Source organism: Globicephala melas, chromosome 6 (assembly GCF_963455315.2).
Source record: "Globicephala melas chromosome 6, mGloMel1.2, whole genome shotgun sequence".
In the NCBI taxonomy this organism is placed as follows: domain Eukaryota; kingdom Metazoa; phylum Chordata; class Mammalia; order Artiodactyla; family Delphinidae; genus Globicephala; species Globicephala melas.
In genome coordinates this window covers 73,453,769-73,597,947 of record NC_083319.1, presented here as the reverse complement: position 1 = coordinate 73,597,947, position 144,179 = coordinate 73,453,769, and positions in this window count along the sequence as shown.

The window sequence follows — 144,179 nt, the reverse complement described above, 5'->3', positions numbered from 1 at the left end:
TGCAGAGAAAAAATTAAACTAAGTGCTACTTCTGATAGAAAAGTAACCAGTGCATACTGAATTACAGAATATTTGTATACAGCAAGGTTAATTCCAGCAAATACTTACTGAAAATTGGTGGTATTTTGCATTCTAATCCTTGCAATTTTTGCATTCACTTTTACGAAATTAAATTCTTTCATGATATTTCTGAATTACATTTAAATTCATCCATGGAACTGTGAACAATTCTTATGTGAAATTCTGCCATGTTAATCTTGCAAACTCAACCAGAGTGCCTTAAGATCTATGCTGGGAGAGGAGATAAGAATGCTAATTTCATTTATTTTTCTACCTGTTTGCTTTCTGTAGGGAAAACGAATTGTTTATAAAAAAAAGTTAATTTTTGTGCCTCATTTTAATGGCTGATACTACTTTCAGGACTGAACTGCTCTTGCAAGCAGAAGTTAAACACTAATTGGATCCAAAGGGTAACTACTCTCATAGACATCTGCAATGTGAATTTTTCCAGGTAAGGAGCTGAAAGGAGAGAGCCTCTGAGAGAAAATTTCTAAATCAGCATTCCAGTATCATTTCATTCAATAAATACTGCTTAGATACCTACAACGTACCAGGAACTGTCAATACAATGATGCATGAAAACCCTTCCCCTTTTCAAGGACCTCACTATATATCAATACATGAGGCCGTCTTTTACCTCACAAAGTGTAAAGTCTGAGTAAAATATAAAGCAAAATATAAGAATGGGCATAAGGAAGGCACAAAAAGAAATGCTCTGAAAAATCAGGGAAAATAAAAAGCAGCTCTATTGGGTAAAAAAAAAAAACTTCATTATGGAGAATATATTTGATATGGACATCAAACAAAGGTAACATTTTCACAGATGTAGGTCACAGGGTAGAGGTAGAGAACTTCAGGTGTGAGAGAGGCATGAGCAAAGGCATTAGGTACGGATCTAGAAATCAAAGCATCTGAAAACAGAGCAAGAGCCAGAGAACTAGAAAAAGGCAAAATTTCAAGGTGCAGAGTAAACAGAAGCCTGCTGAAAGACAAAACGGCAACCTTAACTAATTTTTCACCCTTCACACCGAATTGAGCCAAAAGTAGCAGCTTCATCTTATGATACTGATTTCAGTTTTCATGAATTAGCAAATACACATATGAGGATGGCAAGATGGTGTCTCTAGATGCCCCTGTAGGAGTTAGGATACTTCTGACTTTAAGTGACATAATTTAAAGTGGATTATGCCACTCGGCCACATTATCTCACTGAGATGCCCAATGATAGATTCTTTCCAGGGCAAGTGACTTCAGTAACTCAGCTAAATTTTCATGGATGCTGGTTCCTTCCAACTCACCGTTCTGACATTTGTGGCATGTTGGTTTCTCCCTCACCCCTGGGGCTCCTGTTTGTAAATTCTACTCAAATCTCCAGAAATCACATGTTCAAAACCAAATTTCCCAAAACTCAGAAGAGGGTTAGAAGAGCATCTAATCGTCATATACCTTTTAAAAGAAGAGAGACTTACTCTAAAGTAACAGAGAAGGCTTTCCAATACATCTCCTTAGCCAGAATTGCTTTACAGGTTGATTTGTAATACTATGACTGACAGGGAAAATAGTTACCAACTATGGCTGCAACTAATGAAATTTCACCCATTCAGGCTGAAGACACCAGCTAAAACACATGGATACTGTGGACTGGAAGCAAAACACACAACATAAGAGTTGTGAGTGTCAGTTTTATTCAGGGACCTTACTGAGGAATACAGCCCAGAAAGCAGCCTCTCAGTAGCTTCTGAGAGAACTGCTCCAAAGAGGTAGGGAGAGAAGCCAGTGTATATATATGGTTTTGGGTTAGGGAATACATGTAGTCAAGCATATGCCTCAATTAAAGGTTACTGCTGTTCGAAGGAACAGATATCTTGGGTAATGATTTTAGTGTTTTTTTTACTTATGGGAAGAAGCAAGAATCTGGGTTCATTAAAATTCTTCCTGAGATATACATCTAACTATCTAAGGAGCCTGTTTTTCCAAAGCACAGAGTGCCTCATTTTGTTTTTTGTCCTTAATTCCTCTCAGGATGCACTGTCAGTCAGCTACTACAGCAGCTAATCATTTAATCCTTGTAGAAAAGGATAGTGAGGAACATTCTTTGTTTTACAATACTCAGTAAGTGATCAAAAGTGGGGTTTTGTGCTTCTACGGACACAAACTTAGAGGGGTCGGGGAGGAGATAGCTATTGAGTATGCAACAAAGATGTTTACCACATTATGGCTTTTGTGCTTTTTTTAACTTCATATCTACTTGTAATGTAGCCAATGTATCCAAAGATAACAGCTTATTTATCCATACAATCCAAAAGATGCTTTCTACCCAAATTATGTGTGTCTTTACTAAGCAGATAGAAATAGAAAAAAAAAAAAAAAACACAGGTATATAAACACACACACATTTTAGAATAAGTTAGGGGGCTTCATCTGGCTATAATGGGATAGATTTAAATAGACTAATACTCTGACTGAGAAGACCTACAAAAGCTGAAGAAAATATACAGAAAAAAGAAGTCTATTTATAAGCATTAATGAGCTTCAAAAGCAGTCAAATTAGAGAGGCCAAAATCCTAGGAAGAAGATCTCACTGAGCCAAATCCAAATTGCATTTGATGTTTTTCCCTTCAAGGCATTTGCAAATTCTTCGGCTACATGCAATGCACATAGAAGATGCCCAGCAGAGGGTGGGTACCAAGAAGAAAAAAACATCAGAGCGTTAGGTAATCGCATGGGGTCAGGTAGAAGAAAAATAAAGTTCTAGGCTGCTAAAGGAACCTGGAATTGGGTGTTCTAAATCTCAAAGAGGATCGAGGCATTAGGAAATAAACCTGACACAGTGCCAGTTTTCTCCTGAAATCATGTTATTCATAAAATGCAAAACACAGGAGAATTAGAAGCTCATACACATGTTGAAAAGCTGAATGAATCTTTCAGTAGATATACAGTGCTGAGGATAAGAAAAAATAGAAGAGCTTAGCACCTATCAAAAAAAAAAAAAAAAAAAAAAAAAAGCAGCCTTGGTAAACACAAAGGACTATCCAGAAGAAGACTGATTCCTCTAACAAACTCTGAAACACCAGCTGAGATTACCTCAGGCCCTGGTAGGACTGTGTAGGGGAGGAAAAATAAAATTCCCTCTACCCTTCTACGTTCTTTGCTGAGAGTCCCCTAAAAGAAAAGATTAACAGGAGAAACAGAAGTTTAATAATATACATACTTCCTGTAGACATGGGAGATATCCAGGAAAACTGAGAAACTCCCTGAAATGGCCCAAGCCACCCCCTTTTGTCTCCAGCTGAAGACAAAAGAAAGATGTTAGGGGTGGGGGAAAGAAGAGTAAGCCAGTTATGGCAGGTTTCCAGGAAAAGCACAGTAAACAAGGGTGTGGTTCTTATGCATATTTAAGTCATTAAACTGATAAGTGTTTTCAGAGATTTGGTCATCCCTCCTCTCTCTGGTATAAGTAGGGAGAGACCCTCACAAATGGAGATTCCCCTTATAAATGTAAATGTCTCCTACAAAAGGGTAACTTCTGCTCAGTTTTCAGAGCTTCTCCTTTGTCTGCTGTTTCTTAAAAATAATCAGCCCAAAATAGTACTTATGTCAAAGAGGCAATATTTTGGGGTGACAAATTCCACTCTATTTCAATTGAAATGATTTTTCCCATGTTTGGTGCTTTGCAAAAAATAAGGCAAATATTCAGTGGAAGAATATAACATTCTGTTTTATGTCTTTGAGAATTCTCTAAGGAATAATATAAACTTTTGTATAGTTTTTTTTTTTTTTTTTTTACTTTTTTTCAACTTTAAAGACTATGGCCAGTAATGAACTTTGGATAATATTTCATGATCTCAATATAAATCCCAGATTATTCATATTCATGTAGAAAAAAGATAGGAAATGAACAAAAAGTGTAACTTTCTATAAACGTATTTTTACTAAATATAAATGTGTGCATTATTAATATATGTCTCTGTATAAATACATACATACATATATATATATATATGGCCATGTGTAACAAAGCAAACTTTTAAGGCACTATAAATTTTAGGGAGTAAAAGTGACTGACTTCTTTGTCTCATTGCTTTAAAATTTGAAAAATTTGTTTGGAACCTGTGGACAGGTTCCCTTCTGACAACGCATATGGAAAAAAAAACAAAACAAAGAAAACCACATAAAAAGGACAGAACAGATTTTTTTCCCCTGAAGTTTTATATTTTCCTGAAGTCTTTAAATATAATACAGAAGACCTGTATTGAGAGTTTGCTAGGTTCTTGGTCACAAAATCCTACAGAGAAGTATTATTTAAGGTATTAAGAGTATAGACACAGAAGTATCAACTGAGTCCTTAAAATAACTACAGGGAAGGTAGGGAAGAAGAGGGGTTTCCAGCAAGAAGAGATCCTCAACAAACAGCTATATTAGTAGCAGATCCAGGAGAGAACAGTAACATAAAAAATAAAGGGTGACAATATCAGTGGACATCAACTTTAAAATCAAATTTATCTAAAAAATAATTATAATATTTCTAAACATTCTAAATAGTAGCGTGTCTCTAAAACATAAGTAGGATGGAGAGAAAACAACACAGTAACACAGATTCAGTTCAAAAACGTCAAATATTGTGTGAAGACCTAGGCAGTCTTAATATCATCCTTAGCCATCTTTAGAAGGATATTTGTCTTTCCATTCATTCTGTACTCTACATAATAAGATGTGAAACTCTCTTGCCACTAGTTATTTGAACTAATAATGTGGTGGGATTTTTCTGTGTAATGAGAGGCCACACATTTTGAGGCTGGAGAGGAAATGAAAGCTGGTTCATAACCTTATACATAAATTTTGACTGGAAGTGATTCTTTAAAATTTATTCAAAATAAATATAATAAAGTTTTTTCTTGTAGAAATTCAACTGAGATTTTCACAAACATTCTTTCAAAAATTTGATTTTTAAAATGACTACTTTTAGAAGTTATGTTTGCTGCATAACTTCTAAAGTTGAAGTATTTTGAGAATAAGAGGAAGTATCTGGATCCAGAAATTGTACCAGGAGTCACATAGTCTCATGTGATAGTGCAGTTACAGAGAAACAGTGAAAGGGGAAGAAAAATTAAAAGATCAGCTCGGTGCTTTGTGTCCACCTAGAGGGATGGGATAGGGAGGGTAGGAGGGAGACGCAAAAGGGAGGAGATATGGGGATATATGTATATGTATAGCTGATTCACTTTGTTATAAAGCAGAAACTAACACACCATTGTAAAGCAATTATACTCCAATAAAGATGTTAAAAAAATATATATGAATGTCAAAAAAAAAGTGATTCAGTCTGAATTATGAAGTAGGATAGCACGTATAGGCCTTCATGAAGTCTGAGGTTTGACACTGAACAAAATATGAGGGCTTTCTGGTTGAGAGAGAAGTCTTGGGAATATTTCATATTGCTACATAAATTTCCCGTACCTGACACTATTAATGAATGCACAAATAATTCATAAGCCATGAAATTTTAATCAAAGTCAACTTTACATTTTGACAAAATACCATTTAAATTTTGTTACAAAAGCAATAAAGTTACAGAAAGAAAATTTCTATTTATCAAATTGGGGTCAGTTAAAAGTTAGGTTTGTTCCTTTATCATTTACTTAGCATTTGCTTTCTCTCATTTGCTCTCTCTTCTGGTAACTGCAGCACCAATTTTTCTCTAAGGAACACCTTTCTCCTACCTGTAGTCACTTCCACCTACAGATGGGGACTGGAGCAGGTGTCCTGGCCCAAGCCCATTGGAACATTCCATTAATTGTTCACCATGGAAGATCTTGAGTTAATCAGAACAAGTGAAACAAGATAATACTGTTGATGGAACTTCTGGGAAAGAAACATGTCTTCTACTACCCAATTCAAACAGAGGTATGTAACATCTAAAACTGCTATGAAAGTCCAGGAGAGAAAGGAAATCTCAGAGAATATGGAGTGAATTAAGAGAAATAGAGTGAGAGAGAAAAAAAAAAAAAAGTGCAGCTGTGAGACACTGTTGGAATGCTTACCATCTAACTTCCTCTTAAGTAACATTGTACTTAATATTACAGGGACATCAACCAGTAATTTCCCCTTTAAGACAGTTTGGTTTGAATTCCATGCCACTTGCAAACCAGAGTCCTAGCTAATATACCAACTGACCTTATTGATGCCGAAAGTTCAGCATTAGCATTTAATTTTTATGGAGAATTACCCTAGTCCTTCCTGCTCTTTGTCTAAAGTGGTGATTTACATGTTAAGTCACTAACACATCAATTTCAACGTGATTATAGATCACTTTTCATGAGAACTAGAGGAGCTGCTGCATCATAAAAACAGTGGAAACCTGAGGTGAATGATACAGTTGAAATGGTATAGGAAGAGGAATTAGGAAAATAATTGGAGACAGGCTTTTAGAGCATTACATTTTTCCCCCATTGGATTGAAAATAACAGGTCTTTTTACAGTAGCTATTTAAAAGATTATAAACTAAAATTTGACACATAATTAGTGCTCTCAGGGCTCATCCTGGCCTTAGGTTTAGTTTTCAGAAGAAACATTTTGGGTTTCAGTTTTTTCTCTGCCAAAGCTTATTTAAACAAGTAATATGCCAGTTATACAAAGTCAATGGAAAACTTGGGTTAATGAATATGATTTGCTCCTTGAAAAATTATAATCAAGACAGTCATTTCAATAAATCTCATTGATATCTGAACTCCTCAGCTGGATATTCAATTCACTCACTGTACCAGACAATGCTGACAACTACGTCCTAAACTATTTTCCTTCTTACATAGTTTCCTTCCATCAAACTTCAAGCTATTGCTTGGACTCATAATAAGTATTTTTATCCTATAACTTAGCTCTTTTGGAATATTTACAGTTCTTTAATGATTTCCAAATATTTGATATTTTCCAAATTTTACCAATTTTTCAAGAACAACATCAAATGCCATTTCTATTACAAACTCTCCCTTAGTTCTTTGGAAATAATTGCCTTTTCCTCTGAACACAAATATTTTCACCTTTATCCTTTTTTTTTTTTGTATTTATCACATTTTATTTGTATTTCTTTATGGTTTTATTTCCATATTTATTACCCTTTTAGACTGAAAAGTTTGATTTCTACACACTCTTAATCTTCAAATATGATTCAGTATCCAGAAGAACGACATTTACAGAGTAAATGAGAAATGAACATCATATGTTAAATTAATTAAACAAGAATCCCATTACACTGAAGTGGCTCTAATGCTTGGTGGCCTAAGTATACAAACCAAAACCTAAGCCTGTAAATACCTCAAGGTTAAGAAATCGAAACCTAAGGACAACCAATCAGAAATAGCCAACTAGGCTTTAAGCTACAGCCAATCAATTTTCTTCCTTTGTTTCTGTAACTTCTCTATAAGCCTTTCTCACGGCTCCTACCTGAGGAGTACTCATAACCACTTCCAGTTTGGCACTGCCCTATTAGAATCGATTTTTGCTCAAATAAACTCAACAGTTTCAATATGCCTCACTTTATCTTTTGATGGCTGACAATTTTAGACAGTCAAATAATGAATCAATAAGAATGCTTTCTTTTCCAGATAGCTGAGACAATTTTAGTCTAAAGTATTTAGTGCCCTAATTTTCATTTCTTACACAAACACAAAACCTCATGAATTGGTTTTTACATTAGAGACACTTCAAAAATTATAGTATAATAATATTTTATAAAACTTGTAATAAAAACTACAAAATTTCATACTCCATGAAAATTGATGTTATGTAGATATCATTTAGTGTTTCTAATTAAAGTTAAGTAGTTCTTATCAAGAATTTACTGGGCGTCACCTCTATACATCTTGATTAATTCATTTGGCCTATGAGAAAGATATAGAAGCCAAAAAAAAGAGGTTTACTACCCTGAGGAAACTTCACTATAGTTTTAATGACACGTAAACTTTATTCTTTGAAAACAAAAATATCCAAGAATTACAGAGGTACCTAACACATCAAAGAAGACATTTGTCCTGGTTAATTAAGATCTTAAAATTTACTTTTGGCTGAAATTATTTAGATAACTATTTTGGTTCTTTTAATTCATTTCATCTGTATGGGCATAGTCTAAATGACTTGCCCTAAACATACTTAACTAGGCATTAAATTGAAACTTAATAGGATCATTATTGAGGTTAGATACTTTAATGCTTTCTTAAAAGACATTTATGAGTGTATAAAGCAATATATCCATTATGTAGTTATAAATCCTCAATACCTAAATAATATATTATTAAATATCATTAAATTCATGAAGATCTAGTTATAATAAACATGGTTTATCATTCAACGATCATTATTAAAACATATTTTGGGGACCTGAGCTGTGCAACAACCTGAGCTGTGCAATAACACTGATATGCTTACTGATCAATTATCTGTGTTGACTGTTATGTGAACTTACATTAATGAGTGTTAAATGAGCTTAAATTACTTCCTTTTTAAATGAATATCATGTGGAATTTAATCAAACTATTTTTGGAATTCTCCATCTACATTTATATCACCTATAATTTTATTGGACTTCTCATCTTCAAATGTTCTGCTGTGTCATTATTTATAAGTTAGAACATATCTTCAGGGATGGAATATTTTGAAAATAATATCAGGAGTAAATGAGGGGGACTGATAAATACGTGAATAAATAGATAAGATACCAATAACAGAAAGATCTCTGGAAAATTCCCCTAAACTCAGAAACTAAATAATATACTTTTTAAATAATTGGTATGTCAAAGAAGAAATCAAAAGAGAAATTAGAAAGTATACTAACCAAATGAAAATAAAAATGCAACATAAAATTTGTGGAATGTAGCTTCAGCTACAAAATAATGATGGACACAATAATTGATAATTTAAAAAATTATCATTAATGGATATTAGAAAAGAAGAAAAGTCTCAAATCAATGATCTCACCTTACAACATAAATAACAAACTAAATTCAGATAAAATAATATAGTACAAGCAAACTAGGAATGAATGAAATAGAAAGCAAAAAAAAAAAAAAAGAGAGAGAAACAGATGAAATGAAAACCTAATTCTTTGAGAAGATCAATTAAGTTGATAAACCTCTAGCCAGACTGATCAGTGAAAAATGAGAGAACCTACAAATTGCCAAAATCAGGAATGAAAGAGGTGATATCATTACAGATTCTCGAGTTATTAAAAAGCTAGTAAGGAAATCATATGATGACAGAAAGCTGATCTGTTACTGCTTGCAGATGAGCAGCAAGGGTGGGAGGAACAAAAATGAGAGAGTACAGTAGAGCTTGCACAGGTTTTGGGGCTGATGATTATGTTCATTATCTTGATTGTCATGATTTTCCAATTTTATTCATTATGTCAAAACTTATTAAATTGTACAATTTAAATATATGTACGGTTTATCTTATGTCAATTATCCCTCAATAAATCTGTTTTAAAAATTAAGAGATGATGAGGTCATGAAGAAATCCAGAAGGTAAAGGGGATGAGGTTGCGTACAGAAAGGGAAAGTTGTATAAAGTTATGGGAATACAAAGGACAAAAGAAAAGGAATGAAAGAACAGTGTGAGAATGCAGGCGGCAAAGGTAGTGATCACAGTAAATTTGTTGTGTTGATGAAAAGAGATGGATATAATTTTTTTTAAGTTCTTTTTAATTCCTCATTTTGACTATGTTTGGAAAATTAATAACTCGTATTGCTTGGGAAATATAGTTACGTAGCACATGAATGCATACATGACTCTCCCTTTGACCTATGTAAACTGCAGGATGTAAGATTTTAAACGGTATGCCAGGACTTCCTTGGTGGCACGGTGGTTAAGAATTTGCCTGCCAGGGCTTCCCTGGTGGCACAGTGGTTGAGAGTCCGCCTGCCGATGCAGGGGACATGGGTTCGTGCCCCGGTCCGGGAAGATCCCACATGCCGCGGAGAGGCTAGGCCCGTGAGCCATGGCCGCTGAGCCTGTGCATCCGGAGCCTATGCTCTGCAACGGGGGAGGCCACAACAGTGACAGGCCCACGTACCGCAAAAAAAAAAAAAAAAAAAAAGAATTTGCCTGCCAATACAAGGGACGTGGGTTCAATACCTGGTCTGGGAAGATCCCACATGCCGCGGAGCAACTAACCCTTGTGCCACAACTACTGAGCCTGTGCTCTAGAGCCCGTGAGCCACAACTACTGAGGCTGTGTGCCACAATTACTGAAGCCCGTGCGCCTAGAGCCTGTGCTCCACCACAAGAGAAGCCACTACAATGAGAAGCCCACACACGGCAACGAAGAGTATACCCTGCTCGCCACAGCTAGAGAAAGCTCGCACACAGCAACAAGACCCAACACAGCCAAAAATCAATAAATAAATTAATTAACAAAAAATAAACGGTATGCCAGTTATCAATTTATTGCCTCTCTACTCTAAATGTGCCCTTCAATATATGTGCAGACATAATGGACAGAATTCTTTAAGCATCCCTTCTGTATAATGAGCTGCATGCTATGCTTCTCAATGGAGGGCGCTGGAGAGACACTGTGGGAGGAAACCATCCTTTAGCTGTTTCCTACAGCTGCTTGGTAGGTTTATGTGTGGACTTGAAACACCCGGTGGATCTCTGCCCTAACACTGTGGCCTAGGTCAGACTTGGTAAATAGCCTTCCGCAAGCGATGTACATGGAAGAAAGACCTCCCACCTACATCTGCACAGTGATTCCTTAGTGGGCCCCTGTGCCACAGTTTTCTAGAGTGTTTGCAGCAAGATGCTCCACCACCAGTACAATGATGTTGCTTCCTACTTGTACAGTGACTGCAGACCAGCTCTGGCCTGGGCAAACTAATGAACTCTGCTATTCAGTAGGCTGAATTAAAGTTTTTCCCATCATCAAAATATCTACAAACAATAAATCCTGAAGAGGGTGTGGAGAAAAGGGAATCCACCTACACTGTTGGTGGGAATGTAAATTGGTACAACCACTACGGAGGACAGTATGGAGGTTCCTTAGAAAACTAAAAACAGAACTGGCATATGATCCAGCAATCCCACTCCTGGGCATATATCCAGAGAAAAACATGGTTCAAAAGGATACATGTACCCCAATGTTCATTGCAGTGCTGTTGACAATAGACAAGACATGGAAGCAATCTAAATGTCCATCGACAGATGAATGGATAAAGAAGATGTGGTACATATATACAATGGAGTATTACTCAGCCATTAAAAAGAATGAAATAACCCGGTTTGCAGCAACATGGATGGACCTGGAGATTATCATACTAAGTGAAGTAAGTCAGACAGAGAAAGGCAAATATCATATGATATCACTTATATGTGGAATCTAAAAAAAATTATACAAATGAACCTACTTACAAAACAGAAACAGACTCAGATTTAGAGAACAAACTTATGGTTACTGGGGGGAAGGGTGGAAGGGAAGGATAGATTGGGAGTTTGGGATTGACATGTACACACTGCCATATTTAAAATAGATAACCATTAAGGACCTATGGTATAGCCCAAGAACTCTGCTCAATACTCTGTATTAACCTAAATGGGAAAATAATTTGTAAAAAAGTAGATACATGTATATTATAACTGAATCACTTTGCTGTACACCTGAAACTAACACAACATTGTTAATCAACTATACTCCAACATAAAATAAAAATAAAAAAAAATTCTCCAACAAAGTTGAACTTTTCCACGTTTGGCCTTTCTTGACTACTACCCCTCATCCCTCAGCTACCATATACAGTTTCCTTACAATTATAGTCACTCCTTTAGCAGAGTTTCATAGTTTTTTATATCACATTTGCCCTGTTTAATCTACTATGTGATTCTAATTCTTGATTTGATATATACTGATATGAATGGTGAAATAGTGAAACCCAGCAAGGAGTATCAGGGAAAACACATTTAATTAAATTCCAATAAGGAAAGGGCTCTTCCGCTCAGAGAGATTAAACAAGCCTCCTCTTTCTAACAAGTGTGCCAGAAAGATATCAGCCAATGGGAAAAACAACAATTATGGCAGAGAGAATTCAAAGATGGTGTGATATGTCTGTTGATTAAAGGAGCTATCGAATGATGTTTTAGAAAAAAAAAAAGTTTGTTTCCAATTGTTCATTGCCAGTAAATAGAAATATAACTGACTTTTTGTATGTTGACCTTTTATTCTGTGACCTTACTAAACCCACTTAATAGGTTCTGTGATATTTTTTGTAGATTGCTTGGTATTTTCTACATAATCATGTTGTCTGCAATTAAGGAGTGCTATTTCTTTCTTTCCTATCTATATGATCTTAATTTTCTTTGTTTCTCTTATTTCACTAGCTAGGACATTTAGTACCATGATAGATAGGAGTGGTAAGAGCAGATATTTTTATCTTGCTACCAGTTTTACAGAGAAGGAATTCAGTTTCTCACCATTAAGTATGATGTTAGCTGTAGGCTTTTTTTTTTTTTTTAGATGCCCTTTATCAGGTTGAGAAAGTTCCCTACTATTCTTAGAGATTTTCATCTGAGTGGATGTTGGGTTTGTGCTTTTTCTATATCTATTTAGAAGATCATATAGTTTTTCTTTTTTAAAAAAGTTGCATATGTGGTGAATTACATTTTGATTATTTATGTGTTAAACCAAGTTTTATTCCTATGATAAATCCCACATGTTCATGAGTATCATATATTTCTGTATATTGTTAGATTTCTTTTTCTAAATATTTGTTAAGAATTTTTGCTCTCATGTTCATGAAGAGTATTAGTCTGTAGTTTTATTTTATTTTCATGTCTTTTTTCTAATTGTAATATCAGGGTAATATTTACCTCATAGAATTAATTGGGAATTCCCTTTTCTTCTATTCTCTGGAAAAGTTGTATATAATTTTTATTATGTTTTCCTTAAATGTTTGGTAAAATTCATCACTGAAAACATTTGGGTCTGGAGTTTTCTTTATGAAAAGGTTTCTAGGTACAAATTCAATTTTTAAAATAGATATAGAGAGATTTATGTTATCAATTTCTTTTTGAGTGTGCTATTGCAATATTTTGTGCCTTTCAAGGAATTGTCCAGTCTGTCTAAGTTTTAAAAATTATTGATGTAATGTTGTCCATAATTTTATTAACTTATACTTTTGTTATTTGCAGAATCTATGGTGATGTCATCTCTCTCATTCCTGATTTTGGAGATGTTTATGTTTTCTCCATTTTTTTCTGGTCAGTCTAGTTAGAAATTTTTATTGATACTCTCAAATAGCTTTCACTTTCAGTGATTTTCTCTACTTTTCTCATTTCATTAATTTCATATTTCCATTCTGATGTTATTTCTTTCTTTTTATACTTATCTGCATTTACGTTTGTTTTATCTTTGTAGTGTCTTAGCATGGAAACTGAGGTCACTGATTGTTTTTTTTTTGCTTTTCTACAATATTATAGGCACTTATTGCTACTAGTTTCCTTCTATGTACTGCTTTAGCAGCACCCCACAAATCTCGTTATATTGTATTTTCATTTTCATTCAATTCAGAATACTTTTTGATTTTCATTTTTATGCTTTCATGTTTGGATTGTTCAGAAATTCTTAAGTTGTTGATTTATCTTTTAATTCCATTTTAATCAGAGATCTACTTCGTATGTCTTGAATCCTTTTAAACAACTGAAACATAACATGCTTTATGTTCTGGAAGATGGTTTATTTTGGCAAGTGGTTCATGTATCCTTGAAAAGAATGTGTATTCTGCCATTGACTGAGAATCTATAAATGTCAATTAGTTTAATTTTGTTAATAGTATTGATCAAATCTTCTATATCCTTACTGAATTTCTGTTTACTTGGTCTATTATTGAGAGAAGAATATTAAAATCTGTTCTTATAATTGTAGTTTTGGCTTTTCCTGCTTTTAAGTCTACTGTTTTTGCTTCATGTATTTTGAAGCTCTGTTACATGCATAAATCTTTAGGATTGTTACTACCCCTTGAATAATTAACTTCTTACCATTATGAAATAACCTTTTATTTCTGGGAATATTCTTTGCTCTATAATCTACTTTGCCTGATGTTAATATCACCCTTTTATAATTAGTGTTACCACAGTATATCTTTTTTCCATACATATCTTTAAATTTATGTCTCAGTACATTTCTTATACACAACATATAAGTACACCTTGGCGTTTTATTCACTATGACAACGTCTGACTTTTAATCAGTGTGCATTTACATTTAATGTGATTATTGACATCTTTATCTTTAAATCGATCATCTTGCTATATGTTTACCATTGATCTCATCTTATAATTTTTTGTGATTCTACTTCATCCCGTTGTTGGCTTTTTATCAATAACTCTTTTGTTGTTATTTTAGTGGTTTCTGCAGGATTTATAATATACACCTAATTTATCATAACCACCTTTAAATGATTTTATACTACTTAATGTATATGATAAGAAATTTATAATTCTATACCTTCATTTCTCCCCTCCCAACCTTTGTGCCATATTCGTCATATATTGTACCTTTACATACATTATATTACCTATGCTGCATTTTTATTGTATTAGTTTGCTTTTGCTGCTATAATAAATTACCACAAAATTAGTGTCTTAAAACAAAACAAATTTATTATCTTAATCATATTTGAATCATACCTATAGAGTAAGTAGACAACTTTGGAAAGGAAAATAGATTGTTTTGTTGTTTTGTGCTTACATCTATTTTTCTATATTTTTTAATTGTGTATTAACTTTAAAATTTGAAAAATGCATATGTTACAAATATGTGTATATAATGCCTAAATAGAAGAAATAATTGATATATATTTTAGTATTTGTCATCTTAAATACTTTTTCAATTAAGGTAGTATATTAATATATCATAAATTAATTTGAATTTTTTCAATTCAAGCAATTATACAAAATGAAAATGCATTGTTTTGTATTAAAATATATATTTAAACATAGTAATTAATAATTTAAAAATAAAAACAGAAATGTCAATCTTTTCCAGGGTATGCCCATGTCTTTCTATGTACCTCTAGGTGAGAAGCTTTCAATTTTTTTCCTTGAATTTAATTAAAGAAAATCAACTGGGTATTCTATCTTAATTGAACTTAACTACTGTGTATAAATTCATATTTGGAAACATTCTATGTACAACTGTTTACTTGAGAGTTTTCAATATTTATCTCAATGTCCATAGCCTACATTGAAGCTGAAGAAATTCTCATTCACCTCAGTTTCTTGAAATGATATGATAAAGCAAATGAACTTTGCAAAGAAGATATATTATTAGCAATATATAATATAGCTATGCACTCTCCATTGCAGAGTATTCAAAAATGGCACTGAAATATATTGACTAAAAAGAAGCCATGAACTATATATTCTGGATTAGGAATTTGTGGTGGCTACATCTACACCATCCTCTGTTTCTTAGAACTAGTTGGTAATTTTGAGGACTTTCAGAAAAATAAGAAGGAGAAGAAAGAGGGCAAGGAGAAGGAGGAGGAGAAGGAGAAAGACATAAAGCTTGAGAACTATGTCATTTCCCACCTTTGAACATATTACTCCCCATTGCTATTAAGCACCAGCTGATCACTTTCAACATCAGTGCATTTGTTTCCTCTTCATAAAGACAGGCTATGTGGTGTCATTTGTATTCACCTCAGGCAGACACAGAGCCTCTGCTCATTTCATCAAAGAACTATTTATGAGGCTGTAAAAAAGATGAGTTTCTCTGAATAGTCTCCAAATTAAACTTTTTAAAGTTTAATGTTGGCACACAAGAATAATTACAGTTATAAACCATTAAACATTTAGAAGAAATTTATAGGATTGGAGGGAGAAAATTTACAGCTGTGGCCTAATACAATAAATTTCCTCTGTAAAAGCAGAACCACAGAAGCATTTCTATTCCAGACTCCGGAAAAAGAAAATGCTTTATTAACATTACCCAAACATGGAGGCACTATATTCGGACATTATTTATACAGAAAGATGAATACCTTTAAAAAATATAGTTAATTAACCTTATAAGCAAAAGTCAATTTTTTTTAACATCAGTAAATAGAGTGTACTAAACTTATTTGTAAGATTAGACTATATATACTCTCTTATACTAGAAGACAATCTAGTGCTTTAGAGCATTTTTATTTTTTCTAAGAGTTATTAAACATCAACTATTACACTCCTGGGTGGGTTGGTGATGGCGGGGGGGATTTCTATGAAGTTCAAGCATGTTGTTTTAAAAAAAAAGTTACCCAGCCCCACAACTACACTTCAGTGCCTAGGGAGACGTCTTCCTCTGAAATTCTAGTATGCCTTCATAGTGCAGATATGTTTGTTTTTTACTGTTTGCTTAAACGAGGACTGTGTTCTACTGGTCCATTAGTGTGATGAAGTAGAGATGTCAGGCAACCACTCAGTCATTGTGAGAAAATATCTGGTCACCAAACAGATTGACTATTCAGTTAACTAATCACCTATGGCTTAGAGCTCACTTCTACCTGCCATGCCACTTTAGCCAAAAACACTCATGGCTTTCTGTTTGTTTGACTCTTCTTTTGTGACATTTAGTAGCATTTAAAATTGTTCTTCCAATAGATCTTGTACATTTCTTATTGATTCCTAGGTATTTTCTTTTGCTTGTATAAATAGATTTGTTTCCTTAATTGTATTACCTCATGGGTTGTTGCTGCCCACCTCTTTATTGAATTATCATATTACTTGTAGTGTTAATTAAGTCTCTTGGGTATTTGAGATAAACGGTAATATCATCTGTAAATAAGAATAGTTTTATTTCTTCCTAATTTTTACCTCTCATTTCTTTTATATACATATAGAAGACTTTTAAATGATTGCGGTGATAAAGGAGATCTTTACATTTCTCCTTGACTTTGTCGGAGAAGCCTTCATAGTTTCCTCATTAGATTTGTTGCTAACATTTGTGTTGATTGAAATAATAAGTAAATAAATAAATAACTCAAGTATGCTTACAAAATATTTTTATGAGGAACTATTTTTTTTTCAGTGATAAATTTTTTATATGATGTTTAGTATAGGCAAACAAATATTCCATTTAGGTCAGCAGGCGGCATTTACAGAAATGCAGAAGAATTATACTTTTGCGCTTGTTCAAACTTCTGCAGTTACCAGTGAAGACAGAAATAGCCAGGGCTGTTATCTTATTTATTTATTTAACTAAACAAATATTTCTTTTTTCTATTTTCTAACATCTTTATTGGAGTATAATTGCTTTACAATGGTGTGTTAGTTTCTGCTGTATAACAAAGTGAATCAGCTATACGTATACATATACCCCCATATCCCCTCCCTCTTGCATCTCCCTCCCACCCCTCTAGGTGGGCACAAAGCACTGGGCTGATCTCCCTGTGCTATGCGGCTGCTTCCCACTAGCTATCTATTTTACATTTGGTAGTGTATATATGTCCATGCCACTCTCTCACTTCGTCCCAGCTTACCCTTCCTCCTCCCCGTGTCCTCAAGTCCATTTGCTATGTCTGCATCTTTATTCCTGCCCTGCCCCTAGGTTCATCAGAACCATTCCTCACGAGGAAGTGGTTTAATGAGACTTTTAGGAAGTGTGTGTCTCATCACTGAGTTTTTAGAATCTAAGAAGATAATCATATGCTTTCTTAAAATTTTGGTCTACTGCTGTACAGAATTATGTTAATAGACAGATTAATAAAGAGAAACCCTTACCTTCCTGGAATAAGCCCTACTAGATCGTGTTATATTATTATTTTGATATGCTGCTGAATGATTTGATAAAATTGTATTAAAATACAAGAATATTTTATTCCCTCTAGGAATGATGATTCAGTAATGAATCATGGAAATGATAATGATATAAAAGAAGACAAATAAAAGCATCAATATTCTTTGTCAAACATACATGGGAAATGAGACCAAATAAAGTGGCAAGTCAATGAGTTAACTTTATAACCTATTCATTTGTGCTTTTACAAAGCCTAAACTAACTATTAAAATTAAACATGAGTTTTTAGCAAGTGACTACTACATTTTTGAAAGTGATTATCCAATCATACTATTTTTACCAAGTGGCCTTTTACTATGATGGGTATGTCAGTAAAGTAATGACGAACAAAAACAAGGTGAAACAAAAGCCTCACACTGCTGCAATAAACCCTGTTTTTTCTTCTAGAGTGGTGGAGCGAGGACCTTGATGACACTGTCTCCAACAAGAGCAGCAAGCCTTTACCTACAAATAACTACAGCAAAAACATTTTAAAATCTCTGGAAATTGTCTAAAGGATTTACAGCAAATACAGAAACATCCACTCAAGAAGATATGCTAGATCTTAGTTAGAAAACAAGTGACTGTGGTATCTGATCCACAACCTACTCCCAATGCTGCTCCCCAGACCTGCATATGGAAACTCTACCCTGGGTGGGTGTAGCAAAAAGGGAGCTCCCCCTCCCTCTAGCTCCCGGTCTAGGGCTGTGATTTCTCCCCAAAAGGGGAAGGACACTAGTTTATCTTGTCCTCCTCAGCCCCATGTTGCAAAAACACTCTTCTGGGTGAGCACTGGCAACAGGACTGATGTTCCCTTCATTGTCACAAACCATGAAGATCCTGGGAGAGAGCAATTAAGAGGGTCTGGTAGCTCCATAATACTGATAGAAACAAGCAAAATGGCAGAGCAATCAGAAATATAACAGAGAGCAATAGAGGGACCCCTTGAGATCACACTCAACCCTGGGAATCATGAAGATTGTACACATTCACTAGGCTGCCCAATCGCAGAACAGGATGTGGAAACAATTCCTAAATATCACACTTATCTATTAACGGGGGCAGAAAACAACTGGCACAGGGGACTTAACTACAACCTCTGATGAATGTTGCCTAAGCATTAGGCTACTCTAACCAAGGAACAACTTCTAGGGTTTATTTGTTTAAAAATAAAATCACATGCACCCTTGATAGTCTGGAAGACTGTGTGTATGCCCAAGGCTATGCCCTCTCAGAAGTAATCAGAATGAGAACATCCAGGCTACTAGTCCCTGGATGAATGTTTGCCAAAAACTGACTGTGTTAACAGCACACAAGCCACACACATACCCAACATTAAAGAGTAGAAATCTAACTGGTCAGGAGGCTTAAACACACTCAATGATCAATAAGTGGCTTATGCTGACAAAGGAAGAACCATTGGTAGCCATGCTAAAAGATAAAAACAAGCAAAAAAAAAAAAAAAGAAAAGTCTAAGCAGGGGTATCAGGAGATTCAAAACTGCAGGGAAAATAAACATCATAGTTTCAGTTCAACCAAGTCACTAGACAAATAAACAAATGACCAATCAAACAACAACAACAAAAATGACAACTCCCTATAGGTGTCTGTGGGTGGGAATCAGTCTCCATAGTCCTCACATTATATTATCTTGAGATATAATTTTCAACTGAAAAATTATGACATGCAAAGTTCTGAAAAGCGTTATGTGAGACAAATGAAAAAACAAAACAAAACATACAATGGAAACGTTTCTGTGGGAACTAGATTTTGAACTTTGTCAATAGATTTCCAAGCAGCTAGGATTAATTTGTTCCGAGACCTAAAGCAAACCACGTACAAAGAATTAAAGGAATTCATGCTGACAATATCTCAACAATCAGTGAATATCAATAGTGAGATAAAAATTATAATAAAGAACTAGATAGAAATTCTAGAGTTAATAAAATGTTCAATAGTAGATTTGAGCAGGCAAAACAAAGATTTAGCAAACCTGAAGAAAGATTACAGAAATTATCAATCCTAAGAAGAGAGAAAAATAAAGCAATATAAATAGAGCCTCAGAAAAATGTGGGGCATCATTAAGAACATCAATATATGCATAATACAAAAGGAGAAGAGAGAGAAAAAAGGACAGAAAAATATTCGAGGAAGCAACAGCTGAAAATATTCCAAATTTGATGAAAAATATTGATCTACACATCCAAAAATATAATGAAGTTCGAATAAGATAAACACAAAAAATCCACACTCATATGCATCACAGTTAAATGTTGAAAGCTAACAATAAAGAAAATATTTTGAAAGCAGAAAGAGAAAAACAATTCATCACATGTGAGAGAAACCAAATTAGAAGAGTCAGACTTCTCATCAAAAACAATGGAGACCAGAAAGTCATGGGCGACATATTCAAAGTTCTAAAGGTAAAAAAAAAAACCACCAAGAGTCTTTCAAAAATGAAAATTAAATAAAGATAATGCATTGCTATCATATCTATGTTACAAGAAATAATCAAAGAAAATTCTTCAGGTTGAAAGCAACTGATAGCAGACATAAATTCAAAGCCACATGAAAAAACAAAGAGTGCTAGTTAAAAAAATTATGTAGGTAGTTATAAAAGATAGTATAATTATATATTTCTTCTCCCTTCTCTTAAATAATTAAAAATTTAATAAAACAATGTATCTAATTGTGCTATTGGAGGTATATATATACATATAATACATTTATATATATATGTAATATATATGTAATTTGTATCATATTACACAATGCAAACATTATACAATAGCCATACAAAGGAGGGCAGGTGGGAATTAAGATGTATTTGAATAAAAAAGTGAAACCAGATGGTAACACAAATCTACACAAAGAAATTAAGAGAATCAAAACTGTAGTGATGAAAATGTTCTATATTATATACTGATAATGGTTGTCCAACTCTGTAACCTTACTAAAAAAAAATTTAAAAATTGAATTGTATGCTTTAAATGGTTTTCTGGAGAAAGAATCATTTGAGATAGATATATTACTAGCGAATAGAATTCTCTCAGAGAGATCATGCACAAGCCATGAAATACTACACTTAAATCCTAAGGATATTCAGACATAATATATGGTGTGGCAAATAATGAAAAGATGGTTTGCAAGCAGGATAATAAACAACCAAAGGTCAGCCAATGAAAGGTTTTATATTACATGTTATAATACTAGGATTTTTTTTTTGTCTAATTGGATCCTAATTTGATAAGACACAGTATACTTTCATAACACGTCATCCAATTAAATATTCTTTCATTAGCTCATTCCACATTCATTTAGCATATGTTAAGTAAAAGCACTTTGCTTGGTGTTGGATCTTATGAAGTTGCTCTGCTTGTTTGAGAGATTAAAGAAAAACCAGTGACACTAAGGTTACCACTGAGACTTAAAAAAAATGCTTTAGGTTGAATTTCTATAGTGACTTCATAGACATCGATTATCAAAATAGCCTTCAGTAGACAACTGTTTAGCCATAGTATATGGATTAGGAGATATAAGATAAAAACAGCAGCATTGAAAAAGAAATTCTGTCTACCCTGTACATTGAGGATAAATCTTCCAGTAAGAAGAAAACAGAAAACAGAGGGGGGATGAAAAGAGAAAAAGAAGCAGATAAATATGTTTATACTAAAAACAAAATCATATTTAGACTAATATCTCATAACAACCTCACATTACCTGGGACTAGGTTTTCTTAGAAGTTCTTTGTTGATTCAGTTCTTAAGAAGTAGCACATTAATGGACATTTCGAAAAATCATATTTCTTCTTATTCTGTTTGTGTATTGGATACTGTTTGAAATGGAAAGAAGGAAGATGGTAGAAACTTGGAATGGTGAAAATCTGAGAGAAAGATAATAATTTCTTTAGTAGATAAGACTTGTGCTGTTCCCTATTTCACTGTCTTCCTGCCCAGATTTGTTGACTGGTGTAATCAAGTGAAAGAGCAGTGGTGATGGATGTCAGATGATTATAATTTCTGTGTTGTTGTTCTAGCCATCACAAGTCTGAAATATTTTCAGAATGCTGCAGCTGCAACTGATGCCATTTCTGAGCAATGATCATAACAATTTGCAAATATACATGGATTAGCGTTGTACTAATGTGAGCCTTGGAAACCAGTACACTGTGCAGCTGTTCATTTACAGTGTATAAATGTCCAGTCCTATGGGAAAGGTAACTTTGTACCAGGATGAGCCTACCGCATGAATTTCAGAATGGTATAAATATAAATTAAAATTAAATACATACCTGAAAAGCATATTATCTCTACACAACAAAAGGCAAGAAATTAAAACTGACGTTTATATCTATGGATCAACTTCCTCTGCAAAGAATGTTCATGAAACTCTGGATTGATAGCTGCTGGCTGAGTTAAACTAACAGTAATGATTAGGAATTTTTAAAAATCATTTTTAAGCTGAAAATCTTTAGAGAAATTGGTTTCTCATAAAATTTAATTTTTACTCTAGAAGGGAGCTTCACCTAGGCAATCTATTAAGACACATTTTTTCCTTGATAAAATTCACAGAATGATTTGTGACTTTTACCCATAGGAAAGCAAAATAAAGACAAACAGGATAATTCCATTTTTCCTTTCAATTATATTTAGTATAAGTTTCTTCCTCTCTTAAAAAAGTAAAAAAAAAATCTTTAGGAAGAACTAAGTGATATACACTGAATTTTCTTTAATAATGTCTTTTTTTGGAATAGGTCTATTTTAATTTTTTAAAATTAATTTGCTGTTGAGCATGAAAAGTGTTTCTTTCATTATACAGACTTGATTTCAAAGCACACAAATGAGATCGTCAAAAGATCTTTCACTGGTGTTACATACTTTCTTTTTGTCATATTCTAAATGTTACCCATGGAGAAGGCATATGTGGAATTAGAAGTACATATACTTATCCTAATAATACCCTGTTAATTAGTCTAAAAATTCCAAAAATGTTTGATGAATTGCAGGATCATTTCCCCTTTGATGCTCATCAACATTAAAATAAGGTGAGAAGTAATATTTATGTATTAGAAATCTACATCCAAACTCAGTTACCTGCAGCCTATACGCTGTATAAGATTTAGTGAGGCTCCTTTTTTTTTTTTTTTTTTTGTGAGGCTCCTTTTAAAGAGTATTGGCCCTTACTCCATGGTTCTCAGATCCAGGGCAGGCCAGAAGAGACCATATTTCAACAAGCTTCTGGGTAATTCACTTTCATTAAAGAACCACAGAATTAAAAATGCTGCACTAGTACAAGATTCAAACAAGAATTAAATTGAACAATGCCTACTGTCTGCTATATACATAATACAATGCTGGGGAGTGTTAGAGATAAAACAGAAACAGAAGTCCTGGTCATTAATCTGAAGGGTCTAATGATACAGTTTGGAAAAAATTAAAAATGCACAAGACAAGTAATATAAAAGGGGTAATCAATTAAAGAGTATTTACTGTGGAACATCAGTATTGAAGATCAGTGAAGGCCAGAGTTGTTAATAATGTGTCATAAAGATGATAAAATATAAGATGTGGTTGGGTCTTCTAAAAATGAAAACCATTTGAACACTCAGAGGTGTGTAGATAGGGTCTTTCTAGTCAAAGCTATAGATTTGCAAGTTATGGAAGTAGTGTGAGATAAGAAATCTAATTACATATTGAAGAGAACTGAGAAAGTATACTGAACAAGTAGTGTGACATCAAATTATGAAGAAAATTGGAAACTGGGCAGAGTAGTAGATTCTGCACTGATTGCTGTAAAACTTGGTCTCTTCCATTATCAGAATATGCAGACTTTTTCATGTGATGCAAGAATGACTCTGATAAAACTTGCTTCAACATGAATAAAGCACTATTTTATAAAATCAAGGATGAGAATATGGAAGAAGTGATTGTTGCTTATTTAACAATCTATTCTAATCTTAATATATTATGTACAGTAGAAGGACAAATAGTTTAATTTTAAACCTGGAATTTGAAAAGGCCAGAAAAGCTTTCTAATCCATTTATCTCATTTTTCAGTGCACAATTTGGACTGTAGATGTGATAATATCCATTCCATTTTTTCCTATTATATCATGATGCAATATGCTGAAAAAGACTAACACTATGTATTAATTAATATCTCCATGGCGTTGAGTTATTGTTACCTTTAGAATATGCAATTAATTTTTTTTTAAAAATGCAATCCAAATGTGTCTATTATAACAAATATTTCTGTAAGTATAAAATAAATAATAATGAGGCTTCACCTCTATTTAGTGATTGTGACATGCAAATTGTGTTGTTTATTGCTTAATTAGTGGTATGTGCTTTTTATTTGTGCTTTTTACGTGCTTTTTATTTCACATTTTATGAAATCAGTGGTTGGCTATAAGCACTAGATGTAAATAGAAATGATCAAGAACATAAATGGAGGATCCACCTTAAAAAACAGTATCTCTTCTTCTGCAAAAAGAAAGAATGAGATGAGAATAGGCTGAAATTTGAGAATGAGAGGCAGATTTGAGAGACTTGTTGTAGAAGGTCTCTCTCTAAGAGACAAAACTGTCAAACTGGTAAGAGAGCAGCAGGCTTAAAATCTGAGGACTGGGGGGAGATGATGTTCTGCTATAACCACCAGGAGAAAGAGGAAATGGACCTAACTTGAACTTGAACAAAACTTCTACAAGTTTTGAATTCACTTATACTTTTGCATCAAATACTACGTGTCCTGTGATAGAGCCTCAGCTAATCATCCAAAGATGAGTAAGTCATGGCCTCTTCATTATCAGGCTTGACCACAGTGGTGAAAAGTTGATAGAAACATGGTTTTTTTGAAGAACCAATGACCATATTTATGTTTTTTTCTTCATATAATGTTTAGTTGTCTACCAGAAAGAGAGGTAAACAGGGTTGTAGCAATGTATCTAGATTGGAAATTGATAGTTGGGAGGAAGTGGGGGTGAAAATACAAGGGACTGAAGAGGGACAAAGGTCAGTGAGTGTGTAAGCAACAGTAATATGGAACTATATTGGGAAAGTCATTTAATCTCTAAATCAGTTTCCTTATTAGTAAAATAAGGATAACTGAACTTTATAAGGTTGTTGCATATATAAAATCAGACTATACATATGAAAGCACGTTGAAAGAAAATACGATTCATATATACCATTTTAGAAAAGTTTGTGAAAGACAAACAATTCCCATGTTTTCTCCCATATCAATACATATTTTCTAAGGTAAAAGATAATAGATTAATAAAAGGAATAATGGCAGATTTCCATTATTTCATTTATCTTGATTTAATATGTAATATTCAGAGTGTTGTATGGAAATGTATATTCATTCACAAATAGTTTTGATGTTCTATGACCTACAGTGGTTACCAGGCAATCAAATTTATTGACCTGTGGAGAAAAATGAATAGTCCTGAGCTCTCTATAAAGGGTACAGTAAATCTAGTAGCTGTGTAATTAACTTATAATTGTGTAAGCAATAAAGGCATAATTATAAGATTATTAATATGTTAAAATTATAAGGAATTTTCTGGCATTTAATTAACATTTACCAAGGCAAGCTACAGCAAATTAAATATCAATTAATAAAAATAGTGACATTTATTTAGATACTCTATTAACTGTCACAATTATTAACTTGTTATCACTGGCTTTTAAAATTCTGATTAAGTGCCTAAATATTCCTTACAATTTTTATGTGTTAAAAATCTAATTATATTAGTGTCCCGTAATTTAAAATTGATTACACAGCATCTCTCATAATAAATCTCAATACTCTCTTAACTGTCAATTGATGCATAATTGACATGTACTCATTTATAAAGCCAAATAAACACTTCCACTGGAACTAAGCAAGCTTACAAAAAGTTCTCTCTTTAAGTATCCAATCTTAAAAACCTCAAATTAAAAAAAAATAGTAAACATATGGAACCATCTACATCTAGTACAAAACACTGGATATGGCTCCATGCCTTTAGCTCAGATTCATGATTTAGAATATGTTTTTCAAACACATAGCTGGCTACCTAAGAGATATCCATGTAAATTTAGTTTATCTCTTTTAATCTTAAACACATGGCACCCCTGGGAAACTTACAGGTATAACAGCATTTCCCAAGCAACCACTGACTCCTAGGACCAGCAGATATAAAAGTATGCCTAGTTGGTACAGTTATAATGAAAGATGTCTTAACTAGTATAAAATATTCATCATTCATGACAGCCGTGTTAATCCCAAACTCTCATGATTCAGTTCTTTCATGCATAACTTCTCAGTTACCAAGATGAGATAAGAAGTTTGAGAAGTATACTACCAGATGAGCCAGGATCTTTGTAAAATATACATGATAGCATTAAAAAAGAACTGAAGTAAGTAAATCAAGAAAGCCACCAAAAGTAATAGATAAAATAGTCTTTGTTTTATGACATTTATTATAAAAATAATAATAGAAATGATTGCTGTTATTGTTACCTGGAATAAGTTTAATTTTACCAAGGCATAGTCTGCAAATCCTGGCCGATTAAAACTTACTTGAAAAAATTCTACGGTCAAATATATTTGAAATTTTTTCTTTGAGAGTTAAGGTATACACTAGCAAATAGAAGAGTACGGGGAATCCTTCAGTGAAGAAATCTATTTAAATTTGTCAAACATAGCATTTAAGCACAGAACTTTTAATTCATATCGAGCTTATTAATCTATCAACAAATTAAACACAGAAAGGCTGTTAGAAGACAGGATTATCTTAAAAATAAAAAGACAGTGCAGTGTTCCCTAGACTATCTTAATTCTGAGCATTTTAATTAGAGAATATGATGTATGTGAAATTTAGTGATAAAAATTTCATGGCTTTTCTAGTTAACTTATGAAGTTATGGGTGAATATGTTCCTTTTAGCTAAATCTGTGACCTCTTAAGGGGACATGTGTCAAAATTCTTATTTAAAAAAAAAAAAGAATGTATGTATTCCTTGTTTCACAATAGCATAAACTGGCCCCCCCAAAAAAAGTAGGCTTAAATGTTTGACTGTCATCAGGTCCTCACATATTACAGACATTTGAACAGACTGATATCACATTAAGAGAAAATGCAAACTTCCTTTTAACTAGAAAACTTTTTAGAAAGATTAAACTATATTTAAATAAATAATAATCAGGTGAATTGTGGCAGAGTCAATGTATAAAATATATATGAAATCAATTAAGAATAATAATGAGCAAATGATAGTAAAGAAGAGCATACTATCTCTGGATGTGAGATGTCTTCTTCAGAAACTACGTCTTTGACTCTAATTTTAAACATAATTATTTATTATAACTGCCACTCAGACTTTGTGGTCCTCATTCAAACTAAACTATTTTCCTTGATAATATCCCCTTAACTGATCTATTTAGAAATTAACTTTTCAAAACAAAAACTGGCTTAATTTACTTATCATGACACAATGTGTCATTCTCACCACACCTGTCAATCTTCCTTTAAGAATCAGAATGCCCACTTAATCTCAAACATCTTTTAATGAATCACATATACATTTTAGTATTTAAAAAACATTTTACGGGGCTACCACGGTGGCGCAGTGGTTGGGAGTCCACCTGCCAATGCAGGGGACACGGGTTTGATTCCTGGCCCAGGAGGATCCCACATGCCGCGGAGCAGCTAGGTCCGTGTGCCACAACTACTGAGACTGCGCTCTGGAGCCCGTGAGCCACAACTGCTGAGCCCGTGTGCCACAACTACTGAGCCTACGTGCCACAACTACTGAGGCCCGTACGCCTAGAGCCCAGGCTCCGCAACAAGAGAAGCCACTGCAATGAGAAGCCCCTGCAATGAGAGGCCCATGCACCGCAACAAAGACCCAACACAACCAAAAATAAAAATAAATAAATTTATAAAAAAAAGAACATTTTACACTTCTTACTATGAAATATATATGGATAAACAATGTGCACAAAAAGGTATGTACTGTTCAATAAATTATTCTAAAGGAATCCTTGCATAATGCCTACCAGGCCAAGAGGCAAAATATTGCCAGCATTTCAGGTGATCCCTGCATGACTCTTTGCAATTAAAAATTCCTTTCCTCCCAACTGGATACAACCAATACTTTGATGGCAATGGTAAATAAATGCTTTCTTCCTTTTTTGTATAGCTTTACTGAGTAAGCATTTTGAAACATTATATTTTGTGTTGCCTATTTTTTCAACTTTATATAAATGGAATCATATATACTCTTTTATCACTAGCTTTATTTATTCAAATTATATTTGGAATTTCATCTGTTTTGTTGTATGTTGTAAAGTTTGTTCACTGTTCTTTAATATATCACAATTTGTTTACGCATTCTCCTGTTGTGGATGTTTTTATTTTTTCCAGTGTTTGGTTATTATAAATAATGCTTCCAGGACCATCCTTATACATGTACATGCACATGCATTTCTGGAGTAAAGAGGAATTACTTCATGGTAATTGGTTCAGTAAATGTATGTTCTATGTTAGTAGGTATTACAGCACAATTTTCCAAAGTAATTTTACCAATTTACATTCCCAAAAGAAATGCACAGAAATTTCCATTGATCTACATCTTTAATAAACTTTGGTATTATGTGTCATTTTTATTTTGCCCATTCTGCTGGCTGTGTAATTGTGTCTAACTTTCATTCCTCTGATGAATAAGCATTTGAACATCTCGTAATATGCATATTGACTACTGGCACATCCTCATTTGAAGAGCCTGAACAAGGTTTTTACCCATTTTTTATTGGCCTATTTGCCTTTTTCTTGGTATTTTTTTGGGACCATTATATATTATCTGGGTACAGGTCTTTGCTAGATATATGCATTGCATACATTTTCTCACACTATTTGGTTTAACTTTCACCTTCTAACTGATGCATTTTAGTAAATACCAGGACTTAATCTTAATGGAATTTAATTTATCAAATATCATGTCACACTGTATTCTGCTGAAGAAACTTAGCCTGCTCCAAGGTAATAAATATGTTTCATCTAGAAGATTTATTGTTTTACTTTTCTACTTTAAATCTATGATATATCTGTAATTGACTCTTGCATATGGTATTAATCAAGGGTTATCATTCCTTTTTAAAAAATGCAAATGTTTAATTGAACTAAAACCATTTATTTAAGAGGTAATTTTCCCCTTTTCTGGCTGTAGTCATTAATCAAAAGACCGTTAACATATGTTTCATTGTTATACCAAATACTATAATATGTAGATATTTATAATGGGTTTTTATATCTAAATCTTTAATTTCTCCAGCTTTGTATTTCTCTTTTGAGTTTTCCTTGACTATTCTGGACTTTTAATTACCATGTACCCTTCAGAATGAAGCTGTGGATTTATACAAATGTACAAAATTTTATAGGATTTTGAATATGATTTCATTGAATTTATAGAACAGTTTTAAAAGATAGTGTTTTCAAATCTTTTAAAATTTTCTAATTCAAGAAAGTTTACTTAGATTTTTTAAAAAACTCATACTTAATGACGTTTTATAAGTATAGAAATTTTGCACATATTTTGTTACATTTATTCATAGGCATTTGATGTTTTCTAATGCTGTAATAAATGACACTATTTAAAACTTTTCTGTTTGTTTTCTACAATGACCTGGTCTTCAATAAACTTGATACACTCACTTTAATTAGAAAAGTGTGTCCATAGTGTCATTTTGATTTTCTATATATACAATCACATTTTTTGGCAAATAGTGAAAAGTTCACGTTTTTTCCTAACCTTTATAATTTTATTTGCCTTAAATGTCTGGCTAGGAACAAATTTGCCATGTTGAATCAAAATTGTGACAGAGAGTGTATTACTAGAATATCAAACAGAATTAGCAGAAGACAGGATTAATGAAAGAAGGGCAATAAAAATGTTCAAACCAAATAATAGAGGAAAAAAAGAATGGAAATTGAAGAAAATAGCATAAGAAATAAATGAAAAACACTGAAAAGTTCTAACAAATGTATAATTGAAGAAATATTTAAGATGATGCCTGAGACTATTCCGAAACTGAAAAAAGTTATGAATTCACAAGTTGAAAACACCTAGTAGGACAACAAAGAAAACATACCTAGGCACATACAAGTCAAAGTACACAAAGCAAAAGACAAAGAAAAAAAAAGCTGGTATATCTTATTTTGAAAAATTAAAAATAAAAGTGACAGTGATGTCTCACGAGAAATCAAGTGGCAAGACAATGAAATAGCATGTTTAAAATGCTGATATAACTTCCAAACTAGAAATCTATATGTATTGGAAATGTATTTCAGAATGGAAGAAAAAAGTAAAGAAACATTGAGAGAAATTCTAAAATGAGTTTGTATAAAATGCAAAGCAAGCAGAAAATAACTAATAGAAAACTAGAGTAGAGGGCTTCCCTGGTGGCGCAGCGGTTGAGAGTCCACCTGCTGATGCAGGGGACACGGGTTCGTGCCTCAGTCCGGGATGATCCCACATGCCGTGGAGCAGCTGGGCCCGTGAGCCATGGCCGCTGAGTCTGTGCGTCTGGAGCCTGTGCTCCGCAACAGGAGAGGCCACAACAGTGAGAGGCCCGCGTACCGCAAAAAAAAAAAAAAAAACTAGAGCAGAAATCAAGGAAATTGGAAACAGGAAATCAATAAAGAAAAAAAACAAAATCAAAAGCTGGTTCTTATGAAAAGTCAACAGAAATTGATAAACTTCTAGTCAGGTTAACTAAGAAAAAAAAGAGAAGATACAAATTGTTAATATTGGAAATGAAAAGAGATCATCTCTATTGATTCTTTACATATTAAGGGATAATAAATAAATATTATAAACAACTCTATGCCCACAAATTTGATAGCTTAGATGGTCTAGTTAAATTCCTTAAAAGACACAATCTACCAAAACTCACACAAGGAGAAATATGTAATGTTAATAGTCCTATATTTATTAAAGAAATTGAATCAATAATTAATAACCTTACGTAACAGAAAGTACCAGCCCAGATGTGTTCACTGGTGAATTATACCAAACAATTAAAGAGGAAATTACACCAATTCTCAACTCTCTCTCCCAGAAAAAAGAATTAGAGTGAATACTTCCTAACTCATCCTGTGAGGCCAGCATCACCCTAATACAAAAACCAGGCAAAGACGTTACAAGACAAGGAAACTACAGACCAATAATTCTTGTGAACATAGATGCAAAGATCCTCAATGAAATATTACTGAATGAAATAATATTCAATGAATATTGAATCCAAAAATATATAAAAAATTATGCAACACAACCAAGTGGGATTTACCTCAGGTATGCAAGGCTGGTTCAGTATTTGAAAATCAGTTGATGTAATCCATCATATCAACAGATTAAAGAAGAAAAATAATATCATATCAATGTATGCAAAAAAATCCAACAAAATTCATTACCCATTCATGATTTAAAAAAACACAAAAACTCTCAGCAAGCTAGGAATAAAGAGGAACTTCATCGACTTGATAAAGAACATCTACAAAAAATCTACAGCCAACCTCATACTTAATGTTAGGAACTAGATGCTTTCCCACTGAGATCAGGGACAAGGCAAAGACATCTGCTTTCATCACTCCTACTCAACATTATACTGGAAGTCATAGCTAATACAGTAAGACCAAAACCCAAAGAAGTCCAGATTGGGAAGGAAGAAGTAAAACAGTCTTTGTTTGCAGATGATATAATTGTATATGAAGAAAATCCAAAGAATCAACAAAATAATACTGGAACTAATAAGCAATTATAGCAAGGTTGCAGAATATAAGGTAAATAAGCAAAAGTCAATTGCTTTCTTATATTCCAACAGTAAACAATGGAAATTTGAAATTAAATAAAAAATACCACTAAAAAGAGAAATATTTAGATAAATATTTAGATAATCTAAAAAATATGTACAATAGCTACATTGCTATCACCAAGGCAGCTGGATTCTGTTTGAGTTTCCCTCCCTGAGTCTAGGGCCCAGAAGTTGCCTCTAGCCTGAAACTCTGAGCAATCAGAGCTACACCAATAATAAAGAAAAAAATTTATAGAAATTTATGATTCCTGATAAAGGTTTTTCCTCTTCCTTGCAAAAAATCATATTGCAAAGCAGTCAAGCTTTCAGAAGAAACAATTGGCTGAATTTTTAGTTTTCATATGAAAATCAACCATTTTCACTGAATTATTTATAATACTATTCTGACGAAAATATTTTTAATTTTTAAACCAAACCAAACAATACAAAAAAATAGACATATATACATGCATATATACATACCTACATACATACATAAAAATAAAGTCAAACAAAAAAACTCAACACTCTGACTCACCTTCAAGGTGTAAAGATAAAATTTAAATCTTCTTCTGATCTTGTATACGATATGTTCCATGGCAGACAGGTAACTATGTTAAAGTAAGGACTAAATGTTAGTTTCACCATTTTTATTCCATAATGGTTTATGTAATTAACCGTTGAATAGCCATATAAAACAGACCTTGAACTAATTTTTATTATTATTTTCTTTTGTTGGTTTTAACACTACATACCATATAAATTTAGATAAAAATAGCCATGGGAGATCCAGTTTAGACTAAGATTTTTCGGGAGAAACACTTCTCTACCCAAATTCCAGAGACATGTACAGACAAGTGTTGATGAGTTGTACCTGTACTAGTGGTGTAGTTTTTCTTTCTGGTCCAAACTATTACTCAGGGTATCACATTAGGAGCTCTAATTTTATGAATTTTCTATCTCCTTAAGTCCAAGTTCTGTCTCCAATCCATAGATGGAGATGAACAGCACCAGTCTTAGCTTACTAGGACAGAAACCACTTCAGACATATGAGATTTCTTGTCATTTCTCCTTGTGTTCAATGGAGAAAATACAGGAGGATTTGTATTAGTAAATGAGACTGTATTTTTCAAAATTAAATATATAATTCAGAAGAATCTAGATTAAGATAGGTATGATTTGTGATAACATATTTTAACTTTTTAGTATGTCTTTGTATTTACATTTAAATGGGTGTGGCAAATAGCTAGTATTGAGCAATACTTCAAGACAAACAATGAACTGCTTCTTTCTTAGATGCTTCAAAACAAATAATGAATTGTTATTTGAAGAAGGTGTCAGCAAGGTGACTTACTTCTCTAATTGCTAACTTATCTGACACTTCTTTATAGAGTTTTCTTTTTTAAATTGTGGAAACAGGAGAAGGGTTAAGTATGCAGGTTTTTAAGGAACTTCTGTGCATACAAAGTAAACCAATACAGGTGCACTTCTCAATAAGCGAGTGTTGAGCTACCTACCGATAAGGTTGCTAAAGGAGACATCAAATCTGTAGAACAGTGATATGGCCAATAAGTTGGGAGTTAATTTTTCTAGAGTAATCAGGAATTGATGATGCAATCAATAATAAACTAGACTTGTGCTTCCTTCTAGATTATTCTAATAATTAAAAATTAATGTTTATACATTAATCAGTTAGCTAAGGTATTCACAATTTCTGAACTATTATTTTAAAGTAAAACCTGAATCCTAGTAATGCTACTATGATCTTCTTTTTTTTTTTCTTTAATGGGCCAGTTAAAGTTTAGATCTAAGATAGTAAATGCATAACAATTTAAAAAATATTTTCTGTCTCTATTTGTAAAACTAGGATAGTAAAAATCTCCATGTTTCACAACTGGATGAGTTTGTGTGTGAAGAGTACGAGTCACAGTTATTTATTGGCTGTGTCCATTTAAAATTTTACATTGTATTGAATGCTTGTCAAGGTAACAATGGGAGATGGCTTACTGATGATATCTATACATTATAGATATATAACAGATGAAAATGTATGTTTTCTTTTATGACTCAAACTATTTTATATTATCGATATCAATTATTCATTATGATTTGGATATGATAGGTAATCAGTAGGGAAGTCATAGTTTGCTAGTGTAATCTTTTAAATCACAAACATCTACCTGCTATTTTATTCATACTTCATTAGAGAATTTCTTTCTTAAATTCCTCTTACAAGATATCAAAATTTTATGACCTGTACTAGGTAAATATTGAACACAACTTCTTTGATACATAACCCAAATTCAAAACAAACAGAAACACTGACCTTTTCAGAATGGTTTTATAACCAACTTACTTGGAGATGGTATAAAAATCAATTTGTGTTTATTGAGCATACAGTGTGCAAGCTATGACACTATCTCTTAAATGTTTAAACATTGCTTTTAAGAGTTGGCCCAGGAAACAAATCTTCTCTCATATTTTGGGAGATTAGCCAGCATTTTATCACAGAGGTTGATTCTCAAAGAAGATACCAACAAGGACATACTAATTATTGTGGAAATTTTGTCTGAACTCAAGTTCTTACTTTATGTACTGTATGTTTTAACCCAATACGTGGTTAAAATATTCAGTTTCTAATATTTGTATTCAGTAATGCTATTTTTTCAAAGAGAGAGGGGGCTCCTAAGTCCTTTTATTTTCTTGGAAAGCTTTCTTGATAACTGGTATGTCAAGATGTCCCAGGCTCATGTTGTATATTTTCTGCCCCAGAACGAGAATCAGTAGTTTCTCTACAAGACTCTGGTTTCTTCTAATGGGAAATGATAAATCAGGATCATTATTAGTGCTTGGAAAGCAAACTGCTGCTGAGCTGGTCATTGTTTGTAACATGTTTTTGATGGACAGAGCTAAGGATATTTATTAGGAATATATACTGGCTAGAAATCATGTGTGTGTGTGGGTGTGTGTGTGGATTTACACAGACATACATATATAAACATATATATGTGTATATAAGTTGCATATAAATATTTAAAGGTAAAATACCTCATGTTTTTACACTGATATTACTATTACATGTGCAGCATTCAGGGTTTTTTACTTAACCTTTTCTATATTACATCTGAATCTCCTTAGTTCCACACTGAGAATTCTAGTTTTCTAGAACAATAGGGATGATGGAATTAAACTATAATTACATATTTTCAGTGTCTTCTTTACATACAACAATTTTAAACTAACAATGTTAATAATATTTTTATCACGAATTACTTGTACTGAAAATGGTTAAAAATGTTGATATATGCTATCCCCATTATCCCCCTCATTGTCAATCACTGTCTTCTGTCTAAATCATCACAACAGATGGGCACTGCATGCTATTTTCTCCTCCTTTTAATTCTCATTTAGTATAAGAATTACCTATTTAATGCTCATCTCTTCTCCACTATGTGTCTCTCTAGTCATTTCGCTTTCCTGAAGATTGTTCTTAAGTAGAATGTTTGGGAGAGTTTTATGGGAACCATATTCTGTAAGATTTTGCCAGTTGATATTAGTTTTACAATATCCTTTATGAAGTCCTTTATATTGATACTTGAAGGTCAATTTTCCTGGCTACAAAATCCATGGTTCTCATGTCCCCTCCTTGAATAACTCAAGTATTTTACTCTCTTATTTTGCATAAAAATTGCTATTGAAAAGTCTGGTGATAATCTAATTTTATTTCTCTTTCAAGTCACATTCTTAATTTTTCCCTCATTTTCTCTTAAGTGCAATAATTTTACTAGACTAGGTCTTGCTGATCATTATAGTCAATATTCTCAGGTGCACAGTGTGTCTTTTAATGTAAAGTTTAAACATTTAAAGAAAAGTTTCCTTAAAAGGTACATTTTCATAATTTTCTCTGATGCTTTTCTTAGGTTCTTTAGAAACTCTAGTATCTATATGCCTAATCCTCTTTAGATCTTCAATACTTATCACTTTCTTTTGAATCCTTTTTATCACTTCCTTTGTTACTTTACATTTAAATTTTCTTCTCATTTTTACTTTGTACTTCAATACTTTCAATATAAGGATGATGTAAGGCTCTATATTCTTTTTTCTTGAAATAATTTGCTATGGAATTTAACCTTGATACTTTTCTGTTGTACATTTCTATTTGAATTTAATTTTCCCAAAAAGAAAAATGGCTTGACTAAAAGTGTCTCTAACTTCCAAAACTCCCCCTTCTGTTATTTTAGGGTAGTGCTAAAAACTATGGTAAACTACTTTCTGAGATTTTCTCCTTTTTGTTCCCCTCCTCCACTTTTATTTGGACCTATTCTTGCCTGTCTTCCTGTGGTCCTTCTCCTGTTTCATTTTGACACCATCCTCAGTAGGAAAGGAGCCTTCAAGAGTTCACTGGAACTAGATTGCTTCAGAACTTTTAGGCCTTACTGCTAGTCATTACAGTTAGACCCTGTTGGAAGATAAAATATCCAATTGTTTTGGGTGGGACCAAATCAGAACACTGCAACTACTGTGTTTATTACCTTTCTCTGAGTAATTAACCAGATTTAAAATAAAACATTTCAATATCAAAATGTATTTACATACACCTGAAATTAACACATTGAAAATCAACTATACTCCAATAAAAATTTTAAAAAATAAATAAATTGAAAAAAAATGTATTTACAGGAAAGTAGTTTTTTTTTTTTTTTCTTGTATCAAAAGCAGAAAATGAAAAAGCCCAGATTTATTTTCTTTCACTGCACACTTTTCCTGACTTCAGCTTTCTTGCTTTAGGAGAAATTCGCACACACAAAAAAAACCCTAGAAATGAAGACAATCTTGGAGAAGATTCTGAGCAAAGATCACAGTGTTTCTTTAGATATTCAAACTCATCCAAGGATGTCAAAATTAGATGAGCTGCTGTTGTTGCCTGATACTAACTATGAAAGTAAAAAGATGGCCGAAAGACCAGGTTCTGTAATTACAGTCTAAGAAGTCTAAATTCCCTAAAAGTAGGAGGTAAATTTGATATTCATGGTTAGAACATTTTTGAAATATGTTCTTGCAGCTGTGACATTTGGAAAAACAATTATCAATTCAGCAGCAATGAAAAGAAAAATGCATACATAGAACTGTCCTGCTGAAAAAAAAGCATAATTCCTGTAAAATAGCTAATATTGTAAACAACTCAGTTTTTTCTCACATATGTGTACTACATAATCTCCTAATGAACACACTTGTCATAACTTTATTTTTCAAGACATTGTTTGGATGTGCTATGCTTTATCTGAATGTTTTATACCATTTGATTATGCAGTATGTACATATTGCAAAATGCCAAAATATGTATCAAAATGCATATGCTTGAAGCAAAGTCTGAATAATATTATGGAAGTGAGAGGATCACTATAGTGCTTTAGGACACATTTTCAATTAGCAACCATTTGTTTAAAAACCAGGGGACCAAAATATTCATGTTTTATTCAAAATTAGTATCTCCTTAAGGAAATCCTAAAATATCATGGAATTCTGCTCTTACTTCTTACTGTCCTTCCCCATAGGTTTGTTAAAAGTTAATGATAAAAACTCAGTAGTTGGGATTTTTGTTGCTAACCATCAGAAGTCTCTTGGAAGGGTGAACATGTTCATTTAGCAGGCACTGATTCTATAATAAATTAGAATGAATAAATCTTATTCAGGAAATTGAATGTTCATCTATATGAAGGCAAGCAATTCTTTCAGGATTCCAAATACCATTTGAAGATGCACACAGCATACACTGTACCTTCCCTCACACATATGTATTTGTATACATATATGTATTTGTTTACTTTTGCTCCCACACATAAATTTTTTACTAAGTATATATAAATAATTCACAAAATGAGTGAAATAGATATTTTTATAACAGCTTTATTAGTATATAATTCACATACCTACATTCCCTATTTAAAATGCACTATTCAATGGTTTTTAATATATTCACAGAGTTCTGCTGTTATCACCACCATCAATTGTAGCATATTCTATCACTTCAGAAAGAAACCCTGTATCACAGCGGCAGTCACTCTCCATTCCTCGTTACCCTCCTCACCCAGGCGTCAGGCAACTACTAATCGATTTTCTGTGTCTATAGATTTGCCTATTCTGGACATTTTATCAAAATGTAATAATGCAGTAGGTGGTGTTTGTGTCTGGCTTCTTACATGTAGCATAATGTTTTCAAGGATTATCCATTTTATAGCTTCTAACAGTTCTTTATCCCTTTATTTTGTTCCTCAATAATATTCCATTTAATGGCTATATCATGCTTCATCACTACATTTATCAGTTCATGGACATATGGGCTGATTGCACTTTTTGGCTATTGAGAATAATATTTACAGGAACATTTCTGTATATGTTTACGTGTGGATATGTGTTTTTATTTCTTTGGGGTTTATCTAGTAGAATTGCTGGGTCAGATGATGTCTCTATGTTTTACCTTTTGAAAAACTGCCAAAATGTTTTCCAAACAAGGTAACATAGGCCTCATATAATGAGTTGGGAAGTATTCCTTCCTCTTCTATATTTTGGAAGAATTTGTGACAAAATGATATTAATCATTTTTTAAATATGCGGCAGAGTTCATCAGTAAAGCCATTTGGCCCAGGGCTTCTTTAGGGGTAGGTTTTTTTGTTGTTCTTTGTTTTTAAACTCAATCTCTTTACTCCTATAGGTGTATTCTGATTTTCTATTTCTTCAAGTCACTTTCACTATTTCTTGGCATTTGTCTATTTCACCAAAGTGAACTAACTTTTTCTTTTTTTTTGCAGCTTTAACTGCATCTCATAAGTATTAATAAGTTTTTGTCATTTTTAGTTACCACAAAGTATTTTCTAATTTCCCTTGTGATCTTCCTTATCCCATTGGTTGCTTAGGAATGTGGTATTTAATGTCCACATACTTATTAATTTCCCAAATTTCTTTCTGGGTTTGGGTTTCTAATTTAATTCCATTGTTATTAGAAAACACAGTTTGTATGATTTCAATCTCTTACATTTATTGAGTCTATTTCATGGCCTTGCATATTGTCTTTCATAGAGGATATTCCATGGGCTCTTGAGAAGAATATGTATTCCACCGTTGGATGGAATATTCTATGGATGTTTGTTAGGTCTAATTGCTTTACACTGTTGTTCAAATCACCTATCTCTTTGTTGATCTTCTTCCTAATAATTCTATCCATTACTGAAAGTATAACACCGAATTCTCCAACTATTGTTGAATTATCTATTTCTCTCTTCAATTTTGTATGTTCATGTTTCATGTAATTTAAAGCTCAGTTGTAAGGTGCATATATGTTTTAAATTGCCATATTTTCCTGATGGATTGACTCTTTTATTATTATAAAATGTTCTCTAACATTTTTATTGTTAAATATCTATTTTGTCTTAAGTTAAATCTGACATCTGGGCCCTTTCCCAGGTAGTTTTCATTGTCTGATTTGTATTTCCTGTGTATTGATCTCACTGTCCTGTGTTTTTACATTTCTCAAAATTTTTTATTAAAAAGTAGCCATTTTAGATAATATACTGTAGCAACTCTGAGTACTGATTCCCACCTCACCTCAGAGCTTGTTTTGTTGTTTTCATGCATACCCTTAGGACAATTTCCACAGACATTAAATGGTTTCTTAAAGTAATTTTTACCAGTTTTAGTTTTGCAAGGGAGCGAGTCCATGGAGTTTCTCACACTGCCATTTGAAAGTGGAAGTTGTACATTAATTTTTATAATAAAACATTCTCAATTTTTTGTACTCTAATTGTTATAAGAAAATTTACAGTCAACAAGTTTATTCTGGGGGTGGGGCTTAAGAACACATGCAGAAGCATTAGTCCTTAAATGTCCAGGATAATTAAATATCTAACAATTGAAGTTCCCTACTCCATGGTGTTTTTCCAGAACGCTCTATTGTTAAGTTCTATCCATTTACCTCATCTTGTATTTTCCTATGATCTTTCCCACTACTGAAAACACAAACTATCTTAAGTCAGATACATGGTATGAAACTTGTAATAATTTAGGGAGGATGGCACTAAGGGATAAAGAGGCAGCAAGGCCAACCACTCCTTCCTCTAATTCATATTTCCCAGGAGACAGGCTTGTTCAAAAAGTATGATTATATACTAGAATTACTAGATCTAAGCTCCCAGAAATAACAACTGCAAAAATATTGGAGGTGGAGCAATGTATAGAGAGATAACCCATGAAAACTGTCAATACATTTGATAACATGAAAAGCAACTTAAGGAGTGGTAAGTATAGATGCAGGAAGAAGAAAGCCACAGCCTAGATTAAACACAGCTAATGAGGTATCCAAAATGTTTTGTAGGGTACAAGAAAGCCTGTATGTATGACAGAATATAAGAGGGAAATATTGGTCCAAAAATCTGAGTTAACTGAAATCCAGGACATAGAAAGCTCACATCCCAGTCAAATCTCTTATTCTTCCACATCATTAAATGTTTTAGGTATTCCAAAAAATTACTTCCATTTCTTTAGAGGAGAACCCTTAAACTTTTGTCTGGGATAGAAACACCAATGTATATACTCAAAACCAATAATATCTTTCTTTTCCATTTATTCAATATTGCTTACATTTATTTTAACTAGAAATTTTCATTTAACCTTAGTGGTTAAACTCATACAATCAAGTCAAATTCTATCCCCAAGCTGTGAGGGACCTTCTCAAATTACTTAACTTTTGTCTGCCTTAGCATCATGCATGTTAAATGGAGATAATAATAGGACAACATGATATAACAATTAATTAAATAACATAATCTACATAAAGTATCACTGTTATGAATTTTATAATTTCCATGATAATTTTAGAAATCAAAATTACATCTATTTTCAGACTTTGATCTATTTTGATAATAGGAGTGTTAGAAATCAGGAAGCCCTCATATTCTGAATTGAAAAGGAAGTAAAGAGCACTGAGAAGGAAAAATATAAACAGGTTTTAGATATAATGGTTACATTTAGGAATATACCAATGTGAGAACAATATCTACCATTAATTAATAATTTTTGTTTGTGCTCATACAAACAGAAAGTCCTTTAAATTGAGAAAATTACCTGTCCCTGTGTTAAATAAAAGCAGTAATAGGCATAGTTTCCTATGTTAGACAATATTGAGGACAATTGAAAATAACTGATCTGCTTGCACCAGGAAGTATCTGCTCCTGGAAAGTGAGCCAATTAAAACAGTGTACTTTTCAAGACTAAGAGTTTGTTCATCACGACATGCTTCAAGATCCTTGATTTGCTATGCTGGCGAATCCTAAGCTATTATGTCAAAAATTTTGACCAACCCTAACCAGTAACCTTCCTTGCAAGATCTACCTTAAAATAATCAAGTCCAGGCCCTAAAACCCTATACATGTTTTCCTCTGATACCTTCCTCTAAGGCACTATTGAGACTCAAGATGGGTTCTTCCTTAAGGGAGTAGGTCTAATAAATATTTTTGATGAAAAGGTTTTTTCGGTGGTCTCTTTGGGAGACAAAACATGACAGCATCTTTCATGGATACAAATGTACGTGTCAGTTGGACTCAGGCTGGCTAAATGATATAGAAGAAATTTAATTTATTAGATAATTTGACCTTATGAATTAGTCTTATTTAATTTTCAAATATTTTTAAAAATTCTTCATTTAAAATTGTTATTCACTATAATTTAAATTTAGATATTCTAACTCTTTATTAATAAAAAAGATTTACTCTTGTAAATGTAGAGTTTTATTAACTATATAACTATACAAATTTACAACTAAAATTTAGGATTTATAATAAAATTTAAGTTACATCTTAAGGACTTTCCTAATGACTACATAGGGAATCTGGTTGAATTTAACACCCACACACAACATATCTATGCCTACATATTCTACCTAATGATTAGGGGTGTGAGAACCTATTTATTATAATTTTCCAAGTGACAGTTGGTAAATGTTGTTAAATACCTCACAGTTATTTAAATTATCACCTCTTGATTTCAGAAAACATTCAATCTTATTACAACCTTCCTCATGGATGTTACACTGTAATAATTATATTCTCCTTCTATGCCCTGTACTTCGTTTACAAAAGAGCATAACAATGTTATATGAGTTGAAATTCTAGTACAGATCGATAATATAGGAATGAAAAATGTATCTTTTTAAAGAAAATTCAAGAATACACTGTTAGAAGAACAAATCACAATTAAAATTTGAACTGAGAAATACTTTTTTTTTTTTTTGCGGTACGCGGGCCTCTCACTGTTGTGGTGTCTCCCGTTGCGGAGCAACAGGCTCTGGACGCACAGGCTCAGTGACTATGGCTCACGGGCCTAGCCGCTCCGCGGCATGTAGGATCTTCCCAGACTGGGGCACGAAGCCGTGTCCCCTGCATCGGCAGGCGGACTCTCAACCACTGCGCCACCAGGGAAGCCCTGAGAATACTTTTAAGTATAGTTTCAATAATACTAAGTTTATGGAACAATTAAAATTAAATTATTTTGGCAGACATTCTTTGTCAATTTTCTATTAGTGATGAAGAACTAATAATTCGTTCATTATGTCTCTCACTGTAGATGTTATGATATAATATAAATCTTGTTTATAATATAAATTTTCTTAGCAAAACCTGTATCCATAATCAAAGCAATCTTTAGTACTTTTGCTTTATCATATATTCTAAATTAAATGGGATCTACATTAAAGAAGGTTCTATTAAATATATAAACGGAGCAATTGAATTATAAGTAGAGCATAGAAAACACACAGAATACTTTTCAAAGGTACAATTCAAAATTAAACCCAAAGCCTTGAACTTTGGTTTCATTAAAGCACCATTAAACAAATGACTGTAAAAGCAACTGCCTATTATCTTTCTGGGAAGCAATAAATTCCAGTCCATGTAAAGAGATGATTTGTTGTTGGTATTTTGTTCTTGTTCTCTTCAAAAGTGAGATTGGTGTCTTTAGATATCAACATTGTCCCTGGTCTCATAAGCTTTTACCAAACAGAGCATATCATAAGCTCTGAGGTTTGATATTCAGTGATTATTATAGCTTCATATATGTGGAAATGCTCTTTCAAGGTTATTTTATTTCCTATTTGCCACACTTCATACCACAGAGTAGTACCTAAAAGTTAAATGCATTTTCTTGAAATGAGCCGCATGATAAAACAGTGCAGAAGAAGAAGGCAATAGGGTACAGTGCAAGTGTGCTCTGAAAATGAGTAAACCAGATGTCAGCAATGCTTGAGCTCAGTTGTGGATGTGTTAATTTTCCCCTAGATCTGCTCAGGAAGCTGGCAGGCAGAATCCCTTGCCTCACAGATCAGGGAAATAGCTCAGGGAAGGCTCAGAGGCAGAAAATGCAATTGACAGTGGAAACTCATTCAAGCCTTTTTTTTTTTTTTTTAAGAGAAAGAGAGATTGTTTTTAAGTAGTTTTTTTTCTTGTTCTTTTCTTTCCTTTTTTTTTTTTTTTACTGTTGCTGTTTGTTTAAAAGCAGACTTTACTACTAATAACTTCAAGATGTAGAATGCAATGGAACAGAATAGGATTTATTGAACTCTGGTTTACCTTATTGAACTAATTAACCACTATTCTTTATTGGATGGATCAAAAAGAAGAATGAGAAGCTGAGTTAGTGAACAATATTCTCTGAGTCCATGGCAAGACTTAGAGTTCAACTCATGTACTTAGATTTTATATACAGTGTTTTTCTCCTAAATCAAAATGAAATATTTCAATGAATACTCAGCATTCATTCTTGCAATAGTTTGTTAAGAATGTAAAACAACATTTCTGGGCCACAATCATTATAACTCCTTATAATTGATGATATTTTGGTTTAGAATTAACTGTTTTTGCAATTTATGGAATCAAAATTGAATTTAAAAACTTGTCCTCTCTAATGTAGTTTTCCTACAAATATTCACTTCGAAATGTCCCAGAGTCTGCTAGTTGTTCATCAATATCTATTCTCCCCATCTCCTATAATAACAAAACTATGGAATTTTAGCTGTACATCTGGCTGCCCAAAATACTTTATTTTACAACATCTCTTGCAGTCAAGTTTGGTCATATGACTAATGGCCAATGATATATATTAGAAGTGGTAATTGCATTTCACAAAATGTCCTTAAATGGAGTGCGTATGGTCTCTTCTCTTTCCTCCTTTCTCCTGACTAGAATACAGACATGGTAGTTGGAGAGTTGGAGCTGGAGCTAAAGCAGCTATCTTGAAGCTTAAGGCTCTGAAAATAAGAAACCCATAATCTAACAGTGGGAGTGTCCCACCAGCCCTGGACATGTATGGGGGACTTCTATGAGAGCAAAACAAGTTTCTGTTTTGTTTAAGTTACTGCTACTTTGGATTCTGTAACTGTCAGTCAAACTGTTTTAAGTTCTTTCTCTGTACCAGGAACTGTTGTAGGCAGTAGAGGGAAAAAAAAAATTCCCTGCTTTCATGGAACTTATATTCTGGTATAGGCTAATAAAAAAAGGCTTAAAGGATGCATGATCCAAGATGGAGGATTTTCTCTTTTATATAAGGAGGCCAACAAACTTCTATGATAAGGTGACATTTAAGCAAAAACCTTAAGGAAGTACAGAAGTGAATCATGTAGGAACCTGGGGAACACAAAAATTTAAATCCTGAGGTAGAAGCTTACTTCCCCTGGAAGGCTGGAGTATCAGCAAGCAGGTCAGTGTAACAGGAGCAGAAAGAGTCATAGAGAGAATGGTAGAGAATATAAAACCTCATAGGCCGTTCAAAATATATGGCTTTTACTTTGGTTGGTATGAAAGGCTATTGGAAAGGGTCTTGTACAGAGAAGTAACATATTCTGGCATATAAACAAGGGTCGCTCTGATAATGGGTTAACCTGACTAAAAGGAAGTTGCAGTCTTGCCAGATGTCAAAAGGATATGTAAAAATACTTGATCCCCTAGTACAATATTCTGGGGAAAGACCAGAGAATGTGATGAATTTTTCAGAATTTAATCCATGATTTGTACATATGAATTGCTACGATCCATATACAGGGATTTTATATTCAGCAATATGTGTGCTACTTACATTTAATCTTCACAACAGTCTTAAGATACTATGATTCCTCATTTTATATGTGAGGACAAAGTGAATAGAAGGTTCCCAAGGTTACATATAAAATAATTAGCAGAGACAGTTTTTAGACTTGGAAAATCTGAGTCCAAATCTGCTTGCCTTTTTCACTACTCTCTTAACCATTACGCAGTATTGCCTTACAATGAGATTATCCTACAGCATATATAAAGAAAGAAAACACCTTTGGAGTGACTTCTCAATTAATAAGGAAAGAAATCATATCAGACAATTCACATATTAATCACAATTTTACTTTAATGTATTTTTGTGTCCCCAGAATAAAGGTGTATTTTTGTGATTTAATTTCATTTAAACTTGTGGTAAATAAATGGAGTAGTCCAAAGAGGGTTAAAGAGTCCCAAATTCATAGTAGTTAATAAAACCCTTTGGGGGTTTGTTTATATCTAACTGGTGGAGAATTAATTTGTCATGCTCCAGGGGGTGCCAAGCTCCAGTTAATACCCCATGTGTGGTTAGCACATTTGTAATGGATTGGCTATTTAGTATGATAAAATCAAGAGGCTCAGGTCCCTATACTAACAAGTGCTGGGTGTACAGTTTCTGGGCCTCATGTTAAGCCAGGGGTAGACACAAGCACCTAGCTAGCTCATTAGTTGCTTATTGAAGACTGGAACATCATCCCTGGCCATTCTCTACTCCAAATATATCCAAAAAAGCATCTTGATTAGATCACCTCCAAGGGTGCTTCCTGATTATAAGGCAACAGGCAACACTTTTTTTTTTCCCTGAAAATTTTAGTTCAAATTCTTAAACCATATACTTAATGGCATTCACATTTACACAAAATGGTATCTGCTAGTTTCATCCAACTATTGGTCAATTTAGTAAACAAATAATCAAATTACAACTAGCTATATCGTAAAGCAGTCAGATTTTTTTTATCTTATTGTGTTACCAGTATATTGTCGTGTACTGATCAAAGAAATATTTTGATTGAGCTCTGGTTTGGATTACTTAACAATAATTTCGATTCAGGTTTTTGAAAGAAAGAACAGAGTTTCAATTTTCAATCAGTGCCTTATTAATGTAATAAAAGTAAAGCTTCTTTTTAAATTGCAAGGTCACTTCCGTAATCGTTACTATCTCCTAGCCTTTGTATTTAATATGGCAATGCTTGTATTCTAGGGCAAAAATGGAGATTTGAAATGGAGAAATAACTGTAAATGTGCAAAGTGTGATATTAATAAAATAAAATGGTGAGAAAGCACTGGAAACTGCAGTGATGCAAGTGAAGTATAATAAAGAGAATTGTGCTGAGTGCAATAATTACTAGTCATATCATGGCACAATTTCCCTTTCATGTTAACTGCAGTCCAGTCATTTTTTTCTCCAGACTGTGGGGATGGGACTGGCAAACCAGTACACTATGCAATGTAAGCACTCATTTATAAAGGTTTTATTTCATTTAATATAGTAAAATTCACGTATTCCTATTTTAGAGAAAGATCTGGAATTCTAGTGAGTGTGCCAAAAGGTAACTTTCACAAGTAAGAATGAATTACTATTTTGAAAGATTGAATTTTACTTTATTCATTATCTCAGTCCATCAGTGCCTTAGATGATCATACCTATTGACCACCATTTTTTTTTTTTTTTAATTCTGTTCTCCTTCTCCCCACCATTGCCCATTCTGGTCCTGTACTTAAAAAATAGGCTTAGGGGGGGCTTCCCTGGTGGCACAGTGGTTGAGAGTCCGCCTGCCGATGCAGGGGACACAGGTTCGTGCCCCGGTCCGGGAAGATCCCACATGCCACGGAGCGGCTGGGCCCGTGAGCCATGGCCGCTGAGCCTGCACATCCGGAGCCTGTGCTCCGCAACGGGAGAGGCCACAACAGTGAGAGGCCCGCGTACCGCCAGAAAAAAAAAAAAAAAATAGGTTTAGGGTCATTTCATTTCAACTTGGAACCATTTTTTAAATGAAAACTCTGAGAGGAAGCAACAAGAATAGACATTCTCTCTTCCCTATCATCTGCTGCAGTACACAGTACTATTTTTAAGAGACTGGAAAAGACGTCCATTGCTTCAGCTATCACGGGTCTCTGTGAAGAATATGGGCAAATAACAGGGCAGCAAGAGAAAAGACTAAGAAAGCTGAGAGGGAGACTTAAAGTAGCCAAGATTTTTGCTCCATTCTGTTAAATGATATCGCCTCACTTATGATGTCAAAACAGCAAGTAGTCATTGTTGTTGTTTTTTTTTCTTTAAAGAGAAGGACACATGAAACTTTTTCTATTTAAAAGCATGCATTACAGAAAGGAATAGAGTACTAACAACAAAGCATCCAATAAAACCTTTCATTGAATAATGAAAGAAGGATGATATCAATATGTTTTTTATCTGGTCAAGAAATTTCTCTCTAACAGTCTTTTGGTGCCCAGAGTTCTAATGGGCTTATGACTACTAATGGCTTTCTAATCTCATAGTCTGTAATGTTAGAGTTTTAAATCTATTTACTTCAATTTCCTGACATGCATCAGAGACAAAGAGGGTATTTACTGGCTTTGTGGGCTTTGTATTACATTTTTTATTACATTAAAATGTGCCCAGACTTTTGCACCAGCAACTCAACTGGATGGTTTTGGGGGAAGGGTGAATAGAAAGAGAAAAGTCATCAAATATATAATTTTAGAACTATCATAAAAGATATAAAGGTTCATGTTAGACTCATAGTGTGTAAGTAGTTTTGTAAACCTAGAAAATTTGCCAATGTTTTCAGCTTGTAAGTTTGGAATCAGTCAGATGTAACAAACATAGTTCTCCTCTATTTCATTTACATTAGATTATATTTACATTATCTTCTGTGATTTATTTTACAATCCTTTATGGTTCAAGCTCTTGCTTTATTTTCACCTGAGTTACGTTCTGTATCTATAGCTAATATAGTTTTATTTTCTCCTAGTAGAGTGTTGCAGAGGAGGGTCACTTGGGATACCCTAGATAATTCACTGAGTTTCTCGTTTTGATTTTCCTCGGATATAAAATTAAAAGGTTAGAGTAAGCGTTTTCTTACCTCAAATCTTCTTAAAAGCAGATCAGGTATGTCAAAATGTCTCTGTAAATGTCCACTTTGTAGGGAGAACAAAGCACGGTCTACATTGGACAAAAAAATGGAGAAGCAAGTAAGAGAATCATAAATGTCAAATAATAGCATATGCTTTAAAAGTTATATTTATCCAACTCTATTTACCAGCACCTTCTCTCAAAAAATTCTACTGTGAAACAACTCCTTAAACATGTATCATTTATTTTCAAAACATCCATAATAAAGTCCACCTTTTACAATTTGAGGTAAATAAAAAGAAGATAAACTAAAATTGGGATTTAAAAAATTTCAAAATATATATTCAAATATTAACTCATTTATTGAGCCAGTTATCAGTAACCAATTTGTACTTCTTCACCCTTTCCCTATACTTTGCATATGCTCTTCTCATGGTGCATAATACATTATTTTAAAAAGTTTTGATTGTGTAATATATCATCATGTCCTATGACTTACACATTATTTTACAACTTGGTACTAACCAATAGTGCTTGGCATCCAGTACAGTCTCAGTCACTTTGGTTGACTGAGCCACTAAATCATGAACGCAAGTCTATTTCATATTATAAATGATAAAAATCATGATATATTTTGTAATTAGATAAGCCAATAAATATATTTGTAAAAGATTTTTAACACCAAGTACTGAAAACACGCAACATTGCTCACTGTCTTTCCATTAATCAGAAACTTAATCAGAAAGGAAAGGGGGGAAGGGAAGGAAAGGAAAGGAAACAAAAGAAAGGCAAGGCAAGGTAGGGCAAGGCAAAAGCTGGAGAGTTGAAAGGGATATTTATACTGTCACAACCTAGAAGAGGTATACATCATTTTCTCTCAAAATTTACTTGCCAGGACTAGTCCAATGGTCCTGCTCAAACAAGAAGGTTGAGGAACGTGGGAGAACACATGGATATTCAGGGGACATTAAATGTTTTTGCCACAGGAGAGAATAATGACACTAGCCCATCCAAGAAGCTACTCAAGGTTACTTGAATGGATGGTTCTAATAAGCTGGGAAAGTTTAATAGAAAGTGGAGAGTACCATCTAACAGGCCAGTCTGACCTATACCTTAAAAAAAAAAAAGTAAAGGCAACTCTAAATATGATGTAAGGCAAAGGGACACAGCCAACATTGGTCTTGATGAGCAGACTAGTGATGGCAACTATATTATTTATAACAAATTGTTCTACAGATGATGCGGCAGTGGTTAAAAACACTGATATTGGAGCTAGAATACATGGCTTCAGTCTTAATTCCTCCACCTACTAGTTGTGATTTAGAATAAGGTTTAATGTCTCTATAAATCAGTATCTTCATCTACAATTGTAAAAATTAGATGAACCTAACTAACAGAGTTATGGTGAAGATTAAAAGAAATGATATTTGTGGAAACATTAGATAGTGCCTGATTTTACTGACATATTCTAAGTAGTTTTGAGGAAGCATGCTAAAAATCAGGGAATGATTTGGCTTTTATTTAAAAAAAAAAAACAGGTGGAGATCAAGGTGGCAGAGTAGAAGGACATGAAGCTCTCTTCCCCCTACAAACACATCAAAAATACATCTACATGTGGAACAATTCTTACAGAAAACCAAGTGAAAGCTGTCATAAGATCTCTTATACAACCAAAGCTGTAAGAAAGATCCCCACATAATCGGGAAGGACAAAAAGAGAAAAAAAAAAGAAAAGAAATCAGGACAGGACCTATGCCCCTGGGAGGGAGCTGTGAGAGAGAGGAAAGTTTCCCTTGCCCTGGGAACCCCTTTGCCACTGGCTGGGAGGTGTGCCAGGACAGAGAGCTGGAGTGCCCTGGACTTTGCTTGAGAGGACTGTGTGCAGTGCTGGCTTGCTAAAAAACAGGGCAGAGAGAGACCAGCACTGACAGTTGCCACGTCACCACACATCCCAGCTCAAAACACATGCCTGCTAATACATGCAGTGGCTAGGTGCTGAAACTCGGGCTTCAGTTGATGGACCCAAGGAGATGACTCAGTTTAGCTGCACAGAGGAAGCCTGAAGGGCCTGATGTGTGGTCTGGGCCTCCACTGTTAGCTTGCACATGCCGGAGGCAGGGCTAACATCTGAGGTAGTTATCAATGCTCCCTCAGCGGGGGAAGGTCCAGGGGCTGCTCTGGCGGCAGCAGACGTTGTTGGCATACACACTGGAGGTGGGTGGTGTCACAGAATTGCAGGTCCCCAGCATACAGCCAATGGGGAATAATATACAGCTGCTCTTATCCGAGTGCAAGCACGCCATCCCGCCTACCTCCACTGCAGCTTAGAATCTGATCTGGGGGCTTCTACTCCAACAACTGAGGAGCACACCCTGCTCCCAATAGAGCTGTGACAGCCACAGAGCAAAGAAGAGGTCCCACGCAACATCCAGCACAGGCTTTGGTCACCACAACACCAAACACACCCCCTATCAAAGGGACAACGTCTAACAAACTCTGAGGAAGATGTGGCAGGCATCCATACCAAAAACAGCCATCACACCAAAAATGCTGGACAATCTACACATGGATGATCCCACATAAAATCAGCCCTTCAAGACCACAGTAGATAACCGTTTCTCCTAAATTCATAGTCACAGAAATTTAAGTAAAATGAAAAAGCAGAGAAACTACTCCCAATTAAAAGAACAAGAGAAATTCCCTGAAAGAACAATGAAACAGGCCTCTCCAGTCTACCAGATCCTTAGTTCAAAGAGGTGGTAATAAAAATGTTAAAAGGAATTAAAGAAGATTATCAGTAGAAATGCAGATCACTGTAGCAAGGAGCTAGAAACTATAAAGAGGAATCAATCAAATTAGCCAATTCAATTGCTGAGATAAAAGCCCAGCTAAAGGCAATACATAGCAGACTAAATATGCAGAGGAATGAATAAGTAATCTGGAAGATAGAATAATGAAAGTCATCCAATCAGAACAGCAGACAGAAAGACAGCTGAAGAAAAAAAATGAAAGCAACATTCGAGATCTATGGGATAATATAAAGCATGCCAACCTACACATAACAGGGGTTCCAGAAGAAGAAAGAGGAAAGGGGATCAAAAACGTATTTAAAGAAATTATGGCTGAAAACTTTCCAACTAAAGAAGGAAACAGATACCCAGGTACAGAAAGCACAGAGGATCCCAAACAAGATGAACCCAAACAGACCCATACCAAGACATATCATAATTAAAATGTCAAAAATTAAAGATAAAGAGAGGATTCTAAAGGCAGCAAACAAAAAACAAAAAGTCAGTTACAAGAGAACCCCCATTAGGTTATCACCTGATTTCTCTACAGAACCTTTGCAGGCCAGAAGGGAGTGGCATGATATATTCAAAGTCCTGAAAGGGAAAAACCTGCAACCTAGGGTACTCTGCTCAGAAAGATTATCATTAGAATAAAAGGAGGAACTAAAAATTTCTCAGACAAGCAAAAACTAAAAAAAAAAAAAAAGCAATACTAAACCTATCCAAAAAGAAATATTGAAAGATCTTCTCTGAATAGAAAAGAAGAATCTATAGGAAAGTGGAAAACACAGTAGGAAAGGCAAATACATAAAAAGACTGAAGATCACTTAAATAAGCTAGTACACAGATCAAAAAATAATTTAAAGTGTTGTAAAAGGGATTATAACTACAATGAACAGCAAAAGGATAAACATGAAGGTGATGTAAAATAGGACATCAAAATTACAAACTATGGGGGGGAGGGGAATAAAAATGTATATCATTTAGTTTGTTTTGTTTAGTTTTTTGTTTTGTTTTGTTTTTTTTTGGCCCCACCATGTGGCTTGCTGGAGTTCCCCAACCAGGGAATGAACCCCAACCACAGCAGTGAAAGTGCCAAGTCTTAACCACTAGGGAACTCCCAAATGTACATCATTTAGAATGTGTTTGAACTTACATGACTATCAGTCTAAAGCAAGTAGATATAGTTATGGGTTAACATACTTGAAAACCAGGGTAACCACAAATCAAAAAACACAATAGAATCACAATAATCAAAAAGAAAGGAACTCAAGTATAATACCAAAGAAAACGATTGAACCACAAAAGGAAAAACAAAAAAGAACGAAGGAACAAAGAGGAACTGTAAAATCAACTGGAAAACACAGTTTAAAATGGTAATAAATACATACTTATCAATAATCATTTTAAATGTCAATAGACTAAAAGCTCCAATTAAAAGATATAGAGTGGCAAATTGGATTAAAAGAACAAGAACCTATGATATGTTGCCTACCTGAGACTCACTTTAGGGCAAAAGATACACAAAGATTTAAAGCGAGGGGATGGAAAAAGATATTTCATGCAAATGGAAATGACAAGAAAGTAGGGGTAGCAATACTCATATCAGACAAAATAGACTTTAAAACAAAGTCCATAAAGAAAGAGAAAGAAGGACACTATATAAAGATAAAGGGATCAATACATGATGAGGATATTACACTCATTAACATATATGCACCCAATATAGGAGCATCCAAATATGTAAAACAAATACTAACAGACATATATAGAGAAATTGACAGGAATACAATAAGAGCAGCAGACCTTAACACCTCACTGTCATCAATGGAAAGATCTTCCAGACAGAAAATCAATACGGCAACAGAGATCCTAAATAACAAAACAGAACAGTGGACTTAATTGATATCTACAGGACACTACATCCAAAAAAACCCAGATACACGTTCTTTCCAAGCACACATGGGACATTCTCTAGGATAGACCACATATTAGGACACAAACAAGCCTCAACAAATTTAAGAGGATAGAAATTATTTCAAGCATCTTTTATGACCACAATGGTATGAAACTAGAAATCAACCACAGAAAGAAACATGAGAAAAAATAATGATTACATGGAGACTAATCAACATGCTACTAAAAAACCAATTGGTCAACGATTAAATCAAAGAGGAAATAAGAAAATACCTCAAGACAAACGACAATGAAAACACAACCTTACAAAATCTATGGGATTCAGCATAAGGAGTTCCAAGAGGGCAGTTCATAGTGATACAGGCCTTCCTCAAGAAACAAGAAAAATATCAAATAAACAACCTAACCTACCACCTACAAGAATTAGAAAAGAAGAACAACCAAAACCTAAAGTCAGCAGAATAAAAGAAATAATAAAGATCAGAGAGAAAATAAATAAAATAGAGATAAAAAAATAGAAAAGATCAATAAACTTACGAGCTGGTTTCTTGAAAAGTTAAACAAAATCAACACACCTCTAGATAAACAAAATCAACACACCTTTCACACACAAAAAAGAAATGACCCAAATAAACAAAATAGGAAATGAACTAGGAGAAATAACCAACACTGCAGAAATACAAAAATCATAAGAAAATACTAGGAACTATATGCCAACAAATTAGACAACCTAGAAGAAATGGACACATTTCTCAAAACATACAGCCTGCCAAAACTGAGTCAATAAGAAATTGATAATTTGAACAGACTGATCACTAGAAGTGAAACAGAATCTGTAATTTTAAAAAAATGGATGCAAACAAAAGTCCAGGACCTGATGGCTTCACTGGGGAATTCTACCAAACATGCAAAGAAGAACTTATACCTATCCTTCTCAAACTCTTCAAAAGAATGAAGAGGAGGGAACACTCCTAATGTCATTTCATAAAGCCACCATCACCCTGACACCAAAACCAGACAAAGACACTACTGAAAAAGAAAATTACAGGCCAATATCTTTGAAAAATACAGATGCAAAAATCCTCAACAAAATATTAGCAGACAAAATCCAACTATACATTAAAGGGATCTTACACCATGATCAAGTTGGATGTATTCCGGAGTCACAAGGATAGTTCAACATACACAAATCAATCACTGTGATACACCACATCTATAAAAGAAAAAACAAAACCATATGATCGTCTCAACAGATGAAGAAAAACATTCGCTCAACGGTGAAAAGCCAAAAGCCTTCCTGCTAAATTCTGGAATGAGATGAGGATGCTCACTCTCACCAATTCTATTCAACATAGTATTGGAAGTCCTAGACACTGCAATCAGACGAGAGAAAGAAATAAAAGGTATCCAAATTGGAAGTGAAGACATAAAAGTGTCATTATATGCAGATGACATGATACTCTATATAGGAAACCCTAAAGACTCCACATAAAAACTATTAAAATTAATAAATGAATTCAGCAATGTATCAAGATATAAGATTAATATAGGGGAATCTGCTGCATTTCTTTACACTAACAATGAAAGATTAGAAAGACAAAGAAAAAAAAATCCCATTTAAAATTGCATCACAAAAAAACAAAAAGAGGGCTTCCCTGGTGCCACAGTGGTTGAGGGTCCGCCTGCCGATGCAGGGGACAAGGGTTCGTGCCCCGGTCCGGGAAGATCCCACATGCTGCAGAGCGGCTGGGCCCGTGAGCCATGGCCGCTGAGCCTGCGCGTCCGGAGCCTGTGCTCCTCAACGGGAGAGGCCACAACAGTGAGAGGCCTGCGTACCACAAAAAAAAAAAAAAAAAAAAAAAGAAATCCTAGGAATAAACTGAACCAAGAAGAAGGTAAAAGACCTGTATGCTAAGAAATATAGAACAATGATAAAGGAAACTGAAGATGATTCCAAGAAATGGAAAGCTATCCCATGCTTTTGGATTCGAAGAATTAATACCTTCGAATATTTTTGGATAGTATGGCTAAGATGGCCATACTATCCAAAGCAATCTACAGACTTAATGCAATCCCTATCAAATTATCCATGACACTTTTCATAAAACTCAAACAAACAATTCTAAAATTTATATGAAATCACAAAAGACCCAGAATTGCTGAAGCAATCCTGAGGGAGAAACAAAACAAAACAAAACAAAAAAAAACAAAGCTGGAGGCATAACCCTCCCAGACTTCAGACAATACTACAATACTTCAAAGCTACAGTAACCAAAACAGCATGGTATTGGTACAAAAACAGACATCAATCAATGGAACAGACTAGAGAACCCAGAAATAAACCCACACACCTATGGTAACTTAATCTTCAACAAAGGAGACAAAAATGTACAATGGAGAAAAGACAGTCTCTTCAGCAAGTGGTGTTGGGAAAGTTAGACAGCCTCACATAAATCAATGGAATTAGAACGCTCCATTGCATCATATACAAAAAGCAAACAAACGAAAGCCAAAATGGTTTAAAGACCTAAATATAAGGCATGACACCATAAAACTCCTGGAAGAGAACATAGGCAAAAGATTCTTTAACATAAATTGTAGCGATATTTTCTTAGATTTGTCTTCCAAGGCAAAAGAAATAAATGCAAAAATAAACAACTGGGACCTAATCAAACTTAAAAGCTTTTGCCCAGCAAAGGAAAACATCAATAAAATGAAAAGACAACCTACAGAATGCCAAGAAGATATCTGCAAACCATGGTACCAACAAGGGGCTAATTTCCAAAATATACAAACAGCTCATACAACTCAATATCAAAAAGATAAACAACCTAATCAAAAAATGGGCAGAAGTCCAAAATAGACATTTCTCCAAAGAACACATACAGATGGCCAACAGGCACATGAAAAGATGCTCAATATCACTAATTATTAGAGAAATACAAATCAAAACTAAAATGAGGTATCACCTCACACTGGTCAGAATGGCTATCATCAAAAATTTACAAATAAGTAATGCTGGAGAGGTTGTGGAGAAAAGGGAATCCTATACTGTTGATGGGAATGTAAATTGGTGCAGCCACTATAGAAAACAGTATGGACATTCCATAAAAAACTAAGAATAGAGCTACCATAATGATTCAGCAATCCCACTCCTGGGCATAAATCCAGAAAAGACGAAAGCTTTAATTCTAAAAGATCCAATGTTAATAGCAGCACCATTTACAATAACCACGACATGGAAGCAACCTGAGAGTCCACCAACAGGTGAATGGATAAAGAAAATGTAACATATATAATATATAATAATAATAAATAATTATATAATATAATATCAATATATATTATATATCATATATAATTATATTATAAATATATAATATTGTATTACATCGTTTTTATATATATGTGTATGTGTATATACACACACACATATTATTCAGCCATTAAAAAAATGAAATATTGCCCTTTGCAGCAACATGGATGGATCTAGAGAATATTATCCTAAGTGAAATAAGTCAGAGAAAGACAAATATTATATGATATCACTTACATGTAGAATCAAAAAAATAATACAAATGAATTTATTAACAAACAGAAATAGACTTACAGATATAGAAAACAAACTTATGGTTACCAAAGGTAAAAGGGAGGTAGGGATAAAGTCCCATACTAGGTGTATGGGACTAACAGATACACACTACAATCTATAAAATAGATAAACAACAAAGATTTACTATATAACACAAGGAACTATATTCAAAATCTTGTAATAGCCTATAATGTAAAAGAATCTGAAAAAAATATATATGTGTATATATATATACACACACACACGTATATATAAATATATATTTAAATATATAACAGAATCACTTTGCTGTATACCTAAAACCTAACATAATATTGTAAATCATCTAAACTTCAGAAAAAAAAACAGTAGATAAGATAATAAAGTATCAGAAAAACATATTTTAATTGAAGGTGCTAACTGTCCTATCACTCCCATTTATCCTATTCTCCGACGATTCCGTTTTCAGAGGGATTTTGTGTGTATGTGTGCAAACAGCAGACCCAGAATAGACTGAGTTTATTCAAAGTTGAGTCATAAATTCAATGACTCTAGAATGGGAAGCTATGCATAGGTACCAAAAAATAATATAAAATAAAATAAAATAATAAAAATAAACAACAAAATAAGCAAACAGATGAATAAATGCATCAGGTTAAGAATTATCAAAGGAAACATAGTAGACCCTAAGATAAATGCCTTTCCATTCTCAAAGAAATTAAAATACCTGGAAAAAATGAAAAGAGATATATAGTTATTTTTAAAAAAAGAAATAAGCAACAGAATAAACTCAAAAATTAGAAGAGTGTAGGGAATAAACTGAAGTTAAATAATAAAACTATTACAGAAGTGTAACAGAAGCAGTGAGAGTAATCGTGAAAACAGAGTTAGTAACAGAAAGGAAAATCTTTAGAAAATCACACTAAACATAAATTTTAGTAAAAGTGATAAAAGGGAATATTATCACTAGATAATTCCAAGAATATTTAATGCATAGTTAGTATTTCCTAAAAAGAGAAAAACTCAAAGATATCAATCAAAGACAAATACCTAAAAGAAAGTCCCAAATCTGTACTTTCTTCTTTAAAAATATGTATTGTTATGACATCTTGTCTTAATACTATCATTGTATTCTGAGTAAGGTTTATATATTTTGTGTCCTTTCGTTTGACATGAATATTGGATAGTTTCCTTTTTTAGATTTTATACATGTGTATTTACCTCAGTTTTGAAGGCCTTGTTTGTGTTTAATTGTTCAAGTTCTTATTCGGATAAATGTAAATTACAAACTGGTATCTATTTCCAGATTTTCCAAAATTTAGACACTACTCTACTCCATTGAGAATGAGAAGGGAATTAGAGCAAACCATACACTTAGATGCCTCTATAATGCAGAGATTCATAAAAGTTGAAAAGAAAATGATGAATAAAAATCCAAAAATTTACAGCAAAAATAAACAAAAAGAAGGAAAGGAAAAGAAGGATTAGGGAATTAGCTCCTATTAAACCTATGCTCCTGTAAGTGATAGTTATAAACTCTGGACAAAATAAAACTAAAACATAACCCAAATAAATCTCTAAAAATCAGATTGTTTTTGGAAGAGAGTCAGATTTTGTTGGAAGTAATCTGCACCAATTCTCCATTATTTCAGGCTACACCTGAAAGTTAACAGCAGTTTCAGTGGTGGTGGCTCAGGGTGGCTAAAACTCCCACAGTAATTATATCCCACTGTCTTTCTAAAACCAGAACAAAGAATTTCAGAGCAACCAGAGACACTAAAATACGAATGTGAAACTCCAGAAAAGATAGTCACAGAAGGGGAATCCTAACTTTTTGTATAAATTAAGGTCAAATTTTAAGCTAAATCCTAAAATGTCATATGATCGCCATCAATATGTCATCAATTCCCTGGAGGTAGTATGTTTTTAAGTCTTGACTACTTTTAACCAACCTTATAGTTAGATATTTAGTACATTTCTCTGGAAGGATTTCACACTTTTTCAGAGATTCCTACCCAATATTTTTGATAAAAATACTATTTTGACTTTGCACAATAATTTTTTGGAGGCGTATTTGGCATTTCACTAGGTAGAAATGCTAGGGTTTAACTGATGTGGTCTTGCGCTTCTCTGGCTGAGTTACAAGATAACTCTCAGGCATTTCTGTGAGTTGTTCAATAAATTCTCCATGGAAACTTAAAGGCAACTGTGTTGAAGTGCTCTTAAAAATGATTTACCATATCCTACTTCTTTTTCCCATAATTTGGAGAATGTGAATCAAAGACACTTCTCTGGTTTGTAAAATAACACAGGGTTTTAAAATAAAATTTGAAAGAGTAAAAGCATTCTCTGAACAGATAGCGGTAAAATTAACGAATTAACAAGTGGGCAGTACAGTAAAGTATTTACTCTTCAAGTCTATTCGGATATTTTTGTGCATCTACCATGTATTAAGAACTCCTCTAGGCTCTTGTAGATAGGATGGAACATAAAACAAAGCCTCTGCTGTCAAGAAGTTTCCCTTCAATTGATAAATTCCATGGAACTGGGATTAACTTTTCATTTTAATACACCAATGCACATAATTTTGCAAAAGGCCTTTTTTTACTTTGTTGTTCTATCTGAAGAAATGGGAGTCAAAGCATTTACAATAATGAAGCAATCATATTAAATAGTTATTTCTAAGACTTTTTCAGCAATCTTGAAACATCCATATAATCCATTTACCTCCTAAGATTAAAAAAATGCATATTGTTGGTTTTGCCTTTGTACACTGTATTGAAGCATTGCGGGGGAGCTTAGAATGAGATTATTTTTAAGTTTATTGAGGCTAAATAACAAGTCACCCATTTAGTATCTGTAAGCCAAGAAAAGATGATTGAGGTCAGATCAGATTAACACAAACACTGAACAGTTTCCATCTGATGGGCATACTTATAAAATGCAGGATAGTTTTATCAATATCATTTTTCTACTTCATTAGCTTTATTTAGCCTGGAGGCTGCAGAGCGGGACCACAGAACTCTTCACCATTAGTCCACTTCTATCAAGCTGTGAGGAAAATGGCAAGAAAACTTCATTAAGCCCTAAAGGGCAAGCATGAATAGATCCACTTCCTTTCCCTGACTTCACCTCCAGAACTCTCTGATGATGCTTGATGCCCATTCAAAAAAGCATGCACTTTAATTAATAGAAATGTTCACTCTCTTTCTATTGCATGTCTGGGAATTGTGCAAATGCCTCTTAGAATCTAGTGGAAGAAAACTGGGATTTGTCTGTAATCAGGGTGAACTAGATCAGGCAATTTTTTAATAGAGAAAATTATCTGGTTTATATCACCTAGACCCAATATGGAGCCAGATATGCAAAGAAATGTTGATGCTTGAGACACAAAATTGTTAAAGTAAACTTACACTTATCAGAATGGCAGAGTGGAGGGGAAAATGCTCATGTGGGTCCAGCGTACTTCTCCAATCCTTTCTCACTACATAGGATTTTGGATAGCCTAATGTTTCCCATGGCAATTCAACTAAAGAATGTTAGACTCTTAATCCTCAGTTTCATCAACTCCTTTTTAAAATAGTAAAATAAGATTCAGCTGAATCTGACTCAGATATTGAAACATGCTTCTCAGGCTCTGCTATCACTTGCTTAGTATTTCTAAAAATTTCTTCAAGGCTGAAGAAAGATCACCATCATCATCATCTTTGACTCTAGTCCTTCACTACCATCCATTTCCTTTAAGAAAGTATGTATCAGGGGGTTAGTATAAAAATAGAAGAATTTTGGTGGAGTTGTCTAAGGTTTAAGCCTTTAAGTAAAATCTGAAATGGGTTTCTTGACATATTATAACATTGACCCCCCCCCACCCCCCTGCTATATAAACTCTTCTCTGAAGGGAAGTCAGAATCAGGAATCCCAATTGGCCAACTACGGTGCTGAGCACCAATATTAATAATACATTGCTGTTTGCCTAGGAACTTGTCAGCTATTATACTTTTTAAAAGAGTAATCATATAATTCCACTCTTGTAACCACAATCCCCTGCTCAGTTCTTTCCATAGGATGGCATTAGACAGAAAGTTCCCCTAACTGAAAGCTTTTTTCGATTTGATGTGGTAGCTGACAGCACTTTGGGGGAAGCAGGGCATCTTTAAAGTTTCAGTATCTTTTCAAACAATCTTTCTTGGCTTCCCCTGCCCCTTGGCTACTAAAAATCTGAAAGGCACTCAGCAAAATCAACTTGCAATTTCAAAGAGTTTGGCTGTTTTCAAGTCAACTTTGTTTAAAAAGAATTTAAATACAGTTCATCATTCGAAAAATATAAATTTGTACATTACAAATAACCCGAGGGCAGCCCCAGAATTTCTGGAGTGCTGAGAGAATGAGGCAGCCACGATGCATTCTTGAGGGTTGGGACACAATGTTAATTCAAAGCATTCTGTCAGTGAGCAAACCTGAAAAGCTACCAAATCAGCTGAAGTTTCTCTTTCCATTTAAACTAGTTATGCTGAGAATCTTATAAAAGGACTTAGTCAGTTGTTAAGCCAATGCCACGGTATTAGAAATTGCAGGCAGGGAGTGAGGAAAACATAAGGAGAGGGAGGTAGAAGGTAGTGGCCAGGAGACTAGGAGGGTAAGAGTAAAGGGAGGAGAGAACAAGTGTCAACTATTTCAAAGAGACTACATCCAAATAAGCTGGATTGATAAAAGACAAATGTTATCCTTAATGTGTTTACTTTCACCCATCCATTCAATTATGTATCTTATTTATGTATCTTATTTATGAATCTTTTGCCATGTGTAGATGCTGTCCTGTATGCTGAGGGAAAAGCATAGCAAAGAAATATAATTTTACCACCAAAACTCCTATAATCTTGCAGAGGAGACAGAAAATACGACTGGTAGAGAGATAGAAAGATGATAGATAGATAGATAGGTAGATAGGGAAACTCAAAGTTATCATGTGCACTGACTGAGGAAAAATTGGGAGATAGGGGTAGGGGATTACTGAGGAGATGAATTTAGGGAGAGGTGCGTATGCCAATGGAGGAGATGTGTGCAGAAGAGAACAATCCTATCAGAGAAAAAACCATAGCAAAAATATGTGGAGGGAAAACCATAATCTGGAAATGATGTAAGGTCTAAGGTGGTAGAAATGTGGTATACACAGGAACTTGGAGGAAAAGGAAAAAAAAGCAACTTGGGATCAGATTTTGGAAGATTTTGTTACGTTAAAAATATTTTGCTTTTAATCTCTTGTTAATTATAAGGCAACAAAGACTTCTAAAATAATAAGTGCTTTTATCAACTCTTCAGCTACAGAAAGAAAACTCTGACTATGTAGTGCACAGTATACCCGATGGAAGAGAGATGAAAATAAAAATCAACAATGTTCATTGGCAGTTGCAATAATGTAAAAGAGAATCAACACAAAGGGAATACAGTGGAGGCAATACATTAGCGCATTCTCTCCTCAGACTTGCCTAATGTAAAATTTGCTTGGAATTCTTGTTAAATATATATATCTTTCCACGAATCTATCATGGGATCAAAGATATTTTATGTCTGTGAGTCTGAGATGGAGCTTAGGAATTTGTTTAATAAGTATTTCAGATAATTCTTACCCCCAGGGTAAAGAGTAAGAGTAATTCTTTCCCCATGGGGGAAAACTAAGATAGAGGGCGTGCAATCAGAGTTACTTATAAGGAAACTCAAAGGATTGTGCTAAGGAGTTGCAGGGGTATGCCAAAGGGCATGCGGATATGAAAAGACCCCATATTAATAACGTTACATAGTCTAAATATAATTAAGAGGTCAAGTGGGTTGGATGTTGGGTGGATTTAATTGCTTGTAAAATTGGATGATTATAGTAGGAAAGGTAGCAAAGAAGCAAGTAGGCACTGAGGTTTTGAAATATAACTTAAGGAATTATAAAGTAGCACAAAATGGACTGGCTTTTGGTATCACCTTCCCCATTTACGGTGTCTTTTTATGCTAGGGTTAAATAGAGACCATAGACATTTATGTTTCCTACATAAAAATAGTGAAAATCCCAGATTTAATATTTACATGCCTAGATTCTTCTTTTACGGAGCACAGGCTCGGGACGCACAGGCTCCGTGGCCATGGCTCACAGGCCTAGCCGCTCCGTGGCATGGGGGATCTTCCCAGACCAGGGCACGAACCTGTGTCCCTTGCATCGGCAGGCGGACTCTCAACCACTGTGCCGCCAGGGAAGCCCTCTTCTTCTTTTTTTGCTGGAAAAGTTTCACATTTAAAAGTATATAAATCTCAGTGTGATACAGACATTTGCTTCTTTTCCTTGTCTTGAAGGTCTGTTTCCTCTGACTTAGCAGTAAATGCAGAAAGTTGAATCTTATCAAATTTTTGAGCTATCTGCTTAGGAGAGACTTCCTTGCGCTCACACTGTTCCCTTGTGTTTGGAGCTCCAGCCTGGCTTGATATTTGCTGCTCCTGCCACCATGCAGTGTGAGGCTGAAACTCCTTTATTTCCTAGAGGAAGTGTGCTTGATAGGATGATGCTCAAGCTTCAGATCTATCAGTGCTGACATGGACAAGTTCTGTGGAAGGCCCCCCATCTTTTCATTTTCTCCATGACTATGCCTCCAGGCTCTGTTGATACCAAATACATTGCTTTAATGTAGTGTGGCAAGTTAAAGAAAGATTTTAATATGGAAGAAGATAAATTTGTTTGCTTAAAATAAAGAAATTTTTCAGGATTCAAAGTACAAATTCAGAGGTTTACTCTTCGTAAGGGATGATCCCTTGAGTCATGGGTAGATCCTTCAGTTTCTAACTTGAGGCACCTTTTCTCAGCTGCTTAATGTTACAAGAGAGTCCATCTTCAAATACCCTCCACTCTTAAAAAACTTCCTATTTTCTTGACTGAGGTCTCTTACTCTCTGAATCACTCCTCTTTCCTATGTATGTTTCCCAAAGTTTGTTTCTTCAATTTTTCAAATTAAATCAAAGGCTTTCCTACACATTGCTCAAGGGAAGACTTTAGTTCTGAAGAACAATGTAGAGTCTAGCCAATTGAAGAAGGTTATATTTCTGTGAGATCGTTCCTTGTTTTAGAAACAGCTGATGAAGCTTAAGATTGTTGTTTGATTTCTTAAGTGATTTTCATTGCAGTCTGCCAGACTAAAAATGGAACTGTTCTATTTTCTTACTCCGCTTTAGTCCATGATGCCATTCTATTTTACAATTTTTAGAGGAAGGAGTCTCTAGAATATCCATTTCAGGAAATGCTTGATAAAGCCATAAATTACTTTAAAATACACCATTACTATATAAATCAGTAACCTTAAAAAAGAAGGAAGATAAGATTGCAGATAAATCTCAAGTCTTAATTTTTAACCATATCTGCTTCAAATTTTGGACCCTCATTCATTCCTTGGGTTTAAATAATATTACCAACTTTTTATGCATCTTTCTGTATTTTTAAATATACGTTTATATGTATTCACTGGATATAAATTCAAGTGAATTTATTACTTCATTTCTGAGATGACCAGAACTTTATAACAAACACAACTGATTGTTCAAACTTTTTGTCATCTTTAGAGGAGTCATACGGAACTACATCTCAAAATGATGTATCATTGGAGGAAAGGTAAATGATATATCCATTGGATTCCTCCAGATTCCCATCTCCCAATGGCCAAATACCTCTGCATTTTTAGGACTTGTCATATTGGTCCTCCAGGCAGCCACTATGGTAGGTAGAAGTCTCTCTTTGTAAGTCAATTTCAGCCAGTGCTCAAGAATCCAAGTAAAGGGCATGGAGACACTGGCTCCACATATGAAGTAAGATCTTTGTTCTTTAACGATGGCTTATAATGCTTGACTAAGTAAAATAAAAGTTATTCTCAAATATGTCACAAGAGGTTTGGACTTGGTCTAACAATCAAGTGGTCTAATGCCATCAATATTCTTATTGAATTTATACAAACAAGTAATTTAAGAGGAAAAATAAAGGGCTTACTCATGTGTCCATCAGAAAAGAGAACATTAAAAATATTACCAACAACTTCAAGTTAATAACCACAATCAAATTTCTTTCATCAGTCTATTCCAATCTGAGTAAATAATTCTTGTTCCTCTGGATCTTAGGTCAGTAATTTGCTTTCATGAAGTATATCTGCTTCTAATCTAAAACACGTTCTGGAAATCCTAATCTAGACCTCTGGTATTGTCTGAAAGTTGTTTGAGCAATGTCTACTCAGAGCCCTGTACCAAGACTCTATTATGAGTCACAATTCATTTTTATTTTTTTCTTTTGTATTTTTATTATGATAAAACACATATACCATGAGAACAAACCTATGGAATTTTTAAGTGTAAAGTATTGTGATGAGCTTCACCAAAAATTCTCTTCCCTAGAATTTTTGGACTTGTGTCAAGTATAGGCACATCTAGCAGCAAATTACGTTGGGTCTACAGCTTGCTATATGACCACCTAATTGCCACGTGAATAAAGCCAATAGGCAATGAAGTATCATAAAGCTCAGGATCTGAGAGAAGTAGAAATGAAACATAGAAGCACAAGGTTCAAGTTTTTGGTTTCAGTGTTTGCTGAGGCAACACAAGTGTTATATCCATGGTCACACAGCCATTATGTAGAAGAACTGGTTCTGACACAGGTAGCCTCAGTCCATTTTAAACTATTCAACTAGCATAAGCTTTAGGAGGGCAGTGATGTTTGTCTTATCTGTCCACCACTCTATCCCCAGTGAATGGAACATCATAGATGCCCAATAAATAATTTTGTAAATAAATGAATACCTATGGTAGATTCTACTTATATTATTAACCAAACTTAAGTTTCTCCATCCAAAGGGTTGAGAGTAGCAGTACTAGTTGGCACAGATACACAGGGATCTTCTTTGCATAAAAATACAAAATCATCCTGCTTAAGACCCTGTATTCATGATTAATAAGCATATTTAGGTACGATAGCAGCAAAATATGACTCTGTTTATACTAATTCCTTATGTTAGTTCTTGTGTACTTTCTAAAATGCATTTTGATATTATGACAATCTCTAAGGATAATGGCACTTAAATACTTGCTCTGACATTTAATGGGTGATAGACAAATGTCATCTTATTACTACATGCACATGCACACATATACTTTACAGGGACTTGAATTGTTTAATTCAGGTTTGGCCTTTCTTATTATTACCGTTTCCTAAGTTAATATGTTTTAATTGTATGAGTGTCAGTGAGTCAATTGTTAATCTTTTTAGAAACTACCACACAATAGGGGGGGATAACCTAAAAGCATGCATAATCTGTACATTCTACTTATATACAAACATGACTGTTATATTTTTAACACAATTTAGGCAAACTGAACCATTCCCTGGCTAATATCTACTGAGCACTAATAACATACTTTGAAAATTGAAACACAAAAATGGCAGAGACAAAAGAAAAAATGATAGTCAACCAACACACATTAAAATCTGAGGGAAAAAAATGGCAGCTTTCTCTGTTTTGTTGCATTTATTTAAAGAGAAATGATGAGATTGTCCCATTAAAAACAGTAGAATGGAGCAGAAGAAAGGGGGCCAAGAAAGAAACTAGACCTGTCTACTGGAAGAAGGGGCTGAGAATAGCCTGCTAGTTATGGAAGTTGAAGGGTCTTGCCCAGCCAGCAGGTGGCACTCTCTAAGACATGTGGCAGCAAGAGAGGAAGTTCTCAACAAAGAAATGAATGGCTCAAGAATAAATGAAGCAGGTGAAAGGCATCTAAAAAAATCCATCAGAAAGAAATTCTGGTTCCATCCTAGTGACCAGAGCTCAGAAGCAGGACTCAAGACCCTCAGTGTCAAAGAATGAGGACACTTAGTACCAGGGGTGGGATATCGAGATTAGAATCCAGAAAGGAAAACTGGAGCATAAGGTCATGATTAAAAATAAGGCAACATCCCACAGAGTAGAGATAGGGTGCAAGGTCAGAGCAAGAGTACAAGAAAGGAAGGGTTTGATGCTGAAATTCAAAGAGGCAGTCTAAAGCTCTTTAAACTTTTCTTCCTCTGGTCAGGATGGGTCCTAGATGGGTAGCAAATGGTCAGAGATAGGAAGGGTATGCAGACCAGGGATCCAGGATCAGTATCTTACAAAGTTTTCTTAAATAGTCAAGTTAGGGTGGGTGGTAGGACAAGTGAGACAACTATAAAGCAATTTAGCACACATTTTTATTGTTGAGCAGATAAGTTATAATTCTGACTTTGTCTCTCATTAACTGTATGCCCTCAGATAAAGAAGTTACTTAATCTGAACATAAAAAGTACATACTTCATTTATAAAATGAGGAAAATAAGATTATCATTGTTTTGAAGATGAAATTGAGTTACATAATGCATAACCCTTTAGCACAGTTGTATACAAGCAGTTACCTATAACCAGCCACATTAGCATATGAGTACTTACTAAAAGTTAATCAGCACTTAGGCCCATACAAGGGTTCGTAAGGTTAGCTAAGAACCTGCTACAGAATTGCGTGTGGGCAACATTAAATAGGAACCTTTTTAGGAAATTTAAACTAAGTTGAAGTTTTTATTAATTTTGTCCCAGGCATAACTTGTGTACATGTTAACTATAATAGTAAATATGCTCTTCATCTTTTCAATTTCATGCATATTATTATTAAAAAATAAGTATCTGTCTCAAAACAGTGCATTATAAATGTTAAGGTTTTGTTTGTGGGTTTTTTTTTTTTTTTTTTACTATTACTCATTACTACTTGCTTTTGAACATTTGATAAATTATCTCTCTATGGTTAGTGGCTTCTGTACACCTTTCAGATGTTTCTAAATTAAAATAATAAGAAACAGTTGTTCTTAGACTGCCCATACAAATTTAGTTTTCCAGCATCATGAAAATGATGTGGATTTCAGATTCATCTCCAAACTAAATATGACTTTGTAATTCTCATGTCTATAACATGGCAGTCTCCCTGGGAGCAGGTTATCCAGGTTTTGCCATAACTTGCTAGAAAACATCTCTACTTTCACAACAAATGATTCTTAAAAATAAGTCTTTAAGTGGAGAGAGAAAGCAGAGGAAGATATTGACTCTTTTTCCTTTGAAATACATCAGTTTTAAAATTTCAGCTGGCTTCCGTAATTAATATTATTATGAGTGCTTTTTATGAAAAAGATCATTCTTGGAAAAATGATCGTATCATTTAAACCAGTAATAGTAATAATATACTTTCATAAGGATACATTTCTAATTATATTTCCGTTGTCTCTCAACAGGTACTAGTCTGTTCAGGCTATTCAGGGGAATTTCTAGGGTTCTGTATTCCAGTTTGGCAAATCCAACAATAAAATGCTTGATTCATTCATGACTAAATAATATAATTACTGTAAATAATTTAGTAAAATGCTTAAAATAAAAAGGATTTACCACTGAAATTCAGACAGAGCTAAGATAAGCAAACGCTAACAAAAGAGGGGGTTAAGGTAAAAGATGTTTAATTTACTGGGAAATATAAGATAAAAAAATAATCTCAAACTTGCACCTTTACTCCTATATGTTCCTACATCAAGTAGACATTTTTATGAGCATGTATAAGTATTTTGGTGATTCTCATTTATAAAAGCTACTCAGACTGACTTTTTATATTGGGTTTTTTTGTTTCCCTTTGTAGTAAATCACCCTTTTAGATAAAACTTTCACTACCTATACATTTGAATATTACCACTGGCAAAATACAGTACTTCTAGAAAATTATTATAATTTTAGATAAATAGAATTATTTCATACATACATGCACATCTAATACTACAATTTTATAATAAAAAAGTTACTTTACTTTGGGGGGATTAGCATTTAATTATTTAATATAAATAAAATTCATTCTGTAATGAAAGATAAATGGTAAACATTTTTCCACACTTACTCTAATTTGTCAAAATATAAATTTCTAAAGTTCTAGTTGAAAAAAATTATAAACACAAGATAAGGAAACAATACATATTAAGTGCGTAATATGTCTCTGAGCTTTACCTATCTTAAACCACTCAACCCTTAAAACATCCCTGGTCAGGTTGATTTATTATGCATATTTTATAGATGAAGAAACCTAAATTTGAATTGGAAATGCTACATGCTCAGAATCACAGTCAGTAGAGATGCTGGTATTACTGAGAAGCTGAATACAACCTGAAAAATGGATGCATTATTTCTATTTTTTGCAGATGCATGCAGGTATGCATGGATAAACCACATGGGCCAGGACAAGAGTGTGGCTAGCAAAGTGCCCAGGGAACAAAATTGTAAGGGGAGCTTGCTCTCAGAGCTCTGAGAGTGCAGAGTCAGTCCTGGCAAGACCTGAATAGTGGAGGCTTCCTTAAATTGTGCATTCTAGACGCATCCATTGCCATAATCCAAAGAGTAGAACAAGCGTGTTGTCAAATCTTAGTTTGCATTTATTGATCTTTCTTCAGCATTTCTGACTCTCTGTTTTCCTTTTAGAAACCTTGGCCACTGGTACAGCCTTTTGATCAAAAACTTGCTTTCAAAAATCAGTTATGAATATTTGTAGTGGTACCTTTTTTTTTCCTAGTTCAAAATGAAAGAACAGAGCATCAATTACCTGCAAATAAAACAAATTCCTTAAGCCTTTTCTCAATACTAGAAGTTGACCTTTACAGAAGCCAGAAGTTCATGGACAAAAGCAGAAAGGAAACTAACTTATGCTGAGGGTCTATTCAGAGTCAAGCACTTTGCTCACCACTCAATAGATACCTGTTGAACATGTACAGTGTGGTAAGCATTATCCTAGACACTACAGATAAATCAGTGACAAAACAGATAAACATTTCTGACCTAAATAGAGTGTACATTCCAGTAGGGGAGATAGAGACAATAAATGAGTAAATTATCTAGGTTAGAGTACACTGCTATCCTTAGACTCCCCAAACCACTGGGCACTATTAAGAAGCCTCCACTGTAGTGCTTCTCAGGAAACACCCTCCTTACAGGGCAAGCAGTTTACAGGTCTAAGGGGCTGGCTCACCAGCAACCCAGGCATTCCCCCCACCCATCATGATTCTTGTACTCAGACCCCATAATTCCCAGTTCAAAAGGCACCAATCTCATGCCCAGAGAGTTCTCCCTGTGCGTGCACCTGTAGACCAAGGAGCCAAGGGTTCCTGTGTACAGCAGGTATGCTCAAAGCTTTGACCTGCTGTATGGGAAGAACATAGGGGTTCTCATGGTGAGGAATGGGGCCTGAAGAGGGACAATACAGGGTTCAAAATTTGAGCTAGAAACTGGAACACTAAGGAGCCTGGTAATTTAAATGCAAAACTAGACTTCAAGGTTGCTATGAAGCTAAATTTATCAAGGCGGACAAATAAAACACATTTCATTTAATATGTGTTACCTTGATTTAAAACAGTTAAATATTTGTATTTACAGTATGTGGGTCACCATTTGTACCCTTGACCCAGGCCTGGCAATCATTAAACGTAGACCAGTTAGAAAAAATAAATGTCATAGAAAAATAATGCAAAAGAGTGAAGGAAATTAAGTTTAAAATATGGAATGGGATTGCAATTTTAAACAGAATGCTCAGAAAAACATTCACTAATAAGGGGATAGTGGAGCAGAGACCTGGAAGACATAAGAGAGTTAATCATGCAGTTATATGGAGGAAGGGCATCCCAGCCAGAGAGAAAACCTTCCCTAACTAAGAGAGGAGTGTAACTGGAGAGCTTGAGGTTTGAGGAATAACAATCAAGCCAGTGTCTATGGAATAGATGAGGTGAAGGATGGACAGTAGGAGACATGGTCAGAGACATGGGAGACAGGCACAGCATCATGCCATTTTAAACACTCTGGCTTGTCTCTTCCAGAGATAAGGAGCATTTGGAAGGTTTGAAACACAGGAATGACTGAAATCTGACTTAATTTATTTTGAAGGATCATTCAGGCTATTTTAAAGAATAATTCAACACTATGCATTGAAAATAAGATTTAGTGGGTAATGATGGGAGATGGGCAGCCAGTTAAGAGGTTATTGCAGACAAAAAATTATGATGACTAAAATTTGGATGCTAGCAGTAGAATAAGACAGAAGTGCTTATATTCTGGATACACTTTGCACTTTTGAAGCAAGGAAACTGAAGCTCCTTTCCAAACCAAAGCCCTGAAAAGAATCTATGATTGCATATCACTTACAAGTCCTACTGATTTACTGAAAAAAGTGGTATAGTTATACAACAAATTAAAATGGTTATTGTATATGATTTGCTACAAGTATGAAATTTTGAGTATATTAGTAGAGAAGTGTATGTAATATATAAATTTTAAAATGTGTACAATGATTTGCCCAAGATGTGCATTATCCTGCCAGTACACTGGCCTACTTAGGTATCAATGTGATCAACACTAGAAAAAAATAAGTTTAATTTACTTCAGGAGTCATGTTGTTTCTTCATTTATATAATATACTGCCATGAAAAGAAAGGCAATAGGATAGAGCAGATTTAAATTATGATCAGAGCTTTAAAATATTTTAAAAAGCACTAATTCTTTAGACAGAGAAATGATAAGTTGGCCACAAACAATTTTGTAAAAAAAAAAAAAAAGTTATTTTCAGTATAAATACTATGATAGGCAGAATAATGACCCCCCCAAAAATGTTCTCATCCTAATCCCTTGAACCTATGAATATTTTAGGTCATATGGTAAAGGAAAATCAAAGTTACAAATGAAGTTAAGGCTAACTTTATGGAATCAGCCAAAGGTAAGACAGGATCGTATTTCGGATTATCCAGGTGGGTCCAATGTAATCACAAGGTCCTTATATGATGGAGGCAGGGGCACGGGAATGCCTGCCAGAGAATATGTGATAATGAAGCAAGATTGGAGTGATTTGATATGATGTGATATGAGCATTCACCTGCATTCCTGGTTTGAAGATGGAAGACGGCCATGAGCCACAGAAGGTGAGGACCTCTAGAAGCAGGAAAATTTAAAAAAAACAAAAAATAGAAGAGCAAATTATCCCCCTAGATCCTTCAGAAATGAATGCAGTCCTGCCAACACCTTGATTTGAGCCCAGTGAGACCCATTTTGGATTTCTTACCTCCAGAACTGTAAAATGATGAATTAGTGTTGTGTTAAGCCACCAGGTTTGCAGTAATTTGTTATAGCAGCCATAGAAAACTAGTAAAAATATGAATCTAGTGTGTATCGGATTGATCTATGGTTACAATTGTAACTATTTTAGCTGAAACTTTTGAAAAGATTTTATTCTTGATAAATGGGTTGGGCAAAAGAAACACAATATACTTTCTAGCAATGGGAGATTACAAAATATCCTGTTGATTTGTCCTCACTTCTGACTAGTAAAAATGCCTCTACCCCGCACCCCTTCTATCACACCCCCATGAAAAAAGAAACTAATTTGAGCACATGTAATCACAACTCTGCCCTCATATATATTTCAGGTTTAAATTTTATGTAATCTGTGTGGATGTTAAGAAATTAATCTAAAATGGTCTTGAGTTGGAATTGTGCTTTGCAGAAACAAATGAAGACCTTTCTCCTAAGAAAGTATCTTCATTTGAGGCCCCTCAGAATAGCCCCATATTATATTAAAACGAATACAACCACAAAACTTATAAACAGATGTGGAAAGCTACCAATATGAAAAGCCAGCAAGAACAAACATAGAATTAAATCCAAACTACTTCAGACCTGGAATTATCAACTACAAAGTATAAGTATATATAAATAGAGACATAATTTAGGAAAACAAAAATTCAATCAAGGATCCAAGATTATAAAAATGATCTAGGAAAGTTTCAAAGAACAAAAGAAAAGTTCAAAAAGGAAAATCATAATTATAGAATATAAAAATCCAATAATAAGACAAAACAGCATACTGAGCAAAGCTGAACAGACAATGAAGAAAACAAAGTTAAGAAAAAAAATTTGAAGAGGTCAAAGAGAAAAGGCAGATTATGAATCAAGGAACCAGTTATGCTGACAGTGGATTGTTCAAGATTATTAATAGAAGCCAGAAGATGATGGGGTGCTTTGTAAAAGTTCTGAGAAATAATAACTATCAACTTTGAACTATGTGTTAAACTAAATGATCATTTTCACATAAGAAAACATTGTCACCAATAGATCTGCAATTTAAAACAAAAGAAAACAAAACAAATACCGATAAATAAACTCAGTATAGGGCTTCCCTGGTGGCGCAGTGGTTGAGAGTCCACCTGCCGATGCAGGGGACACGGATTCGTGTCCCAGTCCGGGAAGATCCCACATGCCGTGGAGCGGCTGGGCCCGTGAGCCATGGCTGCTGAGCCTGCGCGTCCGGAGCCTGTGCTCCATGACGGGAGAGGCCACAACAGTGAGAGGCCTGCGTACCGCAAAAAAACCCAAAACTCAGTATACTTGATAAAACAGGATTTGGAGTAAAATTAATGGTATGCAAAGGAGCTTAAACCTGTATTTGTTATATGTTATCAAACTAGTTGGATCATCAGTGACTATCTTGCAATGCTCTGTAGATCTTTATGTCTGACAGACCTCATCATATTGTAAAAAGTGACTGTAATATGAGAAAATGGACAATAAAAACACAGTGTCTTATTAATGACAATTTAAGAATACTCTCTAAGAATTTAAAGGAAGAAAAAAATGTGAAAATATAATAAGTTAAATTGAGTGGTACAGTTTCAATTGATACTTAGCATTTGGAGTATTGAAAGTAAATAAATGAAAAACAAGCAAAGGCACAACAGAATAATTAACTGAGTTGAAAACCACAGTCTTATAAAACACTAGTAGGCAAAAATTTAAGGAAGATATTCGGAACTATAAGTGAGGTTGATGTAATTGATATATTAGTACTTGCAGATTTATTAATACCAAACTTAACACCGAATAAATGTACACTCTAACTTACATTTTGTATTTTAAAAACCCCTCATAATCCATCCATCTACTTATCTATCACTGTATATATACATGATATGTACAAATATATATTTATATATTATAAACAAATATTATATACAAATTCATATATATTTATTTATTCATTGATTTAATATCATTGTATTGCCCATATAATAAGGAAACTATTCAGAGGACAAAAACGAAGTGAACGCAAGAATTGAACGGGTAAAATTAAAGTTGAACCTTTTGGCTAACCTAAGAGTATCTTTTATTCCCCGGTAGCCTTTAGCTTTTTTCCCCTTGATTTTGCAAGACCCAGTGGACCAAACACAAAATCAGGGCCCACCCTAATGGGGTTACCCTACATAAAGCCAAGACTCCATAAAATGTGAACTAAGAAAAAACAAAAACAATCCTATAGAATAGGGTAGCATGGAAACTTACAGACTTTGACATTGGGTAGAAGAAAACAATTAATCTAACAAGAAATTTTTAACTACAAGTAGGTTTTGTGCAGCATTGTGTCCCACAGTTAAACTCAGGATGAAAATTACCCCTTAGCATCTGGTAGAAATAAACCCAAATCCTCTCTGCAACAAATATACCTTAAACTAAGGTCTCAATTCTCACACCTGTCAAAATGGCTATCACCAAGAAGAACATGAATAACAAGTGTTGGCAAGGATGTGGAGAAAAAGGAACCCTTGTACACTGTTGGTGAGAATGTAAGTTGGTGCGGCCATTGTGGAAAACAGTATGGAGGTTTCTCAAAAAACTAAAAACAGAACTACCATATAACCCAGCAATTCCAGTCCTGGGTAGTTATCCAAAAAACAAAACAAAACACTAATTTGAAAAGATACATGCACCCAGATGTCAATAGCAGCATTATTTACAATTGCCAAGATATGGAAGGAAACTAAGTGTCCATCAACAGATGAATGGATACAGAAGATGTGAGATACACACACACACACACACACACACACACACACACACACACACACAAAATGGAATCATGGAATACTACTCAGCCATAAAAAATGAAATTCTGCCATTTGCAGTAACATGGGTGGACCTGGAGGGCATTATGCTAAGTGAAATAAGTCAAACAGAGAAAGAGAAATACCGTATGATATCACTTAATATGTGGAATCTAAAGAAATACAACTACATAATGAATATAACAAAAAAGAAGTAGACTCATAGATATAGAGAACAAACTAGTGGTTACCAGTGGGGAGAGGGGAGGGGGAGGGGCAATATAGGAGCTGGTGAGTGTGACATACAAACTACTGGATATAAGATAGGCTCGAGGATGTATTGTAAAACATGGGGAATAGAGCCAATGTTTTGTAATAACTGTAAATGGAAAGTAACCTTTAAAAACTGTATAAAAATTAAAAAAAACTTTTTTTAAATTCTACAGAAAAAAAAATTCTAAGAAGAAATGAACTCATAGTCAAAAATCACAAAACAGCTGAGGACACAAAGTACCATGTGGATGAGCCAGCAGAAATAAGAGGTGGTCTTTCAAAGACTTCAAGGAAAGGGGTCAGAATAAAAAAACAAGAAAGGCTGTCTAATCTCTGGTGGAGTTTTCTTTCAGTATAGAAATGGTGTAATATTAGTGAGGGTAACTTCATAAAGTTTATCTAGATTTAAGTTTTTTGATTCTAAAGTTACATTAAGTTGAATGTTGTAATCTTCTTAAATATGTTTAATGTAGTAGATTTAAAGGTCTGGAGGAGATACAGGAGAATGTGGGAATTATCTCTCATGTGTAATTCTCATTCCTTTGAAAATTCAGCAGTCTGTCCCCTTAAAGATATAAAGTTACAGCTCTAGGACTTTGTATCTCCAATTCATGATCAAGGATTTGAGGTGACGCTGTCTTGTTAGGAAGGGAACCTCAAGGAGTCCAGATCAATTTTATCATGAGCACATTACTTTTCGTTGCAAAATAAAGTATCAAGTGAGCATAGCCTAGGTCCCATTTCCTAGCTAGATAATTGCCAGATAACTTTGCAATATGAAAAACAAAAAAAGGATATAATTTTAATGAGTGCTAGATAATTTTACAATATGATAAAAAAAAAGATATAATTTTGATGATTAGTCTGGCACCTTTTCAATTAACATTCACGTTTTCCCTTCCAAAGGCTGCTCCCCATATACACACATGAAAACTGGGAATAGGTGGGAGTAGTAGTTGCTGCTGGTGCTCTGCACAGACCCCTCTATTGGGACAGTGCATCTAACTCCCAACTTCTGTGAGTGTTGTCTACTAACGGCCCATAGTTTCCCCTTTCTGAGAATGGCCCAGGACCTAGAGGAGCCACTTACCAAGAAATGCCTAGGAAGTTATACCCTCTCACAAGAGGCAGTAACAGCCAATGGCTGATTGAGTTGGAAGTACAAAGAGTTGGCCCCTTGCCTCAAGGTATGACCATTTTGTGGTGGTATTTATTTTGCAGAGCTCTTTATGAACTTTAGCAAAATCCATACCTTTGCCTGGCTGCTTTCCTTAACCTGTTTCCTTCACCCTATTACAGGTTTCACCTGTGAGCCTTCCCTCATTAATGACTTGCACAAGAATCATCATCTCAGGCTCTGTATCTAGGAAACCCAAGCTAAGAAAACATATTATGTTAAAATTGTTGTAGACTCTTTGTTATGTTAAACTGTATGCTTCCAAACATTTGGGAGCTACTCATGTTAATACTCACAACATAGGCTATTACTTGTTCTTCCTCCCTCTGGGACACTCCTTTAAGCTACGTAGATACAATATTTGTCATGAGTGTATGTTTGTGTGTTAAAAAAAATCTGTATGTAAATATGTTTATAAATATGCACTAATAAACCACGTATATTAATCTGAGTAACCTTCTAATGAAATTATCTAGCATATTTGGACATTCCCAGGCAATATTATTTACTTTCTACCAAAATAAAATAGGCCGCTTTGAAACTTTAAGGCAAAACTCAATAACGGGTGTGTGTGTGTGTGTGTGTGTGTGTGTGTGTGTGTGTGTGTGTGTGTGTGTGTGTGTGTGTGTGTGTGTGTGTGTGTGTGTGTGTGTGTGTGTGTGTGTGTGTACTATCTTCAGCTAAAGATTGGCTGTTCAGAGAAAAAGGTATCCTGAGCTGTTTCAAAATGTTGCTATTTCTACAGCTCATCATGTGAAGAAATTATGCATTAGAAGAGGCATAATTAGAATAAAACAAAGATTTTTTTCATCAACTTGAGGTTATAGTAGAATAAACATTTTCATAAGGAGATATGTTTAAGTAGAAATTTCCTCAGTTACAATGAATCATACCATGAAAGAATTAAGAAAGATTATTTATTTTTAAAATAAACCTCCATTTTTTCCCTATTTCTTCCTTTGAAAGTTCTTGGACTTTATTTACACTGCTTTTGTAACTCTAAAAATGACTGCACCAGTTCTTTTCAACCATTTCATCTGAGTTTGATGTCCAAGAAAGCCCTGTCTTCATTAAAGCTCCCCTGTGCATTTGTCAAATAGTGAGGCTGGAGGCGGAGTCAAGATGGCAGTGTGGGAAGACAGGGAGTTAGCGTCTCCCCACAACTAGGATGCCTGCCGCCGCTGGTGGGGACTCTGACGCCCAAGGAGATGGGAGGAACCCCAGAGCAAACCAGTGGGACATAGGGGGACTGAGGGGCAGGAGGAGTGGTAGCCAGACAGGATCAGTGCCCCTGAGGCTGGGTAGATCAGGAGAGGCAGGTGGGAGGGACTCTCCAGAAAGAGTGGGAGAGGAGTGGAGGGCGCAGGCTGGGGAGCCTGCTAAGCTCCCAAGCCAGTCCCCCTCCTCAAAGCCCCATCCAGGCCACATGGGTCCTGGGGGTATAGGCGGGAAGCTGGAGAGATCAGGACAGGCAGGCGGGAGGGGTCCTTCAGGAGGAACAGGAGAGTAGCAGAGGGCACTTGCCCCACCCACTCAGGGTGGGGGAGCCTGCTGAGCTCCCAGGCCAATCCCCTGCCCTCCGAAGCCCCCTCCAGGTCACATGGGTCCTGGGGGGCATAGGAAGGAGGCCAAGGGGAGAACAGGAGAGGCAGACGGGAGGGGCCCTCCCAGACCCCAGAAGGGAGGAGCAGGAGAGGAGAGGAGGGCGTTTGCCCACCCACTAGAGCCCGGGAAGCCTGCTGGGCTCCCAGGTGAGGTCCCCTGCCCTCTGAGACCAGGGGTGGGGGGCACACCTGGGCCCCTTCTGTTCCTTGAGCCTTAGCCCCACCCCCACACAGCCCCCAGGGCCTTTTCCAGCCCTGTGGGTCCCGAGCATAGGCCCCGCCCACCACCCAAACCTCGCCCTTGCTTAGGTGCCGCCCTCCACAGCTAAGGCCTTCCCCCCCTCTTTTTTTCTTTTCCCTCCTCCTCTTTTTTATTATTGTGGTACTGATGTACCTTCTGGTTGTTGATTCATCTATATTTTTATCTTTACATTCTTCCTAACATATCTGTTAGTTTCCTAGTCTAATTTAATTTTTAATTTGTTAGTGTTCTTTTTTTTTTTTGCCACCCCATGCGGCTCGTGGGATCTTGGTTCATGAGCCTGGGGTAGGGCTGAAGCTCCTTTGGTGGGAGCTCCGAGTCTGAACCACTGGACTAACAGAGAACCTCAGACCCCAGGGAATATTCATCGGAGTGAGGTCTCACGGAGGTCCTCATCTCAGCAGCAAAACCCAGCTCTACCCAATAGCCTACAAACTCCAGTGTTGGAAGCCTCAGGCCAAACAACCAGTAAAACAGGAACACAATCACACTCATTAAAAAAAAAAAATTGAGACAGCAAAAAAATATGACACAGAAGAAGGAGCAAGGTAAAAACCTACAAGACCAAATAAATGAAGAGGAAATAGGCAACCTACCTGAAAAAGAATTCAGAGTAATGATACTAAAGATGATCCAGAATTTTGGAAATAGAATGGAGGCACAGATTGAGAAAATACAAGAAATGTTTAACAGAGATCTAGAAGAACTGAAGAACAAACAAAGAGAGATGAACAACACAATAACTGAAATGAAAAATACACTACAAGGAATCAAAAACAGAATAACTGAGGCAGAAGAACGAATAACTGAGCTGGAAGACAATTACTGCCGAGGAGCAGAATAAAGAAAAAGGAGTGAAAAGAATTGCAGACAATCTCAGAGACCTCTGGGACAACCCTAAACGCACCAACATTTGAATTATAGAGGTCCCAGAAGAGGAAGAGAAAAAGAAAGGGTCTGAGAATATATTTGACGAGATTATAGTGAAAAACTTCCCTAACATGGGAAAGGAAATAGTCACCCAAGTCCAGGAAGCCCAGAGAGTTCCATACAGGATAAACCCTAGGAAAAACACACCAAGACACATATTAATCAAACTAACAAAAATTAGATTCAAAGAAAAAATATTAAAAGCAGCAACTGAAAAACAAAAAATAACACACAAAGGAATTCCCATAATGTTATCAGTTGATTTGTCAGTGGAAATTCTGCAGGCCAGAAGGGAGTGGCAGGATATTCTTAAAGTGATGAAACAGAAAAACCTACAACCAAGATTACTATCCCCAGCAAGGATCTCATTCAGATTCTATGGAGAAGTCAAAAGCTTTTCAGACAAGCAAAAGCAAAGCAATTCAGCATCACCAAACCAGCTTTACAACAAATGCTAAAGAAACTTTTCTACGTGGGAAACACAAAAGAAGAAAGAGACCCACAAAAACAAACCCAAAACAATTAAGAAAATGGTAATAGGAACATACATATTGATAATAATGTTGAATGTAAAGGGATTAAATGCCCCAACCAAAAGACATAGACTGGCTGAATGGATACAAAAACAAGACCCATATATATGCTGTCTACAAGAGACCCAATTCAGACCTAGGGACACATACAGACTGAAAGTGAAGAGATGGAAAAAGATATTCCATGCAAATGGAAATCAAAAGAAAGCAGAAATAGCAATACTCATATCAGATAAAATAGACTTTAAAATAAAGACTGTTAAAAGAGATAAGGAAAGACACTACATAATGATCAAGGGATCAATCCAAGAAGAAGATATAACAATTACAAATGCTTATGCACACAACATAGGAGCACCTCAATACATAAGGCAAATGCTAACAACCAAGAAAGGGGAAATTGACAGTAACACAATAATAGTAGGGGACTTTAACACCGCATTTACACAAATGGACAGATCATCCAAACAGAAAACAAATAAGGAAACACAAGCTTTAAGTGACACAATAGAACAAATAGGTCTAATTGATATTTATAGAACATTCCACTCAAAAGTAGCAGAATACACTTTCTTTTCAAGTGCACAAGGAACATTCTCCAGGACACATCACATCTTGGGTCACAAATCAAGCCTTGGAAAATTTAAGAAAACTGAAATCGTATCAAGCATCTTTTCTGACCACAATGCTATGAGACTGGAAATCAATTACAAGAAAAAAAACCTGTAAAAAACACACATACATGGAGGCCAAACAGTGTGCTACTAAATAACCAAGAGATCACTGAAGAAGTCAAAGAAGAAATTAAAAAATACATAAAGCGAATGAAACGAAAACACGACAACCCAAAACCTATGGGATGCAGCAAAAGCAGTTCTAAGAGGGAAGTTTATAGCAATTCAATCTCACCTCAAAAAACAAGAAAAATCTCAAATAAACAATCTAACCCTATACTTAAAACAACTAGAGAAAGAAGAACAAAGAAAACCCAATGTCAGTAGAAGGAAGGAAATCATAAAGATCAGAGCAGAAATAAATGAAATAGAAATGAAGAAAACAATAGCAAAGATCAATAGAACTAAAAGCTGGTTCTTTGAGAAGATAAACAAAATTGATAAGCCATTAGCCAGACTCATCAAGAAAAAAAGGGAGAGAATGCAAATCAATGAAATTAGATATGAAAAAGGAGAATTCACAACTGACACTGCAGAAATACAAAGGATTATAAGAGACTGCTACAAACAACTACAGGCCAATAAAATGGACAACCACGAAGAAGTGGACAAATTCTTGGAAGGGTACAATTTTCCAAGACTGAACCAAGAAAAATTAGAAAATATAAACAGACCTATTACAAGTAATGAATTTGAAACCATAATTAAAAATCTTCCAACAAAAAGAAGTCCAGGACCAGATGGCTTCACAGGCAAAATCTATAAAATATTTAGAGAAGAACTAACACCGATCCTTCTCAAACTCTTCCAAAAAATTGCAGAGAGGGCTTCCCTGGTGGTGCAGTGGTTAGGAGTCCGTCTGCCGATGCAGGGGACACGGGTTCGTGCCCCGGTCCACGAGGGTCCCACATGCCGCAGAGCCGCTGAGCCTGTGTGCCCGGAGCCTGTGCTCCATGGTGGGAGAGGCTACAACAATGAGAGGTCCACGTACCGCAAAAAAAAAAAAAAAAAAAAAATTGCAGAGAGAAATACTCCCAAATTCATTCTACGAAGCCATCATCACCCTGATACCAAAATCAGAAAACGATATCAGAAAAAAAAATTATAGACCAATATTACTGATGAACATAGATGCAAAAATCCTCAACAAAATACTAGCAAACAGAATCCAACAGCACATTAAAAGGATCATACAGCATGGTCAAGTGGGATTTATCCCAGGGATGCAAGGATTCTTCAATATACGCAAATCAAACAATGTGATAAACCACATTAACAAACTAAGGAATAAAAACCGTATGGTCATCTCAATAGATGCAGAAAAAGCTTCTGACAAAACTCAACACCCATTTACGATAAAAACTCTCCAGAAAATGGGCATACAGGGAACCTACCTCAACATAATAAAGGCCATATATGACAAACCCACAGCAAGCATCATACTCAATGGTGAAAAACTGAAACCATTTCCGCTAAGATCAGGAACAAGACAAGGATGTCCACTCTTGCCACTCTTATTCAACATAGTTTTGGAAGTCCTAGCCATAGCAGTCAGAGAAGAAAAAGAAATAAAAGGAATACAAATTGGAAAAGAAGTAAAACTGTCACTGTTTGCCGACAACATGACACTATACATAGAAAATCCTAAAGATGCCACCAGAAAACTACTAGAGATAATCAATAAATTTGGTAATGTTGCAGGATACAAAATTAATGCACAGAAATCTCTGGCATTCCTACACACCAACAATGAAAAATCAGAAAGAGAAATTAAGGAAACACTCTCGTTTACCAATGCAACAAAAAGAATAAAATACCTAGAAATAAACCTGCCTATGGAGGTGAAAGACTTGTACTCAGAAAACTATAAAACACTGATAAAGGAAATCAAAGATGACATAAACAGATGGAGAAATATACCAAGTTCTTGGATTGGAAGAATCAATATTATGAAAATGACTATACTACCCAAAGCAATCTACAGTTTCAGGGTAATCCCTATCAAACTACAAATGGCATTCTTCACAGAATTAGAACAAAAATTCTTACAATTGGTATGGAAACACAAAAGACCCCGAATAGCCAAAGCAATCTTGAGAAAGAAAAACGGAGTTGGAGGTATCAGGCTCCCCAACTTCAATCTATACCACAAAGCTACAGTTATCAAGAGAGTATGGTACTGGCCCAAAAACAGAAATATAGATCAATGGTACAGGATAGAATGCCCAGAGATAAACCCATACACATATGGGCACCTAATTTACGATAAAGGAGGCAAGAACATACAATGAAGAAAACACAGCCTCTTCAGTAAGTGGTGCTGGGAAAACTGGACAGCTACATGTAAAAGAATGAAATTAGAACACTACCCAACACCATACACAAAAATAAACTCCAAATGGATTAAAGGCTTAAATGTAAGACCAGACACCATAAAACTTTTAGAGGAAAACATAGGAAAAACACTCTTTGACATAAACCACAGCAAGATCTTTTTTGACCCACTTCATAGAGTAACAGAAATAAAAACAAAAATAAATGAATGGGACTCAATTAAACTTAAAAGCTTTTTGCACAGCGAAGGAAACCATAAACAAGACAAAAAGACAACCCTCAGAATGGGTGAAAATATTTGCAAATGAAACAACAGACAAAGGATTAATCTCCAAAATATACAAAGAGCTCATGGAGCTCAAAATCAAAAATACAAACAATCCAGTTAAAAAATGGGCAGAGGACCTAAATAGACATTTCACCAAGGAAGACATACAGATGGCCAGAGGCACATGAAAAGATGCTCAACGTTACTAATTATTAGAGAAATGCAGATCAAACTTACAATGAGGTATCACCACACACCAGTCAGAATGGCCATTATCAAAAAATCTAGAAACAATAAATGCTGGAAAGGGAGTGGTAAAAGGGAATCCTCTGTTGATGGGAATGTAAATTGATACAACCACTATGGAGAACAGTATGGAGGTTGCTTAAAAAAGTAAAAATAGAATACCATATGACCCAGCAATCCCACTACTGGGCATATACCATGAGAAAACCATAATTCAAAAACACACATGCACCCCAGTGTTCATTGCAGCACTATTTACAATAGCCAGGACATGGATGCAACCTAAATGTCCTTCAACAGATGAATAGATAAAGAAGATGTGGCACATATATACAATGGAATATTGTATCTCAGCCATAAAGAGAAATGAAATTGAGTTAGTTGTAGTGAGATGAATCGAACTAGAGTCTGTCATACAGAGTGAAGTAAGTCAGAAAGAGAAAAACAAATACCGTATGCTAACGCATACATATGGAATAAAAAAAAAAGGTATTGATGAACCTAGTTGCAGGACAAGAATAAAGAGGTATACATAGGGAATGGACTTGATGACATGGGGTGGGAGGGCGAAGCTGGGGCTAAGTGAGAGTAGCATCGACATATATACACTACCAAATGTAATATAGTTGGCTGGTGGGAAGCAGCATAGCACAGGGAGATCAGCTCGGTGCTTTGTGACCACTTAGAGGGGTGGGATAGGGAGGATGGAGGGAGGCTCAAGAGGGAGGGGATATGGGGACATGTGTATGCATATGGCCTATTTGCTTTGTTGTACAACAGAAAGTAACATGGTATTGTGAAGCAATTATACTCCAATAAAGATCTTTTTAAAAAAATAAAAAGTCAGGCTGGATTCAGGGCTCATATTTAGCACTACCTTGGGCTCTGGGAAGTTAGCCAGTACAGTAGAGAAAGAAAGATGTCTAGGGCCAAAAAGTTGCATTTACTAAGCAAAGAGCCCTTATATTCTAGCTCGTTAGCATTTTATGCATACATTCATGTAGCCATCCATTCAATAAGCATTCCTTGAATATTTAATATACACAGAGAACTATATGAGAGTCTGAGTATTAACGATGGACAAGGCACATTTTATATTCTAAAGGAATTGCAAGTATAGAATTGGAAGTCAAATATTTAATAATATATCACAAAGTATCATCTGCTAAGAGTCATAGAGGCAGTATAAGCAAGTCCCAAGGACCCCAAAAGGAAGAAAAAGAAAAGAAAATAGAGGATTATTCAAAAAAAGGGAGGGGGGTTCATAATTTTTCTCTGCTCTGGTTAATCAGAAATGAGGACATCTCTTACTTAAAAAAATAGAAACTGAATATACACTTTCAAGTACTCAAAATCACACAGAAAAAAGTTAAAAAATAAAATCACACAGACACACACAACAAAACAGTAGGTTAGTACATGTGAAAAAAGTGAAAAGTAAAATTTGAGGGCAGGGCAACCCACCCTCATTTGGTTAAAAAGAAATAGAAAGGAGTATTTGAGCTATTTTAATGGACCATCAAATTTCTGTATCCTGTGATACTTTGAAGCACCCATGTCAGATGTAGAACAAATGCTGTCAGGATTCTGTTCAATTTCATTTCAAAGCTTTTAAAATGAATTTTTGACTAGACCTGAACACTTTTCGTAATATTCATTTAATCTGTTACTGTTCTGTCCTGGGACTAAGGGTCTAGGATTCAAGGATAAATACTCTAACTTGGAAAAAGCCTAATTTTCCCAGTCCATCAAATGCCCAGCTGTGTTCCCTGGATATCTGGTTGAGTAGTTTTTTCCTAGACAGTCTTAGAATTTTCTTTTCTCCAATTGTAGGAATAATATGAAGACTATATTTAGGGTGGTTACAAATGAGATGTTAACCTCATTATTTATTTTATTTGCATAAATAAAATACAGCATAGAATTCTCCAAGTGATTATTAGGTTTTTTATATTTTGTAACTGGTTTTTGCCTACTTGACATATCAATTATTAAAATATGTATATAATATCTCTAGGGTAGTAGATTAATCTCTTTCTCTGTAGTTCTGTCAAATTTTGTTTAATTTTGTGGGTATACTGTTAGATGCATACAAGTTTAAAACGTCTCTTCCTGGTGAATTAAAATGTTTATGGTTATATAATGACCCTCTTTATCTTGATAAAGCTATGTCTTTAAATATATTTTATATTAAAATTAACCTGACAATAATAATTCTCTTTTGCCTAATTATCTCCAGTATACTATATTTGTTTTTTTTACTTTCAACCTTCCTGGTGCTTTATTACATTTAACTGTGCCTTTTGTATACAGCCTCTTTTAAGCAGTTTTATTGAAACCTTTGTCTTTGCTTCCTGGGAGGATTCTGTTTGCTTCTGCCATGCACCCATGCACCTGAGGGCATTATTCAGGGCTACTTTAAACTACATTCTCAGCTTGAGGTGTTCTGGGCCACACAGGTAATATGAATTTTTCTGCCAATCATCCTGAGGGCTAGATTAAGTTGACCAATTCTTAGGGATAATTTAACCTATTCATCCAGAACCAAGATTTGAGACTGGAAAATTTTCTTGCATCCCCTGGAAAGTTGGGCAAGTTTTAAGTTTACTCTGAAATCTCTGAGGTCTCATTTATATGGAAGCCTAGGTGATATTAAATATTAGGAGTTAAATAAATAATTATCAAGACCTAGAGTCCATATTATACTGGTGGAATTAAAATTTCTCTTCTCAAACATTTATTGAGGACCTAATAGGTTTCTGTATAATGCAAGATAATTGAACCAAATCTTTAACAGGCTTTTCAGTCCAGTTGTTGCTTGTCTCAGTCATTTTACTACACATGCAAGTGAAGTAAGGGATTTATATTCTTGCAATTAATTCATGCCGTTTTCCTGCTCCTTGCTTGTTCGCTTATAGAACAGGTTCGGGGGAATTAAATCATGGAAAGCAGAATGTCATCTTGATGCTCCATAAAATCAAGACTCTTCAGCGATCCTTAGCAAATGGACTTCCATCATTTATCTGAAGTTCCCAAATATTCTGCCCATTCCCCTTCTTGCTTTGGGCTCTTCTGAGTTCAAAGTTGGTTTACTGCTTTTACTACCTCCATAGCATCTCTCTCCAAAACTTCCTTTCCCTAATATCAATTCTCAAACTGTATTCAAATTAGTCACCATGAATATATAAACTTACTTTTAAGTCCTCATTTCTAAAACGTGAGTTCACATTTTTCCCCTCAAAGGCTATCTGCCCTATGGTCACATGGTGCTCTGCAAATACAGAGTCCTTACTAGAGCATATTCAGTATACATTTTTACAAAGTACAATACGCAGTAGACATTTACAAAGGGGAGGGAAAGGGAAGAAAACTACCAATAATGAGTCTTAACTCTGCTCTCAATTCTATTTTTCCATAATTTTCCACTGCCCTTTTAATCTTGGAGTTTAAAAGTATATTAGAGTTCATGTTATATAACCCCTCATCAAACGTAAAAGATATTCTGAAATATTCTAATTACATGGCTATTTATGTAGCCTATTCCTGACACTTCCTCTAATATGCAACTCACTCAGTCAGGAGAGAATCACTTACATTGCTAGCCTGCTCTAAGTGTAACCTTTTTTTATAAAACAGAATATAGTTTATGTCTTTTATCCCCTCCCCATTTTGATTCTAAACTGATAATGTGAAATTTCACAAACATTAGTTACATTTGTTTCAAATTCTTCACAGTTAACAACTAAGGTTAGAATACAATTTTTATCAGACCTACTCAACAACCCAGAAGACATCTTGAATGTTTAGTGTGTCAAATACCAGCTCTCATCCATTCAGACTATATGTCAAGTAGTCCCAATTTATGGATTGAATGTTCAGCCATCAGTGGTTCTCAATCCTGGCTGCATATTTTGATTACTCAGGAGTCAATTAAAAATATCCATCCTTGGACCCATCACATGCAAATTAAGATCTCTGTGCACAAGGACTGGGACACTTTTGAAAATTTCTTAAGTGATTCTAATATGTGACCATGTTTGAGACCCATAGTTTTCATAAAGCCTTCAAGTTCCATCAGTAGTTCTTAAGGATTTACTGCTTTATAAGACTTATTCTCATAATTCTGGTCAAAACTAATTTTCCCCCTAGAGATAACTTAATATGGAATATTTTTTTTTAGTAAGGATATTTCTTATTTGAAACTAGTGAAGCACTTCAACGACATACTGTGTTTTTACCACACAGAATTTTCTTTCTTCTCCCATTTTCTTCTCTGCTTTCATCCAGCAGCCTAGAGATTTTCTGATCTCTAGTCCCACCATAATAAGAAATTATCTACTATTAATTATTTTCCTCTTAAGTAGCATTATGTCAAATCTATGTTTTTATATTCTGAAACACTGCATTATCCATTAAAGAATGTCATACTCATTTCCTCTCTCTCTCTCATAATGCATTTATTTCTCTGATTCCAAAAGTTACATGAGTCATTGCAGATAAGTTGGATACTACCAGAAAGTACTTAGAAATCATTTTTTTACATCTTTGAGATTCTTTACTCACAGAAATAGCTTTGGGGTTGTCTTGCTAATGTTTTCTATTGTGCCTATTTTTATAGACTTAATATTATATTTGAGTATTTTTTGTGTGCCCTACCATTTAGCAATTTCGCATTGTGCCATGCAAATGTGCTGGCAAATTCAGCATATTGAATTCACACGTTGAAGTTCTAACCCCCCAAAGTGACAGCTTGAAGATGGGGCCTTTGGGAGGTAATTAGGTTTAGATAAAGTCATGAGAGTAGGCTCTTTACATTGAGATTAGTGCCCTTACAAGAAGAGACCAGAACTGTACACCTGAAGCTAATACCACATTGTGAATCAACTATACTCCAATAAAAATTAAAAAAAAAAAAGACCAGAGCATGCAAGTGTGTGCACATTTGCTCTTCTCTCTCTCCCTCCCTCTTCCCTCTCCCTCTTTCTTCCCCCACTGCTACTCACCGACTTCATAGAGTAGGTGGTATTATTATTAAAGGACAGTCAAAGTTTTATAAAGTGGTGGTATCATTTCACACTCCCACCAGAAAAATCAGAACCAGAGTGTGTGTTCCTTTACATCCTTACCAACACTTGGTAGGGTCAGGCTTTCTAATTTTAGTGATAAAATAGGTGTGTAGTGGTATCTCATAATTTTAATGTGCATTTCCCTAATAACATCACACTGAGTGATTTTTCATGTGTTAATTGCTAACCATATATCTTTTTGGAAATTTCTGTCCATATGATTTGTAATCTTATTACTGAGTTTTGACGTTTCTTCATGTATTCTCGATAAAAGTCCTCTATTGGAAATATCTGTCAATATATTTTTCCAGTCTTGGTCTTTTTAATAGCTTTTCCAGAGAAAAGTTATTAATTTTAATGGAGTTTAATTTGTCCATTTATTCTTTTACTGGTTACTTTTTGGTGTTGTATATAAGAAATGTTTGCTCGAATACAAAGACACAATTTTTCCTCTGTTTCCTTCTGCATTTTTTTTTTACAGCTTTAGGTTTTTTTAAATTGATTTATATGATCCATTTTGAGTTAATTTTCAGAAGTGCTTTCTTTTTAATATGAATACCCAATTGATGCAGAAATATTGATTTAAAAGATTATTCCTCCTCCACTGAATTGGTTTTGTACCTTCACTGAAGGTCAATCATTTATTTCTTTATTTCTAAACTTTCTCTTCTATTGAATTTATCTTTTATTTCTGCCAATACTTTCACATGTTGATTAACGTGTTTTTATAATAAGTCTTGAAATCAAAGTCATATACTACAACTTTCTTCTTCTTTTTCAAAGTTATTTTGACTATTCTTGAGCATTTGCCTTTCCATATGAATTTTAGAGCTCACCTTAGAATCTGACTTCTACTTTACAAAAACATTTACTAAAATCTTGATTGGGATTATATTTAATCTTCAATTTAGAAAGAAATATTGAGTGACTCACTCTTCCTCTACCCCTTCTCCCCATGTGAGGAGACAAGCCAGGAAGAGAGTCCTCACCAGGAAACAAATTAGCTGGCAACCAGATCATGGAACTTCTCAGCCTCCAAAATGGTGAGAGATAAATTTCTATTATTTAAGTCACCTAGTCTATGGTATTTTGGTATGCAAACCCAAGCAGAGTAATAGCACATGGCATTCTGTTTTATATTTTATCTATTTACACAGGGTTATTTTAAAATTGTCTGCTATGATAAATAACCTCACAATAAACATTTTTATGTATAAAGATTTAACTGTATTTCTGAATATTTCATAAGGAGTCATTTTTTTTTTCTCCTTTGAAAGGAACTTCAGGCAAACAATGATGAATTCCAAACTAGAGCATACTATCAACCTTGCAATATCAATGTTTAGAGCTACCTAAATGGAAATAATTCTGTACTTTTTTCTTATATACTATTCAAATCAACTGTTTATGGGAGGCTGTCTTGTATATATCTTTTTCAGTGCCCACTCATATTTACATTTCAATTTTTATCACATTTACAAATATGTTTCTGAAAAAAATTAAGTAGGTTCTTTAACACAAAACAGTATTATTTATTTCTTTTTCTTTGCAGATCTGAAGATACAAAGCAGATGTTTAATGAAGGTTTGATGAATTAAAATAAAAAAGACGAAGAATATTTTCTTAACTTATCACTTTTCTTATGTTTTCTTTAAATAGTGACTGTTTAACAGACAAAAAATTAGTGCACGTGACATGCCACTTGCGAATGTGCTTGTGGGCATTATGGGACAGAATAATTGAAACGGAAGATTTAGACTGTCACACAAAACTAGGAATGTTTATTTTATTTCAGTAACATTCCTATCTTTACATACAAATGAGCATAGCAAAATAAAATATATTTATTCTTATTGCTATGTTTCAACATAAAAAGAAGACTCTCTCCCTTACTAAGTAAAATACTATTGATATTTTCTCACAGTCACCATAAATTAAGCCTACACCTGACTCAAAAATACAATCCAAGATATTTAAAACTATGTATTTCCTAAATCCTTGTGATATTAATTTAACTGGCAATTTGAAATCTTGGAGTAACTAGCATAAGCTGAAACTCAGAGTTCCTCAAATCATAAATGGAAAATGTACAAGATGATAGAATTTATTTTCGTTTCTGAATTGTAAACAATGCATATGTTAATAATGCTTATTACTGATCTCCTCCTACATTCTTTCCAGTGGAGAGTTAGTCTGGCTTAAATTACGTAGCCTAATAAGCAGTGATAGAACAGCTACTTTTTAATTCACTTGGAAAATGTAAGAGAATGTAACTACTCTGAAACATGACGACAATTCTATATCTAAGCAGCAGATTCCAACAGGTTTGCTGCCATTTTGTTTCTCATAACTCCAGGCTTTTACATTTTTAACCATCAAGCTCATCTTTATCCTAATACATATCTCATTTTAATGTTTATCTCTAATTAACTCTATAGCATCAACTGAACTGCCCCTAATTCCTTACCAATTACTGAGATAATCAAACGAGCTAATTTCTGTGAATCTACTTTCAGTTGTTACTTTGGGCCAGTAATATAGTCAGTATAACTTTTTAAGAAACCTTCTCTGTTAAATAATCCAAAACAAGTATTTAAAAATATTTACAATAAACTCTATTTACTAGACTATTTATTAGATATCCCAGTCTAAAAATTCTAGCCTGTCCATAAATATGATAATTTTAACATTTGCCATCTATTTCCTTCCCAGAAGTAATACTCTCAGCAGGCTCACCACTTCTGACATTTTCTTTCGTTTTACAGAGATAAGTGGCATCCTGGAAGTGCCTTCCCTTCTCCCCATCACATTAGCATTCATAATATTAATTGCCAAAAATTACCAGCTGCAAGACGTTTTATCTAACAAAGATGCTCTATGGCTTTCTCAAGACAATTTAGTACCATTTATGTCCCAAGCAAACACTTAGGTATGTAAATAGGAAGAAGCCCACAGTATAATTAATATTTAAAAGGTAAAATGTCAGACTCAGCTAAGCAATTTTTTAACACCTTTCATCCCTCCACCCTCTTTGCTTTAACCACATGTTCAATCCTAGAGTTGAGCTCTGGGATTTTACTGAGAAAGCTACAATTGATCACAGCTAAGTGTTTTGCTATAAAGTGCCAACAATTACTAAGGCATGCAGTGCTGAATTCAGGTTTCGGAATGAATATATTTAACTCTGAAATTTCTATTGCTCATTTGAATATTTCCACTTAAATAATATATTTAACCCAAGACAGCAAACTACTTGATTTAAGTTGGGATAACAACGATATAAATCAGGGTCAAGCAAGTCAGAAGTAGTTGGCAGGGATAAAATTCTTCACAGTTTGATACATATTGATTAATTACCTGCCAATAAAAAGCTGAATATTGCATTTGTCTTAAAAGTACAATGAATTCAAATTACCTCTTTAACCAAGAGGTCATCTTTATTCAGATGTGTTGGTGATTCATGAGCATCACATCAATTTCTGTTACGCTTACAGAACTCACTGAAGTTAAAGGGTCTCTTCAAGTTGGAAAGATGATTTACAGGAAATAACATATATGCAATTATCTGCAATATTTACTTATTATAAAAGAGGGGGAGCATTGTGACTTATTTGGAATTCTAATTCCTAAATCAAAAGTCAAAGTTCTTCCTTCCTGAAAGTTTCCAGCTCTTTGAAGGAGCTGGGAAATAATAAAAGAATATGCCATAATGGAAATGGAAATCACAACTTGAAACTGAAAAAAATACAGAAGAAATAATTAGGTAAAACCAGTTCATCCTATAAAAAAGAAAAGAAAAGAGTTTGGATTTTAGCAAAAAACTCAGAATGAGTAGGAGTAAGTTAAAACCAACAATAAAGCACTTCCTGGATATCCTGGATCTAGGAGGTGAGATAAAAATGAAGCATCAGAACAGAGGCACAGGATATTTCCAAGAAATCCAAATAAATAATTGAGAATAATGTGCAAAAGTGAAGACGTACAGAAGGGATATCTTGGTCATTTCAAAAATATATTTCTTTAAATCTCTTATAGATAAGTATATGTTATTTTCTAGTATAATGTTTTTGTTGTTGTTTTAACATATTTCTGCTACTTCAAAGTTAGTATCCTGATTGCCTTCAGCATCAGTATCTTATTGTAACAGGAAAATTATTCCAGTGTAGCAGAAAGTCTTTTTCTTAAATGTTAAGACACAGTCATAGGTTTCTGTGACATTGTCAGACAATTATCTGTAACATATAAGGGACTGTAGCTCTAGAAATGTGAACTCTAATTTAGTTCCTTTTTATCACCACATATAACTATGAAACAATTTCCATATTTTATAGAAAATTCTCTTAAATGATTTATACACACTCCTCTATTAAAAGGAGAATGCTAAACCTAATGCTACTTTCAATGTTTAACACTTACCATTTGCAAAATCTATTATTTGGCCACAGTGTAGAAGAACTGAATGCATTACATATAAATTTCTAAATGGTCTCACCCCAAACTACTTGCTTTTAAAAAAAACTTTTGTATCTACGATCTTATTCATCTCTCTAAAAGATTATCAGTAATCTTCCCTTGTAACAAGCTTTGAATCAGCCTTTAGCAGTCTCTACCTCAATTCAAATTTCTTGTCTATGATTTAAGAATTGAAAACACAAATTGCTAGAATTATTTGTAAAATAAGGAATAAATTATCTCTAAGTGAGTGCCTGAGAGGTTTATATATTTAACTGTGCACATATATGTGTATATATAAATACATTTCCCAAAACTTATGTTGTCTTCTCAAGCATCTTTAAAATAGTTATAGCAATTGTCTGAAGTTCCCATTAGTTGAGTTTGCTTCATTAAGTAAGGTGTGATTGAACCTTTTTTTTTTTGATATAGCCTTTTAAGAATTCTACAATTACCAATAATAAATGAACGGTGGCTGTTTTGATACAAACATCTCTTTAGTCAATCTATTTGCTGAACAGTAGCCTAAAATGAGGCATAAAGAGCCACACAGCAGGGCCTTAAGTGTAGCTAATCCAGAGAAATCAAGATTATCCTGAAAGGTTAAGTGATCAAGAATAAGAAAGTAAATGACCCAATTAAGAACTGGGTAAAAGATCTGAACAGACACTTAACCCGAAGAAGGTATATGGATAACAAACACATTAAAAGGTCATCAGTGAAATTAGTCATTAGGAAAAGGCTATTTAATACCACAAACTATATTATTTGACCAGAGTGCTATCATCAAGTTGATATGTCAAGATATAAATCAAGGTCATGCAAGTTAGATTCAGATGGCAGAAGAAAATACTTCATAATTTGATAATTATTGATTCATTACCTGTTACCCTAAAACACTATATATTCCATTCATAGAAAATTTGAATTCATATTATATCTGTTAACTGAGAGATTTTCCTTTGTAAAAAAAATTTAAGTGAAATATCAAGTTCTGGTGAGCATGTGAAACAATGAGAACTTTTGTGTATTGTGGTGGGAATGTAAAATGCTACAGCCATTATGGCAGTTTCTTCTAAAGTTAAGCCTTCACTTATCATATTAGTGAGAAACTCTACTTCTTTGTCCAAGAAAATGAAAACAGGTTTACACAAAAACTCTGTTCTAATGTTTAGAGTACAATTATTCATAATCACCAAAAATTGGCAACAATACAAATGTCCTTCAGCAGGTGAATAAATAAAATGTTACACGTCCATAAAATGGAATACTACTTAGCAATCAAGAGGGGTGAATACGTGTAACAATATGGATGAATTCCCAGTACATTTTTTTAAGTGGAGAAAGTCAGATCCAAAAAGCTATATATTATATACATCATATAATTCATTTCTATAACATTTTAGAAAAGGTAAAACTATAGGAATGGAGAACAGATCAACAGTTTCCAAGAGTTAGGATAGGTGAAAGGAGATGACCACAAAGCTGCAACATGAAGGAATTTGAGTGGGAGAAGATGATGGGACTATTCTGAATCTTGACTGCATTAGTGAATATAACTGCATTTTTCAACACTCATAGAACTGTATGCAACTAGTAAATTTTACTTATATAAATTTTTAAAAGGTAAAAATGAAGGAATGAGAACATGTAGAGTTTGTGTCTACATATTCAAATAATATTTGTATCAAATGATATCAGAATATTTTAGCTGCTATTAAGCTTATTAAATATGGTGTGCTCTGTTTTTTTGTTTGTTTGTTTCTTAAAAAGGAGGCAAGACCATGAGATCAGTTAAAGGAAAAATAATATATGTTCAAAATCAAATATGTAATATTAAAATACACACACATATAAACCTACACAATCTAATCTAAACATGAAAGCAGGAACAGAGTGTAGGAACAGATGGCATATGAATTTTATTCCATTTGCCAACTTCAGTGGCATGCTAGTGACTGTCCAGAGTAGGGCAACACGTTGGAAAAAATTCTGAGGCCAAATCCAGACTCAATGTTTAAGAATACTATGACTGATTGTTGGTACGAAGGGGAAGTAACAGCATGCATATTTTCTATTTCTAAGGAGGTTAGTAGAATATATGGAACAAATCAATCCATCAGAGCAGAACAGGTTAATAGAGTTAGGAGATCTGATGAAATAGCAGAATCTTCCTCCTCCTAATGTAAATTTGGACACATAACTTTTCCCCATAGGACCTTTTCTTATTTCCACACCAGGTTATGTGCTTATGTTTTTTATTCAAGTATAACTGACTTAAAATATTATATTACTTTCAGGTGTACAGCATAGTGATTCAGTACTTTTAGACATTTTTATATATTTTATACATTGGATACATTACAAAAATCACCATGATAAGTCTAGTTAACATCTGTCACTGTACAAAGTTACTACATTGTTATTGACTGTTATGTCTCATGCTGTACATTACATCCCTGTGACTTATTTATTTCATAACAGGAAGTCTGTATCTCTTAATCCCCATCACCTACTGTGCTCACCCCTTTACCCTCCTCCTCTCTGGCAACCAGCCATTTGTTCTCTTTATCTATGATTCTGTTTCTGCTTTGTTATGTTTTGATGTTGTTTTGTTTTTTAGATTTTACACAGAATTTAAATCATACAATATTCGTCTTCTCTGACTTATTTCACTCAGAATAATACACTCTAGGTTCAACCATGTTGTCACAAATGGCAAGATTTCATTTCTTTTATGGTGTGCAATAATCTGTTGTGTGTGTGTGTGTGTGTGTGTATATATATATATATATACACACACACACACACACACACACACACACACACACACACACATACCACACCTTCTCTATCCATTCATCTGTTTATGGGCACAGGCCACTTCCATACCTTGGCTATTGTAAATAATGCTTCAATGAACATTAGGGGTCATATATCATTTTGAGTAAGTGTTTCTGTCTTCTTCATATAAATACCTAAAAGTGGAATTGCTGGATCATATCATAGTTCTATTTTTTTATTTTCTGAGGAACTTTCATACTGTTTTCCCTAGTGGTTTTATCAGTTTACATTCCCACCAACAGTGCACGAGAGTTCCCTTTTCTACACATCCTCACCAACACTTGTTATTTCTTGTCTTTTGGATAATAGCCATTCTGACTGGTGTGAAGTGAAATTTCACTGTGGTTTTATTTTATTTTATACATTTATTTATTTATTTATTTATTTATTTATTTATTTATTTATTTATTTATTTATGGCTGCATTGGGTCTTTGTTGTTGCGCGTGGGCTTTCTCTAGTCATGGTGAGCACGGGCTACTCTTCGTTGCAGTGCACGGGCTTCTCATTGTCGTGGCTTCTCCTATTGCGGAGCACAGACTCTGGGTGCATGGGCTTCAGTAGTTGTGGCACATTGGCTCAGTAGTTGTGGCTCGTGGGCTCTAAAGCACAGGCTCAGTAGTTGTGGCGCACGGGCTTAGTTGCTCCAAAGTATATGGAATCTTCCCAGACCAGGGCTCGAACCCATGTCCCCTGCATTGGCAGGTAAATTCTTAACCACTGCATCATCAGGGAAGTCCCTTACTGTGGTTTTAATATGCATTTCCCTGATGATTAATGATGTTGACCATCTTTTCATGCACCTGTTGGCCATATTATGTCTTCTATAGAAAAATGTCTATTCAGGTCCTCTGCCTATTTTTCAATCATATTTTTTCCTACTGGGTTACATGACTTCTGTATATATTTGGCATATTACTGCCTTATTGGATAAACATTCTACAAGGCCAGCAGTATGCTGATATAAATACAAGACAAAGACACTACAAAAAAAGAAAATTACAGGGCTTCCCTGGTGGCACAGTGGTTGAGAGTCCGCCTGCTGATGCAGGGGACAGGGGTTCGTGCCCTAGTCCAGGAGGATCCCACATGCCGCGGAGCGGCTGGGCCCATGAGCCATGGCTGCTGAGCCTGCACGTCCGGAGCCTGTACTCTGCAACGGGAGAGGCCACAGCGGTGAGAGGCCCGCGTACCGCAAAAAAAAAAAAAAGAAAATTACAGGCCAATACCCATGATGAACATAGATATAAAAATTCTCAGTAAAACGTTAGCAAACCAAATTCAATAATAAATTAAAAAAATCAAACACCATAATCAAGTAGGACTTATTCCAGGGATGCAAGGATGGCTCAAAGTACACAAAATCAATAAATAATATGATACACCACCTGAACAAAAAGGATAAAAATTACATGATCACATCAATAGATATAGGAAAAGAATTTGATAAAATTCAACATCAATGTATGATAAAAACTCTCAACAAAGTGGGTATAAAGGGAACATACCTCAACATAATAAAGGCCTTATATTACAGATCGATAGCTAACATCACACTCCGTGATGAAAAGATGAAAACTTTTCCTCTAAGATCAGGACAAAGACAAGGATGTCCACTCTAACCACTTTTATTCAACATATTATTGGAAGTCCTAGCCACAGCAATAAGACAAGAAAAAAGATAAAAGGCACCACAATTGGAAAGGAAGAAGCAAAACTGTCATTTTTTGCAGACTGTATGAAACTGTATGAAACTGTATGAAATATATAGAAAACTGTACAGGCTCCACCAAAAAACTACTAGAATAAATAAATTCAGTAAATTTACAGGATACTAGATTAATATACATAAATCTCCTGCATTTCTGTATGTTAATAACAAACTATTGGAAAGAGAATTTTTTAAAAAAATTTACGATTGCATCAAAAAGAAAACAATACCTAGAAATAAATTTAACCAAGGAGGTGAAATATCTGTACATTTAAAACTATACGAAATTGATGAAAGAAATTAAAGACAACCCAAATATATGGAGAAGATATATGGATTGGAAGAATTAATACTGATAAAATAGCCATACTACCAAAAGAAATCTATAGATTCAATGCAATCCCTACCAAAATATTCATGGCATTTTTCAAAGAACTAGAACAAATAATCCTGAAATTTGTATGGAACCACAAAAGACCCCAAATAGTCAAAGCAATCCTGAGAAAGAACAAAGCTGGAGGTAGCACATTCCTTGACGTCAAACTATACTACAAAGCTATATAATCAAGAGTATGATAGTGGCAAAAAAATAAAAAATAAAAAAATAAAGACGTACAGATCAATGAAACAGAATAGAAAGCCCAGAAATAAACCCATGTTTATATGGTCAACTACTCTATGACAAATGAGGCAAGAATACACAATGGGAAAAAGTCTCTTCAATAAATGGTGTTGGAAAAACTGGACAGCTACATGCAAATGAATAAAACTAGACAACAGATAACAACAATCCTCAAAATGGATTAAAGACTTAAATGAAAGACCTGAAACCATAAAAATCCTAGAAGAAAACATAGGCAGTAAGCTCCTTGACATTGGTGTTAGCTATATATTTTTTTGATCTGCCTCCTCAAGCAAGGGCAACAAAGTAAAAAGAAACAAATGGGAGTACATCAAACCCATTAGACCTAAATTCCACCCCAGGAAAAATAGGGCATTTGTAAAATCTATTAAAATTCTACAAAAACTCGGGGTTTCCCTGGTGGCGCAGTGGTTGAGAGTCTGCCTGCCGATGCAGGGGACACGGGTTCGTGCCCTGGTCCAGGAAGATCCCACATGCCGTGAAGCAGCTAGGTCCGTGAGCCATGGCTGCTGAGCCTGCGCGTCCGGAGCCTGTGCTCCGCAACGGGAGAGGCCACAACAGTGAGAGGCCCGCGTACTGAAAAAAAAAAAAATTCTACAAAAACTAATGCTCCACAGAACAAAGTTTGGAAGCTCTGCTCTAAAGTTATAAGAGTTCAAATACAAGACACTGCTTTCACCAACACTAGTGGAACAGAAACCAACAAAGTTAGAATGAAAATCAAGAAAAACAGTTATAAGAAGATAAAAGGAAGGATCTCCATTTGTTGGAATATTAGCTCGTTTAGAGGGCCAAGTGTTTTTAAATATAGATATAAATGAAAAGCATCAATTTTTAAAATGACAGTTGATTTTATTTTTAGAATGTAAGTAAATGATTGTAAATTGTACTCATAAGAATAAAAATTGAGAATAGATAATTTTTCAAAACAGAAATGTTAAATACAAACTGGGAAAATAGACTAATCAAGAAAACATAATAAAAAGTTCAGAAAAAAACACGTGTATGTGTAAATAATTATATGAATCCATGTATATACTTATTCAAAGACTTTTTTAAGGGAAGCACTTAATAAAAGCATAAGTGAAATTATGAGTTAAGGAAATGCACAGTTTCATGGACATGCACATTTTTAATACTCTGAATACATAGTAGGAAAATACCCTACAAGAAAACTGTATTTAATTTTCACTAATTAGTATTAAGGAAATACTTATGCAAATGTGAAAAAAAATGTAACAAGGATATTAGTACAATGCTATTTATAGTAGGAAAAAATCTGAGTAACCTACACGTATAATAACCAAGGGTTTATTAAAGGCCTCATGGATAATTAATTCAGAGCAATGCTATACAACAGTTAAAATCACTTTGTTATATATGTATGTGTAAACATAAATATGCATGTACATGATATCCTGTTAAATGAGAACTCAGTATACGAATAATTATTTAATTATAATTATTGTGTATTTTTAAAAGTCAACATTTCCATTATTATATACATAAACATATCTACAAAAATAACATTATTTGGAGAAGTAGGCAGGGAGTTCAGCAATGAAATCCTGCATATTACTGTCTTTTAAGACTGTGTTCAACTCAGAAGAGACTATGCAATTTTCTTGTCTAGGCGTTTGTAGAATCCATTTCTGCCATTCTAGTTCTATTAACATGAAATTTGTTGTCATAAAACAACAGATATTAAAGTCTAGTGTCCAGAGGGAAAGACGTCATGTAATATGTGTAAGACTTAAAGTTTATAGATATGTTTTTCAAAGGGGCCTGACTTCTCGCATTTCAGATATTACCTTACATGGTAAAAATTCACATGGAATAATCTAGGACACAATTAATTTGACTTCACAAACAAGCAAAATGGGAACTTTGATTAAATTTATAAACAAAGAGAAAAGGTACTGGTTGTCCTTACATAGTTCCCTATTAGAAACTGTCAAAGCAAAAGAAAAAACCTTTATTGTGGGAGCAATGTCTTCCCTCAGAAGTTATAATTTTATTCCATAGAGAAGAGCTCTAGATAGTCCCCAAAGAGATTCCTAACTGCTTTGATTTCCAGGTTGACTACCACTAGGCTCTTCCAAATGCTACCTCCTGGGTAGTCAAACCACTGTATAAGATTGTGGTGCCCTGGTTTAGACTGTGATATGTAGTATACCTACAATATATATCAGCATTCATCATAATTAAAGACACAGTGTAAGAATAACAATAATGCTGAATAGTTAACATTCAGTGGACACAATATGTGCCTGTAATTATGTTACTCAGTTTATATTCACTAATTCATTTAATCCACATATCATTCGATTAATGAGTTAAATGAACACAAAGGTATTGAGTCATTTTCAAGATAACAACATATAGGAAGCATACTCAGAACCCAGATTAAGATCTGTTTAAAGGATACTTTTTTTTTTTTTTTTTTTTTTTTTTTTTGCGGTACGCGGGCCTCTCACTGTTGTGGCCTCTCCTGTTGCGGAGCACAGGCTCCTGACGCGCAGGCTCAGCGGCCATGGCTCACGGGCCCAGCCGCTCCGCGGCATGTGGATCCTCCCAGACCGGGGCACAAACCCGTGTCCCCTGCATCGGCAGGTGGACTCTCAACCACTGCGCCACCAGGGAAGCCCTACAGGATACTTTTAATAATCTCTCCACATGTCTACATTGATGAAAGGAGATATTTAATAGTTTATTAAATAATAATCATATATAAATATTTGTATTGTGTTGGTAGCAGTATTAGATTACAATATTCTCTGGATATGATTTTTTTTTTCCTGTCTAGAAGATCACAGATCAAATCTCTTGCAGTATTGGATTCTGAGTGAGCACTGCTGGTAGCAAACCCTGAGCACTGGGGCATAAATGTTTAACATGGCACTATTTTATCTACAAGGTCTTATTCACTTATCCATATAATGATCTGTAAAACAGGTCAAATTTGCAAAGATCATTATCGGTGGTAACTCAGCTAAGAGATCAAAAGACCAGTAAAAAATGTCTTTACTGATGATGGCATTGTGGATGTCACCTTCTTCTCACAGTTTATATATTGCTATTAGTTAACCTATTAGAATGTCCAAAATCCAGAACACTGAGAATGCCAAATACTGGTGAGGATATGGAACAACAGGAACTCTCATTTATTGCTGGTGGGAATTAAAAATGGTACAGACACTTTGGAAGATAGTTTGGCAGTTTCTTACAAAACTAAACATTTTAGCACAATTCATCGGTTGTACTCCTTGTTGTTTATCCGAAGGAGCCGACAATGTATGTCCACACAAAAACCTGCACATGGATGTTTGCAGCAGCTTTATTCATAATTGCCAAAACTTGGAAGCACACTAGATGCCCTTCAGTGGGCAAATGGATAAACTATTGTACATCCAGACAATGGAATAGTATTCGGCACTAAAAAGAAATATACTATTAATAGTCCAAAAGACATGGAGAAGTCTTAAATGCATATTGTCGGGTGAAAGAAAACCAATCTGAAAAGGGTATATACTGTATAATCCCAACTATGTGACATTCTGGAAAAGGCAAAACTATGCAAACAGTTAAAAGATCAGTGGTTGTCAAGAGTTCCAAAGGGGAATAGGGAGGAAGGAAGCGATGGAGCATAGGAGATTTTTAGAGTAGTTGAAATATTCTGCAAAATACTCTGACACTGTAATGGTAGGCAAATATTATACATGTGTCAGAACCCGCACAATATGAAGTGTGAACTCTAGTGTAAATTATGGATTTTAGTCAATAATAATGTATCAATATTGACTTATCAATTGTAATAAATGTATACATGTATGTTAATGATAGGAGACACCATATGTCAATAGGTGAGGAAGTATATGGGAAACTCTGTACTTTCTGCTTACTTTTTCTGTAAACCTAAAACTGTTTTAAAATATATATCTGATTTTAAAAAGACAATAAAAAAGTAAAGAGAGTACAGAGGTACAGAGCAACAGAAAAACAGAAAACCTACTGTGCTGCAGTATAGCAAGCCCAGGGAAGAGTGGTGCAAGATGATGCTTAGCAATAGAGACCACATCTAATGCAGCCATGTACAAACTCAAGGAGTTTATATTTTATCAAAGTACCAGGAAAAGCCCACAATCAACTCTTGATATGGTAAGAAATATATATTTGTTCTTTGTCCCCAGTTCCCAACACAGAGCTCTAAATCCCTTGAATGTCTTGAGTGGTAGACTGATAGGATTGCCTTTTGTTTTAAGGAAGTGACTTTTGATGGGCCTATAGATTCCTTCTGGATGGGGGCTGGTTGCCAGAGGAATCAACCATGTGAGTAGAGGGTTGGAAAGTTCAGCCTCACACTTGGACCTCTGGAGAGGGGAAAGGGACTGGAGACTGAGTTCAATCACCAGTGGCTAATGATTTCATCAATCATGTCTAACTGAAACTTCCATAAAACCCCCTAAACAATGGGGTTCAGAGAGCTTCTGGTTTGGTGAACCCATCTATATGCTGGAAGGTTGGCATACCTCAACTTTACGAGGACAGAGCTACTGTGTTTGGGACCTTTCTGGACCTTGGTCTATGTATCTTTTCTCTTTGATTTTTCCTGAATTGTATCCTTTATAATAACTGGTAATAGTAAGTAAAGTGTTCTCCCAATTTCTGTGAGCCATTCTACCAAGTTATTGAAACTGAGAAGGGTTTGGTGAAATCCCTCAGTTAAAAGCCAACTGGTCAGAAATACAGGTGGCAACCTGAGGACTGTGATTGGCCTCTGAAGTTGTGGCAGTCTTGTGGGAATAAGCCCTTAACCTGTAGGGTCCGCACAACTACAGAAGTTAGTGTTAAAACTGAATTAAATTTTAGGACAGAAAATTGGTTTCCATAGAATTGAAGAATTAGTTGGTGTGGCAATAAAGCTCACACACGACGTCAGAAATGTTGTGAGTAAAAACAGTACAGACAACCTAAGACAGTCAAAATTTTGGAGACTAAGTTTGGAAAAAGATTGATTAGTGGCATGGTCGGGAGGGAGGCAAATAGGTGATTATTGCAGCAGAAAAAGTTTAAAACTAAATCAGGGTAGAATAGATAGAAGAGCATTCAAAGAAATTCTATTAAACCTAAGCTCTCTAAGCCATATTATCTCTGCAAAAAAAAAAAAAAAAAAAGGGAGATCTATGTATTTCTTAAGGACAAAGTAGGAACACCATGAACTTCATTTAAAAAAAAGGCTATAAGCTCTGAAACAGAAATAAAAAATGGAAAGATTGATCCCAGTCTACAAGGACCTAACAATTCACCCCGAACTCTAGAGAGAGATACTATGGACTTAGTGTCCTGCCCACAAGGGGAGAGAAAGATGATAATCTAGATGTTAAAGAAAAAAAATGCCATTGTTCTAACTGCTTAGAAAATGTAAACAGTAGACATCAAGGAAGTTGCTACAAATTGGAAGCAAGCATTCTTTGCAGGAGAACTTTTTCATATCATCATTTGAAGGTTGATGTAACCTGGAAAAACTTATTGAAAACCAACTCAGGGTGAACTGAGGAAACTTCACTCCTTGAGTTTAGAAGTTAGTGTTTTATATCCCTAAAATTGAGAATTATGTTATACTCTGTTAAGAATAGGCAATCTCTGTCAATTTTAAGATAAACGGTCAAATTTATGTCATTTTTATCCATAGAGATGTTTTTTCATTTTATTTATTATTTTTTTAATATTAATTTTTAATTATTAGCTGTAGAGCTCATTGCCTTTACTAGGTAAACTGTCCTTGAAAATTTAGGTAGTATTATGGAAAATTTTCCAGTTTTATATTGAGTTTTCCAGTTTTATATTGAGTTTTCCAGTTTTATATTGACTTCTTTACATATTCTGTGGGAAACTTCAGCAACCCCAAGAGCAGGTGTTTTAATAAACTGCAAAGAACCCAGTGAATTGGATTCTAGAACAAGCATAGCTCAAAGACCTCTAGGAAGGGACAGAGGCATGCATCTCAGTGAACCTCTTTCCCAGATAAGGAACTTTCAAGTCATTAGAACAACAGATATCTCAAACAATAGATAAATTGAGAGGAATGTAGAAAAGCTGATGGATTTAAGGGGAGATGGAGGAGGACATGGCATATATCAAGTATTAGAGAGTTAAGGTTCACTCAGGTAATTCTTATAACAAGTTGATGAAGGTACAATTTATTATCCCTATTTTGTTGAAGAGAGAACTAAAGCTTAGAGAGTTAAGGACCCTATCCAAGGTCAAACAGATGTTAAAAGATAAAGCTGGGATATTTACAGTTTACAAAACTGGTTAATTCATCAGTTCATCAGATAAGAGCCACATGAATTAACATTAGGTATATAAACATTGCTTTCTATTTGCAAAGTGGCAAAGGACATATCCATTGTTGCAGCGTCAAAGATGACAACTGCTGAAAGTTATTTCTTTGTCAGTGTCACTGAGTAGTCACTCACTGGAAGAGACAGAATAACCTCTACTGAAGGTCATTTGGATGGAGCATTTGGAAATCAGAACTTCAGCCAAACTACTGAAGTGAGGAGTCCAGATAGAAATGAATCTGTTCTGGTAGTTTGGTTTCACTCTTTGAAGTAAGTTGATAATACATTGGTTTGACAGGAAACCTACATGTTCATAAAGTATGAAGGCATGATTTCTTTTCAATTCAACTGCACTCAGAGTCAATGGAGATACTGCAATTGAACTAAAATATGCTGTTGAAGTCAGTCTAATGATTCAATTTGTACAGCTTTTGATAATAGATTTTCAGGTCAAATGAAGATACAGTGAAGGAAGCAGTATACTGGCAAATTGTCTCAACTTAAGTTTAATATGACAGTGAACAGATGGAAAATTGAATTATCATTAAAAACAGAAAATATGGGGAACAAAATATACGGATGCAGTACATTTGTATAGATGCATATATAATACAGGCAGAAAAAATTATGCCTTTTGTTAAATGTATAATTTTTAAATTATAATTTCAGTGATATAGGAAAAATCAGAATTAACTAGTGAGTATCCACAGTACTCAAAAGAAAAAAGAAAAACTATAACATTAATAACAGGAAATTTCTATTTGAAATAAATACCTGGAACTAATATAAACATTTTACATGCTTTATCATGTTTAAGCCTCAGCAAATTCCTTATTAGATCAATATCTTATCAAATTACTCTTCATGCTGTAGAAAAGGCATGACACAGGAAGTAAGGTGGACTCTAGAATTTCAAATCCCAGTTCCTCTGCTAACCAGCTGTGTAACCTTGGGTAAATTACTGTTTCCTCATTTACAAGTTGAGATGCACTGTAGTCATAGCTTGTTAGGAAGTTTAAAGGACATAGCACATGAGAAGTTCTTTAGATCCCAGAGTCTGGCCCAAGTAAGTGCTTAGTGAAAGTGAACTTTTATTCTCAATGTCATTATTTACAGATGAAAAACTGAGAGAGGAGAAATTTGTATAATATCACAACACAGGAAACTGTCAAAGCCAAGACACTGATGTTTAGAAAATCACTTTAAAATCTCTGAAATGTCATATAGAAACATAAAATCTAGTATTATTACTCCATTCTAAAAGATATTAAAAAATCTGCCTAACTTCATAACCGTTTTTGGTAAATGAATAGTCAATCTTTTAGGTTACTTTAAGCACCTTTTAAACTTAATGTGAAGGGTCAAATCAAGGCCACTTTCCCCTTCCTAAAAGTATGTATATTTCTATTTCACATAGACTATAAACACAAAAGCAAAACAGACAGTTTCTGATGCTTGAAAAGTATAATAAAATAATGAGATATCTACAAAATTAACCTTGAAGCTACCATCCAACTCCCTCCTTTCCTTTAAACTGAACTTTTAAAGTGGCAGCCTTAATTCCAAATTCCATTTATTCCTTAATTCATGTGAATCATCCACAGACCCCACTTTAATGAAATCTAGTGCTATAACTTCAGTCATATCTTACTTGACCTCTTCACCTAGACTGACTTGAATGACTATTCCCTACTTCCTCATGGAACCACCTCTCAAGTACCTTCTGTATATCAGACTGTTCCTTCTTGGTCTCCTTCATGTGAACCTCATTCAACCTTCTCCTTAATTGTCAAAGATGCTGGGGTTTGTTCTGGCCTGTCCTTGTACTTGTTTTCTCTTTCTACATGTTCTTACAAAAGAATCATATCTGAGCCCATGGTTTCAACTGCTACCTATATGCTGATGAATTGGAATATATATTTTAAGCCTCCCAAATTCCCAGCTCCTACTCACATTTCTAACCCTGCACTATATATTCCTACCTTGAAGTTTTGCACACATCCTAGCTTAACCTGTTCATAACTGACCTCTGATTATCGATAAAATTCTACCTTCTCTCTTTTCTATTTCATCATATGCCTGGTCATTCCTGTCAGAAACCTAACAATCACATTCAACTCCTACATATCTCTCATTCCTCATATGTAATTAATGTCTGAGTATCATTGATTCTGCCATAGAACTATCACATAAATGTAGCTTCACTGTTTCATCTTAATGAAGACTGCCTATGTTCAGAATCATAAGAATTGCTTGAATTATTATAGTATTTTCTAAATTCCTCACTCTGGTCCATGTTATGGCATGAAATTTCCATGTTGGTGGCACAGTCAACCAGGAAGAAACTAAACCTGCCACATTTTTACTTGGAAACACATGTTGTATCTCCCCACTGATTGCAGTATTAACCACAAACATATTGCACTGTCCTATTGAAAAATATGCCATGGTAATTAATAGCAGTTAAATAGCTGAAAGCAAGTCCTGACGCCAAAACCTTCTGGATTCTATTATTGGCTCTGCCACCTACTTGCTGTATGATCTTTGACAACTTGCTTAGTTTCTTGGAACACATGAAAAAAGCTCAACAATTATTAGCTATTGTACATAAAATTGGGGTTAAGTGAAATGTAACTGTAGAAATGGAAGAAAGATAACAGATAAAAAGGAACACACAAAAATACCTTCATATGATCCACACATTTGTGAGGGGTAAACAAATTTGTTTTTGGTGTTTGGCCAAAACAAAAGGAGAACCATAATCAGATGTGTCATAAGTGATTACAGCAAAGTAGAAGAAAAAGATAGCACTCTAAGATTTTCCTCCTTGGTCAGCTCTACATGCTTTGACTGTCTCCCACTTTCTATTAGTCTTGTCTCTTATTCACTTGTCTAATAGGATTAAAGAGAATTTCTAAGTATTACTGGATATAAGATCAATATCTGAAAACCAAGTAGATTTTTATATACCAAATTCAAAGAGTTAAGAAATGTAATTTAAAATAATGACATTTACAATAGTAACTGAAATATAAAGTATCTAGGCATAAATCTAACAAACTACGTGAAAGACCTTAATGAAAATAATAAAACTTTATTGAGAAGCGTTAAATAAGACTCAATAATCAAAGAAATATACCATGTTTAAGGTTAGGAAGCCTCTCTGTCATAAATATGCTGATTTTATTCCAAATTAAGCTATAAATTTAATGTAATTTCAGTCTTTTATTTCATAGAAATCAAGACGTTAATTCTAAAATTTATAGGAAGATCAAATGTCCAGGAATAGTAAAGGTTATTTTGTAGAAAACAAAGATCAGTGACTTACCCTTCCAGATATAAAAGCTTAAGAAAAAGCTATGAGAATTAAAAGCTTATGGTGTTGATGCAGAGGTGTACAAATTAAGCAAGGAAACAGGATATAGATCGCTCTAATAAATGGAAAAAAAAATCACGTGTGCAGAGTTTTGCTGCACATCAACAGAATGAATAGACTATTAAGGATATGATGCAGTAAAGTATGTAGAAAATTTTGTGGAAAATTATATAAGAAAAATATTCATGGATTGGAATAATCAACAGTATAAAGATGCCAACCTCTTTAAACTGATGCAGAGACTTACTGTAATTCCTATCAAAGCACTCATAAGTGTTTTGTAGACAGACATGCTAATTCTGAAATGTAAAGGCATGGGCCCTAGAATAGCTAAAAAAACAATCTTTTGAAAAAAGAGACAAAAATGTTGGAAGAATCATTATACCAAATACTGTCTTTCTAGATAGCTACAGGAACCAAGGTCATGTGCTACTGACAGAAGAATATACACATAGATCAATAGAACCAAACAGGTAACCCAGAAATAGCCCATAGAAGTACAGTCAAGTGATTTTTGACAGTGAAAAAGCAATTCATTTGAGGAAGAAGAAACTTTTCAACAAATGGTACTGAGCAATTGGAAAAACCATACACAAAATAATAATAATAATAATGTAAACCTTGCACCTCCTATAAAAATTAACTTAAAATTGATCATAAACTTAAATATAAAACATAAAACACTAAAACGTAGGAGAAATCTCTGGAAACTAGGGCTCACTGAAGAGTTACTAAACACTGTACCAAAAGCATGGACCATACAAGAAAAATACCAGTAAATTAAACGTTATCAAAATGATAAGTTGCTCTGTTAAAACCTCATGAAAAGGGTGGAAAGACGAGCTACAATTTAAGAGGAGAAACTTGCAAATCACATATGTGACAAAAGAGTTACATCAAGAAGATATAAAGCACTCTCAAAACTCAATTTTACATGTATATAAAACATATATAATTATACATTACATGTATAATTATGTACCATATAAGTATGTATTTATATATAGATAACATACATAATGAGGAAAAGACATTAATATACACTTTACTGCAGTGAATATAAAGGTGAGAAATGAACACATGAAAAGATGTTCAAATCGCTAGCCATCAGGAAAATGCAAATTAAGACTTTGGTGTGATATCTTTATACATCTACTAAAAATACCAAATTCTGACAAGGATGTGGTGAAATGGAATCTCTCATAAATTGTTGATGGGAATTTAAAGTGGTGCAGTCACTCTGGAAACATTTTTTTTATTAAAAAGAAATAAATATATTAAAACATCCATTCACCATAAAACTCAACAACCACTCCCCTTGTCATTTATTCAAGAGAACTGAAAACTTATATCCTCACAAAAACCTCTACGTGATTGTTCATGTTTTATTTATAACTGTTAAAAACTGGAAACAACCAAAGTGACCTACAGTTGGTGACAGTTAAATATATTGCTACATCCATAGCATGGAACACTTATCATCAATAGAAAGGGACAAATTATTAATAAAGGAAGGAACATGGATGTGTTTGTGCTGACTGAAAAAAATAAAGAGGTCATATACTATACGATTCCATTTATATGACATTCTCAATATAGCTAGGTTATACATATGGAGAACAAATCAATGGTTGCCTGGAGTTAAGAATGGTAGGTAGGAGGAGTGGGTGTGACTATAAATGTGTAGTATAAGGGGAATGTTTGTGGTGAAGGAATATTTCTGTACCTTGATTGTGGTGGTGGTTACATGAAGCTACACTTGCGATAACAGAATTTTCACACACAGTGTGCCAGTGTTAATTTCCTGCTGTTGCTATTGTACCAAGTTATGTAAGATGTGACCTGTGAGGAAAACTGCGGGAAGGGTACAGAGGAACTCTTTGTAATATCTTTGCAATTTCCTGTGTATCTAAAATTATTTCAAAGTAAAATTTTTAATTAGATGAAAATATAGAAGACTGTGTGATTTCAGAGTAGAAAAGGCTTCATAAAAAGCATGCAGGGCACAAGCTATAAAGGAAAAGACTGAGCAGTCAAACTAAACTAAAATAATTTCTGTCAATGAAAAATAATATAAGATAGTGAAAGGCTAATCCGTAGGCTGAGAAAAGATATTCATAAAACATAATCGTATATATATGACTTCAAATAAAGAAGGGAAAGATAGAAAACCAAAGGAAAGATAGACAAAGAAGTACATTAAGAAATTCACAGAAGAAAACAGAATGGTCAATAAACATAAAAAGTTCATCCACCTCACCAGCGACCAGAGAAATGCCAATTAAAGGATCAGGAGAGCAGCCAATATAATGGAGTAAAAACACCCTGAGCTCACTTCTTCTCATGAGCACACCAAAATCACAACTATCTGCAGAACAACCTACCAGAAAAGATCTTCTACAACTCAAGACATGAAGGACGAACCACAACAAGATGGGTAGGAGGGATGGACTCACAATATAATCAAATCCCATACCCCTGGGTGGGTGACCCAACAAGCTGGAGAATCACTATATTGCAGAGGTTCCTTTATATTGTTTCCAATGTGACTTACAATTCTAGGACAGTTTTATTTTACCATCTTCTACTTTTTTCTGAGCTCTGGTAGTTCATATTTCATCTCTTTCTGTATTTTTCCAGAGTTGTTGCATGTCCACTTGGTGTTCTTTGGCTGATTTATTAAATTCTTTGACTTGTAATATGTTTGGAAGGAATTTTATTTGTTCAATAGTGTCTCTAATTTCCTACCAAGTCTCCCTTTGTGGCTTTTGTTTTAATTGTTCATTTATTCTTGATCCAGAAAAATTGTGCAAGTATGTTTTTATGTAGGTTTGTGTGTATGAGTATGCTTGTACTATATTGCGTATCTTGTTGGTATATGTGGGTGGGAGTTAGTTTAGCCTTTGTCTTTGCACAGCCAATAGAGATTAGCAGTTTCTGGGATGCTAGCTGCCTAGAGTCAAACCCCACTCAACTGTTTGATTTCTCATTCAGCTGAAGCTCCAGCACTTCTCTATGGTGTCACAGTGTATCCCAGAATCTTCCACCATCAGACTATGTAAACTTTCTCTGGATTTTCAAACAAGAAATTTATAGTTGCCCCTGCAGGATACTCTGCCTTGCCTGGAGAATCAAACACTGCTGGTTTTGTCCCAGATCTACAGATTCAGGCATCTTCCATTATCTCCATTTGACCTTCAGGACATTTAGCTCCCCTACTTCATATACTGTTGCTCCAAAATTTTACTTCAATATATTATGCACTTTTTTTTTTTTTTTTTTTGCGGTACGCGGGCCTCTCACTGTTGTGGCCCCTTCCGTTGCAGAGCACAGGCTCCGGATGTGCAGGCTCAGCGGCCATGGCTCACGGGCCCAGCCACTCCATGGCATGTGGGATCTTCCCGGACTGGGGCACGAACCCGTGTCCCCTGCATCGGCAGGTGGACTCTCAACCACTGCGCCACCAGGGAAGCCCCACTTTTCTTTTTTATTATAACTTTTGATGATTTCTGAAAGAAGAGAATCACTGTCTTATTCTGCTATTTTAAAACTTGTAGTATCATCAAGTTATTGTATTTATAATAGGAAGAATTTTCCCAGTACATTTAGGTGGTTTTTCAATAGACAAAGGGTTTAGTACTCTAAGAGAAAAAAACTGTTCATTCAGTTTACTGTAGTTAAAACAAAGTTTCTAAGGAACATTGTATTTTGCAAGGTCACATTTCATATGGATGTTAAACAACAACAAGATGTTTCCTTTCATTTACAAAATGATGCTCTGAGTAAGGGCAAAAGTGGTAAAATGACTTTGTGATGGGACCTGTTAACTCTGTTTCACAAAGGGTGTAAAACAAAAAGAAAAAGTGTTATAACTTAATGCTTTGTGCATTGTGTGAGAAGGCTAATTCAGTACATCAAAGTAAATATCTCAGCAGTTTTGAAACTTTGTATGGTCAGGACAAAAGTATCAACAGAGTTTTGTCACAAGAAGGAAGCATTCTACAGGAGAAGATGGGTATAATCAGTATTATGCATTGTAACTGAGCCAATAGTCAATACAGATTAAATATTGACAGAGGTTCCTTGACCAGCGCTAAACTAAACAGTCCCTAAGAGGTTCAGGAAACATCATTATAACAGTGAATTTGTGTGATGATCCTACCTCTACTGGTGTTATTCATTATACTGTACTAGTCTCTGAAGATAGGTTTCCAAGTGAAATGTAAAAGAAAAAAGAAGGCCTCAGGCTGAGGGGTGAAAACTGACACTGGATTTAACAAGAGCATTAAACAGAGCTCCTTAATGAGCTGATTCATAGACCATTAACCTGCTGTACAGTAAGGAACATGACGGCAGATTGCCTCTACCTAGAAAACAGAATCGTTCTTGGCTTTCCGGGCTTGGGATTCTTGTGAATAATTCAGTCATCTATATTGTATTTTATTTTTAAAAAAGAAAATAAGACAGAGGGATAGGGGGAATCTTTCTCTCTTCTTTTTAAAATTTTAAAAAATTATTTTATTGTGATAAAAACACTTAACATGAGATTTGCCCTCTTAAATTGTTAAGTGTACAACACAGTATTGTTGATTATAGGCACAATGTTTTATAGCAAAAGTCTAGCTCTTGAGGACTTGGGACAGTGTTTCAGAGTTTGTAGCAATGATTGGGTAGTTTTCATGTTTACAAGAACATTAACTTGAGGATGAGGGCAGGTTTTACTTCATCAAAATGAATATTAATTGTTATCAGTTTAAAATAGGATATTATAAATATAAGATGTTTTCTCTAAGTTTCATGGTAACCACAAAGGAAAAACCTATAATAGATGCACACAAGATTATGATAAAGAAGTCAAAGCATACAGCTCCGAAAACACATCAAGTCATAAAGGACGGCAGCAAGATAAGAAGCATAGAACAAAGGATCTACAAAACAGTCAGAAAACAATTAACAACATGGCAAAACAATGAACAAAATGGCAATTAATTTATTTTATTTTTGGCTGTGTTGGGTCTTCATTGCTGTGCGCGGACTTTCTCTAGTTGCAGCGAGCGGGGGCTACTCTTTATTGTGGTGCGTGGGCTTCTCCTGTCATGGAGCATGGGCCCTAAGTGCGTGGGCTTCAGTAGTTGTGGCTTGTGGGCTCTAGAGTGCAGGCTTAGTAGTTGTGGCACATGGGCTTAGTTGCTCTGCAACACGTGGGATCTTCCTGGACCAGGGATCAAACCCACGTCCCCTGCATTGGCAGGCAGATTCTTAACCACTGCGCCACCAGGGAAGTCCCAATAGGAAGTTCTTGTCTATCAATAATTAAATGTAAATGGACTAAATTCTTCAATCAAAAGACATAAAGTGGCTGAATCGATTAAAAAAAAAAAAACCCAAGATCCAACCATATGCTGTCTACAAGAGACTCACTTTAGATTTATGTATACACACAGACAGAGAGTGAAGGGATGAAAAATGATATTTCAAGCAAATGGTAACCAAAAGAAAGTAGGGGAAGCTATACTTACACCAAACAAAATAGACTTTAAGCTATAATATGGACAAAAGAGAGAAAGAATATCATTATATAAAGATAAAAGGGTCAAACCATCAAGAAAATATAACAAGTATAAATATTTACACACCCAACACCAGAACACTTAAATATAAAAGGCAAATACTAATAGAACTGAAAGGAAAAATAAATAGCAATAGAATAATAGTTGAGGACTTTAATAAACCATTCTCAACAATGGATTAATAGTCCAGACAGAGAGTCAATAAGAAAATAGTGGATTTGAACACTAGAGACCAAATGTACCCAACAGACATATACAGAATATTCTGTCCAACAGCAGTAGAATAAATATTCTTCTCAAGTACACATGGAACATTTTCTAGAATACATATATTAGGCCACAAGACAAATCTCAGAAAATTCAAGATGTTAGAAATGATATCAAGTAGCTTTTCTGACCACAATGGTATGATACTAGAAATCAATAACTGGAGGAAAGCTGAAAACTTGAGAAATACATGGAAATTAAATGATATACTCCTGTACAACCAAAGTATCAAAGAAGAAATCAAAAGGGAAATAAAAAATCTTGACAGAAATGAAAATAAGACACAATAAACCAAAACCTATAGGATGCAGCAAAAACAGTTCTAACAAGAATGTTTATAATCACACACATCAAGGAAAAAATCTTAAATAAAAAACACCTAACTTTATATCCCAAGGAACAAGAAAAACAAGGACAAAGTAAGCCCAATGTAAGCAGAAGTTAGGAAAAAATAAAGATTAGAACAGGAAGAAATGAAACAGAGAATAGAAAAATAATAGAAAAGATTAACAAAGCTAAGAGCTGATTCTTTGAAAAGGAAAACAAAATTGACAAACCTTTAGCTAGACTAACCAAGAAAAAAGAAAGAGTATCTAAATAGGCTCTAAGAGCTTTAAAATTCAGAACCTGTAATTCCCAGCTTGGTTCTTTCATCTATCACTTATAGTCTCTGGAGAAGTTTCTGGTACCTGAAGAAGAATTAGGATACCTTTCACATGCTTTAGAACCACACAAAGATCTCAGACATAGCTATTGTGAAGGTGTTCCCTTTATGTTCTTCCTTTCCTCTCCGCAAGGTGTAACATTCAGACCACTGTTGTTCTTTGGAGGTTAAGTCCAAGGTAATGGTGTGGTGGCTACTATATCAACAGTTCAAATGTAGCTATGGAACTCTCTCCACCTTGTGTAAAGCCACTCTAATTTCCTATACTCCTCATCAGGAAAGACTGTGCTTTTCTATATAGGCTGGGGAGAGGACTTCAACTACAAGTATACTTTTGTTAAACAATATGGAAAGAAAATAGTGTAAATTCAAACCATGATTCAATATCACAACATCCAGAAAATCTGTATATCCATAACATATAGTGATGTCTATATTTGTGAACTAGCTAATTATTTACTAAAACTAAGAAAAGAATGGTCACTCATTAGTATTTGTTTTATTTTCCTTTCTAAGGGGAGATAGCTCTGCCTGCCCACCCACTTTGGCCAAAGCTCTTCCTAAATATGGCTAAAGGAATTTTCACTGGGTCTTGTAAATCCCATCCCCCCTTTATCAATGTCAATCTATTATTTTCCCTGGGAGGCACTCTGCATTTTCCTTCTGCTTGAAAAAGGCACTTTCAGATTTTTTTTCCTCCAAAAGGAGAAAATGACTAATATGTTCCCTGGAGAATAAGGTTCTTTGCTTTCATGGTATGCAGTGAATGGATTGTATCTAACAATAACATCTGCTGGGTTTTATTTCTCACAGAAATGACAAGTCCCAACGGAATTAAGTTGACCTGATAATTCAAAAATGGCAGAATTTCAGGGTCCTTAGTTTCACTGAACTGAGTTGTAGATGTCACCCTCTCTACCACGTATAACATATTTGAATTTTTATTTGTGACTCCTCTCCAAACAGACAATGAATTCAATGTTTCATCAGTTATCATATGCATCTGCACCACATGCCCTATTTCTCGCTGTGGTGACTTGTAAGCATGATTTCAGCACAGAGCTATTTCTGTAAATAGAATTATTTCTATTTTGTTTTTCAACTTACTCACCGATCTCTCCTACCCCAGACTTCCTTATTATTTTCTTCATTGTTAATTCTGGATGCTATAAAATATTGTAAGTTAGAACCTCCTAAATGATACTTACTAGGAAATTTTCTCATATATAAAGTTTATGTGAATCTCAAATTTGAATGTTTAAATAGGATATTTTCTCAAATTCAACATCAAACCCACAATACCCTCTATAACAATTTGCCAAATGGAGAAAAGTTGTTCTCTGAATGAGCATTATCCTTCATGCTGATAGGTGAAATTAATGAAATAGTTAAAAAGCCATAAAAGGAAAATGAAGAGTATCAGAAGACACCAACAAAACTGAAAACAAAATATTTCTGGCACAGTCACGTAATTGCCAAAATCTCCAGTCTCAAGATGCAGAATGAAGTTTCAATCACAAGCCGAACAATTTTCCTTGTAGTTAGCACTATTTCTTTAATATTCTAGAACCAAATAGATTTGTCATATGCCACAATGCAACATTGTTCCCATGATTTGTCAAGATTACGAAAGTTAACCAGATACTATACATAGGCACTTTTAAAGAAAAAATTCATGATATTGCCATGTTTTCTATGAAAGATCCAAACGGCCTTTGCCAACATAAAACCTGAGAGACACCATCAGATAAAGAAGCACAAAGTACCTCAAGTATCAAACCATACTGCAGGGACCACCGCATTTTTCTGAACTAGAAAAGCCCCACAAAAGAGCATCTTTTTTGGATACAGTATTCTCCCACTTATTATGCTTAGACACTCTGTTTTCTCATCCTTTTCATTGTATAGTACCTATTAGAAAAATACAGGATAAGGATAAGAAACAATCAAACTTCAGTGTTGTGGTTTTGGTTTTATAAGGAGAAAAGAGTACTCTCCAGAAGATTTTCAGTTGAACAATTCCCAGAAAAATGCAATTTATGTAAGAACATTTGCTTATATAAAATATCAAATGAACTTGTTCTATAATGGGAACTTATTCTATAATGAAAAAAAAAACTTGTTACATAATGAGAAAAAACTTGTTCTATAATGAAAGAATCTTATTTGTTTACAGTGTTCTCAGGCCAATCAGAAGGAGAATAGTAGTTCCCTAGAGCTTGAAAATTGAAGGCAAAGGAGAAAGGGTACTATGGAGCCCTGTTATCTAGACACACTCTTGCATTCAACCACCTGGGATTTTTATCCACTGGTAAACACAACCTGATGAAAGATTATCTTCAATTTTTCTTTCTACACACACACACACACACACACAAAGATTTAGTAAAGAAATATGAGGGCAGAGAAGCATAACCTACTTTGTTGAAGGATGGGTAGTTGTATTACTGAGGTATTTGGGGCAAAACTTAACTCAGCATCTCTTGCAAAATGAAGAACTCAGGCATCTTTTGGGAGATGAGATATACCTACACGCTGAGCAGACAGTAAATCAGGACTCAGGGGAGTCTGGTAATTCTGAATTGATGAGCCAACAAAGATAAGCAGAAGAAATGAGTGAAGGTTGTTATGTACATATATTGAGGGACTGAGGATGTTTAAATCATCACATAGGTAAAAGCCAAAAAGCCAACATGGTGTGTCACACTGATCCCCCTTCAATAATGAATGATTTATTTTTCCAGCTGCTGGCGGTGTACCAGGAGACAGTTCTCAGTTCCCAACCCCCTTTGGGTTATTGCCTCAACTGAGAGGTGCTGCCTTGTTCAAGATTATACTCCTTGTCAAATATTTTGCATCCAATGACTGATCATTACATGCATATAAAGTACCAGTCACTGAACCCCATGGGACAGCTAGAGCTCTCTTGTGGGGTCATCTGATATTTCCCTTGAAATAAGTTGTTACTCAACTTCTCCCTCTGCCTGGTCTGCTCCCTCCCCTCCCCTCCCCTCTCCTTCCCTTCTCTTCTCTTCCTTTCTCAAATATTGAATCTAAGAGACTTCCTATTAAACTTCTTGCATGCTAATCTGTTTATCGAGAAAACCAACTTCCTACTGCCAGGTAATTTGGGATTCTATCAACAATAGTCAAAAAAGTGAATGCTTCCAGAGCTAGGACTGTTTGTTCTTTTTATATTTTTCTGCAACCTGTGGTGACTCTAATTCTTTAAGTGTAAAATGAAGGCCAAAGGAAGGTGAGGAAAAGGCAGACTAAAATCTTCCCAACAGATCCAGAATAGAGATGCTCGAACTCCTCAAAGTGTCTTACATACTTTCAGCTGAGAATTATAACAGTCCTTTCTTTCTATTTTTATAGCTAAGAGGATAGAATTATTCCAGAAATAAAAGGAATGGTAACTCCTGCTTTCTCAGCCAACTGATAAAAATGTACTTCGTAATAATTTGCAAAACTTACACAACAATCTTATGAGAATAAATCAATAAAACCAGGAAATAGGAAACCCCAGTTAAAGGAAGGAAGTGATGTTAATTGGGTATCGACTATATACATGGCACTGTGCTGGGTATCTTACATATGCCATCACGCTTCTGACAATAATGCTGTGGAGTTCATATTCTATATTCTTCCCACAAATGAAATAATTGAAGCTCCGAAAGACTGAATTACTCATTCAAGGCCCAGAAATTGGAGGCAGCATTTAAATAACTATCTAAAACACAAGTCCATGTTCCTTCCCTAAGTTACACTCCCAAAGATTAGAAAAAAGTGGGAATATTTTAAAGTCAGAATACATTTTGAGAATGTAGATTTTATTAAATAATTTAGATGGAACAAATCACACTGTCTTCTGCAGGCTAGATTATGGAATACATAAATCCCTCCTAATCATGTAATAACTTTACAGATTTGCTAAGTCAAACCACTTTCTGACTTATTCACTTGTGTTCATCCTAGTAATAAGGATTCAGTAAAAGATTTATTGTAGTCAAACAAAGCCTGAAAATAAAATAAAATTGTATGTGCAAAGTTATTTCTCACAAAGAAAAAAATACTTATGCATAATAAAGGTCATGTCTTGAACTACAATCTGGACATTTGTATTACTATGAGCCATCAAAGCCTTTGCCCTGGTATTCCAAAGTATGAACTGTCTGTTCTTAAAATGCTCCTACGCATTTCACTGTGCAATGTTTTAATTCATGGTCATTACCAAAAATTAGTTACTTGATACAACTTATAATTGAGTGGAAGGTGTTTTCTGAAATCAACTTATCAATATTTTTAACAACCACTGTCGACGTTAATGACACTGAAAGTTTGAAAATTATATTTGGCAAATTTAAGTTTTGTTTAAGATTATATGAACAAACTAAAATGCTAGTGAAAACCAATAAAGACAAGTTCCTCAGTTCGCTTAAAAGTAATCTAAACTTTCTAAGGAGCAAGTGCAATAATTAAGCTAAATTAATGAAATGAGATGATATTGATTGTGCAATTTAAAAGAATCACATCAACTGATTAAGTCAGATTGTTAAGGCCTTGGAAAGTTAATTAAGGTGCTCAAAATGAGGGCTTCCATGTGGCAAAGAGATCACTTCTAGAAGGTAATTGGTCACTCAGACTGAGGCAAAAGCAAGACATCATGCTTATTATCAGTAAAGTGTAATTGATTATGAAGTGCGAAGGACACAATTCACAATGAGTTTCTGCTTCTCTTAGGTACTGGAGCCCAGCCAAAGGAGGAATGACTCATGAGCATCAGATCTTGTCCCCCTACCCCCAACCCATCCTTCCAGAGTCAGAAGTTGTGACTGATGAAAACAGAATTTACTTCATTCTGGCTAATGGACAAGAGACTATAATTGTCTAGGGAAGATGCATTAGTCTTATCTCTATGAAGTTCTCCTTGTATTATTATAATAAGGCAATTACACTTTCACTGGACTATATAATAGACCTAGATGTCCAACAATGAATAACTGTAATCGATTATAGCTCATTATAATCTCAAATAATTTGAAGCAGTTTTGTTTTTAAATTCTGCTGTGAAATTTAAGAGGTTTGTTGACTCTGTCTAGCCTGTCCTTTACCTGAGACAATCATGGATTGATACTCAAAAAAGTATGATTAATTATACAGACATCAGATTTAAATCAGTCAACCTATGCACATCTATTAAGCAACTACTAAGTGTAAGACACTGTCTAGCTGGTGTAGGGATTTGAAAAATTATATATAACCCATGAGCCTGCTTTTATGGATTTTTATAATATGATTGAGACAAAATACCAATTCTGTAACATCAACAGAAGTTTAAGGATGCAAAAACAAACATAGGAGCAAACTGGCAACATCACCAACAATAACAAAAAAGAAAAACCCACACATAACAATGCAAAAAAGTTCTCCTGGTATACTTCTTTCTCTTTCATTACCATTCATTTATTTTTTGATAAAAACTAAAGCAAAACAAAGTCTGTGTTACTTTACAATGTGCTGACAAGAACCAAAAGGTTTTAATCCTACAAAATCATTTCTTGGTGTACTACAGCGAAGTCTGAATATGTTTGAAAGTGGAATCTCTAAACTAGTTTATGTTTCACCAATCTTAATATTGAGTTTTCTAATTAGGTGTCCAGTTACATATTTTCAACAAGAGGCAAATAGCATTATATAAAATGTGTATTTAGCCTTTTAAACTATAAAATATACTTCACTGTTCAACTGAAATAAATATTTTGGACTTTAGAACTAAATTTAGAACCCCTCATTTTATAGTAAAAATCCAAAGATATTATAAAGCTTATCCAAGGTAATATAGCTGGTTGGTAACAGAAGTTGTGCTAGTGGTCACGGTCTTCTTTCTCAAGAGGACAACAGCCTTTCTATCTCTCCATTTCGGAATAGAACTTTACATAAAAAGAAAGTATTTTTACATTTCACAGCCATTATTACACTTGACCATTTTAACACTCCTGTACAGTAGTCCATCATGATGTGTTAGGGAAAGAAGTTGATATTTACTCAGAGATTGCTGCAAGTCAAGTATTTTTCTTGGCACTGAACTGTTCAGAAAACAGAAGTTCAACAAAGGTTAAGTCTCATATTCAATGTTGCATATCTAATAAGAAAACAAAGCTGGAACAGTATTCTGACACTATTCAGTGTCCACTCCAATTTGCCACTCTGCCCACCAATGTTATCATACCTGGTTTTCCTTACCTTGAAAGCAAAAATCATTAAACAAATACAATACAAATACACCTAGCAAGAGGTATCACAGCTGAAAAACAGAAATAAATAAGGCTCATACCTTGCCATTGATCAGTTTATACACCGGACAGTAACCAATACGTACTAAATAAACAATTATATTGCAGTGTGATGAGGTGCTGCTATATGGCAGGTACATTCTTATCAGGTGCAAAGGGGACATAAAGCAACTCTGAACTCTATTCCCTTCCTCCCCTTAGTTAAGTTAAAAGCATATGAATTATATGTCTGGTTATAGAACTTGCTATACAATAATTTTTTAAGCTGTGTATTTGCCAGTATTTACATGTGTTATTGTATAGCTGGTTACATTTCTATGAAAAGTATCTCAAGAATTGTATTAACAGTGCAAATTTTAACTATTTAAACTCTGTATACATTTATAATCAATTATTGTTTTGTCATACTATTTATACTATTTGAAAATTCCAAAACTGTCAAAAGTCGGCACCAGAACTTAAAAGTAAAATAAAAGAATGATACTGGTTTGTACGTTCATTTTAGCCGTAGGGAGGAAAGTACCCCCTACACTGAGAAATATAGTTCTCCAGGTAGAAAATTGATTCCTTCCAAAGACAATATCCCTTTGACTGTGAAAATAAGTAATTCTCTCCAGGTTTCAAATGTGTTATATATTAAATTATACCTCTATAGAACACTGCTAAAGTGAATTTGTGATTTCAGTTGTCTTTTCTGAATCAGTAGTGTGCACAATGAATGACAAATCTTTAAATCTGAGGGAAAAAAAGTGATGTTAAGTTTGTGCTTTTATTACCACTGCTGATAATAATCTGAGAGTGCTTTAATATCATAATTTTGAAAAACCTTTTTACATACATTACCTTATTTGATCCTTATAAGCATTCTATAAGTTTGACTTACTATTGCCATCCTATTTTAGAGATAATGAAATTGTGACTCAAAGAGCTTAAGTGACCAAAGCTATTTCATCCTGCTCATAAGAAGCCAAGATGATATTCCAACCCAGGTCATTAACCCTGCCCTTTCCATTATATTTTGTTTCTGTTAGTTGTATGATGTCTACATTTCTCTGGAATTATCTGTAACCCCTCTTCAATAAAATGTTAATATACACTTTTTTATATTGTAGGTTTTTAAAAGTCAGATTTATATAATTTACATAGAAAAAATTTTCCCTTTTTAGTGGCCAGTTTTATAAATTTTGACATACACATATTATTTTGTAGCCACCAGGCCTAGTAAGACAGATAACAGTCTGATCATCTTCATGTATTCTTTTATGTCTTTTGTAGTGAACTTCTCCCTCTCACTCTAGCCCCTGGCAACAACTGATCTCTTTTCTTTCCCTGGAGATTTGCCTTTTGAGAATGTCACAGTAATGAAATGATATAGTCAGTGCCAGCTTCATGGGATTCCAACCTAGGGAATCACACAGGACCCTGCACTAGAAAGGCCCTGTGCTCAGTTTAATGCTCTGCTGTCATTATACTGAAAGTCTTAATTTTTGAACAATAGGCTCCATATTTCCATTTTGCACTGGTTCCTACAAATTATAGAGTCAGACCAAATACATAGCATGTAGCTATTTGAGTCTGGCTTCTTTCCCTTGGAATACGACATTTGAGTTCATCCATGTTATTGTATTGTAGCTTTCTTCCTTTTATCGTCAAGTGATTTTTCTATTGTAGGGATATACCACAGTTTGTTCATTCATTCCCCAGTTGAAGGACATTCTCATTATTTCCAATTTGGGGCAATTATGAATGAAATATTTATAAATATCCACATTTCGTGTGTGTGAACATAAATTTTTATTTCTCGTAGGTAAAGATTCAGTAGTACAAATTCCCAGTCGTGTGTGTGTGTGTGTGTGTGTGTGTGTGTTACGTGTTTTGAGAACTTGTATGTGGGTGGGGTGGCATTAAATGACAGTAAAGAAAAAACAGAACTTGTAGCTGGTGAACTGTATGGTCTTCAACAAATCATCTGACCTTCTCTTTCCTAACTTGACAATACCTTGTATACTGAAAGGAAATGAAAATAATACTTATGGAAATGGAGAGGAAATTTAGAATGAAATTTTAGGCAAAATGTGTCCCAGAATTTCATAACAGGTAAGCTTTATTTGGATCATTTAAAAAATAAATACATTTGTTGCCCTAAAAAGATTTAGCCTAAATTAAACCTCAATGTAGCATTGCTTTCTTTACAGCTAATGTTCACTACATTATTTTATGCTTCTAGACTCACTTCATAAAACTGGAATGTTAATCCCAATCCATGATTTTCTGGGAAAAAATGAAAGAAGGCTAAGGGCACAATTAATGAGTTTTGTATGGGTTTATAATATCTGCTGCACTGACCATGTCAGGGACTGTCTTGTGGAACAAGGCTCTTTCAAGAGCTGATTCTCTACTCCACATCTCTCCATCTTTCTATACTTTTGTTTTTCTGTTTTACTCCCTCTTCTCACTTTTACTTTGTTGCCCCCTCCCTTTTTAAAAATTATAGTATCTATGAGTTTCTCATTATGAAGCGTGAAATTCTCAGGTCTTCAGGGACAGAAGGTATATCAGTCATTTCTGTTGCCTCAGACCTCGCAAATTAAAAGTACCTCCTACAGGGAACACTCCCAAAGTCATTCTCTGAAGCCGTCATCACCCTGATACCAAAACCAGACAAAGACACCACAAAAAAGAAAATTACAAGCTAATATATTTGATGAATATAGATGCAAAAATCCTTAACAAAGTATTAGCAAACCAAGTCCAACAACACATAAAAAGGATCATACTCTATGAGCAAGTTGGATTCAACCCAGGGTTATATGGGTGGTTCAACATATGCAAATCAATATGATATACAACATCAAAAGAAGAAAAGTCAAAAAAACACATGATCATCTCAAAAGACACAGAAAACAGCATTTGACAAAATTCAACATCCATTCATGATAAAAACTCTTACCAAAGAGGGCATAGAGGGAATATATCTTAGCATAATATAAACTATTTGTGACAAACTCAGAGCTAACATAATACTCAACAGTAAAAAGCTGAAAGCCTTCCTGCTAAAATCTAAAACAAGAAAAGAATACTCACTCTCACCACTTCTACTCAACAAAGTATTGGAAGCCCTAGCCACAGCTATCAGAAAGAAAAAGAAATAAAAGTTATCAAAATGGAAAGGGAAGAGGTAAAATTACATGCAGATGACATGATACTATATACAGAAAACCCTAAAGACACCACACAAAAACTGCTAGAACTGATAAACAAATTCAGCAAGGTAGCAGGATATAAGATTAACATACAGAATCTGTTGCATTTCTTTACACTAACAATGAAATATCAGGAAAAAAAAATCCACTTTAAAATTGTATCAAAAAATAAAATAAAATACGTAGGAATAAACCTCTCCAAGGAGGCAAAAGACATATGCTGAGAACTCTAAAACATTAATAAAAGAAACTGAAGGTGATTCAAAGAAATGGAAAGATACCCCATGCTCTTGGATTGGAAGAATATTGTTAAGATGGCCATACTACCCAAAGCAAACTACAGATTTAATGTGATCCCTATCAACTTACCCATGACATTTTTCACAAAACTTGAACAAATAATCCTAAAATTTATCTGGAACCACAAAAGACCTGGAATTGACAAAGCAATCCTGCAGGAAAAAAACAAAGCTGGAGGCATAACCATCCCAGACTTCAGACAATACTACAAAGCTACAATAATCAAAACAGCATGGTATTGGTGCAAAAACAGACATATGGATCAATGGAATGAATAGAGATCCCAGAAATAAATCCACACAAGATTAATGGTCAATTAATCTTTGACAAAGGAGGCAAGAATGTACAATGGAGAAAAGACAGTCTCTTCAGCAAGTGGTGCTGGGAAAGCTGGACAGCCACATGTAAAGCAATGAAGTTAGAATGCTCCCACACACCATACACAAAAGTTAACTCAAAATGATTAAAGACTTAAATATAAGACATGACAGCATAAAACTCTTAGAAGAGAACAAAGGCAAAAAATTCTCTGACAGAAATCATAACAATGGTTTCTTAGGTCAGTCTCGTAAGGCAAAAGAAAAAAAGCAAAAATAAACAAATGAGACCTAATCAAAATTATAAGGTTTTGCCTAGCAAAGGAAACCATAAATAGAACAAAAAGACAACCTACAGAATGGGAGAAAATATTTGCAAATGATGTGACGAACAGGGGCTTAATTTCCAAAATATACAAACAGCTCATACAGCTCAATATCAAAAAAACAACCCAATCAAAAATGGGCAGAAGACCTAAAAAGACATTAATCCAAAGAAGACATACAGATGGCCAAGAGACACATGAAAAGATGCTGAATATCACCAATTATTAGAGAAATGCAAATCAAAACTACAATGAGGTATCACCTCACATTGGTCAGAATGGCCATCATTAAAAAGCCTACAATCAATGCTGGAGAAGGTGTGGAGAAAAGGGAACCCTCCTACATTGTTGGTCAGAATGTAAATTGCTGCAGCCACTATGTAGAACAATATGGTGGTTCCTTAAAAGACTAAAAGTAGGGTTGGCATATGATCCAGCAATCTCACTCCTGAGCAGATATCTGGAAAATATGAAAACTCTAATTTGAAAAGATACATGCATCCCAATGTTCACAGCAGCACTATTTACAATAGCCAAGACATGGAAACATAATATCCATCAACATATGAACAGATAAAGAAGATGTGGTAATATATATATATACACACACAATGGAATATTACTAGCCACAAAAAAGAATGAAATAATGTCATTTGCAGCAACATGGATGGACCTAGAGATTTTCACACTAAGTGAAGCAAGTCACACAGAGAAAGGCAAATATCATATGATATCACTTATATATGAAATCTAAAAATATGATACAAATTAACTTATTTACAAAACAGAAATAGATTCACAGACACAGAAAACAAACTAATGGTTATTAAAGGGAAAAGGTTGGGGGAGGGATAAGTTAGAGATTTAGGATTAATGGATACATACTAGTATATATGAAACAGATAAACAACAAGGACCTACATAGCATAGGGAACTATATTCAATAACTTGTAATAACCTATAATGGAAAAGAATATGAAAAATAATAGGTATATTAAAATAAGGAAAAGCATAGGTCTTCCTATTTTATCCTCAAATATTTCCTAACCCCCTCTTCTTTTTTCAAACTTCTTTTTCTATGCTTCATTCTGGGTAATTTCTTCAAAACTATTTTCTAGTTCACTAATTTCTCCTTCAATTCTGTCTAATCTGCAGTTTACTCATCCACTGAGTTTTAAACTTAAACATTTTATTTTTCACTTCTATAATTCTATTTTGCTAATTTCATATGTGCCTTGTTTTTTTATTTAAATCAACTTTTCCCTTCTTTTTTATTTAAATACCTTACTATATTAACTTCATATTTTATATTTAATACTTCAATTATTTAGATTTCTAAGAGTATGAGTCTCATGTTTTGGTGAAGTATTTTTTCCACTGAAAGTCATAGTGGCTTTCCCCATACCCCCTTCCCCAATTTTGGACTGTGAGTTCATGTCATTGAGTCACTGGATTTTTATACTAGGGAATGCTATGTAATCTGAGCTAAGGATATGTCACACTTGAAAATATTTGTATTTTCTTTTGGTAGGTTCTCTGTGCCACCATAAGTTATGAGCTGTCTTAATTTGTGGTCAGACTTAATATTATCTGTGCTAATAATATCATATAAAGTCAAACTTCAACTTTGAAATAAGAAAGCCATGTCCTTAAATATTCTCAAGGGAGATAATTTTTCATCTAGAGGTCATAATAAGACAGGAAAATTTCTAACAGGTAGATACCATTTTCAAGTTCGTTCTTCTCTTGAGAAAAGAAATAGTCCCAGTCCAAATAGTTACCAAGGTAGGCAAGTTCACTGGATAGATTTTACTTCTGAGATAGCTTATCATTCTTATTTCTCACCGTGGCATTTTTATATTTCAAGCTTAACTATGTACTTAGAGGAGGGGGGCTGTTATACTTATGCAGAAATTACATGATCTTGTTTTTCAAAATAAATTTCTAGCATTGCCATATTGCTAGAAACAAAAGTAACATATCCATATTTGAAGATTTAAAGTAAACAAACAAAAATAGACAGAAAATCAACTAAAGTTAAGTGATGGATGAAAACAGAATGAGAGGATATTCAGAGAATGCTTCAAGCATATGTTTCAGGAAGTGTCAATAGATAAAGTAAAAGAAATAGAGAACCTATGTTACATAAAGGTAAACATTAAAGGAATGAAAAATGAAATGTTAACCTTCAAAATAATTAGATGAAATATACACACACAAAACAAAAATATTCAGAGTACAGATTACATGAGAAAAGACAATTATAAAATGTAGGCAAAGTTGGGTACTTAAAAATACATGGCTGCATGGCAAAAAAACCATCATTAATGAAGTCAAATAACAAAAAAAAGGGGGGGGAAATAATTAACACTCCATAAAGCTAATTTTCCTACTGCATAAAGGTCTTTTACAAATCAAAAATTAAACCAGAGGAGCTTCAAGATGGCAGAAGCATAAGACGCGGAGATCACCTTCCTCTCCACAAATACACCAGAAATACATCTACAGGTGGAACAGCTCCTACAGAACACCTACTGAACGCTGGCAGAAGACCCCAGACTTCCCAAAAGGCAAGAAACTCTACACTTACCTGCGTAGGGCAAAAGAAAAAAAAAAAAACAGAGACAAAAGAATAAGGACGGGACCGCACCAGTGGGAGGGAGCCGTGAAGGAGGAAAGGTTTCCACACACTAGCAAGGCCCTTCGCAGGCAGAGACTGCTGGTGGCGGAGGGGGGAAGCTTCAGAACCACGGAGGAGAGTGCAGGAACAGGGGTGCGGGAGGGCAAAGCGAGGAGATGCCCGCACAGAGGATCGGTGCCGACCAGCTCTCACCAGCCCTAGAGGCTTGTCTGCTCACCGGCCTAGGTGGGCGGGGGCTGGGAGCTGAGGCTCGGGCTTCAGAGGTCGGATCCCAGGGAGAGGACTGGGGCTGGGAACGTGAACAAAGCCTGAAGGGGTCAGTGCGCCACAGCTAGCCAGGAGGGAGATTGGGGAAAAGTCTGGAGCTGCTGAAGAGGCAAGAGACTTTTTCTTGCCTCTTTGTTTCCTGGTGCGCAATCAGAGATTAACAGTGCCGCTTAAAGGAGCTCCAGAGACGGGCACGAGCCGCGGCTAATAGTACGGACCCCAGAGATGGGCATGGGACACTAAGGCTGCTGCTGCCGCTCCCAAGAAGCCTGTGTGCGAGCACAGGTCACTATCCACATCTCCCCTCCTGGGAGCCTGTGCAGCCCGCCACTGCCTGCGTCCCATGATCCAGGGACAACTTCCCCAGGAGAACACACGGCTTGCCACAGGCTGCTGCAACGTCACGCTGGCCTCAGCTGCCGCAGGCTCGCCCCGCATCCATACCCCTCCCTCCCCTCGGCCTGAGTGAGCCAGAGCCGCTGAATCAGCTGCTCCTTTAACCCTGTCATGTCTGAGTGAAGAATAGATGTTCTGAGGCAACCTACATGCAGAGGCGGGTCCAAATCCAAAGCTGAACCCCGAGAGCTGCGCAAAAAAAGAAGAGAAAGGAAAATCTCTCCCAGCAGCCTCAGAAGCAGCGGATTAAATCTCCACAATCAACGTGATGTACCCTGCATCTGTGGAATACCTGAATAGACAATGAATCATCCCAAATAGAGGAGGTGGACCTTGGGAGCAAAGGTATATATACATTTTCCCCTTTTTCTCTTTTTGTGAGTGTGTATGTGTATGCTTCTGTGTGTGATTTTGTCTGTATAGCTTTGCTTTTGCCATTTGTCCTAGGGTTCAGTCTGTCCCTTCTTTTTTTTTTTAACTTTCTAAAAATTTTTTCTCAATAATTTTTTAAAATTTTTTATTTTAATAACTTTATTTTACTTTATCTTTTCTTTCCTCCTTCCTTCCATCCTTCTTTCCTTCCTTTCTTTCTTTCCTTTCCTTTCCTTTCTATTTTTTCTCCTTTTAATTCTTAGCCACGTGGATGAAAGGCTATTGGTGCTCCAGCCAGGCATCAGGGCTGTGCCTCTGAGATGGAAGAGCCAAGTTCAGGACGCTGGTCCATCAGAGACCTCCCAGCTCCATGTAATATCAAATAGCAAAAACCTCCGAGAGTTCTCCATCTCAATGCCAAGACCCAGCTTCACTCAATGACCAGTGAGCTACAGTGCAGGACACCCTATGCCAAACAACTAGCAAGACAGGAACACGACCCCATCCATTACCAGAGAGGCTGCCTAAAATCATAATAAGGCCACAGACACCCCAAAACACACCACCAGACATGGACATGCCCACCAGAAAGGCAAGACCCAGCCTCATCCATCAGAACACAGGCACTAGTCACCTCCACCAGAAAGCCTACACAACCCACTGAACCAATCTTAGCCACTGGGGACACACACCAAAAACAATGGGAGCTACGAACCTGCAGCTTGTGAAAAGGAGACCCCAAACCCAATAAGTTAAGCAAAATGAGAAGACAGAAAAACACACAGCAGATGAAGGAGCAAGTAAACACCCACCAGACCTAACAAATGAAGAGGAAATAGGCAGTCTACCTGAAAAAGAATTCAGGATAATGATGGTAAAGATGATCCAAAATCTTGGAAATAGAATACAGAAAATACAAGAAACATTTAACAAAGACCTAGAAGAACTAAAGAGCAAATAAACAGTGATGAACAACACAATAAATGAAATTAAAAATTCTCTAGAAGGGATCAATAGCAGAATAACTGAGGCAGAAGAACAGATAAGTGACCTGGAAGATAAAATAGTGGAAATGACTACTGCAGAGCAGAATAAAGAAAAAAGAATGAAAAGAACTGAGGACAGTCTCAGAGACCTCTGGGACAACATTAAACGCACCAACATTCGACTTATAGGGGTCCCAGAAGAAGAAGAGAAAAAGAAAGGGACTGAGAAAATATTTGAAGAGATTATAGTTGAAAACTTCCCTAATATGGGAAAGGAAATACTTACTCAAGTCCAGGAAGCACAGAGAGTCCCATACAGGATAAATCCAAAGAGAAACACACCAACACACATATTAATCAAACTATCAAAAATTAAATACAAAGAAAAAATATTAAAAGCAGCAAGGGAAAAACAACAAATAACACACAAGGGAATCCTCATAAGGTTAACAGCTAATCTTTCAGCAGAAACTCTGCAAGCCAGAAGGGAGTGGCAGGACTTATTTAAAGTGATGAAGGAGAAAAACCTACAACCAAGATTACTCTACCCAGCAAGGATCTCATTCAGATTTCATGGAGAAATTAAAACTTTTACAGACAAGAAAAAGCTAAGAGAATTCAGCACCACCAAACCAGTTTTACAACAAATGCTAAAGGAACTTCTCTAGGCAAGAAACACAAGAGAAGGAAAAGACCTACAATAACAAACCCAAAACAATTAAGAAAATGGTAACAGGAACATATATATTGATAATTACCTTAAATGTAAATAGATTAAATGCTCCAACCAAAAGACACAGAATGGCTGAATGGATACAAAAACAAGACCCGTATATATGCTGTCTACAAGAAATCCACTTCAGACCTAGGAACACATACAGACTGAAAATGAGGGGATGGAAAAAAATATTCCATGCAAAGGGAAATCCAAAGAAAGCTGCAGTAGCAATTCTCATATCAGACAAAATAGACTTTAAAATAAAGACTATTACAAGAGACAAAGAAGGACACTACATGATGATCAAGGGATCGATCCAAGAAGATGTAACAATTGTAAATATTTATGCACCCAACACGGAAGCACCTCAATACATAAGGCAAATACTAACAGCCATAAAAGGGGAAATTAACAGTAACACAATCACAGTAGGGGACTTTAACACCCCACTTTCACCAATGGACAGATCATCCAAAATGGAAATAAATAAGGAAAAACAAGCTTTAAATGATACATTAAATAAGATGGACTTAACTGATATTTATAGGACTTAATTGATATTTATAGGACATTCCATCCAAAAACAACAGAATACATATTCTTCTCAAGTGCTCATGGAACATTCTCCAGGATAGATCATACCTTGGGTCACAAAACAAGCTTTGGTAAATTTAAGAAAATTGAAACCGTATCAAGCATCTTTTCTGACCACAACACTACGAGACTAGATATCAGTTATAGGAAAAGAGCTGTAAAAAATACAAATACAGGGAGGCTAAACAATACACTACTTAATAACCAAGAGATCACTGAAGAAATCAGAGAGGAAATCAAAAAAATACCTAGAAGCGAACGACACTGAAAACAGGATGACCCCAAACCTACAGGCTGCAGCAAAAGCAGCTCTAAGAGGGAAGTTTATAGCAACACAATCCTACCTTAAGTAACAAGAAACATCTCAAATAAACAACCTAACCTTACACCTAAAGCAATTAGAGAAAGAAGAACAAAAAAACCCCAAAGTTAGCAGAAGGAAAGAAATCATAAAGATAGATCAGAAATAAATGAAAAAGCAATGAAGGAAACGATAGCAAAGATCAATAAAACTAAAAGCAGGTTCTTTGAGAAGATAAACAAAATTGATAAACCATTAGCCAGACTCATCAAGAAAAAAAGGAAGAAGACTCAAATCAATAGAATTAGAAATGAAAAAGGAGAAGTAACAACTGACACTGCAGAAATACAAAGGATCATGACAGATTACTACAAGCAACTCTATGACAATAAAATAGACAACATGGAAAAAATGGACAAATTCTTAGAAATGCACAAACTTCCAAGACTGAACTAGGAAGAAATAGAAACTATGAACAGACCAATCACAAGCACTGAAATTGAAACTGTGATTAAAAATCTTCCAACCAAAAAAAGCCCAGGACCAGATGGCTTCACAGGCGAATTCTATCAAACATTTAGAGAAGAGCTAACACCTATCATTCTCAAACTCTTCCAAAATATAGCAGAGGGAGGAACACTCCCAAACTCATTCTATGAGGCCACCATCACCCTGATACCAAAACCAGACAAAGATGTCACAAAGAAAGAAAACTACAGGCCAGTATCACTGATAAACATAGATGCAAAAATCCTCAACAAAATACTAGCAAACAGAATCCAACAGCACATTAAAAGGATCATACACCATGATCAAGTGGGGTTTACCCCAGGAATGCAAGGATTTTTCAATATATGCAAATCAATCAATATGATACACCATATTAATAAATTGAAGGAGAAAAACCATATGATCATCTCAACAGATACAGAGAAAGCTTTTGACAAAATTCAACACCCATTTATGATAAAAACCCTCCAGAAAGTAGGCATAGAGGGAACTTTCCTCAACATAATAAAGGCCATATATGACAAACCCACAGCCAACATCATCCTCAATGGTGAAATACTGAAACCATTTCCTCTAAGATCAGAAACAAGACAAGGTTGCCCACTCTCACTATTATTATTCAACATAGTTTTGGAAGTTTTAGCTAAAGCAATCAGACAATAAAAAGAAATAAAAGAAATTCAAAATTGGAAAAGAAGAAGTAAAGCTGTCACTGTTTGCAGATGACAGGATACTATACATAGAGAATCCTAAAGATGCTACCAGAAAACTAGTAGAGCTAATCAATGAATCTGGTAAAGTTGCAGAATACAAAATTAATGCACAGAAATCTCTTGCATTCCTATACACTAATGATGAAAAATCTGAAAGTGAAATTAAGATAGCACTCCCATTTACCACTGCAACAAAAAGAATAAAATATCTAGGAATAAACCTACCTAAGGAGACAAAAGACCTGTATGCAGAAAATTACAAGACACTGATGAAAGAAATTAAAGATGATACAAATAGATGGAGAGATATACCATGCTCTTGGATTGGAAGAATCAACTTTGTGAAAATGACTCTACTACCCAAAGCAGTCTACAGATTCAATGCAATCCCTATCAAACTACCACTGGCATTTTTCACAGAACTAGAACAAAAAATTTCACAGTCTGTATGGAAACACAAAAGACCCCGAATAGCCAAAGCAATCTTGAGAAAGAAAAACGGAGCTGGAGGAATCAGGCTCCCTGACTTCAGACTACACTACAAAGCTACAGTAATCAAGACAGTATGGTACTGGCACAAAAACAGAAATATTGATCAATGGAACAGGATAGAAAGCCCAGACATTAACCCATGCAAATATGGTCACCGTATATTTGATAAAGGAGGCAAGAATATACAGTGGAGAAAAGACAGCCTCTACAATAAGTGGTGCTGGGAAAACTGGACAGTTACATGTAAAAGTATGAAATTAGAACACTCTCTAACACCATCAACAAAAATAAACTCAAAATGGATTAAAGACATAAATGTAAGGCCAGACACTATCAAACTCTTAGGGGAAAACATAGGCAGAACACTCTATGACATAAATCACAGCAAGATCCTTTTTGACCCACCTCCTAGAGAAATGGAAATAAAAATAAACAAATGGGACCTAATGAAACTTCAAAGCTTTTGCACAGCAAAGGAGACCATAAACAAGACCAAAAGACAACCCTCAGAATGGGAGAAAATAGTTGCAAATGAAACAACTGACAAAGGATTAATCTCCAAAATTTACAAGCAGCTCATGCAGCTCAATATCAAAAAAACAGACAACCCAATCCAAAAATGGACAGAAGACCTAAATAGACATTTCTCCAAAGAAGATATACAGATTGCCAAGAAACACATGAAAGAATGCTCAACATCATTAATCATTAGAGAAATGCAAATCAAAACTACAATGAGGTATCACCTCACACCGGTCAGAATGGCCATCATCAAAAAATCTACAAACAATAAATGCTGGAGAGGGTGTGGAGAAAAGGGAATCCTCTTTCACTGTTGGTGGGCATGTAAATTGATATAGCCACTATGGAGAGCAGTATGGAGGTTCCTTAAAAAACTAGAAATAGAACTACCATACGACCCAGCAATCCCACTACTGGGCATATACCCTGAGAAAACCATAATTCAAAAAGAGACATGTACCAAAATGTTCATTGAAGCTCTATTTACAATAGCCAGGACATGGAAGCAACCTAAGTGTCCATCAACAGATGAATGGATAAAGAAGATGTGGCACATATATACAATGGAATATTACTCAGCCGTAAAATGAAATGAAATTGAGTTATTTGTCGTGAGGTGGATGGACATAGGGTCTCTCATACAGAGTGAAGTAAGTCAGAAAGAGAAAAATAAATACCATATGCTAACACATATATATGGAATCTAAGAAAAAAAATATGTCATGAAGAACCTAGGGGCAAGATGGGAATAAAGACAGAGACCTACTAGAGAATAGACTTAAGCATATGGGGAGGGGGAAGGGTAAGCTGTGACAAAGTGAGAGAGTGGAATGGACATATATACACTACCAAACGTAAAATAGATAGCTAGTGGGAAGCAGCTGCATAGTACAGGGAGATCAGCTTGGTGCTTTGTGACCACCTAGAGGGGTGGGGTATGGAGGGTGGGAGGGAGGGAGACGCAAGAGGGAAGAGATATGGGAACATATGTATATGTATAACTGATTCACTTTGTTATAAAGCAGAAAACTAACGCATCATTGTAAAGCAATTATACTCCAATAAAGATGTTAAAAAAAAAAGAGAAAAACCAACATTGACATAGAAGGAAATAGGTAAAGGACTTCAGAACACAGTTCATAGAAAAGGAAATATATGTTTTTTTAAACATATAAGATTATTTTAATCTCATAATAACAGATACAGAAATTAAAATAGCTATGACATAACTTTTTTTATCTAAAAATAGCAAAAAATTTGACAACTCATTATTGAAAAGTGTGGAAAACTATTTTGCTTGTGTATTGTTTAATGTGTGAAAATTGTGTAATTTTTATTCAAAACAATTTAACAATATAGCCAAACTAAAAATGAATAAACAATTCATTCACCATTTCATGCCTTTAGAACTTTAACCTACAAATAATGTCACATGTAAACCAACATAACATATGAAGATATTCATTGTAGAATGGTTTATAACAGCAAAAGAATGGTAATATGCTAAATGTTCATCAACGAGGGATTTCTAAATACTCTATAATAGAATAGTAAAATATTGGGTTGGCTAAAAAATTCATTCGGTTAGTGAATACATTGTTCAATAAAGTTCTTCATGAAAATGAAAAATGTGTCTCTTATTTTTATTTAAAACCAAAGGAACTTTTTGGCCAACCCAGTAATAATGCAATTCTACGTGTATAATTCTGCATCTACAATATGACAAATTCTACAATTTTTAAGTTAACAAAAGAATAATAACAGAGTATGTAATATGCTAACGTGTTTATATACGAATACATATATCATACATGAATATATGTTATATATGAATATGTGTCATATATTAACATAGTTATGAATAATATGTTATACATATTTATATTTTTTAGAGCACCTTAAAACTTGTACAGAAAATGCTGATAATCATATTTATTTTCAGAAGGGAATTCCTAGTGGTCATGGGATGTAGTGGGAGTGAATATAACTTTTTAATGAACTCCTTTTATCTTTTTAAATTTTGTACCATGCATAGTGTAATCTGTATCTCCACCTCTCCACATGCACAGTTATTAGATTTTTAAAAGATAAGATTTATTTTTCAAAAAGAAAAAGAAATGCTTTTAAAATTCCTCAGTAGTTTTTTTGAACCACATTTGTGTTCTATAGGTAATTAACATAAAGCAAACAATGACTTTTTCTAGAGCACTGCTTTAACAGCAACCATGTCTCTGTAAAACTGGGGAACAATTTTCTTTTTTTTTTTCTTTTATTGGGGTATAGTTGTTTTACAATGTTGTGTTAGTTTCTACTGTACAGCGAATTGAAGTAGAGTTCCCTGTGCTATACAGCAGGTTCTCATTAGTTATCTATTTTATACATATTAGTGTATATATGTCAGTCTCAATCTCCCAATTCATCCCATCCCCCTTGGTGTCCATATGTTTATTCTCTATGCCTTGGAGAACAATTTTCAACAATAATTCCATGTGGAAAAGTCCTTTCCACCAAAAGGACAATGAAATGCTCTTCCCTCTGCTACAGATTATAACACAGATCATGCAGAAAAAATGAGGATTCTAGATCAGTGGCTGTCAAAGCTGATTATAGATCAGAATCACCACGAAGGGCTTGTCTTATCCCTACTCCCAGAGTTTCTGATTAAATAGGTTTAACTGGAATCTGAAAAATTACATTTCTAATAAGCTTCCAGGATTTGCTTATGCTACCTGTCCAGCAGCAATAGTTTGAGGACCACTGTTCTAGAGCAAGATATGGTAAATAGAGAAAAGAGAATACAAATACAGAATGTTGGAGAGAAACTTTAAGCAGTCACAACAATTTTCAAGTTACAGCTAACAATTTGCGGAGGATACTCCAATTAAATTTAAAGTACAGAAGCAACAAAAAAATATATCTGACTTACAAATAAGAGCTGTATACAAAGAGGCTGAAATCTCAGATCATTTTGGGTCAAGAACACCATGAGATGCACTAAAGAAGAGCCATCAGTTCACAGACACCACTACCCTGGACATACTTATTAATCATTTAGTGGAGTCTTACACTGAAACCCTAAGTACATCTTTTAAGAAAATGCTTATGTTGATGTTATTCTCCTTGTGAATCACACTTTGCTTAAAAGTCAAAATTCCAGTATTCAAAGTATGCACCTCTAGGTAGGCATCATCTCTTACAAAGGACCACCATACAAGACTGATGAGTTACTAACTACATTAGATAAACACATTAATTTTCACATTTAAATGTTATGAGTTAATGATTTATTATTTTATTAATTAGGAAATTGAACCTCGAATTAAATAATTTTCTTAAGGTCATATATGTAATAAGTAGAGGAAAATTATTAAAATTTAGATCTTCTATTGCCAAGGCATGTTTTCAAAACATAATTTATAATTGAAGATTCAGAGGTTGTGTGAAAAGACTTATGACTGATCATTAGGGTATTTTGTGACATCATACAACACAAGATTTTTTTTGTCATCTCAAATATTTTTATAATTTCATAGATTTTTTCATATTCTTTGTAATATATAATGAAGTTTCACATTTTCTTGAAAGGTCTATATATTTTCTAGAAGAAAAAGGAGACAAAAATAACTCAAATATTACATTTTATAATGTTAATAGTAATCAAAAATATATGATCTAAGAATGAATCCTTGCCTATCTGTAATTACCAAGTGTGGATAATTGCATTTTCCAGAGGTGGCCTCCATAATATATATTCCATCCAGTATGCTCTTGATTTAACGGGGAACTGAAATTTCTTTCACAGAGTGGTGGGTTCAGTATTGAATCTGGGCAGACTTTTGTGCCTGCCTTGACAAATAGAAAATAGTAGAAGCAATGTTACATAATTTCTAAGATTCGGTCATAAAAGGAAATATAGCTATGGTAGACAGCTTTCAAAGATGGTCTTCATCTGGTATTCATATACCTGTGCAATCTTCTCTCAAGTCTGAGCTAGGCCTAGTGATATGCATTTAAGGAACAGAATGTGACAAAGGAGATGGGATGTGATGTTCATGATTAGACTACAAAATACTTGATTTCTGTCTTACTGGACTTTCTATTCCTTTCCCAGCATGCACACATTGATGTAGCAAGTTACCATGTTGCAGAGGCCCACATACCAAGGAACTGAGGATGACTTTTGGCCAACAGCCAGTGAGAAACTAAGGCCTTGAGTCCAACAGCCTATTAGAAACAATCCTGCCAACAACCAAGTGAGCAAGCTTAGAAGGAAACATCTCCAGTCAAACCTTAGGAAGACTAAAAACCCAAGTTAACACCTTGGTTATAGCCTCTGAGAGACCCTCACACTGTGGACACTGTTAAAACATGTTCAGATTCCTGACCCAAAGAAACTGTGAGGTAATAAGTGTTGTAGTTTCATTCCACTAAGTTTTGGGGTAATTTGTTACACACCAAGAGATAACTAATAAGCAGCTTCCACCTGGTTTTGTAGAATGCTTACTCTTGGAAACCAGCTAGCATACTATGAAGATACAGAGCAGACATATGTAGGTGTTGTGACTGACAGCTCCAGCTGACATCCCAGCTGACTACCAACAACAACTACAAAAATGTAAACAAGGGAGTCTTCATGTGATTTCAGTCTGCAGTAGTTGAGCTGGCCTAGGTGACACCTTGTGAAGCAAACATAATTTGTTTCCACTGACTCTTGCCCAAGATGCAAATTTTTGAGTAAAACAAATAATTATTATTGTTTACACAAGGAAATTTGGGGTCATTTGTCATGGAGCAATAAATAACTGAAACATTAGAAGACGTAAAATATATGTATGCACTTAGTGTCTCTGGTTTATTATTAAAAGCTTAACCTCAGATTCAAGCCAAATAATAAGTTTTATATAAAGATTAAAACCAAACCACACACACACAAAAAAGAACAGAGGGCTGTTCTCAAGTGGTTACAAGAGATGGAGAATTAATACATTTACAATGTGCTTATTATACTACAAAGGTGTGAGTTTTCCTTTTTTAAAAGATTATTTACAAAATATATTCCATACCTGCCGAATGGAAGACACACTGTTCCATTTCTCCTTTCTTAATGCACAATAGGACCATTAGCTTGTTATTTTGCTGAAAAACCAACTAGGTTTTGGTAACTTGGGACATATTGCAGAAGAAAAGAGGTAGTCAAATATGGTCTCAACTCAAATATGATTTTGTTTTTTACAATTTCATTGAGCTATAATTGAAATATATTAAATTTCACTTTTTTAAAGTATACAATTGGTTCTGCTTTGACATATATATAAACTTGTGCAACTATTACCACAATCCAGATAAAAGGTCTTTCCATCATCCTCCAAAAGTCTCCTCATACCACTTTGCGATCCATTCCTCTCTCCACTTCTGTCTCCAAGAAAGCACTGATTGGCTTTACTTTCCCCAGAAATTAGTTTGCATTTTTGAAAATTTTCTGAAGTATGTTAAGCTAGCACTGATTTTTTGTCTGCTTCTTTTGCTCAGCATAATGATTATGAGATTCACCCATGTTGTTGCATATTAACAGTTAATTCCTTTTTTTATTGATGAGTAGCATACCAATGTATGGACATACTGTAATTTATCCATTCATTTGTTCATGGACCTATATATTTTTTTCCAGTTTATATCTATTACTAGTAATTCTGCATATTATGTTTGGAATTTGCTGCCCTTTTCTTAAAAAACATTCTTCTTGAGACATACTTGCTGACTATTGTAATCAAGGCCAAATTATTTTCCTTATACCCGGAGTTGAGTTCAAGTATTTTTTATATAGTAATCACACTGCTTCTATTTGTTTCACTTTTGCTGGAAAACAACCTTAAGAAACTTCCTGAGAAAAGGGGCATTATACATATGCTTTCTGAGTTGCATTTCTAATAGTATCACAATTAAAGATATTGTTAGTTAATATTCTTAAGGTTCAAAAGCTTTTCTTGCAGTGTTTGTCTCTATGATCTTCTGTTATCATCAAGTTTCTAATAAAAATTGTAAAAGGCAGGTCAGATTTCAAGTTATTTATTTGACTTACTTTGTGAGGTGAAATTTTAACTCTCCTTGGAAGAATTTTCTTTGGTCCCCTGAAATTTCATGGTGATGTACTTTGGTGTAGGTTTCTTTATTTAAATGTTATATTGAGTTATAATTTATATATTTTTTTAATATTCACCAGTTATAAGTATATATTTCAAGGATTATTTGTCAAATTTTAATAAGTTTCTGGAACTGTGAAATCATTACCATAACCCACATTTGAAACATTTCTTCCATCCTCCCAAAGGTTCCTCATGTCCATTTGCTATCACCTCCCAGCCCCAGTAAATTACTGATTTGCTTTCTTTCCATGTAGATTTATCATTTTGATAAATTTTATATAAGTGGAATCATATTCCTTCGATGTGTAATACATATATATTATGATATATAATTGTATGCAATTATATATCATATAATAATATATATGTATATATTACATATAATTACATATTATATATAATATATATATCAATAGTTTTCTTTCTTCTTATTGCTGATTAGTATTTCATTATATGGATATACCAAATTTTGCTTACTGATTCACCAGTTAATGTAATGTATACTTAGAGAGTTCACATTTGCGAATTATTATAATAAAACCATTATAGTCATTTGTGAGAAGTCTTTGTGTGGACAAGTGTTTTCATATGTCCTAAGTCGACATCTACCTAGTTGTGGAATTTCTGGTTTTTATGTTAAGTATATGTTTAACATTTTAATAAACTACTAGAGTATTTTCCAAAGTGCTGATTCATTTTACATTTTCTTTAGCAATGTATGAGGGCTCCGGTTTCTCTACATCTTCATCAATACTTACTAAATTCCTCTACTAGTTATAATAGCTTTTTTGTAGATTCCTTAGGCTTTTCTGCATTAATGACCCTGCTATCTGAAAATAAAAACAATTTACTAATTATTTTCTAATCTCTATATTGTTGACTTATTTAGCCATATTAAAATAGCTAGAACATCCAAGAGATTATTGAATATAAGTGGTGAGAGCAGACATCCTTGTCAAGTTCCCTAAATTAAAGAAATAGTCTTCCATCATTAAGTACAAGGTTAGATGTATTTTTAAAAAAGTAGAAGCCCTTTACTAGGTTAAGAAAGTTTCCTTCTATTTGGATATGCTGGATATTGTGAACAACAGATGTTGTCTTGATTCTGTTGTATTTAAAAAGCAATAGCTGTTTTGGACTACAGTTAATTGTAGAGCAGGTTAATCTCTTTGAGGTGTATATGTAAGCTTTGTTAGGGTATTTCTTGAGTATATGGAGTAGTTTCGTCCTCCTGGAAAACATGACCCTTCTAGAGCTTCTACTGAATGCCCTAGGTTTCAACAAAGTCTCTCTACTCTGATTAGAACTTGAACATTTCCTAACATTGTGTATTGCTGAGTAATTTCATCTTACAACACTATGATAGTTTGCTTTGTCTTGCAGAATTTCATCCTTTTCATGTTCCACCTAGCGACAGACTTCTGTAGGCCCCTATGCAGATTTCAGAAGCTCTTATTTGGCATAGCTACCTTCTCTCCAGTAATCTTCCAGGGTCTCAGACTGGCTGAACTCTGATCTCAGTCTCTTAACTTCACAAAACTATTATGTTCTGCTTGGTTTTCCCCTTCTCTGTGGCAAGTTTCTGAAAGTGCCTCCAGATAGGAAGCCAGGGTAATAGTAGTGATTTGCCTCTTTTGTTTCCATTCTTTGTCTGTTTGCCTGTTGTCCAATATCTAAACAGCTATTTCATATATTTTTTTCAAATTTTTTGCTTTCATGGAGGGCAATTCCTTTACCAATGAAATCATGATGAATGGAAGCAAAAGTCCCCTCCATATTTTTATAAAATCTAAAGATTTGCTAAATTGCTGTCCTTGTGGTCTCTTTACTAACATCATTTTTATTCCTCTACTACAATTTTAATAGGCTCATCATGGAGGTAGGCCAATATCTTTGCCATATTGAATGAAAAATTTTAATATAATTTTGTGCTAGAATGTTTAGAGAAATAACTTTTGAGAAAAGGATCACTACTTATGTTAATTACAATAAAAGGTGGTTAATCAAGAAGTATCTGGGAATTTTTTGGTTGCTATGTGGGATTGTGAAGTGTATTATCTCCTATAATACCTGGTGCAGTGATTTTCAAATAATAGATAACAGTATGTGTCTCCAGATGCTAATGCCCTAGGTATATGATAAACACAATCCCATACAATATTTGTAAAACAATAAATATTCCTATTTCAAAAAAATAATATCACTGCCTAATATTTTAAAAATTCATTCAGAATCATAGGATGCAAGGGAGAATCATAAAATCATAGAAATTCAAAGGAGAAATGGCTGTGCCCCTTAAAACCAATGTATTCCTGTACAACTAGTGCCAAAAAAAAGAAAAAAGGCCTAGCTTGTCTTGCTCTGTTTCTATCAAGCCACAGAAAGATTTTATCAATCCATTTGTCAGTACCTGAATATCACTGCTTATAAGTCACAAGAGAGTTCTATAAATGGAAGTATTCTAACATATTTAAGAGATTAATCTGATGGAATAGAATGTTTTGACAGGACTCTGATCTCCCACAGGCAAAGCTCTAGAGACATTTCCTTTCATAGTGGCAAACCATTATGCAGTCTCAGTATTCTAGTACTAATGGCAATTTTTTGTCATATCAAATGATTAAAAAATAAATTTGGCAAGAAAGAGCCTGCTGGCTGGCCAGTTAGGTGACTATAATCACTAAGAGGGAAGGTCAGGAAAAAGGAATGGTGCCTGTGCCTTTATTTCAGATTCTTTATTCTCCCAGTAGTTGTATTTCACCAAAACAGACAACTTCTTCAAAAAAGGGAAACTACTGTTTCCAGGCAGAGAGTTATTGGATTCTGGATTCTGTCACAGTGTGTGCAATGTTATGAGATATATTATAGACATTTATGAAACATGGGGGGCTAGGAGCCTGAACGATGTAGCTTTATTTCACCCACCCACTATGCAGGCCAGTTCTGACTTGCACATAAAAATGTAAATCTCATGGCAAAAAAATGTATTTAATTATCTCACTCAGAGCCATTTGAGAGACATGGTTTGTTTCAGGTTTCTTTCTACATCATAAAGCCTCCAAATTTACAAAATGCATCAAATCCCATTAAAAAAAAAAGCCCCAGTGTGTGACTACCCGGGACTTTCCTGATAGTCCTCTTCCTAATTGCTCTGCACCAATCCCCTAGTGGTTTAGGTATGATGTTCTGCATGCTTCTAGCACCATAAAGTACTGCCAGTACCTGCTTACACAAATACTTTCTCATATTTGGTTATAAGTTATCTGAATACTGGGGCTAAACCCTCACTATTCTTTTTTCCTAAGTGCTTGGCAGAGTATTTTTCCACATAGTTGAAACTCTGTAAATGTTAGTTAAATTATTACTTCTCTAAAAAAGACTATAACCTCCAGCTGGTCAACAACTTTTCTGTGAACAGCCCAGCACACTCCACACTAGGTACCACATGAAGATTTAAAAAGTAACCAATCAGTTGTTTCAACCAGTCTCTAGAACATTGTTCAGCAAAAACTGTCAAAAGGTCTTGCTAGATGGAGAGAGGAAGCTACTATTGCCATAAATTAATCAAGACAAACAAAGCCCTGGTTAAAAGACCTTACTTTCTTGGATAGTATGATTATATATTTGTTTCTCATATATTCAGAGACTAGAAAAATATTAAATACACAATTAGGATGTGATCAAACAATCACTATGCTGTAACTTCAACATCCCCATTTTAATATCTGCTCAGATGAATTTTCTTAAACTTTGGTGCTTCTATCCATAAAAGCCAAACATCAAGCTTTGATATTACTGAAAGATGATGAATGTAATGCAAAGATGACAAAGGTAATTTTTTTGAGGGTGAATAATACCAAATTTGCAGACTTTAGTGAATGAATCCTAATCACTTTTAAATATTGTTCAAAGTGACCTATCATTTTGCTGACTTCATGAAGCATAACTAAAGTCCGGGAAGATGTGAAAATCTAGAATGAAATTCTTAGATAACAAAAATGAAAATCCAAACTGTCCAGGTGTATTTTAAATTTGGAATAATATTTGGGGGGGGAAATCAAAATAACAAAATCAAAGAGTCAGACAGTTCCAGAGAAATATTTTCTTAATACCGAATTTTTTCCAGTATTAATGATAATGATAATAATAATAACTGATACTCCTTAAGTGCTCACCATGTGCCCGGCACTGTGCTTACTTCACATACTGTATTTCACTGAGAGGCACAGTCCTATGAAGTAAATGTTGATTTATGATTCTCCTAATAATAGAGATAAACTTATACTCAGAAAGATTTATCTTTTTTTGCCTAAAAAAAATTGCATAGCTAATAAATGGCAGAACTTAGACATGAGCTAAATCTGTTTGCATTCAATATCCATGCCCTTACTCTGATACAATCCTGTGCCCTTTGAAATTTTTTTGGGGGGAAAAAAGGTATCATTTTGAACTCTAAATCAAAACAAAAATACTTAAGTCACACATTGTACAATGCATGCATTCAACTTCCATGGTCCATTTACATACAGACATAATTAAAGTTAGAAAACTCTAGGCTTGCAAAAGACAATTGCTTTCAACTAATCAAATGCCTCATTTTATATACTGGGAAAGTGAAAACTAAATATTACAAGTAATTCCAACAAGTCAACTGGAACTTAGGTACTCAGTGGCTAAGTCTACTCTTCACAAATTCACACTACTGCAACTGGCCAGATAAATGCTGCCTAAAATTGCAAATTGGATCGCCTATAAAGTAATTATTATTAATCCATGAAAATAACAAAATATTTATTGAACATGAGCAATATCAGTAAATATGAGTGTGCCAAATAAAATATTTTTCATTCATTCATTCATTCATTCATCTATTTACTACAACACATCTACTGTTTATGATTCCCTCAACCCCTGGTATCTGCTAGGGAAAAGGATGATGACTGGCCTCAGAGAAAATTCTCAGTGAATGTAGAATGACTGTAAAATAAATCAAAGACAGGATCCCTGCCTTTAAAAATACAGAGGCAGACATGTAAATTTACAATAGAAACACAATAAATTACATGTCACTAAAGGCAAGGGCAAAGGCTATGAAATTAAAGAAAAAAAATAAATGAGTGTGAATGGGTTAGAATAGTCAAAGAATGTAGATGTCAAAAGAGAATATTAGAAGAAAAATAGGAATGGTTAGTCAAAGGGTGACTGCCAACCAATAAATAGAGAGTACACATTTTTTTTTTTTTTTTTTTGCAAAAGCTTCAAAACGTAAAACACTCTAGAAAACAATTCCCAATCTCTTTGGCTTACAGATGACAATATACACACAAAGGGAAATAACAATGCAGAATGATGTATAATAAATACTAAAGGCAATCAGAGGAACTATGAATGTATGGATGCACATAGCTTAAAAAGGTTTCACTCAAGGGAGAGAATGAGGTTAGGGTTACATAGAAGGAGTAGTCTTGTGGGCGAGTTGAAGGGATGGCTATTCCACAGGAGAAAGGAATGAATGACAAAAGCAATGAGAGAAAAGGATATTAAGCCTTACTGAGTAAAAAGTTACCTTATATCCATACAAATATCTGGCTTGTTAATTGGTCTCTGAACGTGTTAGCAAACATGTCACACAACTGTGTACTTCCATGTAAATACATGTTCTTTTACTAAAAGCAAATATAAACAAACATTGGTACAAATACTGGTACAAATATACTTATCTCAAAGGAGAAGATCAGAAGATCACT